The 132,948-nt window shown below is 43.8% G+C and overlaps 1 protein-coding gene across 1 annotated transcript; it reads left to right on the forward strand.

Annotated features, from left to right (window-relative positions):
- Nucleotides 1-17,015: 17,015 nt before the first annotated feature.
- Nucleotides 17,016-113,620, forward strand: SOS2 (SOS Ras/Rho guanine nucleotide exchange factor 2; the record flags this gene model as incomplete). The annotated part of the gene is made up of 22 exons (XM_089665783.1): nt 17,016-17,141; nt 34,546-34,677; nt 38,002-38,166; nt 48,147-48,353; nt 53,763-53,906; nt 57,904-58,014; nt 60,605-60,703; nt 68,057-68,184; nt 75,451-76,106; nt 77,659-77,740; nt 79,222-79,344; nt 81,891-81,994; nt 83,733-83,955; nt 85,064-85,183; nt 86,029-86,191; nt 87,839-87,956; nt 93,564-93,736; nt 96,783-96,899; nt 98,530-98,779; nt 102,593-102,634; nt 105,142-105,248; nt 110,634-113,620. Coding segments are annotated over 22 exons (3,900 nt in total), but the record flags the coding sequence as incomplete, so codon positions are not given.
- Nucleotides 113,621-132,948: the final 19,328 nt, after the last annotated feature.

The raw sequence follows: 132,948 nt of genomic DNA on the forward strand, positions 1-132,948 counted from the left end.
AAAGAATTAAAAGAGATGGGAGGAGATATGTTTACTAAAATAGATGAGTGGAAATATCAATTAAAATGTTTTATAGGAACTCTCCCAAAACCCTTGAGATTAAAAAAGGAGTGGAATATGTTTGAAAGGCTATTAGAAACACGTAGAGATGGGAAACACGGTGTTACAAAAATGTATAGAATACTTACAGAACTAGACACGGACACAAAGTTAATTTTTATAACAAATTGGGAAAGAGATATGGGGGTGGGGATAGATGAAGATCAACAGAATAAGATATTTAGACTAGTTCACAAGAGTGTTAGTATGAGAGACGTTGAGATTAACTATAAATGTTTGACACGATAACATATTACACCGAGCACTGAGCACAGGATGAGGGGGGAGAATTCAAAAATGTGTTGGAGAGGATGTGGGGAAGAGTTTCACATATGGTGGCAATGTCCAAAAATTCAGGTTTTCTGGAAGACAATAGTCAAATTAATAGAAATAATAACTGGAAATGACATAGGATTAGACCCAACCATGTGTCTCCTACATAATGTTGAGACAACAGTAAATAAATATAAAGAATCAGGTGTATGGTACTACTTAAGTGCTGCAAAAGGGTTGATCCCCAAGTTTTGGCGGAAGACAGAGGTACCAACGGAGGAGGATTGGATCAATGGGATAAATGGAAAAATCTTATCATATTCAGGAAGACAGGATGAAAATATACTATTCACGATGGGAAAAATGGGAAAAATCGGGATCGAAAGAGAAATATAGAAAACTCTAAACTAGAAAGTTATTCGAAGTTACTGGGCCTAGAGAGATTGGAGATCTTGCAGAGGGGAGGGAGGGGGGGAAGGGGGGAAATGGTGGGTTGGGAGGGAAGGGAAAGAAAAGAGGTAAATAGAAGGGATAGAGTAGAAATGTATTGATATTTATATGTATTGTATCTCTTCTTATGGAATTTTTGTAATAATGTGAAAAATTATTAAATATTTAAATTAAAAAAAAAAAAAAAAAAAAAAAAAAAAAGGAAAGTAAGAGCCTTGCTGTTGAGGCATCAACAGCAAGGCTCTTACTTTCCATTCATCATACATCAGCATCAGAGGTTGGTCATCAGCTCTGAGGAAAGGGATTCGTCCCCGAAACACGTCAGCCATTTGACCGCACTGACAGTGAGAACACCTTGCCTGCCGTTGTGGCCATTGTCATTTTTCTATGCTTTTTAGATACATGCTTCGTCTGTGAGTATGTTTTTATTATTCTTTCACTCCTACAATAAACCTTGGATAATGCACTAGGTGTGTGCGCCACCTGTTTTCTCTGAACCAGGGCTAACACTCTTTCCATTGGGATTACCTGTGCATCTGATATTCTAGATTTCATATTCTTTCCAGGTAAATTCTATGACCGTCAAGTAACGGTTGATTTTTGTGTGTATATAAAAAATGGTTTATTATCATTTTATTTTGGTATCTACTGTAGTACTTTTCTGGCATGTTATGAAAACGTGGCTCAAGGAGGTGTAAAATAATTTCGAATAAATTTTCTTTGTTTGCATCCAAATTAATGGGTGAATGTTATCAGAATAATAATGCTCTCTCAAAGCGAAGTGATTGTTCCTCTTGTCATTAAAATAATATAAAATGATAAATATAAAGGGTGACTTTTTGTTCTGCTGATCTCCCATAACAGCAGTAGGCTGGACAGTGCTGGACCGTATTCATAGTAATAGTGGTTTCTGCAAGCTGTCACTTTTACTGAGAGGAGTAGGAATCCATTAATGCCCCGGAGTGCTGGGAAAATGAGCTCCAGCCATGGAGTGGGGCTCAGATTACAAGCTATTCTGGTCTCTAGGAATCACACAAAGCGCTTCAGAGCTGCGGGAGGAAAGGCAATGCACGGTGCGGACCCCCTGCTGCTGAGCGCCAAACATATGTTGCATTTTAAGCTCGGTGTGCATAATATATATTCTGTACCCGTGTGAATTACAAAAAAGCAGCCTACTCCAAGGGACATGCATACACACGTATGTGCACAGTTTTACCGTCCACCCGTATTGTAACGATACAGAAAAGCCATGATCATGTGACGGCATTTTTAACTCTGGGTGCAGAGTTTGGCCGCACCGCAACTGCAAGGCGAACGGCACGGCTTGCGGTTGCAGCACAGTCCTGCAATGTATAATCTCCATTTGGCAAATTAAAAACACCTGTTGTCCTTGGCTATGCCACCCTCTGAACAGCGATTTATCATGTTTTTCCAAATCTTTTGTGGATTCATAGCATTCTCTGTTTGGTGGTGTTCATGCTTAACCGTGTCCTTTTTTTTTTTTTTTTTTCTTTATAGGATTGTTGAAAGGGAGGGTTTGCTTTCATTATCACCAGCTGATGCAGTTTCAGTGCTGTGAGCTGCAGGATCTGCATCCCTTTAGATGTAGACAATCCTTAGAAAATGTCCAACCAGAAAGTATATCCTTTTGGGCTTCAATTACACGGAATGCTGGTTCTCGCTGGCAGGGTTAGCAGAAGCACATCTAAAGTATTCATTTTTAGATGCATACAGTGTTTGGACCAGGGCGTTACAAATTTGCTTTGAATATAGAAGCCAGCTAAAATAGTTAAGAGCCAGTTTTTTTTTTTTTTGTTTTTTTTTTAAGCGTAGCATGGGTTGTCAGTGCCCAGGACTGGGCAAGTAATTTGTGAAGGGCAGAATGCAGGACATAGAGTGCAGGGGAAGGGTACAGTGTGCAGAATGCAGGACATGTGGCGCAGGGTGCAGACCGTAGGACATGGGGTGCAGGGTGCTGGAGAAGGGTGCAGGACATGGGGTGCAGGATGCAGAACACAGGACATGTGGCGCAGGGTGCAGAACGCAGGACATGGGGTGTAGGGTACTGGAGAAAGGTGCAGGTCACCACAGGACATGGGGTGCAGGATAAGGGTGCAGAACACAGGACATGGGGTGTAGGATAAGAGTGCAGAACACAGGACATGAGGTGTAGGGTACTGGAGAAGGGTGCAGGTCACCACAGGACATGGGGTGCAGGATAAGGGTGCAGAACGCAGGACATTTGGTGCAGGGTGCAGAACGCAGGACATGGAGTGTATTGTACTGGAGAACGGTGCAGGTCACCACAGGACATGGGGTGCAGGTTAAGGGTGCAGGATACATAACGCAGGACATGTGGTATGGGGTGCAGGTCACCACAGGACATGGGGTGCAGGATACAGAACACAAGACATGTGGTATGGGGTGCAGGGTACTGGAGAAGGGTGCAGGTCACCACAGGACATGGGGTGCAGGATACAGAATGCAGGACATGTGGTATGGGGTGCAGGGTACTGGAGAAGGGTACAAGTCACCACAGGACATGGGGTGCAGGATAAGGGTGCAGGATGCAGAACGCAGGACATGGGGTGCAGGATGCAGAACGCAGGACATGGGGTGCAGGGTATAGAATGCAGAGCATAGGGTGCAGGGTGTAGGGCAGTAATGCAATCCTCCACTCTCCGTGTCCTGCATATCCAGTGCATCCTCCCCAGCAGTGCCTTAGATCAGAGTGGATGCAGAAGGCAGCTTGCGTGCATAAAAAACATGTCCCTCCTGGGCTGGCTGCTTTGTGGGCTTGCCCTGTTTACTACTGTAAGGACACTGTAGTCCTTTTTCTCAGCACCTTATGAGATTCTCTGTGATAATGCCAAGGTGGCGCCATGTTGGAGATTTGGTCCCGCTCCTCGTCTCTGCTTTGCCAGAGGGCTCTGCAGGGACACAGGCAGCTGTGGGTGGAAGCAGGAGTCAGTGCTGACAGTAATGCGACTGTAGAAAGGAGAATTAGAAAGATCGGCGGCGGGAGCACAGCGAAGTGAGTCCCCTCATGCCGCTTTCGGCCACTGTCCTGGCCCCACCAGGCCTAGTCCGCCCGTGATTTCACAGGTCAGCCGTTTCCTCTTCCTCTACTTCCCTCACCCACCTTCCAGGCCTTGCTCCGAGCCACGTTTCTGTCTAAATGATTTGTCTGGGTTTCTGGAGGACACATTATTCAGACCAAAAATGAATGGGCTGACAAAAGCCCAGGCGCGGGGACGCAATTTCTAGTCACCGTGGCGACCTGGTGCCTGGGATTTGTTGCATCCTAGTTTAGAAGCATACAGCCCTTGTAATGATTTTATGTGTGTAAGCATTTTCCTTTGTAGACGCAGCTGTGTGTATGGCCCCATTGATTCCTATAGTGCCACATTTAATTGCGTACATAACTATATGCTGTACATGCGGCGTTCTAGATGGACGTATGTATGAGCCCATGGAAGTGGATTAATGGCTGCTCAAATGCAGACTTCACAGAATAGAGGTGAGTCAAGTGCAAAGGCTAATTAGATTTATGAAGGATTTTCCAATTGTGCTCAAACGTTCGCATACCCTGGCAGAAATCGTGGAAGTCTATTTTTACTGCAGTGATAGGTGCAATCTGCTGAGTGCTATGTGGGTGGTTGCTCCACTGCACACTGACAACAGGAGGTCACTCACCTTTTTATTTTTTTCAATTAGTACACAGCATTCTCTGATTGGACAAGGTGGAGAGGAGAGGTGGTGATGTCACAAGGGGGGATATGATCTCCATGTAGAATACATAAGGGGGGATATGATCTCCGTGTATAATACATAAGGGGGGATATGATCTCCATGTATAATACATAAGGGGGATATGATCTCCGTGTATAATACATAAGGGGGGATATGATCTCCGTGTATAATACATAAGGGGGGATATGATCTCCATGTATAATACATAAGGGGGGATATGATCTCCATGTATAATACATAAGGGGGGGATATGATCTCCATGTATAATACATAAGGGGGATATGATCTCCATGTATAATACATAAGGGGGGATATGATCTCCATGTATAATACATAAGGGGGGGATATGATCACCGTGTATAATACATAAGGGGGGATATGATCACCGTGTATAATACATAAGGGGGGATATGATCTCCGTGTATAATACATAAGGGGGGATATGATCTCTGTGTATAATACATAAGGGGGGATATGATCTCCATGTATAATACATAAGGGGGGGATATGATCTCCATGTATAATACATAAGGGGGGATATGATCACCATGTATAATACATAAGGGGGGATATGATCTCCATGTATAATACATAAGGGGGGATATGATCTCCATGTATAATACATAAGGGGGGGATATGATCTCCATGTATAATACATAGGGGGGGATATGATCACCGTGTATAATACATAAGGGGGGATATGATCACCGTGTATAATACATAAGGGGGGATATGATCTCCGTGTATAATACATAAGGGGGGATATGATCTCCGTGTATAATACATAAGGGGGGGATATGATCTCCGTGTATAATACATAAGGGGGGGATATGATCTCCGTGTATAATACATAAGGGGGATATGATCTCCGTGTATAATACATAGGGGGGATATGATCTCCGTGTATAATACATAAGGGGGGGGATATGATCTCCGTGTATAATACATAAGGGGGATATGATCTCCATGTATAATACATAAGGGGGGATATGATCTCCATGTATAATACATAAGGGGGGATATGATCTCCATGTATAATACATAAGGGGGATGTGATCTCAATGTATATTACATAAGGGGGATGTGATCTCCATGTATAATACATAAGGGGGGATGTGATCACCATGTATAATACATAAGGGGGGATGTGATCTCCATGTATAATACATAAGGGGGGATGTGATCTCCATGTATAATACATAAGGGGGGATGTGATCTCCATGTATAATACATAAGGGGGGGGGGGATGTGATCTCCATGTATAATACATAAGGGGGGGGGGATGTGATCTCCATGTATAATACATAAGGGGGGGGGGGATGTGATCTCCATGTATAATACATAAGGGGGGGGGGGATGTGATCTCCATGTATAATACATAAGGGGGGGGGGATGTGATCTCCATGTATAATACATAAGGGGGGGGATGTGATCTCCATGTATAATACATAAGGGGGGGGATGTGATCTCCATGTATAATACATAAGGGGGGATGTGATCTCCATGTATAATACATAAGGGGGGATGTGATCTCCATGTATAATACATAAGGGGGGATGTGATCACCATGTATAAGACATAAGGGGGATGTGATCTCCATGTATAATACATAAGGGGGATGTGATCACCATGTATAATACATAAGGGGGATGTGATCTCCATGTATAATACATAAGGGGGGATGTGATCTCCATGTATAATACATAAGGGGGGGATGTGATTTCCATGTATAATACATAAGGGGGGGATGTGATCTCCTTGTATAATACATAAGGGGGGATATGATCTCCATGTATAATACATAAGGGGGGGATATGATCTCCATGTATAATACATAAGGGGGGATATGATCATGTATAATACATAAGGGGGGGGATATGATCTCCATGTATATTACATAAGGGGGGATATGATCACCATGTATAATACATAAGGGGGATATGATCACCGTGTATAATACATAAGGGGGGATATGATCTCCGTGTATAATACATAAGGGGGGATATGATCTCCGTGTATAATACATAAGGGGGGATATGATCTCCGTGTATAATACATAAGGGGGGGATATGATCTCCGTGTATAATACATAAGGGGGGATATGATCTCCGTGTATAATACATAAGGGGGGATATGATCTCCGTGTATAATACATAGGGGGGATATGATCTCCGTGTATAATACATAAGGGGGGGGATATGATCTCCGTGTATAATACATAAGGGGGGATATGATCTCCGTGTATAATACATAAGGGGGATATGATCTCCGTGTATAATACATAAGGGGGATATGATCTCCGTGTATAATACATAGGGGGGATATGATCTCCGTGTATAATACATAAGGGGGGGGGATATGATCTCCATGTATAATACATAAGGGGGGATATGATCTCCATGTATAATACATAAGGGGGGATATGATCTCCATCTATAATACATAAGGTGGATGTGATCTCAATGTATATTACATAAGGGGGATGTGATCTCCATGTATAATACATAAGGGGGGATGTGATCTCCATGTATAATACAAAAGGGGGGATGTGATCTCCATGTATAATACAAAAGGGGGGATGTGATCTCCATGTATAATACATAAGGGGGGATGTGATCTCCATGTATAATACATAAGGGGGGGGATGTGATCTCCATGTATAATACATAAGGGGGGGGATGTGATCTCTATGTATAATACATAAGGGGGGGGATGTGATCTCCATGTATAATACATAAGGGGGGGGATGTGATCTCCATGTATAATACATAAGGGGGGGGGATGTGATCTCCATGTATAATACATAAGGGGGGGGGATGTGATCTCCATGTATAATACATAAGGGGGGGGGATGTGATCTCCATGTATAATACATAAGGGGGGGGGATGTGATCTCCATGTATAATACATAAGGGGGGATGTGATCTCCATGTATAATACATAAGGGGGGATGTGATCTCCATGTATAAGACATAAGGGGGGATGTGATCTCCATGTATAAGACATAAGGGGGGATGTGATCACCATGTATAATACATAAGGGGGGATGTGATCTCCATGTATAATACATAAGGGGGGATGTGATCTCCATGTATAAGACATAAGGGGGGATGTGATCTCCTTGTATAATACATAAGGGGGATATGATCTCCATGTATAATACATAAGGGGGATATGATCTCCATGTATAATACATAAGGGAGATGTGATCTCCATGTATAATACATAAGGGAGATGTGATCTCCATGTATAATACATAAGGGGGAGATATGATCACCATGTATAATACATAAGGGGGATATGATCTCCATGTATAATACATAAGGGGGAGATATGATCACCATGTATAATACATAAGGGGGATATGATCTCCATGTATAATACATAAGGGGGGTATGATCTCCATGTATAATACATAAGGGGGAGATATGATCACCATGTATAATACATAAGGGGGGGATATGATCTCCATGTATAATACATAAGGGGGATATGATCTCCATGTATAATACATAAGGGGGAGATATGATCACCATGTATAATACATCAGGGGGGATATGATCTCCATGTATAATACATCAGGGGGGATATGATCACCATGTATAATACATAAGGGGGGATATGATCTCCATTTATAATACATACGGGGGGGATATGATCTCCATGTATAATACATAAGGGGGGGATATGATCTCCATGTATAATACATAAGGGGGGATATGATCATGTATAATACATAAGGGGGATATGATCTCCATGTATAATACATAAGGGAGATGTGATCACCATGTATAATACATAAGGGGGATATGATCTCCATGTATAATACATAAGGGAGATGTGATCTCCATGTATAATACATAAGGGGGATATGATCTCCATGTATAATACATAAGGGGGATATGATCACCATGTATAATACATAAGGGGGGATATGATCTCCATGTATAATACATAAGGGGGATATGATCTCCATGTATAATACATAAGGGAGATGTGATCTCCATGTATAATACATAAGGGGGAGATATGATCACCATGTATAATACATAAGGGGGGATATGATCTCCATGTATAATACATAAGGGGGGGATATGATCTCCATGTATAATACATAAGGGGGGATATGATCTCCATGTATAATACATAAGGGGGGATATGATCTCCATGTATAATACATAAGGGGGATATGATCTCCATGTATAATACATAAGGGGGATATGATCACCATGTATAATACATAAGGGGGGATATGATCTCCATGTATAATACATAAGGGGGATATGATCTCCATGTATAATACATAAGGGGGAGATATGATCACCATGTATAATACATAAGGGGGAGATATGATCACCATGTATAATACATCAGGGGGGATATGATCTCCATGTATAATACATCAGGGGGGATATGATCACCATGTATAATACATAAGGGGGGATATGATCTCCATTTATAATACATAAGGGGGGGATATGATCTCCATGTATAATACATAAGGGGGGGATATGATCTCCATGTATAATACATAAGGGGGGATATGATCTCCATGTATAATACATAAGGGGGGGGATATGATCTCCATGTATAATACATAAGGGGGGATATGATCTCCATGTATAATACATAAGGGGGGATATGATCACCATGTATAATACATAAGGGGGGATATGATCTCCATGTATAATACATAAGGGGGGATTTGATCTCCATGTATAATACATAAGGGGGGGATATGATCTCCATGTATAATACATAAGGGGGGGGTATGATCTCCATGTATAATACATAAGGGGGGGATATGATCTCCATGTATAATACATAAGGGGGGGTATGATCTCCATGTATAATACATCAGTGGTTCATATAGTGAACTCGGTGTAGTTATTCACCCTGAGGTCATCACAGAGGACAAGGGGGCACTCTTTACATCTGGAGGAAAAAATTTAAACTTCAAATGTGGAAAGGTTTCTTCACAGTGAGAGCTGTGAAAATGTGGAATAGACTCCCTCAAGAGTTGGTTGTGGCCAGCTGAGTTGATTGCTTTAAAAAAGTCCTGGATTCTTTCTTAGATACACAGAATATAACTGGATATAACATTTATAGGGAAAGTTGATCCAGGGAATATCCGATTACCTCTCGGGGGATCAGGAAGGAATTATTTCCCAGCAGGAGCAAATTGGATCATGTTTTGCTGGTTTTTTTTGCCTTCTTCTGGATCAACTGTGGGTGTGAAATTATACCTTTTTTTTTTTTTTTTTAATGTTTGAACTTTATGATCTTTTTTTCAGCCAGACTAACTATGTAAGGATAATCAAGCTAATCTCTAGACATAATGTCCTGCTTTGGGAGTCCATGTTCCTGCCTGAGGGAAGTGATAAAAGTAAAGCTGTCCTTTCCAGTGTTCACCTTTACAAGTAAAATGGAAAGATCAATCAACGGTCACCATCTTCACTTCCCGGTCATGCTGTACTTACCTCTGGGGTTTCCAAGCTATTAACATCCCTACAGTCACTCCAGTGGTCTGGGGATTTGAAATCTCCGCTCTTCTCCATCAGCTCATCCAGGATGGACCAGAAGGTTTCTGATTAGTCAGCGCTGCCGATGTGACTGTGCTGACCAATCAGAATCAATCTGGTCCATGTCGGAAGCACTGCAGGAGAAGAGCGGGGGTTGAAAATCCACAGATCGCTGGGATGGGGAGGGTGGCCAGTGTCAGTTCATCTTTTATAATTTTTCTGTAAAGGTGAACTAACCCTTTAAAGCAATGCAGACTTTGCTTTTTCTACTCTGTTTATCTGTCAGGACCAAGCCATGTCCCTAACACGTGTCTCACTTCTTGCATGACAGAAATGGTGCTTGGTGATTGGCCCAGTGCTGTCATGTGAGGGGTAAACTCAGACTAAACTTATTTAGGGCTCGTTCTGATGTGCAGTGGCCCTTGACCTACCTCTGAAAGTGATCTGCGATGGATCACTTTTCATAGAACTTTTGTCAGGCTGCGAGGAGGGGATGGTTGCCTCTTCACCATCTGTTTTTAACCTTGAAAATTCCAACCCATCTCACTTCAACCGTGTCCATTGCATGCGGTGCGATGCTGCCCCATCCACTTAAACGTAATTCTTGCCCCAACCTCCAAAGGCGTACAGCCGAGAGTGGCAACATGTTTAGGTGGGCGGTCGGAACAGTTAACTGTGGCTCAGCCATCTGCTTTTACCACCTCCTGGCCAAACATCTGAATGAGCCCTCACAGGGCTTTCTCTCTCTCTGGTATAGCAGCGGGGGAGGGAAGCAAATGTTAGTATATGTTGCTCACAAGATGGGAATTAAAGTGGTATTAAACCCAAAATCAAACCTTTATTACAGTGCAGCTTGCCAATTCTTAGATGTGGTGGCTGCATTAGTTTTTTTTTTTTTTAGGTTTATTTCTTTTATTATTTATTTCAGGTACTTATATAGCGCCGAAAATTTACGCAGCGCTTTACATATATATTGTACATTCACATCAGTCCCTAACCCTCAAGGGGCGTCCAATCTAAGGTGCCTAACCCTCAAGGGGTGTACAATCTAAGGTCCCTAACCCTCAAGGGGCGTACAATCTAAGGTCCCGAACCCTCAAGGGGCGTACAATCTAAGGTCCCTAACCCTCAAGGGGGTACAATCTAAGGTCCCTAACCCTCAAGGGGTGTACAATCTAAGGTCCCTAACCCTCAAGGGGTGTACAATCTAAGGTCCCTAACCCTCAAGGGGTGTACAATCTAAGGTCCCTAACCCTCAAGGGGTGTACAATCTAAGGTCCCTAACCCTCAAGGGGTGTACAATCTAAGGTCCCTAACCCTCAAGGGGCGTACAATCTTAGGTCCCTAACCCTCAAGGGGTGTACAATCTAAGGTCCCTAACCCTCAAGGGGCGTACAATCTAAGGTCCCTAACCCTCAAGGGGCGTACAATCTAAGGTCCCTAACCCTCAAGGGCGTACAATCTAAGGTCCCTAACCCTCAAGGGGCGTACAATCTAAGGTCCCTAACCCTCAAGGGGCATACAATCTAAGGTCCCTAACCCTCAAGGGGCGTACAATCTAAGGTCCCTAACCCTCAAGGGGCGTACAATCTAAGGTCCCTAACCCTCAAGGGGTGTACAGTCTAAGGTCCCTAACTCACATTCATACATACACGTACTAGGGACAATTTAGACAGGATCCGATTAACCTATCAGCATGTCTTTGGAGTGTGGGAGGAAACCCATGCAGGCACAGGGAGAACATGCAAACTCCAGGCAGGTGGTGCCATGGCTGGGATTCAAACCAACGCCCTGAGTACCAGGGGCGGACTGACAACTCATGGGGCCCCCTGGCAATAGGGGATCATGGGGCCCCTGTGTCCTTGCCCACACTCAAACCACACCAAAAAAAGCCTACGAAAGGTACCAGGGGCATCTCATGGGGCCCCCTTCTTACACTGGGCCCCGAGTTCCCAAATGGTCAGTCCGCCCCTGCCGAGTATTGCCAGGCTGAAGTGCTAACCATTCAGCCACTGTGTTTTCACCTGGGGATCTGACCAGTATGTCTGTTGTTTTTCAAAAGAACAAGCTAGAATTTAGAGGGTTATGATGGGGGGGGGGGACCTGGAGCTCTGCTTTTAAGTCATCCTCACCTTTCACATTTTTTTCAGTAAAATCTGAAGCAGGATGGGCATAAAGATTGTGCAAGTCACAAGTTAGATGTCTCTCAGGTAAACGGTCCCACGATGACTCAGACACTGAAAATATTCGATCATTTGCCTTTAAAGAATGTGTCTTGGTTAGAAGTTGGCGAGTCTTGACATTCTCACGTACTGGACACACCTTGTTCTGGCGAGCATGCAGCCAGATACTGGTTTGGCTTGTTAATCAAGTCCTCCTCTTCATCGATTTGTCCCTTTTTAAACACTTCTTATCAAAGCCTCGGGCAACAAGGCCGGCCGTCTTGCAAGGCCTGCGCCGAACGAGTTCGCTTGGCAAGACGAGTTTTATGTTCCCTACAGGCAGCAGCCCGTGGCGAGGAAGTTCCCCTCCACAAAGTCAGCCACTGGGAATCTTTTATTGGCCTTCCTGTAGGACGGGTGACAGGGCTGCGCAGGTTCGTCCACCTTTTTATTCACTGGCGACCCTAATAAAAAAAAAAAATGGGCTTTAGACGCTGTTTTTCTCACACTTTATTTTTTTTTTTTTTTAATTTTAATTAATTTTTTTTAATGTATCAGCCACCATACCAGATGTTCCAGGCTTATGAACAACGCAGGAAAAACTGATAAGACGGCTGCGCATATTTCCGAAGGACATTGCCGTTTCAAAGATAAACTGAAAATATGTGTTGAATTAGTGCGATGACGAACGATCGGCATGAGCACAGCACATGCAACAGGGAAAAAAAAAAAAAATTCAAGATGAGCTGACAGCAAGTAGGAGTGTGGAAAAAAAACAAAGGCGATGTGAAGAGGGAATTGTTCTTGTTTATTGACATTGTTTTGTCATAATAAACACTTTAAAGCTGCAGTAATCATGGAGTGTTTCACATCTTCAACGCACATGTGTGCTTCAGGGAAAGGAAGTCGTTTAAAAAAAGAAAAAAAAAACACATTTTTATTAATTTTTTTTTTTTTTTATTCAACAGAACTCCTGAGCACAGAGTTTTATTGTGATTCAGACCATAATCAACTAGGAATCTTCTTTTAACCACTTGGGCTCTGGAAGATTTTACCTCCTTCACGACCAGGGCCTTTTTTTTCTTTGTTATTTAGCACTGCTCTACTTTAACCCCTCGCCTACCGGGCACTTATACCCCCTTATTTACCAGGCCAATTTTCAGCTTTCAGCGCTGCCGCACTTTGATTGACAATTGCGCGGTCATGCAACATTGTACCCATATGAAATTTTGATCATTTTTTTCTCATAAATAGAGCTTTCTTTTGGTGGTATTTAATCGCCACTGGGCGCTTTACTTTTTGCGCTATAAACAAAAAAAGTGCAAAAAATGTGAAAAAAAAAAAGTTTCTTTGTTTCTATTATAAAATTTTTCAAACAGGTAATTTTTCTCCTTCACTGATGTGCGTTGATGAGGCAGCACTGATGGGCACTGATAGGCAGCACTAAAGGGCACTGATAGGCAGTACTAATGAGGTGGCACGGATAGGCGGCACTGATAGGCAGCACTAATGAGGTGTCACGGATAGGTGGCACTAATATGCGGCACTGATGGGTGACACTGATGATGGGTACTGGTAGACGGCACTGACTGGCATCACTGCTGGGCACTGACTGGCGGCACTGACTGGCACAACCGCTGGGCACTGACTGGTGGCACTGACTGGCAGCACTGGTGGGCAGCACTGGGGGGTAGGCACAGGTGGGTGGCACTGGTGGGCACAGGTGGGTGGGCACAGGTGGGTGGCACTGCTGGGCACAGGTAGGTGGCATTTCTGGGCACAGGTGTGTGACACTGCAGAGTGGCACAGGTGGGTGCATTGCTGGGCACAGGTGGGTGCACTGCTGGGCACAGGTGGGTGATCTGCTGGGCACAGGTGGGCGGAGCTAGTGGGCGCACTGCTGGGCACAGGTGGGCGAAACTTGTGGGTGGCACTACTGGGCACCGATCATCAGGGCATTGATCATCAGTGCCCTGATGATCGGTGCCAATCCCCGCTCTGACAACTGCCGGTTCTCGGCAGTACTTTCCTCACGATCTGACAGCGTGAGGAAAATGCAGCCGAGAACCGGCAATTGCATTTCCCTGTGATCAGCGTGTCAGGCCGCTGTGATTGGCCTTTTACCACATCACGTGATCAGCTGTGTCTGTAGGACACAGCGATCACGGAGATCGCCGGGTGCGCGCCCCCTGGGGCGCGCAGGAGAGTGCGTTCTGGGAGGACGTCGTATGACGTCCACCCAGAACTGGCCGGCCGCAGTGTAGCCGTCATTCGGCTATCTGCGGTCGGCAACTATTTAACTGCCAATTGCTCAGTCATGCAACCCTGTTCCCAAATTAAATTTATATAATTTTTTTCACACAAATAAAACTTTTTTTTTCTTGGTGGTATTTTTGGTCACCACTGGGTTTTTTTATTATATAAATGAAAAACGACAAGTTTTGAAAAAAAAACCAAACGGTTTCTTTTTTTTTTTTTTTTTTCTTGGTGGTATTTTTGGTCACCACTGGATTTTTTATTATATAAACAAAAAAAGACAAGTTTTGAAAAAAAAACAAAAAAACAAAAACACGTTTTCTACTCTGTTGTTATAAAACATTATTCAATAAAGTCATATTTTTCATAAATTTAGGCCAAAATGTATTCTGCTACATGTCTTTGGTACAAAAACAAAAAACTAAAAAGATGTATGAATTGGTTTGTGTGAAAGTTATAGACTCTACAAACTTGGGTATATACAGTATACTGGAATTTACGCAGCTATAGACACTATACCAATAATGGTGGTGATCAACACACAGCCATTAATGTCTAAACCACTGGCATCTAAAAAGGGGACACCCATAAGTGAAAATGTCCAAATTGGGCCCAAAGTGTCAATATTTTGTGTGGCCGCCATTATTTTCCAGCACTGCCTTAACCCTATTGGGTGTGGAGTTCACCAGAGCTTCACAGGTTGCCACTGGAGTCCTCTTCCACTCCTCCATGACGATATCACGGAGCTGGTGGATGTTAGAGACCTTGCGCTCCTCCGCCTTCCATTTGAGGACGCCCCACAGATGCTTAACAGGGTTTAGGTTTGGAGACATGCTTGGCCAGTCCATCACCTTTACCCTCAGCTTCTTTAGCAAGGCAGTGGTCATCTTGGAGGTGTGTTTGGGATCGTTATGTTGGAATACTGCCCTGCGGCCCAGTCTCTGAAGGGAGGGGATCATGCTCTGCTTTAGTATGTCACAGTACATGTTGGCATTCATGGTTCCCTCAATGAACTGTAGCTTCCCAGTGCCGGCAGCACTCATGCAGCCCCAGACCATAACATTTCCACCACCATTCTTGACTGTAGGCAAGACACACTTGTCTTTGTACTCCTCACCTGGTTGCCGCCACACACACTTGACACCATGTGAACCAAATCAGAGTATCTTGGTGTCATCAGACCACTGGACATGGTTCCAGTAATCCATGTCTTTAGTCTGCTTGTCTTCAGCAAACTGCAGGCTTTCTTGTGCATCATCTTTAGAAGAGGCTTCCTTCTGGGACAACAACCATGAAGACCAATTTGATGCAGTGTGCGGTGTATGGTCTGAGCACTGACAGGCTGACCCCCCCACCCCTTCAGCCTCTGCAGCAATGCTGGCAACACTCATACGTCTATTTCCCAAAGACAACCTCTGGTTATGACGCTGAGCACGTGCATTCAACTTCTTTGGTTGACCATGGCGAGGCCTGTTCTGAGTGGAACCTGTGCTGTTAAACCGCTGTATGGTCTTGGCCACCGTGCTGCAGCTCAGTTTCAGGGTCTTGGCAATCATCTTATAGCCTAGGCCATCTTTATGTAGAGCAACAATTCTTTTTTCCAGATCCTCAGAGAGTTCTTTGCCATGAGGTGCCATGTTGAACTTTCAGTGACCAGTATGAGAGAGTGAGAGCGATAACACCAAATTTAACAAACCTGCTCCCCATTCACACCTGACACCTTGTATCACTAACGAGTCACATGACATCGGGGAGGGAAAATGGCTAATTGGGCCCAATTTGGACCTTGTCACTTAGGGGTGGACTCACTTTTGTTGCTAGCAGTTTAGACATTAATGGCGGTGTGTTGAGTTATTTTGAGAGGACAGCAAATTTACATGTTATACAAGCTGTACACTCACTACGTCACATTGTAGCAAAGTGTCATTTCTTCAGTGTTGTCACATGAAAAGATAGAATAAAATATTTACAAAAATGTGAGGGGTGGAGACTCACTTCTGTGAGATACTGTATGTTTAGAAACAAAAGTGAACAGTGCGATGGCAAGATTGGTGCATCAGCACTGCGCTGATCTGGCCAGACCGCACTGCACAGCAGACGCTGCATTGTAGCGGGGACCAAGAACTGAATTTTCACAGTTCAGCCTCTGTGCTCGGAGTGTGCAATGGGCACGCTCTCAGAGTGCAGTGGGCACGCTCTCCGCACAGAAGCATTAGCCGCTCAGCGACACATATGTGCAGAGCATGGACATTAAAGCCCACCCTTTTGCCACTGCACATAGCTGTTAGGTGGCCGTAAAGGGGTTAAGGTGTGCAGAAACATTTTGATTGACAGCAGAAGTCAGGTACCAGTTGCAATATTTGCAGGTCATTTTCTCTGGCTGCATCCCTTCTATACAATAATCAAAAGTATCAGAATGAATCACACTAGGAAAAAAAATGACTGTGGGCTCCAGTTTGGTCATAACAGAAACTTTAATAGAAATGTAATTCTATTTCAGGTCCTTCAACAAGTCCACCCCACACTGTCCGCTAAAGAGGACTCCTTGTACTACATAGAAGAACTCATCCTACAACTTCTCAATAAACTATGTATTGCCCAGCCAAGGACAGTTCAGGATGTGGAGGTAAGATGCCAGGGAATGGAGCTCTTGCCATCAGCAACATACGCTGTACATGTAATAATAACCGATATTCTATTAAAGGATCATTGTATCTGTGATTGCAGTTTTGCAGACAATGTACCTGCCATCCATACTTTGAGGAGAGGGGGGGGGGGGGAGTGAGTGGAGTTTTTATCCCAGTCCTTATGGAGGAAAGTATGAGATTGCTGTTGCAAATGGCTAAAATTAGCTTTCCCCGCAGGACTGCTTGATGTACTAAGATACTGATGCTCCTTCACATTGAGAGATGGAGGTGGTCATCTTCTGCAAATGCACCATAACACATATATAACAGGCACATCCTTGTGGACGGTGCTGGAGCACATGCCGATCACACCGGTGGAATTATGATTCTAAACTGGCCTGGAAAGATTTTGGAATTACCAGATGAGGCTGTTTGTGGCCAAGCAAATGGAGGTCTGAGTTGGCCTGTTCCATATTCTTCCTTCCAGCCCCTACAGGTCTAATCTGTGTGAAGTCCCACATCAAAGTAACCAGAGAGCTGACCATATCTCTCCTCTTCTGCAATTGTTGAACTACTTTTCAAAAGCAAATGGCCAAAGTGATGGCTTTATGATTCCCATGCTAAGAAGAGTCTTGCTAAATTTAGAAAACAAATGTGTAGACCATGGTTTTACAACCAGGGTTCCATGGAACCCTAATGTTCCTGCAGAGTTTGAAAGGGGTTCCTTGGGGAATTTCTGTCTCTCAGATAAGTTCCCACTGACACCATTGATCGTTTTAGCTATCTGTAAGGGGGTAATTCTTCCCAATGACCACAAGTTAAAGGAACATTTTTCCCACTGACCTTCACACTAATGTATCATGTGTTGTAGATATAGTATTTTTAACAAAGGTTCCCTGAGATCGGAAAGTTGTTGTGGCTCCTCTGGGCTGAAAAGATTGAGAAAGGCTGGAGTAGAGGTTGCCAGAAGAGGGAAACAACGTTTTTAGAGTTTGTAAATTTTTGGGCTTGGTGCTGCTCCCTCTAACCCTGCTAGACTAGGCACTGGTCCACAAGTGGTAAACACAGCCTATTGTCAGGCACTGTAGCTTGGGGGAAGAAGGTAACTTCTCTGTGCTGTGATGGTCAAGTACTTTAGAGAGCCCCCCCCCCTTCTTCTCCCTCCAGATTCAAAGTTGCTGTCAACAAGTAGCCAATAAGGCTGATATTAAAGTTTTCAAACGAATTTGGGGCGGTGTAAAATACTTAAAGTGGACCTAGCATCAGATGGTTATGTAGAATTTACTCCCTTAAATCCATCTACCCTTAGCTCAGGCAGGCAAGCAGGACGGTGTGCTTAGCTGAGAGAGCCCCTCTTCCCTTTAGATTAACCACTTGACAACCAGAGACATACTTGTACGTCACTATGCTTCAAGTGGTTATATCAGGATGGTGCCCACAGCTGCAGGCATCAACAGCACTCCTAGCAGCTAACTAGCCGCTGGATCACTTACAAGCAGCAGGAGGAGACACCCCACTTTCTGCGACTTTAACAGGTTGTTCTATCTCACTGGGACACCCGGCCAACCAGCTGGCTGATCATAGAGGCAGACAAAGACTGGAACCACTCTGTCCACCTCTATGATATAGGGAACCAAGGGCAATGAACTTACTTCACATCTGGTTTACCCAGATGTAAACTGCGCCATTTTTAAAAATGAAAAGCATTTGATTACACCTATCTTGGTGTGATCAAATGCTTTTAAAGTGGAAGTAAAGTTCACTTTTTAACTTGTATCTACAGGTAAACTTATAATAAGGCTTACCTGTTGGTACAGTGAATGTCTCCTAACTTGCATGCGCTCTGAAGGCACAGCATACCCGTGCCGTGCCTTCAAAGCTCTGTGCTGGGGCTCCCGCACACATACTCAGGAGTGACGTCATCGTGGCCCTGGCCATTCACACAGCCACAATCTGTGAACCCGGAAGGAAGACTGGGTAAAGTCGGATGCACCCCGGGAGTCATGACAGTGCTGCACTGGAGGACTGCCCAGATAGGTCTGTCATAATGTCCTAGTATGCGTTGTATACTAGTACATTATGACTTAAATCTGCAGATTTATTTTTTTTTCATGGTTCACTACCGCTCTAAGGGCAGAGGAGGGATTGTATTGACCCCAGATCTCTAGATAAAGAGTACCTGTCAATGCCTATTGCTGTCAAAAGGAACATTTACATTCCTTGTGACAGCAATGATTATGAAAAAAAAAAATTTAGTGTCCCCATCTCCCTGTGCTAGGGCGCAAAGGTGAACCCACACATCAGTCCCGCATGCATGCAAGCAGCGATCTTCCCACACATGAGGTATCACCACGAGCGTCAGATCAAGGGCAGTAATTCTACCACCAGATCTCCTCTGTAAATCTAAACTGGTTACCTGTAAAGGCTTTTAAAGCTTGACCTATGGATCGTAAAATTTACATAGGTTGTCACCATTGAACAGGTCTGCGCATTTTTAAAGCGTGACATGTTTGGTATCTATTTATTCGGCGTAGCATCATCTTTTATAATGTGCCAAAAAATTGGGTTTTATTTAAATTAAGATTCAAAAAAGTGTATTTTTCCCCCCCAAAAAAGTTTGAAGAACCACTGCGCAAATACCATGTGGCATAAAATAATTGCAACACCCACCAGTTTATTCTGTAGGACCTCTGCTATAAAAAATATCTACCGTATTTGCCGGCGTATAAGACGACTTTTTACCCCTTGAAAATCTTCTCAAAAGTCGGGGGTCGTCTTATACGCCGGTATACGGCATACTGACACTGTTTAGGGGGGCGGCGCGGTGCCGCTGCCGCCCCCCCCTTCTAACAGAAGGGACACTAAGTACAGGGGTGGGCAGGGGCTGTTTCTTACCTGGCTTCGGTCCCACGACGATCCGGTCCAGGAAGCGCAGCTGCTCCTTCAGTTCGGCCACTGGATGTTCGTGCGGCTGCTCGGCTCCGCCTCCTCACCGGTGATTGGCTGCCAGAACTGTAGCTCAGGAAAGACACACAGGCGGCCAATCACCGGCGAGGGGGCGGAGCCAAGCGGCCCCACGAAAATCGAGTGCAGGAGCAGCAGGTAAGTGTTCATTGTAGAGGTGCTGCTGCAACCACATATGCTGGCTGCAGCAGCACCATACTAGAACAGGGTCAGCAAGTCTCATTGGTGTCAGTGGGAGGAATAGTGCCCCATCATTGGTGTCACTGATACCAATGATGGAGCACTATTCCTCCCACTGACACCAATGATGGGGCACTATTCCTCCCACTGACACCAATGATGGGGCACTATTCCTCCCACTGACACCAATGATGGTGCACTATTCCTCCCACTGACATCAACGATGGGGCACTATTCCTCCCCCCCACTGACACCGATGGGGCACTATTCCCCCACTGACATCGATGGGGCACTATTCCCCCACTGACACCAATGATGGGGCACTATTCCACCCCCCACTGACACCAATGATGGGGCACTATTCCACCCCCCACTGACACCAATGTTGGGACACCATTCCTCCCAATGACACCAATGTTGGGACACTATTCCTCCCACTGACACCAATGATGGGGCACTATTCCCCCCACTGATACTAATGATGGGGCACTATTCCTCCCACTGATACCAATGATGGAGCACTATTCCTCCCACTGACACCAATGATGGGGCACTATTCCTCCCACTGATACCAATGATGGGGCACTATTCCTCCCACTGATACCAATGATGGGGCACTATTCCTCCCACTGACACCAATGATGGGGCACTATTCCTGCCACTGATACCAATGATGGGGCACCTATTCCCCCCACTGACACAAATGATGGGGCACTATTCCTCCCACTGACACCAATGATGGGGCACTATTCCTCCCACTGATACCAATGATGGGGCACTATTCCTCCCACTGACACCAATGATGGGGCACTATTCCTCCCACTGACACCGATGATGGGGCATTATTCCTCCCACTGGTGTGCATTGGAAGAGGGGTAGTCTTATATGGCGAGTATAGTCCAAACACTACATTTTAGCAGGAAAAGTAGGGGGTCATCTTATACGCCGGCAAATACGGTATTTAATGTTTGGGGGTTCTGAGAAATGTTCTAACAAAATATACTGATTGTTACATGTAAACAAAAAGTGCCAGAAAATCTTGATCTTCAAGTGGATAAAGAAAAACAAACAGTAATTATATCTTCCTAACTATTTACTAATGCTAGCAGCATAAGGATTACAATTTTTAATGTTGATTGAGAGAGTTTAGTTCCATTTCAGTATACTACTTCCAGGTATTTAGAACGGAAATCACAGTACTACTCCCACCCACCATACCTCAGCAGTTCTTGCCTGTGTTCACAAATCTCTGACACAGATCAGCCTCTGCTAAAGCCTCTCACCTTTGTCTTGGAAATTCGCTTTAACGAATTTCTCCTTACCGTGAGTACTCGCAGTTGGATGCACAGAAATCCGCCAAAAAGCTGTGCGAATCTCGCTTACCACGACTGCAGCTTAGCCCCAAGATTCCTGCCCCTCCAACTGCTTTAGCTCTGTTGAGATGTGGGGAATGGAGCTCCGTTACCCAAGAATGATCACACGACACTCTCAGGTTGCTGTTTGAATGCACCAAGAGGCGGGTCCAACTCCAGCCTCTGATTTTTATTTACAAGCAGACACACGCCCCCCCACATGAATAAGGTCAATCCCCTCCCACAGAACAATGCATGGGGAGTGCCTATACACAGGATGTACATTCCGATTGGAGCATAGCCTTTCCTATTATCTATCACTGGTCCTCCCCCATGAGCCCTCTGAGGTCAGCAGACTTCCTCCCCTTCCCCCTATGAGCCCTCTATGGAGAGCATACTTCCTGTCCTACTAGCTCCTATTGGTATGCAAATTCTTTGTACAAGCATTCCCTAGGAACTTCAGTCTGTATCTGAATGGGCCCGATACGATCTTTATTAAAACACATCCATCCAGATACAGTTTCAGGTCGGTAATGGGTTGTAAGATATACATGAGCCTACACGCGGAGTTCACACCGCTTGGCGCCTTGCGTTATGAAGTCCATGTGGTACTATGCTGCTGATATGTGGATACAGGCCCACGGCCTACCGCCGGCGGCATTCGCATTGAATGCCATGGTGGTATACACGCCGGTCTATAAGCGCAGATCTGCCATCTCATCCATTACCGAGCTGAGTACTGTAATACATACATTGTACATGCGCATGGCCCAATTGCAGCCTTCAGAGCTTTAATTAAGCCACACGAGAGACATATGAATAACACTCATATATGACACATTTAAAGTTCAACCAACAATACAAAATTTCCATGACACCTTGTAAACCGAGGACATTCTTTCTTCTGCCTGCAGTAAACAAATGACATCATTTTGGCCTATGCAGAATTACTGACAAGCTCAAGGGCTGCTTTTTCTGTTTACAAGTTATTTATTGAGAAAGGAAGGCACTAACAGAGTACCACAAGAAAAACCCATTCTTTTTGCAAAATTCAACAAAGTTTGCTACAAAGTTACAACTAGCAGTCTGATCACTGGGGGAGAGTAAACTGAATAAATGCTTTTCCCCGCCTGCAGTAGACAGAGTACTCCTTTTGCCCTAGGCAGAGTCACTAACTGGAGCTCAAGGACTGCTTTTTCATTTACAAGTCTTTTATTGAGAAAAGCAGGCAATAACAGAGTACCACAACATGAACATAAAGGTATGCAACTATTATTGTCACGTTATATAACACTTGTAAGTCAATATACACTGATGTAGAAAGCAGATTATATTCACTAAAAGGACTCAATAGCATACAGTCAAAGGCTCCATGTACACGGGACGTTTGGAAAATACTTCTGAATGATGGAAACTGACTGCTGCAAAATGTAGGTTAACAAACGCCTGTTTAACCGCGTTTGCATACCGCATTTATGAGTATTTGCATTTAGAAGCTTTTTTTAAAGATAACCTCAGGAGACCTTCCAAAATGCCCAGAATGCACTGAAAAACAGTAAAGAAATAACTATTTCAGCCATTTTGAGAGAAATAGAGCAGAAGCATATAGAGCAGTATTTGTTGAGATTAACTGTTTTTTTTTTTGTGGTGTTTGGATGTGTTCCGGCTCATTTCTGTGCAGAAATTATTGCAGCCGTGTCTAATATATTTTCTTTCATGCGAAACCTCAAAGTATGGTGTACCGGGTCCATTTGAGTACTGGGAAAATGCCTTGCATGCATTTTTCATGATGAAAAAAGGCTCTGGCTGGACAGCATCTGGAAATGGAAGAGTTAACAAAAATTTCCAAACGCTTATAAACGTGGTTAGCCTACTCTTGAATGCAAGTTTGGCGCATTCAAAAAAAAAAACGACTGTAAACTCAACTGCCTGTAAACAACGCTGTGTACATGGACACATAGGAAAACATTAGGGAGAGTTCAGGGGCTGCTGAAAAAAATGCAGAAAAGCTCCTAAACCTGATTTTTTCAGCTGCAGTGTACATGGAGCCAAAGAGTGACCATGTCGCTTGGGCAAAAAAAAAAAAAAAAAATCAAAATGTTCCCATTAGGTAACTTTTTGGAGAATGAGTACATCTTAATTATACAATAAAGGAAGAAGGAACCAAGAAGATTGGACATCTAAGTTAAATGAGAGATGGTAAGTGAATTGTACAGAAGAGAAGAGTGGGAGAAGAGGTGGAGAAGAGGATGAACATCAAGGACTGCTTTTTTTAATAATAAAGTTTATTAAGGTTTCACAACAGAGGTACAACTCCGACATTAGTTAGCATTCAGGACAGCAAGGGGTAACCCCTCCATTCTGTGTGCTGAGTTCCATTACCCATACCCACAGACATTACAGGGGTGGAAAATGCGCTGGGTACAGCTCAAAGGCTGAACAGTACATAACTCATATAAAGGCCTAGAAATTTGGGGGCTGGATCCAAAAAGAAAGAAAAAAGGTCGGAAAGTGGAGGGCCCACGACCAGAGACTCTCGCCAGAACTCCCTGCAAGCAACCCAAGCTCTGATGGAGGAATCACAGAAATCACTAACGTTTGGAGGACATGGAAAGCAGGGCTGTGGAGTCGGTAGATAAATGTTCCGACTCCTCAGTTTTTTGTACTTCCGACTCCTCTGTATTAATATGCGAATATATTTTATACATTCCTTGAAGGAAAGAAAGGCAACATACATGTCATTACCACTGGACTACTGGCTGGGAAGCCAACAGTCTACTGTATTGAACAGTTTAAGCAAAAGACAAACACAATGAAAACAACAAAGTTTTATTAATTTTTTTTTATTAATTAATCAAGTGGCTGGATAGTAGCTGCAGGCATAAACATCAGGAACAGGAACTTTACCAGTCCAAAAATACAAACCACATTATTTGGTTGTTTTAGAACAAAAACAAAGCTTATCTATATGAGCCAAAAACAAAATCTGTAAAACACTATGGAAAGTATAAGTATTGCCGCTCCTAATTGTGCGTTGCGTGCCATATAGTGAAGCACATGAAAACCATGCTTCTTTACGGTCACTTAACGTGTTCGTTTTGCGGTTACGTGAGGCACTGCATGCATTGGTCTTTATTCTTACAGTAGAGAAGTCATTAATTATAACTTTTTGTGAATTGGGACATTTAAACTTGCTTTTTTTTTAATTCCAATCTAAATTTAATCGGAGTCGGAGCATTGTTTGCCGACTCCAGGTACCCAAAATTTCCTCCGACTCCACGACTCCGACTCCACAGCCCTGATGGAAAGTCAATCCAGGTAAACCCCATGTGCACAAACTGTGGGTAATGGTCATATAGGAATACTATGAACTCTTCTATCTGCATAACTGCATTGAGTTCTCAACCCACTCCCTAACTGAGGGGATGGTTGTGGATTTCCAATGTTTAGGGATAGGTGCACATGCCTCTGGGATGAGGAAATGGAAAATACCCTTTTTAATTCAAGCTATGGACCGAGCTATAAGTGAAAGCCGTACCACCTCTGGGGACTCTTACCATGATGGACCTGTGATTTGTTGGCATAACTTTAAAATGGCGATCCAGAAGGACCAAATTCGGAAACAAGACTCCCTACAAGTGTAGTCATGTAGGCTCCGGTTCCCCTACAGTTGTCTGGGATTATGCGAAATATCTGGCGGAAGGCCATTGGACTTCTATACCACCTGGTGAGAAGTTTACCAAGGACTGCTTTTTAATGATTTAAGGTACATTGTTTTTGTGGATATGAATATTTTCATTTTCAGTGACTGCTGTTCAGCCATATTACATGTTATTTTCTTCCAAGACCAGGGGCGGACTGAGCATTTGGAAACTTGGGCACTGCCCGAGGGCCCGGGGTCAGTAGGGGGCCCCATGAGATGCCCCTGGTACCTTTTTCATAGGCTTTTTTGAGTTTGGGCAAGGACACAGGGGCTCCATGATCCCCTATTGCCCGGAGGCCCCATGAGTTGTCAGTCTGCCCCTGTCCAAGACTATGGTTCAGCTTTCAAATTTCCCTTTTCTCCAACCTTCTTAAGCCTGTGGGTTGCCTTTGTGCACAAGGAAAGAATTTGACTGTTCTTTTTTTTTTTTTTTGGGGTGTGTAGAGTGTGGAGTAAGGCAATTATTCTTCATCTCTCTATAATGAAGATGTAGTGCGGTCCTGGCCTTACTATAGTTGTGGGTAGAGTTGGCACGACTTTGCAGTTTTGTAGCCAAGAACTGCATTTGAGTTTTGGAAGACATTTTGTCTTGCTGTTGTCAATCTTGTCTATAGATGGATTATAAATGAATCTTAGTGAGTAATTTCTAGGAATAGATTGTGGTCTATGCCTCAGTCCCTTAGAGCCCTTCTCCACAGACTGGGAGATAGATATTAAAATAAAGCTTAGCAGTGTTCATGGCAGCTTGGAAGAAGAAACATTTCAGCAAACTGTGGTCAGTGAAAGGCCTCTGACCTTGTCTGATTTGGTCATTCTGAAATTAGAAATCGGAGTTTAGATCCTATCCTAAAGTAAACCTTTGACCTGGCTATGAAGGTTCAAGTATTTGCATAGCATTAACAAAAAGTAAATTGGCTATAAAAAACCCTCACTGACCTCTGTAGCTGCAGGCATTGTGAATCAGTTCATCCCCAAAGTTCGCATTAAAGGCACTGAAGTTATAGAAGTAATTTCTTTAGCAGCTCAGCTCACCCTGCTCCCCACGTTCGACACTGATTTGGCTTCAAATCTGTGTTTACATTAGAAATTAGAACTCTGGAATGCTGTAGAGTCAAATGTGTAATTCTGTTCATCAAGTCTTGAGATCATGGACTTCTGCCAGATAGCATAGCCTGGCCCCTGAACTTACTATGTTTTAGCCTTCACAGGATTTGTATTCCTCTCTACCCAGTCCTGAAACTTACAAAGTATAGCTAAGTTGGAGACCTGACTTTTTTTTTACCGCAGGCAAGCAAAACAGCCTGGTCACCTCCCTGTGCCCAGCCTGCGATTGGATAGTGAAGGAGCAGCAACACACTGATGAGGTCATTTCTGTGCTCTCTGATCGTATTGGCAAGTTCACTGTGTCAGACTAAGAGCACTGTTCAGTACAGCAGAGTCTGATTGGGTGACAGTGCTGTTATTTCCCCTGTTTAAGTCCTGCAGGAGGTTACAGGAGGATAATATAAAGGCAGACTGAACATTATTTAAAATACATTTGCCCAGAAAGGGCAAGCAGAGTACAAAGGCAGTATAAAATAAGTGCAGCACTAAGAAATATATATATATATATATATATATATATATATATATATGAGTAAAATAAATAAATATATAAATATAAAAGTCAATATGAATATTTCACTTCCTAGATGTTCCACAAATATAGAGGTGCTCTATTAAAGTGCTTGCTTCCTGGAATCGGTGACTGTGCAGGTGATATATAAAATGCTGAATGGGGAAAGAACAAAAAGAGTGGCTCTGAGGAAGAGGCAAGTCCTCGAAACGCGTCAGCCTTTTGGATGTCTAAACTCCCTATTGCGGACTGTTACTCAGCGCGGTGTTGACCCAGCTGTTCTTTTATGATGTGCCTTGACTATATTGTCGTTTGTGAGTACAACAGCTATTTTATTTTTTATTAAACATTTTTTATGGTAATGCACTAGGCCTGTGCGCCCTCTCTTTGTTCTTTCCCCATTCAGTATATTTAGATTCCCCCGGTCCATTTGAGGGCAGCAAGGTGTGCATGTTCCAGGACATTCTTAATGTGGTTGTAGCATCGAGTCCATCCCCAAGCGCAGGAGCATTTGTGTTTGCTGATATATAAAATGCGCCTGTATCAAATCCAATCGGTCCTCACAGCAAGCCAGGAATTGGGGGTATCCTCCCTCTAAGAGTTGGGTTGTCATCAACAGGTTCCCAGGAGATGAGAAAAGGGGGGTAGTTCACATCCACCAGAGTGTCCCCCAAGGGGTTACACGGGTGCTGCTCCCTGGATGAGAGGTCCCTCCTCTGGGTATGGGATGGGTAGGTGTCCGCTGAGGAAGGAGTAGAGCTCACTGGCCGCTCTGTGCCGGAAGGCAAGCTTCCTGCAGCTGATCTTTTCCTCATTCCTGACATATCAACCTTGTTCTGCACTGGGCTTCTGTGTGGAGGTGGCCATCTTGGTAGAGGCAGGGGTTTGCTTCCTAATGTAAGAGTTGTTCCCTTGATGACTGGCGAGGGAATATTTAAGAAAAAGCAGAAGTGTTGGAGAAGTACAGGATGACTGAAGCAGAAACTAGGAATTCTTTGCACTGCAGGTCTTCGGGCACACCTTCCTCCCCAGCAAGGAGAACATCAAGCAAAACAGTAGTGATCTCACCAAATCTCACTCCATATCTGATGAGACTAGCAGGAAGAGAGAGCAGTGCCTTATATGACTTCATCCTGTAGATATAGAGGCTACAGAACAGGGGTGCCTAGGCACAGGAAATGCTCTGCTATTTTTCAGGAGGAATGCGAGACAATGGGCATATTTTTCAGGGAAATGCTTAGGCACAATAACATTTGTAGATGTAGCTGTCACTTTTGGAGTTCAGGTACACTCTAAGGATTGTAAATAAATATATTAATAATAAAATGTATTAAACCCCAAAACAAAATATATTAAATTACAGCTTACCAGTTCTTAGATGTGGTTGCTACATTAGTTTTCCTTTTTAGATTTTGTTTCCTTTTTCACCTGGTGATCCAGCCAGTAAGTCTGTAATTTTTCAACTTACTTTAATAGGCCAAGCTGTCCAAAGAAAGTAGCAGTTAGAGCAGGGGTGTCAGACTGACAGCCCTCCAGCCCCATGAGGCATTGCAAGATTGACAGTTACAAGCATGACTCCCAAAGGCAGAGGTGTGATGGGAGTTGTAGTTTCGCAACAGCTGGAGGGCCACCAACTTGACACCCCTGAGTTAGAGGGTTGAAAAAAACATTTACAGCGGTGCTCATAATGGACAGCTTTTATTTTATTTATGTAAAATCTTTATCCTTCCAAAAACAACGGTTTGCTCCAACTGCTTATAAAGTGTTAAGTAGAGTTCAGCTTTAAAAGAGAAGTTCAGGAATGTAAAAAAAAAATCAATAATGCTCATCTAGATGGCTGCAGCACCTATCCCAGCTGCAACCTCTAAGACTGAGAACTGAGCGATGAAACACTGCTGATTGCTCAGTTCTCAGTCTTCAGTGAGCAGAGAGGTGGTGACTATCAGTCACTGGCTTTCTGCTCTGCTCACTGGAGCGCTGGACTGTGGAGGGGATGGGAGCAACTGGCTCAGGCTCTCAATGACTCGCTGAGAGGCTGAGCCAGCTGCTAGCCAAGGCATCTGGGTGGATCCCAAAGTCAGGATCTTTCTAAAGCCTGGACCGACTGAGTGACGTCAGCCAGCAGTGGGCTTTAGCCTGTTATCAGCTGAAAATGGGTCACAGGAGTGAAGAACAAACTGTGGGAGAAGTATAGCCGAAAAAGCTTTGGCCATACTTCTTTAACCACCTCCCGTCCGGCCGTTGTATATAAACGGCCGGGCGGTGTCAGTGCAGGGTCAGGTGGCCGTTTATAAACGGCCTCCCCGCACCCTGCTTGTGCGTGCTCCCTGGGAGCGCGCAGCACCGCAATCCGGTGCCCGCTGTGTCCTCCGTGCTCCCAGGGAGCACGCAGCACCGCGATCCGGTGCCCGTTGTGTCCTCCGAACACAGTGCAACACCGATCGTCGGGTGGGACCTCTGTACGAAGTCCCGATCATGTGATCACTGATTGGCCAATCAGTGATCACATGCAGAGTAGTAAGCAAGATGTCACTTCTGACCTCCTTGCTTACTATGTGTGAAATCTGCGAATGATCACCTCGTTCACGTGGTACAAGGCTATTCACAGCAGCCTTGTACCATGTGACAAGCTGTGACCAATCACAGCTCACTCAGTAGTTCTCAATGGCTGCAAGAATGCAGCTAGAGAGAAGGAGAAATGATTGCTTTTACATCCTTTATGGGTGTAAAAGCAATCAGTGTAAAAAAAAAAAGTCATCACCCCCCACAAGTAGTACAGTGTCAACATGGTGACACTGTACTGCCAGGGTGACAGTATGTGTAAAAAAAAAAAAATAATCTAAAAAAAAATGTTTAAAAATTATAATTTTTGGTTATAAACTAATTTGGGTTATTTTTTTTTACTAACAATATAACGGACTAAATTTTGGCCAAGATTTATGATGAAATGCTATTTATTTGTAAACTTTTTAAGAAAAACACTTTTTTTCAACATTTTTGGACTTTTAATTTACATAGCAAAAAAAATAAAAATCCCAGCGGTGAATAAATACCACCAAAATAAAGCTTTATCTGTCTCAAAAAATGCTAAAAAATTCATATGGGTACAGTGTTGCATGACCGCGCAATTGTCATTCAAAGTGTGATAGCACTGAAAGCTGAAAATTGGCCTGGACTGGAAGGGGGGGAAAGTGTCCGGACTGGAAGTGGTTAATTTGTTAGTCAAGTCCATCTAAATCTGCTATTATAACACTACCCTCCCCCCACACTGACAATGCTGCTTTCCAAAGGTGTCTGCTTTACTGCTTCATCCAGAATGCAGACTCCTTAAGACAGGAGGTGGGTTACTGACTGGATCACCAGGTGAAATAAAGGGGAAAAGCCTAAGAAAAAGAAAACTAATGCAGCCACCACATCTAACCTTTGGTAAGCTGCAATAGTTTTTATTTAATACTGTTTAAATGTTTGTCTTTTCTATCTGCTGATAGTTCTGCTTTAAAGATAAAATTGTGAAAAAAAAATTCTCCCTCTTTTTTCCTCCTAGATTTCTGATTGTATATTTCTCTTCTTTTTTCTCTCTCCCTACTTCTCTGGTTTTCTCTCTACCTCTTTTCTCAGGTTAAATGAAACGCCATTGTTTTACTGCTAGTACCTACTGTTTGATCACTCGGGCATTGTTCCTGAACCATGGAAGCTGTGATAGAGCCTCGGCCTCTAGGCGGCATTATATTGCTAATAATGTTCCTTAACCGCCTTCCGCCCACCATATAGTACAATGACGGGCACAAGGTGGTTCTCTCGTTCTGGGAGGACGTCATATGACGTCGTCCCATTCTTACCGCGCGTGCGCAGCTCCAGGAGTGCGCGGCAATTGGCGGTGCGCTGTGTCCCTCGGACACAGCGGATCACCGATCAACGGAAAGAGCCAAAGATGTCGGCTCGGTCATGTGATCAGCTGTGTCCAATCACAGCTGATCGCATGTAAATAGTGAAATGCTGGTTATCGGCATTTCTCTCCTCACAAGCTGTCACGCTGACAGCTCAAGAGGAGAGGAGAGCCGGTAATCAGCATTCCTCAGAGGGGACATGTACACTGATCATCAGGGCACTGATGATCAGTGTGCCCTGATGATCTGTGTAGCCCCAGCAGTGCCACCTGTCAGTGTCCATCAGTGCCAGCTGTCAGTGCTTATCCATGCCACCTGCCAGTGCCACATCAAGGCCACATATCAGTGCCTACCAGTGCACATCAATGACACATATCAGTGCCCATCTGAGCTGCCTTTCAGTGTCACCCATCAGTGCCACTTATCAATGCCAGTCAGTGCCACCTATCACTGCTGCCAATCAGTGCCACCTATCAGTGCCACTCAGTGCTGCCTATCAGTATGCATCAGTGCTGCATATCAGTGCCACCTATCAGTGCCATATATGAGTGCTGCCTTTCAGTGCCCATCAGTGATGCCTGTCAATGCCCATCAGTGCCACCTACCAGTGCCTCCTCATCAATGCCCATCAGTGCCACCTATCAGTGTCCATCAGTGCAGCCTATCAGTTCCCATCACTGCAGCCTCATTAGTGCACATCAGTGAAGGAGAAAAATCACTTATTTACAAAATTTTATAACAAAAACTTAAGAAAAACGTTTTTTTTTTTCAAAATTTTCAGTGGTTTTTGGTTTGTTTAAGAAAAAAATAAAAAACCCCAGAGGTGATTAAATACCACCAAAATAAAGCTCTATCTGTCTCAAAAAAATGATAAAAATTTCATATGGGTACAGTGTTGCATGACCGCGCAATTGTCATTCAAAGTGTGACAGCGCTAAAAGCTGAAAATTGGCCTGGACAGGAAGGGGGTATACGTGCCCTGTAGGCGAGGGGTTAAACGTTTGATCATCGCCTATTACATTCCTTACTGGCGGTTTCTTGTACGGCACCCCTACGCGGGCGATCAGCTGTTTGTACTACTCAGCGTGTCAATAAAACTTTTGACAAAGAAAACGTTTTTGAATGTTTACAAGATTATAAATCTTTATTTTCATTTTCTTTTATATGTCCATTTTATTTTATAAATCCATCAAAAGCAGTTGAACAGAGAGCGGTTTCATCCAGTAAGATGCAGCCGTTGTTCTGGTGTTCTGACAGGTGACAGTTGAGGCTGTCCGAATACAATAGCTGCAGCGGGAGATTCCTCCATCTACGCTGTATAGTATAGATTGGGAGATCTGTTGGATTATGTGGGCTGAACAAAAATAATCTGTTCCAGTTTAAGTCTGGAGCTTTGTTTATAGTCTTGCTTGGATGAATAAAGATTGTATCTGACTGTAATGAATAAACTGTTTGCAGAACAAAAAATGATGGTAATGTGTATGCGTAGTAAATGTTTTTGTTTTGGGATAGAGTATGAAAAACGTTAGATCACCTGCCAGGTATTTTTTTTTTTTGTTGTACCATTTGGTAAAACTTTCTGTCATTCCTGCCCCAGGAATGTAACCGGATGTTACAATGGTTCTAAGCTCAAAAGGTTTTGTTTTGCCTTAACCCCCCTGGCGGTATTCCCGAGTGTAGCTCGGGGTAAAGTTTCAGTACCACAAGCGGTAACCCCGAGCTACACTCGGCTTACCATGCGGCGTTGCTCCGCGATCCCTCAATCACTTACCTTGTCCTGCGCTCTCGCGACGTCCCTCCTCCAGTGTCCCCAGCAATGTAATCCGGCCGATGCCGGCATCCGTCTTCTGGGTTCCGTTCCCTGCGACGATGGAAACTGAGAAACATCCATGGCGTCCAAAAAGCGTCCCTTTAGGTCAAAAGCGGTTTTAGACCGGCTAGAGAACAGCGATAGTAAATCAGAACCACTTGCAGAATTGAGTGATAATGATTCGTGGGGGAAATTCATCATCAGACACTGAAAACGATTCTGCGACTTTGCTCAGCGATGTGCGAACTTGGCGCTATATTTCACATTTCAGTGTTTTTGGTTTGATTATATTATTGAATTAAATTTATTATTATTATTATATTATTATTTTTTATGATTATTAAATTATAATTTGATTTCGCGTTTCAAATTTTAACATACCCGGGATGTTTACTAGACTCTTGTTCGGACAGATTTCAGTGAGTCATTCCTAAAAATTACAGCCTACAATATAAAACGCCAAATTTCCATACAAAATAATGGTACTGCTTTCAGCACCAAAAATCTGAAATAATCATACCGCCAGGGAGGTTAAAGCCCACTCTGCAGGGGTTACCTGATCGCTTCTGTCTAGGGCAGGGGTAGGCAACCTGTGGCTCTCCAACTGTTGCAGGACTACAAGTTCCAGCATGCCTCTGCAAGTCATAGCTGTAACTGTCAGTTTTGTAATGTTGCAATGCCTCATGGGAAATGTAGTTCCACAACAGCTAGAGAGCTGCAGGTTGCCTACACCTGGTCTAGGGGATTGGATAAGGTAGATATGCTTACTAATCCTCCAGTCCTCCCTGACGCCATCACGCCCATAGACCTGCTCTGGACATGAGGACGTCAGGAACAGTCCACCGCTGGATCGTGGGGGAGAGCTGTTTGTCGCTGGAGTGGAGGGCCAAGTGAGTATACAGCTTTCTCCTCTCCCCTGGACAAAACGAGCAGTTAACCAATTTAATGTGGGCACAGCCACACTGCATGGGAAAATTGTTGCCTGGAGTTGGGCTTCAAAGCATTCTATGCATTAAGTTAAAAACACAAAGGAGGATCAGGCAGCAGCAGGAGCCATTGGCTGTCATTCAACTCCTGTGAGACGGGAGCAGGGGGCGGGGTCTAGCTGTGCTGTGTGTACCTATGGATGCACACATCTGTGGGGATGCACACAGAAGAGGAGGAACAAAGAGTGTCAGCAGGGGGGACGCCAGAATAAGCAGCTGCTCTGTGCAACACCATTGCACAGAGCAGGCAAGTATAGACACCTTTTTTTTATAAAACATTGACCTTACAAGCTTTTGAAGCTGCCTGTACACTGTAAGTTTTTTTTTTTTTTTTTTTTTTTTTTTAAAGACTCGTCCATCCACACAAACAAGGCGGATGAAGGAGTCCCCCTCCTGCCAGGATGGTGTATTCTGAAAGCTGCATTGGGAAAAATTTCCAACGTGTCCCTTCAGCAGAAATCTATCAAACAATTGACGAGTGAGGATGACCACACACTAATCGAAACTTGGTTGGTCCCTGCTGAACTGGCTGATTTTCGATCAGTGTATGACCAGCTATAGAGGAAAACTCCCAAACTGAAGGAAATTCCACTCTTAGATGGTTATCCTCCAGAACATGCACCCCCCCAGAAGATTTACCCTCACCTCTCATTCTGGGGACAACTCTAGAATTTTTGATTCCCCCCCATTTTCTTTCTCTGTGACAGTGGTGACCAGTACAAATGGTGACCAGTCCATCCCCCCAATGGACACAGACTGCAATAAAAACTTGTTACAGGGTCTAACTCTTCACAGCTACCCAAAATGTACAAAATGGTTTTGCCTAGAGATGCACATTAAAAATTACATGTATAATTTCATTTTTCTATATTTCACATTGTTTTTCTTTTTTTTTTAATATATCAGGAAAGAGTCCAAAAGACTTTTCCCCACCCGATCGATAAATGGGCCATAGCAGATGCTCAGTCAGCCATAGAAAAACGCAAGCGAAGGAACCCCCTGCTTCTGCCTGTCGATAAAATCCATCCATTGCTAAAGGTAAGTTTACTATTTACTATTATAGTTGAAAGGGTATGTCAGTGCAAAAAAAAAAGATATGTATGCAGTACATCTCTGCACTACATTCAGATGTCCCCATATTGTATCCTTTTGTAGGCTGTGCAAGTATCTATTTTATTATTTATTGCAGGTATTTATATAGTGCTGACGATTTACGTATATATTGTACATTCACTTCAGTCTCTGCCCTCAAGGAGCGTACAATCTAAGGTCCCTAACTCACATTCATGTATATACGGACCAATTCAGACAGGAGCCAATAAGCTACCAGCATGTCTTTGGCGTGTGGGAGGAAACCGGAGTACCTGGAGGAAACCCACGCAGGCACAGGGAGAACATGTAAACTCCATGCCGGTAGTGTCACGGTTGAGATTCAAACCAACAATTGTAGTGTAGCCAGGAGGAAGTGCTAACCACTTAGCCACTGTACTGCCTGCAGTATCTAAAAAATACCTGCTGGTCCTGGCACAGATTCCCTCAGATTTTAATTTCCTGTTGTGGGTTGACAACACAGTGCCTTATGCAGGCCATACATGGCTCGGATTCTGAACGATTTGTTGTTCCGAAAATTGGAAACGTCGTTCGTTCGGTAATCCGATGGTGCCATCATTGATTTCGAAAATCGGCCAACCAAGTCATAAAGTTCACCCCATATAACAGACAAAACTTCTGTTTCTTCCAGGTCACGGCTCATACACATATTCTTTTCAGAAAAATGATCGTACGATTTGACCATTATTGAGTTGAAAATCGGTCGTTTTTCACAAATTTTCCAACATGCCCAATCACCGAAAAGGGGAGGAACCACGAAAATCGGCCGGTGCCATTGACCCACTAACAGAATGAAAATCGGCCAATTATTCTTAGGCCCGATTTGCGGATGAAAAATCGGTCGATTTTTCAACCCATGTATGACCGGCCTTACCTGGACCAAAATGACAAAGAAAGGTGTCAGCTATAGAGTAGCAAAGGATTAGAACCCCAGGTCAACTTTTTATTGCTGTCTGTGTCCCCACTGGGGAGGTCCATCCTAGAGACAGTTGAGAATTCCCAAATATTAGAGTATTTAGGGCAACAGGAGGTGAGGTTAAATCTTTTAATGGGGAAACCTGTTTCAATGGCTACTGTCTGAGAGGGAATTTCTCTTCAGATTGAAGTGACTACCCTTCACTTCCTGGTGTGTATCCAAGGACAGAAATTGAAGGAATATATCCCAAGTGGGACAAAGGTGTCCGTTTATGACAAAGAGAATAGCTGCGATTCAGAGGGTCGCAGCTATTCTGTGGTCATTCACAGTTTATGACACTCAGGAGATCAGAGGAGAACATGTTCAGCCCTTCTCTGGAGATCTGTGTTCTCCCTCCAGATTGTCCAGCCCAGAGCTGAAGAATCGGAGGGACCGCAAACTAAGCAGAGATAATTTACCTCTGCTTAGTAAACTGATCTTTTACTGTAATCTCGCGAGATTATAGTAAAATCAGCCGTTTTCCAGCGTTTGTAGACCGTTCTCCAGCGTTTGGAGACCGTTCTCCCTTCGTTCGGAGAACTGCTTCATAAAAGGCATTCACAGGAGAACTGAGCAGCGATCATTTACCGCTGGTTCATAAACGGACACCATAGACAGGAAAAAAAAAACACAACAGGGGTTCTATACTTTACCAAAACTAAAAATAATAGTGGCTACAGAGATACTTGAAAGCTTAGAAGACTCTATGGGGGTTATTTTCCTAAAACTGTGCAAAATCTTTTGCAGCTCTGCATAAAAGCCAATCAGCTTCCAAGTTTGAGTACTGTCCGTGATACTTTTTTAATTTGCACTAACATACAATTTTGAGGACAAGCTTTCAGGGTATGTCCCCTTCTTCAAAGTCCAAGCAGTACTATTACAAATCACAAAGTTTAAGCAGAATGTTAGAAGGGATAAAAAAAAAAAAAAAAAAAAAAATTAATTAATGAATAAAAAGGTGGCCTAAAGACTGTCAGACTGGGAAGAAAAGTGCTAGATGACGCTGGACGTCCTGCAGCCAGAAAATGAGGCAGGCTGTATCCGACTTGCTGCAGCTTCTAATGTACATTCTGAGAATCTCACAGTGTGCAGTGAAATCAGCTTATTTCAGTACAGGAGAGCAGCCGGTATACAGTTGCAAGAAAAAGTATGTGAACCCCTTGGGATTACGTGGAGTTTTGCATGAATTGGGCATAAAATGTGCTCTGACCGTCATCTACGTCACAACAATAGAAGAACACAGTCTGCTGAACATAATACTACACAAACATTAGATGTTGCCATGGTTTAAAACCAAGATTGAGTTGGTTGGGAAGAACACACAACACTATGTGTGGAGAAAAAAAGGCACAGCACACCAACATCAAAACCTCATCCCCACTGTGAAACATGGCGGAGGGAGCATCATGGTTTGGGGCTGCTTTGCTGCCTCAGGGCCTGGACGGATTGTTGTCATTGATGGGAAAATGAATTCCAGAGTTTATCAAGACATTTTGCAGGAAAACGTACGACCATCTGTCCGTCAACTGAAGCTCCGCAGAGGATGGGTGATGCAACAGGACAATGACCCAAAGAATACAAGTAATTCAACAAAACAATGGCTGCAACAGCACAGAATACGCCTTCTGGAGTGGCCCAGTCAGAGTCCTGACCTTAACCCGATTGAAATGCTGTGGCATGACCTTAAGAGAGCGATTCACACCAGACATCCCAAGAATATTGCTACACTGAAACAGTTTTGTGAAGAGGAGTGGTCCAAAATGACTCCAGATCGTTGTGCAGGTCTGATCTGCAACTACAGGAAACGTTTGGTTGAGGTTATTGCTGCCAAAAAGAGGGTCAACCAGTTATTAAGTCCAAAGGTTCACATACATTTTCCTCCCTGCACTGTGAATGTTTACATGTTATGTGCAATTAAACCTTGGCAACATCTAATGTTTGTGTAGTATTATGTTCAGCAGACTGTGTTCTGCTATTGTTGGGACTTAGATGACGTTCAGAGCACATTTTATGCCCAATTCATGCAAAACTCCACGTAATCCCAAGGGGTTCACATACTTTTTCTTGCAACTGTACCTGTGCAGCTTAAATACGTTCTATCATTCTTTCAGTGAAGGTGGATTTTGTTTAATATAAAATCGGGCTCTTTGTTCCCCATACTGTACATTGTAGTCTATAGTGATTGGTCGTGGTAGTGAACATGGACTGTCGTTCTGTTACTCTTTTGTGTTAGATATGTTTATATTTTTTTCTGCTGGTTAATCATTTTGTTGCCTTCTTCCCATTTTGTTCCTCAGGAGGTACTTGGTTACAAAGTGGATTATAACGTATCTCTCTACATCGTGGCCGTGTTGGAATACATTTCAGCTGATATTCTGAAGCTAGCTGGAAATTATGTCTTCAACATCCGCCATTATGAGATCTCTCAGCAGGACATTAAAGTGTCCATGTGCGCTGATAAGGTAAGATGATTGCATGGGGTCAGTTCCCGACTTACAGAGAGTCGGATGGAGCAGCAGACGGAACCCGTAGTGCAGTTGCATTGAAGTGTTACTAAACCCGCAACAGTACAATCAGTCTGTAGCTGCAGTAAAGCATGCTTGTTATACTCACTGTGGGACCTAATGGGTTAATCCTCTGCATTGTGTAAAAAGGCTGTTTGATCCTGTCTTCTCTGCCCCTCCTCTTGTTCAGATGTCCATGTCTTATCTCCCGATAAGACAGACTGAACCGTAGCCATTCTGCACATTCACACTCAGTTTAGTGTGTATTGCTAGAGAGGTTTTTTTTTTTCTTGGGAGAGTGCATGTGATCAGCACAGGGCCAATCACTGTCCAGACAGAGGAGTTCTGCATCCTCCTAGAGCAGAAAGAAAACTCCTATAAGCGTTAACCCCTTCACGCCGGCGCCTCCCGGCCCTTTAAGGGTTCCAGAAGCCGGGGGGGCGGGTTTTAAGGTCATGGGACGCGCCGTCACGGTGGTCACATGATTGGGAAAGGTCCCGATCAAAAGAGGAGATCGGGACCTTCCCGTGAATACCGGACATGTGTGCTGGGAATGCTCTCGGCACATATGTCCTTTTTTAATAGAACGCAAATGTGCGGCCGCTCTGCGTCTAGGCCCAGATGCCGGGAGGCCACACATTTGTGTGCAGCCGGCGTGAAGAGGTTAACATGTGCTCTGCTGGACACTGATAGAAATCACAAGACTGCTTTAACTGCTGATGAGAAAAGGTATTTTTGCAGTTTATATTTACTAATATAATTGCATTTCCATGTTCTGTGTACTGTGGGCACCAGATATAGTGAATGCGGGGTCTGGGGAGACCAGATATAGTGAATGCAGGGTCTGGGGAGACCGGATATAAAGAATGCAGGGTCTGGGGAGACCAGATATAGTGAATGCAGGGTCCAGGGAGACCAAATATAGTGAATGCAGGGTCCTGGGAGACCAGATATAGTGAATGCAGGGTCTGGGGAGACCAGATATAGTGAATGCAGGGTCCGGGGAGACCAAATATAGTGAATGCAGGGTCCGGGGAGACCGGATATAGTGAATGCAGGGTCCTAGGAGACCAGATATAGTGAATGCAGAGTCCGGGGAGACCAGATATAGTGAATGCAGGGTCCGGGGAGACCAGATATAGTGAATGCAGAGTCCGGGGAGACCAGATATAGTGAATGCAGGGTCCGGGGAGACCAGATATAGTGAATGCAGGGTCCGGAGAGACCAGATATAGTGAATTTGGGGTCCTGGGAGATCGGATATAGTGAATGCAGGGTCCGGGGAGAGCGGATATAGTGAATGCAGGGTCCGGGGAGAGCGGATATAGTGAATGTAGGGTCCGGGGAGAGCGGATATAGTGAATGCAGGGTCCGGGGAGAGCGGATATAGTGAATGCAGGGTCCGGGGAGAGCGGATATAGTGAATGCAGGGTCCTGGGAGACCGGATATAGTGAATGCAGAGTCCGGGGAGAGCGGATATAGTGAATGCGGGGTCCGGGGAGAGCGGATATAGTGAATGCGGGGTCCGGGGAGAGCGGATATAGTGAATGCGGGGTCCGGGGAGAGCAGATATAGTGAATGCGGGGTCCGTGGAGAGCGGATATAGTGAATGCGGGGTCCGGGGAGAGCAAATATAGTGAGTGCGGGGTCTGGGGAGACCAGATATTGTGAATGCGGGGTCCGGGGAGAGCGGATATAGTGAATGCGGGGTCCGGGGAGAGCGGATATAGTGAATGCGGGGTCCGGGGAGAGCGGATATAGTGAATGCCGGGTCCGGGGAGACCGGATATAGTGAATGCGGGGTCCGGGGAGAGCGGATATAGTGAATGCCGGGTCCTGGGAGACCAGATATAGTGAATGCAGGGTCCGGGGAGACCGGATATAGTGAATGCCGGGTCCTGGGAGACCAGATATAGTGAATGCAGGGTCCGGGGAGACCGGATATAGTGAATGCCGGGTCCTGGGAGACCAGATATAGTGAATGCAGGGTCCGGGGTTTAGTAACACTTTAACAATTTCAGCTCTAGCAGTTTCCTACACCAGAGCAGTTTTAGAATGCATCTGTTGGCTTATATTTTGCTAATAACTGTCATTACTTCGTATCAAAGGGAACATTACATCATTATTAGGGGAAAAGTGGGCAGCTTTGTTTTGGTGGTATTTTTTTTAATTCTTGGAATACACATCAAATTCAGGTACTTGAAGTGGTATTAAACCACCCATGATGTCAAACACAATAAAAAAAATACATTTTGGGTTTGCATACATTTTAATATCTGCCTGTAAAAGGTTTCGTTCGCGTTTTCAGAAAAAATGAAAATGTGAACCAACACCATACAGCCAACCCCCCCCCCCCCCCCGCCCCATCATCCAACCCCTCCTGGTCGCTGCTGCACTTAAAGTAGTTGTAAAGGCGCTTCCATGCATGAAGATGAAAACCTTCTGTGTTCAGCAGTGCCCCAAGCCCCCCCCCCCCAAAACTTACCCGGTCCCCACTCTGATTCAGTGATGTGCTCTTCAAGGACCCTCCCTCCTCATTGGCTGAGACAGCAGCAGAAGATATTAGTTCCCACTACTGTCAATCACAGCCAGTGAGCCAATGAGGAGAAGGCAGGGCCGAGCTTCGCTCCATGTGAGAATGGACAGACAGCAGCAGCAGCTCCTGGGCGAGCCTGCTCAGGCACCCCCATAGTAATCTGCTTGCTGTGATGGCACCTGGTAAGAAGGAGGGGCTCCTTGAGCGCTTGTGGGGTACCTGAAAAGAGGAGGATCGGGACTGCTCTGGGCAAAAACTATTACATAGAGCAGGTAAGTATTACATTTTTGTTATTGGAAAAAAAAAGAGTCAAGCCTTTAATATCACTTTAACTCCAGAGGGTGATACAGGTTCACTGTCCACACAGACCAGTGTAGTGGTCCTACAAAGTGAGGTATTGAACACCTCATACCTACACACCCAGTCAGCCACCTCACCCAGACATGGCGTAGGCATAGTAGGTATTTGTAGTGTTTTAAAGCAATAAAACACAGGGAAATGTGCATGTTTAAGGGATTAATGTTATCTTGAAGAGGGGCTTTAAATAAATATACCATTATTTCCTGTTATTCAGACAGGAAGTGAGGGTAAATCTCCAATAGGGACACAGAAACAAAAATCTAATGGGGATTTCAGTCTTCCCCTACTCTACTAAAGAGAACCATTTTTATTTCTGTATATGTTGCTGTGGAAAGTTGTTTTTTTTGGTTTCGTTGGGGATTATTTTCTGTGCCTGCGTTTATTCATCATTTATTTAAATTTGAGCACATTTGATGTTTTAGTCCCATTTGGACTATTTGGATGGTTCACTATCACTTATAGATCCAATTAGGATCAATTTGGGCACATAAGTCCCTTTTGTGAACTATTCTGGATATTTTCACCACTTATAGATTTTATCAGGATTTATTTACACTCGTTTGTGTGAATACTGCTGAATATTTTGGTATATTTCTCATTTATTGTATTCACCTTTTTGATCTCGGGGAGATCACATTTATATATCACATTATAGGCAGCACCTGTGAGGTTTTTTGGTTTGGGTGTATTGCATATTTTGATTATTTATCATTGATTCTTATTTATGTGAAATCTTAATATGTTCTTATAATTTCCACTTATATTTGTGTGTTGCGCATATATATTTTGGTATTAGCGCCACACAGGGGCGGACTGACCATTTGTAAACTCGGGCCCTGCCCGAGGGCCCGGGGTCAGTAGAGGGCCCCATGAGATGCCCCTGGTACCTTTTTCATAGGCTTTTTTGAGTTTGGGCAAGGACACAGGGGCCCCATGATCCCTATTGCCCGGGGGCCCCATGAGTTGTCAGTCCGCCCCTGGTGCCACATCATTTTTTTGTTTTTCATTGGAGATCATCAGGTATATGACTGGATGTTGGTAGCTTCATTAGTTTTGTAGGGCTTTAGGCAGGAGGTTTCCATACTTATTAGTCCTTTAAAAGGATCTGCAGTCCTGCGGGGTGGGAAGGATTGGCCGATCATGTGACCACTGTAGTGGTTATGTGATCGAGCGCCAGTCCCGCCAACTCCCAATCATTAGTAGGGACTGAGAGATGTCTTTGACAGCTTGGTTACTGTACTCTGAGTGCGCTCTCGGCACAGAATGCTCTGCTGTGCCTGGATGAATGTGTGTGCCCAAGGCTCACCCTCTTTGCTGCTGCGCATATGGGTTATGTTGGTGACAAGAGGCTAATGCTGGGTGATTTGACTGGTAAAGGGGGGTGTATATCTATTCTATATATCTATTTTATGACAGATGATCGGGTAGGCTGATATAAAGGTAGATGGTTTTGGTGGCCTGTGAATGGACAGGGATGTTCTAATCATAGAGAACACCACCACGCTCCTTCTTTCCACTCCTTGTCCTACAACAATAGTCTGGGTGAGGTAGCTGGCTGGGTGTGTGCGTAGGTATAAGGTGTTCAATGCCTCACTTTGTAAACACGGTTTGTCCTTCATTTGATAATAACTCTATGGAAATGAACTGGGTACACAGAAAGTGGGAAAGGGAACGCCAGACACCACGCCATGCTACAAACAGGAAGAGAAGCCAGGCATGCCTCCTTCAAGACGCACAGTATGCACGTTGTGCTGCATTGCCATGTGTATTGCACTCTACTGTACAATTTGTTTAGGTGGCTTTTACAGTAATTGGAACTGCAATGCACTTCACATGGAGCACGTGTGTTTTCCTGTATACGTAGCGTGCATTTTAGTGTATGTAGCCACAATGCACAAGTGGCAAAATTGAGGTTCTGAGTGGAACCTGTCCTGTTAAATCGCTGTATGGTCTTGGCCATCGTGCTGCAACTTAGTTTCAGGGTCTTGACAAGCTTCTTATAGCTCCTAGGCCAGTGGTTCTCAACCTGTGGGTCACGACCCCTTTGGGGTTCGAACGACCCTTTCACAGGGGTCGCCTAAGACCATCGAAAAACACATATTTCCAATGGTCTTAGGATCCGACACACCGCTCCTCTATCCGTCTCCAGGTGGGTCCGCCCACATGCAGATACACCCACATACGAGTACCCGGCGTGATGACATCATCACGCCAACCCCATCACATACACCCTGCACAAATACAGATGTATGTGACAGGGTTGGCGCCATAATGTACTTATGTGGACCAGTCACACATGTGTAAAGAGCAGCTACTGTGTAGAAAGCAGCTACTGTGTAGAAAGCAGCTACTGTATAGAAAGCAGCAGTATTGGAGGTAAAACGACACTTCATGAATTATAATTACTGGGTAAATGTAAAATCATGAAAATACATCCTGCATATCAGATATTTACATTACGATTCATAATAGTAGCAAAATTACAGTTATGAAGTAGCAACGAAAATAATTTTATGGTTGGGGGTCACCACAAAATGAGGAACTGTTTTAAAGGGTCGCGGCATTAGGAAGGTTGAGAACCACTGGTCTAGGCCATCCCTTGTACCACTTAACGAGTCACATGACACCGGGGAGGGAAAATGGCTAATTGTGCCAAATATGGACATTTTCACTTAGGGGTGTACTTACTTTTGTTGCCAGAGGTTTAGACATTAATGGCGGTGTGCAGGGGCGGACTGACCATTTGGAAATTTGGGCACTGCCCGAGGGCCTGGGGTCAGTAGGGGGCCCCATGAGATTCCCCTGGTACCTTTTTCATAGGCTTTTTTTTAGTTTGGGCAAGGACACAGGGGCCCCATGATCCCCTATTGCCCGAGGGCCCCATGAGTTGTCAGTCCGCCCCTGCCTGTGTGTTGAGTTATTTTGAAGGGACAGCAAATTTACATGTTATACAAGCTGTACACTCACTACATCACATTGTAGCAAAGTGTCATTTCTTCAGTGTTGTCACATGAAAAGATGGAATCAAATATTTACAAAAATGTGAGGGGTGTACTCACTTCTGTGAGATACTGTACATTAAACAGAGACATTTCAAAAAGTTTAATTGGCTGCCATGCAGTGAGAGACAGTGCAATGCCTCACACTGCACTGCAAAAAAGTACTTCATGCAGTAAATTACTTCTAATGTAAGAAAACAAGTGCAGCGCTATATAAAAATAAATAATAAATAAAGTGCAGGTAATTATCAATAGACTATATAAATCGTCCCAAAATAGAAACAGCAATATAAATTCTCAATACGAAGATGCCCAAGGTGATGTTAAATATCTCGTGTGACAGTGACAGTCCCCAATAATATTGATGGACAAATATCTCCCGGAGTGAATCAAGATAATTCGGTGATGTGTGACCAATAGAAAGATTGCCCACTCAATCTTAATGCGCATAGATCAAATATACCAGAACTGGCAGTTCTTTTTAGGGTACAGCCTGGGACAAGATCCTCTCCTCTGCAGGTGTGGGTGCTAGAGATGTCACTCAACAACGCCCTTAACCGGATATATTGCGATGGGATCTGGTCAAAAGAGGTTCCCCCCTCTGGTCCTGGTAGAATACCTGGGATCCTGGGATAAATTACTGGAGGTCACATCAGCCCTATTCCACACTGTTTTTTTACATTACAGTTTCAAGAAAAAGTATGTGAACCCCTTGGGATTACGTGGAGTTTTGCATGAATTGGGCATAAAATGTGTTCTGAACGTCATCTAAGTCACAACAATAGAAGAACACAGTCTGCTGAACATAATACTACACAAACATTAGATGTTGCCATGGTTTAATTGCACATAACATGTAAACATTCACAGTGCAGGGAGGAAAAAGTATGTGAGGCCCTAGCTTAATGACTTCTCCCAGAGCTAATTGGAGCCAGGAGTGAGCCAACCTTGACTCCAATCAGTGTGATGATATTGGATGTGTTGCTGACAGCTGTCCTGCCCTTAAAAAACACACACCTGTTTTGGGTTTACTGGTTTCAAGAAGCACTGTCTGATGTGAACCATGCCTCGCAGAAAAGAGCTCTCAGAAGACCTACGATCAAGAATTGTTGACTTGCATGAAGCTGGAAAGGGTTACAAAAGTATCTCCAAAAGCCTTGATGTTCATGTGTCCACGGTAAGACAGACTGTCTACAAATGGAGAAAGTTTAGCACTGTTGCTACTCTCCCTAGGCGTGGTCGTCCTGTAAAAATGACTGCAAGAGCACAGCGCAGAATGCTGCAGGAGGTAAAGAAGAATCCCAGAGTGTCAGCTAAAGACCTACAGAAATCTCTGGCACATGCTAACATTTTTGTTGACACATCTACAATAAGGAAAACATTAAACAAGAATGGAGTACATGGGAGGACACCACGGAGGAAGCCATTGCTGTCCAAAAAGAATATTGCAGCACGTTTGAAGTTTGCAAAAGAGCACCTGGATGTTCCACAGCACTACTGGCAAAATATACTGTGGACAGATGAAACCAAGATTGAGTTGTTTGGGAAGAACACACAACACTATGTGTGGAGAAAAAAAGGCACAGCACACCAACATCAAAACCTCATCCCCACTGTAAAACATGGCGGAGGGAGCATCATGGTTTGGGGCTGCTTTGCTGCCTCAGGGCCTGGACGGATTGTTGTCATTGATGGGAAAATGAATTCCAGAGTTTATCAAGACATTTTGCAGGAAAACATACGACCATCTGTCCGCCAACTGAAGCTCCGCAGAGGATGGGTGATGCAACAGGACAATGACCCAAAACATACAAGTAATTCAACAAAACAATGGCTGCAACAGCACAGAATACGCCTTCTGGAGTGGCTCAGTCAGAGTCCTGACCTCAACCCGATTGAAATGCTGTGGCATGACCTTAAGAGAGCGATTCACACCAGACATCCCAAGAATATTGCTACACTGAAACAGTTTTGTGAAGAGGAGTGGTCCAAAATGACTCCAGATCGTTGTGCAGGTCTGATCTGCAACTACAGGAAACGTTTGGTTGAGGTTATTGCTGCCAAAGGAGGGTCAACCAGTTATTAAGTCCAAAGGTTCACATACTTTTTCCTCCCTGCACTGTGAATGTTTACATGTTATGTGCAATTAAACCATGGCAACATCTAATGTTTGTGTAGTATTATGTTCAGCAGACTGTGTTCTTCTATTGTTGTGACTTAGATGACGTTCAGAGCACATTTTATGCCCAATTCATGCAAAACTCCACGTAATCCCAAGGGGTTCACATACTTTTTCTTGCAACTGTATTTACATTACATTTACATTATTTATTTGGAAAGGTTTGTGGTTCCTTTTTGGTGCAATAGCTGCTATCGTAAGCGCTCGCTTGATTTCCTATTGTTCTTATCTAGTAAATTATTTCTGCTCACAGCACGCAACATAGTGGTGTGAACCAAGCAGATAAGGAGACAAGGTATTTTGTGGTGGTACTGGAATGGCCACCCAATGCAGTCCCACCGTATCTGGTGTGAGGGCCATCCTGTGCGATTCACATGCAGGTCTGTGCAGTGCAATTTCAGCCCATTCATACTGAATGGCCTAAAAATCGCACAGCACTGCAGCAAAACTAGTGCATGCACTACTTTTACAAACGCACTGCAACCACATTGCTAGGTACATTTGTACCATATGATCCAGTGCAGGCAAACGCACTGCACATTCAATCTGTGTTTGGGGTGTCATCAACTTTATATTGACACACTGCAGATTGCAACTGCAGAGGGTTTTAAACACGGTGCAGGGAATGCACACGGAACGTGGGTTTCCCGCACCGCGTTCTGCAGTGAACTGGCCCTTAATGAACTCAACAATTTGCACACCTTTTGCTTTGAGGCACCTGGAATGTGAGGAGTGGACTCGCTTCTGGGAGATACTGTATATATACACACATGTACACACATATACTGTATATAACCACTTACTGTGCCTGCTTAGTTGTACATGGCACAATCATTATGTTTCCTCTACAGTCAGAGTGTCCCCCACCATTAGAAATCTATCTCTGGATATTCTGGTTATAGATCAAGTCCTGATGATGGCAGCAATTTTGAACCCCTGAAATGTGTTGGGGGGGGTTGGTGTCACTAGGACTGCAAGGTACCAGCAGCTATAAAACATTGCCAGGAGCTCTTAGGTACAATGTGTTTTAGCATTGGTCTGTGTCCCAGTTGGAGAGATTTACCATCATTCCCCCTCCTTACAGGAAGTGAGGGGAAATCTCTTGACTAGGGTTGAGGACTGCAATAAAAGCCTGACAGAGGACCTACCCCTTCCCTACGCTATCCGAAATAAGAAAAAGGTTTTATATGGAATAGTCTATAAAGCTCAGTTTAACCTCCGGTTCACAGCTATGGGGCCACGTTTTTCACGGGCATGAGAGCCCATTCATTTGAATGGACTCCTATGCCCTTGACACACAGGGAAGACGTCCCTGCACTTCTTTGGAAGACGCAGCCCGCACGGGAACCTCGGTTCCCAGTACGGTTGTGTTTTCCAGTGCGGGCGGCATGCCATTAGAACTAATGGCAGCCGCCCGCGGGTCCGCAGTTCTTTGTGCAGGTGGTGCGGCTGCACAGATTTTCATGCGGATCCGCAGCGGCACCACCCGCACAGATGTGAACCTAGGGTAAGGGCTCGTTCAGACTTCAATTTTTCTGCACGTGTTCTGCAAGGCCACAACAAAATCAATTGTTCTCTATGTGTCCTGTTCACACCACAACACTAGTATCATGTGCACATTTTTTTTCTGTGCAAGATTCTGTAACATGTATAAAACTCATTGAGACACGCATGAAAACTGATGCAAACTGATGCCTCTGCAGGTGAAATTTGCGCATCATTTTCCACCTGTTTTTCTGCACGTATGGTGTGAACAAGGAATAAATCTGCTAAACACATTCCAGGTATATCATCATTTTAACTCAAACTTTTTTTTTTTCTGTTGTTTGGTAAGAAACCTATTTTTTTTATACTCCCCATCAGGTCTTGATGGATATGTTTGACCAGGACGATGACATTGGCCTTGTTGCATTATGTGATGAGGAGCCTTCCTCCACAGGAGAGCTGAACTACTACGAGCTGGTGCGGAATGAAATAGCTGGAGAGAGGCAGTATCTGCGAGAACTGAACCTCATCATCAAAGTCTTTCGGGAAGCTTTCCTCGCAAACAAAAAGCTGTTTACATCTACTGTAAGTCATTTGTTTTTACCTTCTGTGCTGCCTTCCTTATTAGTGGGTCCTTTCCTACTGACCACAGTGGGAAATCTTGGAAATGCATCAGCGCAGTATGCAAAAATGGGTCCTTACAAAACTTTGTATGATTTTAAGGCCTCCAGTCCTTTTTCTCCCTTATATTTTTTTAGTGTGCAAAATAATCTTCACAGGGCGTTTGACAGAGATAAGGAATGATTAGGACTCCTTTTGGTTTTTTTTTTGTTTAGTTTTTTACAACTGTTACTCTCACTTTCTGTCTTTCTGACAATGGTTTCACCAGACAGGAAGTAGCGGAAAATCTGCAACAGGGACACTTATGGGCAGGGTGGATAAAAATCAATGATTTTTTTTTAAAAATCTGATTTTTTTAATTTAAATCAGATTTTTTTTAAATAAAATACATTTTGAGGAAAATATATTACCATCCAAAGGTTATTCCATCATGAAATAAATATTTGTTTTTTTAATTATGTAGAATAAGGCTGTATATGTTTAATTTTTTGGTAAATAAATTCCATGAATCCATTCACAATGTCATGCTCTTCCAGAGGTTTGTGTAAGATTATTGGGCAGTTTCTCTGCCTACAAGATATTATCACAGATGATTGGTTTACTTTTGCAGTTCTCAAAACTGAATCTGACTCAGCGGAGATCACATGCCTCTTCTTCACAGCAAAAATGTTATAACATGAACAGAGTTAAGAAAAAGACCTTCATCCTAACTTCTACAAACCTATGAATACAGAATCAACCCCTTCACTGCTAAGTTTCAAGAAGTTCAGTGAATAGAATAGAAACAATATTTTTCTGATTGTTTGGAGTGGAATAGATCTGCACAAGAAGAAAGTGAAACTAGGTGTGAGGAGGAAGGGGCTGACAGTCTAAGTTTCTTCAAATATATTGATTTTGTTTACCAAATTAGTTACAAACATGGATGTTTAAGCAAATCACATATGCTGGAATGTTATTGTTTCAGATGAATAAATCTATTTAAATTGTTATTATTAAGGTAATGATTATTTTTCTCCTTCCTAAGTACAACAGAAAAGTTGTCCAAATATGAGTGATTAACCTATTAAACTGGGGATAAAAAAACTAATAAGAAAAGTTGTTATTCTAAAAATCTTCATCTACTTGTATATTAAAGTTATACCAGCAAGAATTAGTCTTTATGTAGAAAACTAGGATTTACATCAAGCCTTACTGACTAGTGATTTAAATTAAATTAGTTTGCTTTAAATCAAATCCACCCTGCTTATAGGTATAAATATCTGCTTGGGAATTTTGCCTTTTCCTATTCTGCTAAATAAGGCCTCTTACATGGGCGAACTCCACCCGCTCATCAGCGGATCTGTCTGTTGATCCCCCACTAAGCAGACAGATGACAGGTCCGTGTCTGCTCCCCCTGTGCAGAGCAGACAGGGACACAGCCCACTGTTCTCTATGGGACGGTCAGATGTAAACGGACCACCTGTCATCCTCTCTAGGCCAGTGTTTCTCAATGTTTTTTCAATCAAGGCACCCTTTAAAATTATGGACAGTCTGGAGGCACCCTTTAAAATTATGGACAGTCTGGAAGCACCCCATTCTAAAATGGGGTGCCTCCAGACTGTCCATAATTTTAAAAAAGCACCTCATTCTAAAATGTGAAAAACTATGCGACCCCAGCACTGATGGAGAAGGGCAAGGGAGGGTCAAACTAGGATGCTGTGCAGGCAGCTAACATCCTTCTTATCAAATGATGATGTCATTAGATGTCAGGACGCCGACACTAGAAGGTCATAATGCTGCACAATGAAAACCTGTGGCTTTGTGTAACTAAATGGCAGGCTTGTTCCATCGCTGGCTTGTATACAAATTTTGGGCAATTTTTAGACATTTTGCCAAGGCACCTCTAAAGAAACCTCAAGGCACCCTGATTGAGAAAGGCTGCTCTAGGCAGATGAGGAATGGATCCCCCATCTGTCTGTTTTTAGCAGATCGGATGCAGGTGGGTGGGTCCATTTCATCTGCCTCCCCATAGAGAACAATGGATGGTCTGATCGGGCCTGCATGAAAAACAGACAGGTGGACCCGATCAGTTTGCCTGTGTGAAAGGGGCCTAAAAGCAGTTTAATTTCTGTTTGTGTTGTTGTTTGAGAATTCCCCCCACTTCCTGTCTGATAAATGATTGTCTGTAATTTTCTAAAAAGATTTATACCTGAAACATTTTAAAGACCTATCCTTACTGTCATACAGCACATTACATGGCCAGACAGGTGATGCATTTATTTTATGGTTCAGCAGCTCCATTACTATTTAAGCGACTTTATCACAGATTTTCTCTTTATCACGGACAGCATTCACTGGTCGTTTGCTTTTGTTCAACTTTTTTTTGGTTACGGACATTTATATTTACGTATCAGACTGGATGTCACTCCACTTCCTCATTTTTAACCTTTCCAAAACTGAGCTCCTAGTTTTCCCCCCAGCCAGTGCCCCTCTTCCCCCCTAACCTCTCCATCACGACCAACAACACCACCATCAGTCCCACCCTGCAAGCCAAAGTCCTAGGTGTCACTCTAGACTCCAACCTATCCTTCCAGCTCCATGTCCAATCACTGGCAAACTCATGCAGGCTCCACCTCTCAAGCATCTCCAAAACACGTTCCTTCCAACCCCGTGTCCAATCGCTGGCAAACTCATGCAGGCTCCACCTATGCAACATCTCCAAAACACGTTCGTTCCTAACCCCGGACACTACTAAACAACTCATTCACTCCCTTATTATCTCACGACTCGACTACTGTAACTCCCTCCTCACCGGCCTACCTCATCACAGACTATCCCCGCTTCAGTCTATCCTGAACTCAGCGGCCAGACTCATCCACCTTACCAACCGCACCGTATCCGCCACCCTCCTCTGTCATTCCCTCCACTGGCTCCACCCCCCTCTGTCATTCCCTCCACTGGCTCCACCCCCCTCTGTCATTCCCTCCATTGGCTTCCGATTGCCCAACGCATAAAATTCAAACTACTAACATTGACATACAAAGCCATTCATAACACTGCCCCAAACTACATCACCGACCTAATATCCAAATACCACCCAACCCGTAATCTTCGCTCCTCACAAGACCTCCTACTTTCTAGTTCCCTGGTCTCCTCCTCCCATGCCCGACTCCAGGACTTCTCCAGGTCTTCCCCAATCCTCTGGAACTCACTACCCCAATCCATCAGACTGTCACCTACCCTCCTCACCTTTAGGCGCACCCTGAAAACCCATCTCTTCAGGGAAGCCTACCCCGCCTCACCTAACAGCCGATCTCCTCCACTCCTCCTACCATTCCATCCCCCACAGCCACTTCCTCCTGTACCACTACCCCCTCCCTCCTAGATTGTAAGCTCCAAGGAGCAGGGCCCTATAACCCCTCGTGTTTTGTATTGTTACTGTATTGTCTCATGTTCTGTCCCCCACTATAATGTACAGTGCTGAGCAAACTTTTTGGCACTATATAAATACTGTATAATAATAATAATATGTTGTCTAGACAGGTAGCACCACACATTTTATTTTGTAAAATGTACGCCTATTATTATTATACAGGATTTATATAGCGCCAACAGTTTGCTCAGCGCTTTACAAAATGAAGGCAGACATTACAGTTACAATACAATTTGGTACAAGATGAAACAGAGGGCCTGGCTCGTTAGAGCTTACAATCTAGGAATATATGTCCATGCACACATAGGCTTTTATAGGAGTTTAGAGGCAGAAAAAACCCCACTGGCAGCACATCTAGGAACAGCGGTGTTTTGGCAATAAAACTGCTAGACGCCTGTAAATGTTCATTAATGCTAAGCATGTTGAGCGCTTGATCGTTAATTCATTTCAGTGGCCAGAATAAATTATTATTCTGGCCAATGCAATTAACACCCAAATTTTAGCGCATCTAAACGCATTACACATTTTTACATGCATCCAGCAGTTTTTGTGCCAATACAGAGATGTGTCACAAGCTGAGGCTTCTAGGAGAGTTTGCAAAATGTCCAATTTGTATGAGGCCTTAAAATGGATACCTTCTTATACAGCTGTTTGAGAGTAGAGGTATTTCCTGTGGCCTTTTAACCTCCCTGGCGGTATGATTATTTCAGATTTTTGGTGCTGAAAGCGGTACCATTATTTTGCATGGAAATATGTATTTTTTTTTATTGTAGGCCTGTAATTTTTAGGAATAACTCACTGAAATCTGTCCGAACAAGAGTCTAGTAAACATCCCGGGGATGATAAAATTTGAAACATGAAATCATAAATTATAATTTAATAAATAATCATAAAAAATAATAATATAATAATAATAAATTGAATTCAATAATATAATCAAACCAAAAACACTGAAATGTGAAATAGAGCGCCAAGTTCGCACATTGCTGAGCAAAGTCGCAGAATCGTTTTCAGTGTCTGATGAGGAATTTCCCCCACGAATCATTATCACTCAATTCTGCAAGTGGTTCTGATTTACTATCGCTGTTTTCTAGCCGGTCTAAAACCGCTTTTTACCTAAAGGGACGCTTTTTGGACGCCATGGACTTTTCTCAGGTTCCAGGCAGAAAGAACAGACAAAATGCAGGCAGGGCGCCGGACAAAGCACTCGGGACACAATGTATGTGAAATGGGTTGAAACAGCAATGTTTTGCTATGTAAAATTTGTTTGGAAAAAAATGACATTTTTTAAAATTTTCAAATATCCCGCCGGCACCCGTACGTCCCGACGTCACAGGGACCGGAACACAGAAGCCGGATGCCGGCATCGGGTGGAGGAGATGGCCGGGGACGCTGCAGGGGACACATCGCGGGAGCGAAGGACAAGGTAAGCTCTGCAGGGACTCCCTATGCAGCGCCGCATCGTAAGCCCGAGTGTAGCTCGGGGGGGGGGGGGGGGGGTTACCACTTTTGTTACAGAAACTCTGGAATACCGCCAGGGAGGTTAAAGTGCATTTATAGCCAAAACTGTTTCTCCTAGTTTTTGATGGAGTATTGAAGGGTTAAAACCACTGTCATTTAATTTTTTGCGGTGTCCCACAAATGCAACAAGAAGTGAGAGGAAATCTCTGAAAAGCAAGGGGAATTCCATTCTTAGACCAAGGTCACCAGAACACTTGTAACCTGTCCCCCTTCCCCTGAAAGATTTCCACTAACCTCCTGTTCTGATGACAGCTGCAAAATGTTGAATTTCCCGTCACTTCCTGGCTGTGACAGTGATCACATGGACAATTAGAGGGGCTAATCTACATAGACGGGACACAGATTGCAATGAAAATATACGGCTCTAATCTCCCCATACAATTTAATGAAATGATTTTATGTGTTTTAACATGTAATGCACTCCATATATCATCTTACAGGAAATCGAGATAATCTTCAGTAATATCCTGGACATCCATGAACTTACAGTGAAGCTCCTGGGTTTGATTGAAGATACTGTGGAGATGACAGATGAGAGCAGCCCACATCCTCTTGTCGGAAGCTGTTTTGAAGACTTAGCTGAGGTACAGACCATACGTTCTAAAGTAGACCTGAACTCAAAAAGTGAATATTTGCTAGGCTATAGGGAACATTTAGAAATGTTTATTGCGCCTAACCAGTACCCTGAAATATGTACCTTTTTTTTGTCTGGAATTCCTAAAAAAAAAAAGTGAACTTCCTGGTATGCAAGGGTGCCTGGGCAATTCCTGTTGCCTACAACCTTATGGATTTATGTGTGTGTTTTACTTCTAGTCTCTGGAGATATAAAGTGATATATAGAGATGTCACTTCTGTGCTGCTTACTGTTCTCTTTGCTGGAGGCTCTGACATGAGGAAGCAAAGCCTCGTCTCTACCAACATAGCCATCTCAAGAAAACACAGCAAAGATTAAAGCCGGTCATACATTGATCAGTTTTTTTTTTTCTTTGATCAGCCTGTGGACTGGTCAAAAAAAACTTAATGGAATCTCCCATCCACACAAGCGAGATCAATGAGAGAATTCCCCCCCCCCCACTGCGCTATTGTGTTCTGAGAGCGGCACTCCTCTGTCAGAATGCACTGATTAGCACTGCAGGTGATTGGTGTCAAGCGCTGATTGAATGAAAATTTACCAACAGTCCCGTTCGGGAGGAGTCGATTTGTTATATTGACTCTTCTGGAATAGGAACGGTCCTAGATGGATTGAAATTTGATTCATCTATGGCCAGCTTTAAGAATTCAGGAGTAAAGTGGTAGTAAACATAGGCAATTAAAAAAAAAATGTCCTGCAAGGCAATGGAATAATGTACTAGTATGCATCACCTACTAGGACATTATGAAATACTTACCTTAGAACGAAGCCCCCCAGTGGTGTGCTATCACCTCTGACAGTGCTTCCATCTTCCCCTGGCCTAGGTCCTTTGTATGGCTGAACCACGATGATATCACTTTATGGTACAGAGCTCTTAAGGGACGCACGGGTATTCCGCGCCACTTCAGAGCGCGTGGCGCTGGTGATGTCATCAGCTGCATCCAGTGTGAATATCTCTTAATGTTTAGGATATAGTCACTGTACCTATAGGTAAGCCATATTATAGGCTTACCTGTAGGTACAAGTTCAAAAGAAAGACTTTACTACCGCTTTACAGAAGTTCGTAATGAGGAAAGTTCAGCTAAAGGCAACACTGGGGAATAGTCCTTTGCCTTCTGCCTGATTTTTTTTTTTTTTTTAATTTATTTTTATTTTTTTCAGGGGCAGCTTCCTCAATTCAGTTCAGTCAGTGAACAAATGTGGAAATGTATCTAATCACTGAAAGACATTAGGGTGCCCTTTTATGAAACTGAGATCAGCGGCGATCCTAAGGATCGTTGCTGATCTCAGATCATTAGTGGTTTAGGAAACTGAGATGATCAATGGAGAACACATTCTCCTCCGCTGATCATCTCAGCACACAGACGGCCAGTGTATGAAGGAGCGATGTCAGCCCTTCACTGACGATCTGTGTTCTCCCTCCAGATTCTCCAGCCCAGAGCTGGAGAATCGGGAGGAACCTCAAATGAAGCAGCAGTATTTTACCGCTGTTTAGTAAACTGTGTTTGACTGATCTCTTACTGTATTCTCGCGAGATTATAGTAACAGTAGCCGTTTTCTAGTGTTCAAAGCGTTTGTAGATCGCTTCTCTCTTCTATTTATTTATTTATTTTTATTTTTTTGAGGGGCAGCTTCCTCAATTCAGTTTAGACAGTGAACAAATGTGGAAATGTATCTAGTCACTGAAACACATTATGGTGTCCTTTTATGAAACTGAGATCAGCAGCGATCCTAAGGATAGTTGCTGATCTCAGATCATTAGTGGTTTAGGAAGCAGAGATGATCAGCGGAGAACACATCTCAGCACACAGACTGCCAGTGTATGAAGGAGCGATGTCAGCCCTTCACTGGCGATCTGTGTTCTCCCTCCAGATTCTCCAGCCCAGAGCTGGAGAATCGGGAGGAACCGCAAACGAAGCAGCGATAATTTACCCCTGCTTAGTAAACTGTGTTTGACTGATCTCTTACTGTAATCTCGTGAGATTATAGTAACAGCAGCCGTTTTCTAGCGTTCAAAGCGTTTGTAGATCGCTTCTCTCTTCTATTTATTTTTATTTTTTTGAGGGGCAGCTTCCTCAATTCAGTTCAGACAGTGAACAAATGTGGAAATGTATCTAATCACTGAAAGACATTATGGTGTCCTTTTATGAAACTGAGATCAGCGGCGATCCTAAGGATCGTTGCTGATCTCAGATCATTAGTGGTTTAGGAAACTGAGATGATCAATGGAGAACACATTCTCCTCCGCTGATCATCTCAGCACACAGACGGCCAGTGTATGAAGGAGCGATGTCAGCCCTTCACTGGCGATCTGTGTTCTCCCTCCAGATTCTCCAGCTCAGAGGTCGAGAATCGGGAGGAACCGCAAACGAAGCCGCGATAATTTACCCCTGCTTAGTAAACTGTGTTTGACTGATTTCTTACTGTAATCTCGCGAGATTATAGTAACAGCAGCCGTTTTATAGCGTTCAAAGCGTTTGTAGATCGCTTCTCTCTTCTATTTATTTATTTATTTTTATTTTTTTGAGGGGCAGCTTCCTCAATTCAGTTCAGACAGTGAACAAATGTGGAAATGTATCTAATCACTGAAAGACATTAGGGTGCCCTTTTATGAAACTGAGATCAGCGGCGATCCTAAGGATCGTTGCTGATCTCAGATCATTAGTGGTTTAGGAAACTGAGATGATCAATGGAGAACACATTCTCCTCCGCTGATCATCTCAGCACACAGACGGCCAGTGTATGAAGGAGCGATGTCAGCCCTTCACTGGCGATCTGTGTTCTCCCTCCAGATTCTCCAGCTCAGAGGTCGAGAATCGGGGGGGAACCGCAAACGAAGCCGCGATAATTTATCCCTGTTTAGTAAGCGGTGCTTGACTGATCTCTTACTGGAATCTCGCGAGATTATAGTAACAGCAGCCGTTTTCTAGCGTTCAAAGCGTTTGTAGATCACTTCTCTCCTCATTCAGAGAACTGATCTACACCGCTTCATAAAAAGGCATTCAGAGGAGAACTGTCTCCTCTGAGAATGCCGGAGAACTGAGCAGCGGTCATTTACCACTGCATGATAAAAGGACACTTAAGTTGTTAATTATACAGCATAAAAATAGTTGGGTACACATGCCTAAATTCCAACAATGGTTTTATGTCAGAGTCGCAATAGCCTGACATAATATCTAGCCCGAGGAAAATGACTTCATGGGGAAGCTTTCCACCCCTCCCTAATAAAAGGTCTTCCCAAGTTATTTGCTGAAGTCTGGAAGAGTTTGTTTCACCCTAATTAGGAATACAATTTAGGAAATGTGATAAGTAGAGTCAATTGCACTATTGTCGTCTTAGAACAGGAGGTAAGTGTCATCTCTTTGGGACAGCTGTGCATCCAGAACCGATGTATTATAGAACAAATGCCTCCAGACGTAGCAACACCGTTTATTCATTTCAATAGCTGATCAAGCTTTGTTAAACATAAATAGTGCAGAACATGGAAAATATTTATGAGGCAAGAGAGAATGCAATAATCAGGCAGCTTATGCGCAGGTGGGCAAATAAGACCTAAACCCTTGGAAAAGACAACGTAGTCAACACCATGAAATCAACAAGAAGACTGCCAAACAGCCATCTGAAATTGGAGCTAAATGTAATTGTTTTCCAAGACCGTAAAATTCAAGGCATGCCGTGAATAACAGCTGTTACAGTTGCTTGTGCTCTTAACCGAACTGTTAAGCAATTATATGGCCGGCGTCATAGGCTGGGTTTGCACCTGCGCGTTGCAGTGTAATGCTTATGTATTGAAGTCGCACTGTGTTTGCAATCTGCTGCTGGTTTCAATACAAAGTTAACAACACCCCATATGCAGGTTGCAAACACAATGCATTTGCCTGCACCAGATCGCATGGTACAAAACGACCTTAGATGGGAAAATAACAAAACTTCCTGTATTGCACCCTTAGGAGCAAGCCTTCGACCCGTATGAAACCTTATCCCAGGACATCCTTGCCACCCAGTTCCAGGAGCATTTCAATAACCTCATGACTAAACCTAATGTTCCCCTGCATTTTCAGGTGAGGATTTTGTACATTGTGTCGATGACTCTGAGAATGCTTCATCTACCATTAGAGGTGAAGCACTGTATGCATCTGTCCATTTATGTAAAATGTATCTAAACCCAAGAACAAAAATGTAATATAATGAAACTTACCAGTCCCTATATAAGGTGGCTGCATTAGTTTTCTTTTTTAGTCTTTTTCTTTCTTTTCAGCTGGTGATTTTACATTTAACACACTTCCTGCCCTAGGAACCATTCACTGACTATACTGTATCTTTGGAGAATTGGCATCATAGCCCACAGACATTAAAATAACCTCCCTCTCACCTTTTCTCCGTAACCTATATAGGAGGAGTTCAGTAGTTCCCAGTATAGTTGGGAACAATGTAAAAATTAAGAGAGCAGCACAAGCTGAGAGCCCAGGAACTTGTGGGGTTACGAGATTTCTGGCAAGATCAACCGGTGGTTTTTTTGTGTGTTTTTTTAAATAAATATGATAAAATCTGTACTATGGTATTTTTAACAGACAAAAATTGAGGAAATAAAAGAAGGTATACATACCCTTTAAGTATGAAATTCATAGCATGCGACATTGCTCACCTGAATTTGCTGAAACAGTAGGGATAGTTGATTGAATAAGATGGACAACACAGACATTATGTCAGAGTTCCTCTTACTTGCACAATTTACTCACTAAGAGCTTAAAGCGGAGTTCCACCTTAAAAAAAAAAAAAAGTCAGCAGCTACAAAAACTGTAGCTGCTGATTTTTAAAATACAGCCACTTACCTGCCCCTCGGTCCAGCGGTGTCCTCACCACCGCTGGTTTCACCGGCCATCTTCTCTTCCTGGTGCCGGCATCTTCAGTGTGGGCACCCGGCTGTGACAGCTTGCGGCTTTACAGCCGGGTGCCCACTGCGCATGCGCAAGAAGCGCTGAACTTTGTGAATGGCCACGTAGTCCTCTGGGACCTGTCACGTGTACCAGAAGACTACGGGGAGGGAGGGGGGAGGACAACTTCCACTTCTGATTGCCCAGGCGATTGCAGCGGAAGTGGGAGTGGGCACCTGTCAAATTCGGGTACCGGCTGCCCAAAGGTGCCAATCCTTAATGGGGAGCGGGGGACAAAGACTTAAAACGGAACTTCCCCTTTTGGGTGGAGCTCCGCTTTAAACAGACACTGGGGGAGATTTACTAAAACTGGAGCAGTCAGCTTCTAACTTCAGCTTAACAATAAATCTCCATGCACACTGGGCATTTTAATAACGCTGGTAACGTGAGCTGTGTAAAGTCACGTAAAAACGCAAGTTTTTCAGCGTTTTTGCATTAGCAATTTTCTGCGTTTGCGGTATTTAGCGTTGTTTAGCATATTTTTTTACCCCCCACACATTTTTTTGTTCAAACAAAAGTCCAAAAATTTCGGTTTGCCTTATTTTACTGCGTTTTTCAGCGTTAGAATGTTTTTTACAGCTAAAAAAAAACCTCCTCTAGAAACCCGCTACCTCTGGGGTTCTTTTTCCAGCCAGAAAACACCCCTGCCAAAAAACACTGATTACAGCCTGTGTGTGCATGGACACATAGGATAACATACTGGCTTTAGAAAAAAAAAAGTGCCAAAAACAGCCGCTGTAAAAACGTCCGGTGTTCATGAGGACCAAAACATGGAAGCCAGTTGGTTAATATGCACAGCTGCACCAGATTCTGTGTGCACCAGTTTTGGTAAGACTTTCCCACTGTCTCCTTACCCATGCAGGGCAGAGTGACAATATTTCTGCAAAGGGTGTCCCCTGACCCCCTTACCTGCGCTCTCTCATAGCGGCTTGCTCCTCTGCAGCTGTGAAGAATACCCAGTATGTGACCTGCTTCCCATGATGTTACCATGCCTAGCTGCCAGTCCCTGGACCCTGTACTGTCCCAAGACCGGAGGAGTGCCATGACTGCTCCTGCAGGTTACCAGCTTAGTCGATTTTACTGTAAGCTGTGAGGGAGTGCAGGTATAATGAGTACAGTGTTCTCAGGGGGGCGACTTTTCAGAGACACTGTTACTATGATGAGTATAGTATTATCCGGGGGGGGGGGCTTTTGTTGCTTTTTCCAGCATGGGCAAGGTGGCAATGTTTCTTTAAGGGCCCGTTCACACTAGAATGCAGTGTGGGAAATCCACCTTGTGTGATAGTTTCCCGCACCACATTCAAATCGCACTGCCCTTGAGATCTGCAGTGGGTGTCAGTGCAAAGTTAACGACACCCCAAATGCAGGTTGCAAATGCAGTTTTTTTTTTTCCTACACCGGATCGTATCATACAAAGGTACCACGCGATCCGATTGCAGCGCTTTTCCACAATTAGTGCATGCACTTCTTTTGGTGCAGTGCAATTTCAGCCTGTTCAAAATGAATGAAATTGCACTGCGCAGAACTGCATGTAAATTGCACAGGAACTGCACAGCCTTCCTGTGAGATCCATATGCAGCTCCTAGTATGAATGGGCCCTAATCTTTGTGTCAATAGGCCGCGTAGTAAATATATCAACATTGTGCGTAGGTCTTGCTTGTTGGAGCTTCTAAACCGCAGAAGGTCATGTTCTCTAATTGGTGTCTTCTACCCTCAGTCTATATCCGACGGCTTTAAAGAAGCAGTGAGGTACATCCTCCCTCGTCTCATGCTGGTTCCTGTTTACCACTGTTTGCACTATTTTGAATTGTTGGAGGTAAGTCTTCTGTTGAATATTTGGTAATGTTGGAACTACCATTCAAGGCATATTGCTGCCTCTCAAAAGGTTTATCACCGCTACCAAACACAATAAAATCTGCCTTGTAAGTGTAAATGTAATTTGTTAGAAGGGAAGTTACATACAGCAAACTTCAAGATGTACACCCTACTGACCCTGTATGGAGCTTGAGCGTTTTTTCAGCAGGGAATTACATAGTTACATAGTTAGTCTGGCTGAAAAAAGACAAAAGTCCATAAAGTTTAACCATAAAAAAAAAAAAATTATAATCCTACACCCGCAGTTGATTCAGAGGAAAGCAAAAAATCCAGAAAAGCACGATCCAATTTTCTATTGCAGGGAAAAAAATTACTTTCTGATCCCCCAAGAGGCAATCGGATATTCTCTAGATCAACTTTACCTATAAATAGTAACCACTTATATTCTGTGTATCCAAGAAAGAATCCAGGACCTTTTTTTAAAACAATCCACTGAACTGGCCAGAACCAACTCTCCAAGAAACCTTTCTGTGTTTGGAGATTAAATTTATTTTCCTCCAGACGTAAAGAGCCCCCCCCTTGTCCTCTGTGATGACCTCAGGGGGAATAACTCTACACCGAGATCACTATATGAACCACTGATGTGTTTATACATGGAGATCATACCCCCCTTATGTATTATACATGGAGATCATATCCCCCCTTATGTATTATACATGGAGATTATATCCCCCCCTTATGTATTATACATGGAGATCATATCCCCCTTATGTATTCTACATGGAGATCATATCCGGCCTTATGTATTATACATGGAGATCATATCCCCCCTTATGTATTATAAATGGTGATCATATCCCCCCTTATGTATTATACATGGAGATCATATCCCCCTTATGTATTATACATGGAGATCATATCCCCCCCTTATGTATTATACATGGAGATCATATCCCCCTTATGTATTATACATAGAGATCATATCCCCCCTTATGTATTATACATGGAGATCATATCCCCCCTTATGTATTATACATGGAGATCATATCCCCCTTATGTATTATACATGGAGATCATATCCCCCCTTATGTATTATACATGGTGATCATATCCCCCCTTATGTATTATACATGGAGATCATATCCGGCCTTATGTATTATACATGGAGATCATATCCCCCCCTTATGTATTATACATGGAGATCATATCCCCCCTATGTATTATACATGGAGATCATATCCCCCTTATGTATTATACATGGAGATCATATCCGGCCTTATGTATTATACATGGAGATCATATCCCCCCTTATATATTATACATGGAGATCATATCCCCCCTTATGCATTATACATGGAGATCATATCCCTCCTTATGTATTATACATGGAGATCATATCCCCCTTATGTATTCTACATGGTGATCATATCCCCCCTTATGTATTATACCTGGAGATCATATCCCCCCTTATGTGTTATACATGGAGATCATATCCCCCCTTATGTATTATACATGGAGATCATATCCCCCCTTATGTATTATACATGGAGATCATATCCCCCCTTATGTATTATACATGGAGATCATATCCGGCCTTATGTATTATAGATGGAGATCATATCCCCCCTTATGTATTATACATGGAGATCATATCCCCCCTTATGTATTATACATGGTGATCATATCCCCCCTTATGTATTATACATGGTGATCATATCCCCCTTATGTATTATACATGGAGATCATATCCCCCCTTATGTATTATACATGGAGATCATATCCCCCCTTATGTATTATACATGGTGATCATATCCCCCCGTATGTGTTATACATGGAGATCATATCCCTCCTTATGTATTATACATGGAGATCACATCCCCTTATGTATTATACATGGAGATCATATCCCCCCTTATGTATTATACATGGAGATCATATCCCCCTTATGTATTATACATGGAGATCATATCCGGCCTTATGTATTATACATGGAGATCATATCCCCCCTTATATATTATACATGGAGATCATATCCCCCCTTATGCATTATACATGGAGATCATATCCCCCTTATGCATTATACATGGAGATCATATCCCCCCTTATGTATTATACATGGAGATCATATCCCCCCTTATGTATTATACATGGAGATCATATCCGGCCTTATGTATTATACATGGAGATCATATCCCCCTTATGTATTATACATGGTGATCATATCCCCCCTTATGTATTATACATGGTGATCATATCCCCCCTTATGTATTATACATGGAGATCATATCCCCCCTTATGTATTATACATGGAGATCATATCCCCCCTTATGTATTATACATGGAGATCATATCCGGCCTTATGTATTATACATGGAGATCATATCCCCCCTTATGTATTATACATGGTGATCATATCCCCCCTTATGTATTATACATGGTGATCATATCCCCCCTTATGTATTATACATGGAGATCATATCCGGCCTTATGTATTATACATGGAGATCATATCCCCCCTTATGTATTATACATGGAGATCATATCCCCCCTTATGTATTATACATGGTGATCATATCCCCCCTTATGTATTATACATGGAGATCATATCCCCCCTTATGTATTATACATGGAGATCATATCCCCCTTATGTATTCTACATGGAGATCATATCCCCCCTTATGTATTATACATGGAGATCACATCCCCCTTATGTATTATACATGGAGATCATATCCCCCTTATGTGTTATACATGGAGATCATATCCCCCCTTATGTATTATACATGGAGATCATATCCCCCCTTATGTATTATACATGGAGATCATATCCCCCCTTATGTATTATACATGGAGATCATATCCGGCCTTATGTATTATACATGGAGATCATATCCCCCCTTATGTATTATACATGGAGATCATATCCCCCCTTATGTATTATACATGGTGATCATATCCCCCCTTATGTATTATACATGGAGATCATATCCCCCCTTATGTATTATACATGGAGATCATATCCCCCCTTATGTATTATACATGGAGATCATATCCCCCCCTTATGTATTATACATGGAGATCATATCCCCCCTTATGTATTATACATGGAAATCATATCCCCCTTATGTATTATACATGGAGATCATATCCCCCCCTTATGTATTATACATGGAGATCATATCCCCCCCTTATGTATTATACATGGAGATCATATCCCCCCTCATGTATTATACATGGAGATCATATCCCCCCTCATGTATTATACATGGAGATCATATCCCCCCTCATGTATTATACATGGAGATCATATCCCCCCCTTATCTATTATACATGGAGATCATATCCCCTTTAATCTCCTCTTCTCAAGAGAGAATGAATTCAGTTCCTCTAATCTTTCCTCATAGCTGATCTCCTCCATGCCTCTTATCAGTTTGGTTGCCCTTCTCTGTACTTTCTCCAGTTCCCCAATGTTCTTTTTGTGTATTATTGCCTAAAACTGAACTGCATATTCCAGATGAGGTCTTACTAATAATTTTTATTGGGGGAAATGATATCTCTCTCTCTGGAGTCTATACCTCTTTTAATACAAGAGAGGATTTTGCTCGCTTTAGAAGCCGCAGCTTGGCATTGCATGCCATTATTAAGCTTGTGATCTACCAGAACCCCCAGATTCTTTTCCACCATTGATTCCCCCAGTTGTACCCCCCCTAGTATGTATGATGCATGCATATTCTTAGCCCCCAAGTGCAGAATCTTACATTTATCAACAATAAACCTCATTTGCCACATAGTTGCCCAATTAACCACCTCCCGTCCGGCCCATGTATATAAACGGCCAGACGGTGGCAGTGCAGGGTCGGGTGGCTGTTTATAAATGGCTTCCCGCACCCTGCTTGTGCGCGCTCCCCGGGAGCGTGCAGCACCGCAATCCGGTGCCCTCTGGACACAGTGGAACACCGATCATCGGACGGGACCTCTGTGCGAGGACCCGATCATGTGATCATTGATTGGCCAATCAGTGATCACATGCAGAGTAGTAAGCAAGATGTCACTTCTGACATCATTGCTTACTACGTGTGCAATCTGTGAATGATCATAGTGGGCACATGATACAAGGCTATTCACAACAGCCCTGTACCATGTGACAAGCTGTGACCAATCACAGCTCACACAGTAGTTCTCAATGGCTGAAAGAATGGAGCTAGAGAGAAGGAGAAATGATTGCTTTTACAGCCTTTATGGGTGTAAAAGCAATCAGTATAAAAAAAAAAAATCTTCATCACCCCCCACAAGTAGTATAGTGTCACCATGGTGACACTGTACTGCTAGGGTGACAGTATGTACAAATAAATAAATAATAATATGAAAAAATAAAAAAAATAAAAAAAAAATGTTTAAAAATTATATTTTTTGGTTATAAACTAATTTGGGTTATTTTTTTTTTTTTTTTACTAAAAAGATAACGGAATACATTTTGGCCAAGATTTATGATGAAATACTATTTATTTGCAAAATGTTTAAGAAAAACACTTTTTTTCAAAATTTGTGGACTTTTTCATTTACATAGCAAAAAAAATAAAATTCCCAGTGGTGAATAAATACCACCAAAATAAAGCTTTATCTGTCTCAAAAAAATGCTAAAAAAATTCATATGGGTACAGTGTTGCATGACCGCGTAATTTTCATTCAAAGTGTGATAGCGCTGAAAGCTGAAAATTGGCCTGGACTGGAAGGGGCTGAAAGTGTCTGGACCTGAAGTGGTTAAACAGTGCATTGAGGTCGGCTTGTAAATTGGAGACATCATGTAAGAAGTTATTCCACTGCACAGCTTGGTGTCATTTGCAAAGACTGAAATGGAATTTTTAATCCCAGACCCGATATTATTTATAAATATATTAAAAAGTAAGGGTCCCAACACTGAACCTTGGGGTACACCACTGACAACCCTATGCCTGAGCTCCTGCGCTGGACAATGGACTCCACCGTCTCAATATCCCCACATGTATATGAAAAGAATGCAAGCCTTGCTGCCCTCTACGGACCAGGGGAATCCAAAGAGAGCTGTGTATAAAGAGACAAAAAGAGGGCGCACGGGCCTAGTGCATTACCCTAAAAGATGAGATTTATTGATAAAAAAGTATAATAAAAGAGAAATAAAATGGAAAGCATGTCACAGGGAATGCAATGTAGTCCAAAAAAAGCCCTGAAGGTGGTCTGGTGGGGGACCTCTGGATAGCTGATGGTTGACGCGTTTTGAGGTTATACCTCTTCCTCAGATCCCTCAGTATAACCTTGAAACGTGTCAGCCACCAGCTATCCAGAGGTCTACAGTCCCCCACCAGACCACCTTCAGGGTTTTTTTGGACCACATTGCATTCCCTTGCTTTCCATTTTAATTCTCTTGTGAGTATTATACTTTTTTATCAATAAATCTCATCTTTTAAGGTAATGCACTAGGCCCATGCGCCCGCTTTTTGTCTCTTTATACACAAATCATTGACAGTCCGACAGTATCCTCCGTGGTTTGCACATAGTTAGAGATGGAACCTCCTGTTGGCCATGTACATGGGCCCTATGAGTGCTAATTTCTTTCTGTCACATCGCAATGTATTCAATCATTTTGTTGAATGTCAGTTGTATGCACAACACAATACAATATTACCTTTCAAAAGTGTTCTCTGTGTTTTTAACTGTCATGTACCTGTGCAGAATGTCCCTATTTTAGTTGGCACTCCTTCTGGATGTCATACCTGAGCTGGAGTTGGAACCAGAAATAATTTGAGCTCCCATGATTCCCTGCCCTACCATGAGACATGCTTATAGGATGATGGGATAGAGGGGATAGACAGAGACCTAGATGGAGGCAATCGGCTACCAGAGAGCTGATCATTTGTTAGTTGCTCTAATTGCAGGGAAAGGGGGGAAATACCTAATTGATTAGATTTATTGATCTCTCCTCTCCTCCTTGCCAAACTGAACTCCCTTGGCATCAAAGACGCTGCCCTCTCCTGGTTCTCCTCCTACCTTTCCCAACGCTCCTTCAGCGTCACCTACAACACTGCCACCTCCCCCTCCCTCCCCCTCTCTGTCGGGGTCCCCCAAGGCTCTGTCCTCGGGCCCCTCCTCTTCTCCATCTATACCTCCTCCCTTGGCAAACTTATTCACTCCCACGGCTTCAATTACCACCTCTATGCCGACGACACCCAAATCTACCTCTCCACCCCCCACCTCACCCGCTCACTCTCTGCCCGCATCGCCCACCTCCTAAACGACATATCAGACTGGATGTCGCTCCACTTCCTCAAACTTAACCTATCCAAAACCGAGCTCCTGGTCTTTCCCCCACCCCGTGCCCCCCCCCCCCCATCCTCTCCATCACCACTAACAACACCACCATCTCTCCCACCCCACACGCCAAAGTCCTGGGTGTCACCCTGGACTCCGACCTCTCCTTCATACCCCACATCCAACTGCTATCTAGATCTTGCAGGCTCCACCTCCGCAACATCTCCAAGATGCGCACATTCCTCACCCCAGACACCACCAAACAACTCGTACACTCCCTCATCATCTCACGCCTGGACTACTGCAACTCCCTTCTCACCGGCCTACCCAAACGAGCGCTATCCCCACTCCAGTCGATCCTAAACTCAGAGGCCAGACTCATCCACCTCATCAACTGCTCCACATCTGCCTCCCCCCTCTGCCAATCCCTTCACTGGCTCCCGATTGCCCAACGCATCAAGTTCAAACTGCTAACTCTGACCTACAAAGCCATTCACAATGCCGCCCCAAACTACATTACTGACCTGACACCCAGATACTACCCTACCTGTGCCCTCCGCTCCTCACAGGACCTCCTGCTCTCTAGCTCCCTGGTCTCCTTCTCCTACGCCTGATTGCAGGACTTCTCTAGGACTTCCCCCATCCTCTGGAACTCCCTACCCCAATCCATCAGAATGTCACCTACCCTCCTCACCTTCAGGCGCACCCTGAAAACCCTCCTCTTCAGGGAAGCCTACCCCAACCTCTCCTAACACCCGACCTCACCTCACAGCCAACCTCCTTCATTCCACCCACCATTCCATCCCCCACAGCCATCTCCTCCTGTGCCACCCTCCCCTCCCTCCTAGATTGTAAGCTCGAAAGAGCAGGGCCCTCGAACCCCTCGTGTATTGTATTGTTACTGTATTGTCTCATGTTATGTCCCCCCTGCTACTGTACAGCGCTGAGCATACCCTTTGGCGCTATATAAATACTGTATAATAATAATAATAATTTCTACAACTCATTTCAAAACATGGTCTTTAAGGACAGGAGTAAATTGTTCAATTAATCGAGCACTTTCTTTTAGCTGTTACAAGAACGCAGCGAGGACCAGGAGGACAGAGAATGTTTAAAACAAGCCATCACCGCTCAGCTGAATCTCCGATGTAGCATGGAGCGCATCTACAACAAGCACTCCCCACGACGCCGTCCAGGGTAAGACACGGCTTTACGTTTTTATTAGTTTGCCCGCATAGAATTGTAATATCAATTTAAATAGGCCTGAGTCTCTAGAGCAGGGGTGTGAAACTCCATTTCATTGTGGGCCGTATCAACATTATGTTTGCAAGTTGTATCTGCAAGACTAGTCGTCCAGAGCACCCTGACCCCTCCATACATCAGATGTCAAGAGCCCCCCCATCATCAGAATTCAAGAGTTCCCCACCCTCTCTTACATCACAATGCTCCCCTCCTTACTTTGTGCTCCTGACAGAAGGAAGCTGGGGGCAGAGCTGGGAAGCAGAAAGTACAGCACGTGTCAAACACAAGGCCCGCGGGCCATATCTTACCCGCTAGACCATTTCATGTGGCCCTCGCACCTCTCCTGAAGCTGCAGCACCCCCCTCCCCCTTGTCTCCACCCCCACCTTGTCTCAGCAGTTGGCAGCAGAAAGAAGGACAGAACTCCTCCACTAGATCTTGAGCTTCTCCGTAACCGCAGAGAGGCTGCTCCCAACACAGTGCTACCTGAAACTGCACTGTATACGTAGGTATAATTGATCAGGTATGGTTGTCAGGCATGGGTAAGATGATTGGCCATGGGCGAAACGGGGTGAGGGCGGCACATTTTGGCATGTTCGCCCTGGGCATTGGATGACCTTTTCCCAGCACTGCACAGACGAGCAGTCAAGCCTCTCTGCGGCTGTATGGAGAAGCTCAGGATCTGGCGGAGGAATGCTGTCCTCCTCTCTGCTGCCGACTGCTGAGACAAGGTGGAGGCTAGGACGAGTGGGCTGCTGAAGTTGCAGGAGAGGTTTAAAGGCAACATGATATGGCCTGGCAGGTCAAATTTGTCCCACGTACCTTGTGTTTGACACGTGCTCTAGAATGATAATGTATCAGAAGAATGGGCTTTGCTGCTTAAACACTTGTAGTGATTTTTAATATAATTTATTTGTTAACCACTTCCCGACCGGCCGTTGCATATAAACGGCCAGATGGTGGCACTGCAGGGTCGGGTGGCCGTTTATAAACGGCCTCCCCGCACCCTGCTTGTGCGCGCTCCCTGGGAGCACGCAGCACCGCGATCCGGTGCCCTCCGGACACAGTGAAACACCGATCGTCGGACGGGACCTCTGTACGAGGTCCCGATCATGTGATCACTGGTTGACCAATCAGTGATCACATGCAAAGTAGTAAGCAAGATGTCACTTGTGACATCATTGCTTACTACGTGTGAAATCTGTGAATGATCACAGAGGTCACATGGTACAAGGCTATTCACAACAGCCTTGTACCATGTGACAAGCTGTGACCAATCACAGCTCACTCAGTACTTCTCAATGAGTGCAAGAATGCACACAGAGAGAAAGAGAAATGATTGCTTTTACATCCTATATGGGTGTAAAAGCAATCCGTGTAAAAAAAAAAAAAAAAAAAATCTTCATCCCCCCCCACAAGTAGTACAGTGTCACCATGGTGATACTGTACTGCTAGGTTGACAGTATGTAAAAAAAAAAAATAAAAAAAAAAAATAAATAATAATATAAAAAAATAAAATAAAAATGTAAAAAAAAATGTTTAAAAATTATAATTTTAGGTTATAAATTAATTTGGATTTGTTTTTCTACTAAAAAGATAACGGAATAAATTTTGGCAAAGATTTATGATGAAATATTATTTATTTGCAAAATTTTTTTCAACATTTTTTGACTTTTTCATTTACATAGCAAAAAAAATAAAAATCCCAGCGGTGAATAAATACCACCAAAATAAAGCTTTATCTGTCTCAAAAAAATGGTAAAAAATTCAATTGGGTACAGTGTTGCATGACCGTGCAATTGTCATTCAAAGTGTGATAGCGCTGAAAGCTGAAAATTGCCCTGGACAGGAAGGGGGTAAAAGTGTCCGGACTGGAAGTGGTTAAAGTAGTCTTTGCAGTGTTTGGTAAATTTGCACCAATATGACTACTTGCGCTGCGTAGCCATAATGGTGCACAAATGACTAAGTTAAAGCCATGAAAAACATATTGTGACAAAAGAACATCCCTATGTCACCAGGCTGGTTCCATACTTCACGTTCCACAGAGGTCTAGTTGAAGGATTCAGCCACCCAGAGCAAAGGTTCTGGCTTCTCTTCCCTGTGCCTGGCTGTCATGTTACTGCCAATCTTGAGTTGGCATTTACTCTAGCATTGACTGGCTGTGGAAGGATACATTGCACTTCTCAGAAATTGTAAAATTGTCCACGTATGAACTGCCGTTTCTTCATGCCATGGGCAGGATGGGCAGTTTATACAGTTTTTCCTTTTTGAAGTGTACAAGCTACGGCATAGTGGACAAAAGGTAGGGGGCTTAGTGTAATAAAAAAAAAAATAGGTGGGGGGTCATGTGAACAGAACCGTGAAACAGTAAGACACTGAAAAGTTGGTTGACCTTTTATTTTTTTCTTGGGGAGCTCTTCTATGGTGGCAAGGAGCTTACCTAAGGAGAGCTGTGCAATACTGCTGACATAGCGAAGTGTCATAAGATGCTACATTCATTCCTGCAGTTGCCCTGTGCAATAAAAGTCTAACTTGGAGACCAAAAGTGAGTTAAATGGATGTAAATTTTGTATGTGTACTAAAGCCCAGGATATTTTCTTGACAGAGGGCACTTTACCTGTATGGTTCTTGCTAGTCTTCTTTACATTTTACAACTAGCACAGTTGCCCCCCTCACCGTGCTCTTCCTGCATCACAAATTATCCTTGGTCTGGTAGCGCAAAACATTTGGCAAGTTTCCCCGGTCCAGGCTTCGTTCTTCTCCCTTGCCAGTTATAAATATGATATCTTGTGATTGATGTATACTATAATTTGATGTAGCACCAGTTATAGCTGGCAGGGGATTGTTGAATCCAGGAGTTATAGTAGATGCAGAGAATGATATGGGAGGAGGGCTGTAAAGTTCCAAATTCATAAGAGAGAAGAAGCTGATGCGCTTGAGAGTCAGACTCTTGATACTCATGGGATGATGTCATTGACAGTAGAGCTAAAGGCTTTAAGCGCTGTAATTGGGAATACTGCAGCTAGGGCACTCTTCTTTCCAGCTGGAGGAACTCTTTTACACAGGGCATTAGACCAGGCATGTCCAAAGTCTGGCCCGCGGGCCATTTTCGGCCCGGGGGTCGGTTTAATACGGCCCTCCAACAGCCCTCCCTGCTCTGTGTAATGTGGCCCTCCCACGGCCCTCCCTTCTATGGCAGACAGTCTTCTGCTTGAGAGCAGAGGGCAGTGCGCATGCCTGACTGCGGCGCGTTCTCCCTGGTCTGTGTAAATGCGGCTGTCGCACGGCCCTCCCTTCTGTGGCAGACAGTCTTCTGCTTGAGAGCAGTGCGCATGCGTGACTGCGCCGCGCTGGGAGCGACAGAGGGCGGTGACGTCAGGGCCAGGCTTCCAGCGTGAAGTGTGTTTCTCTTCCCCTCCCGGCTGCCGAGCAGAGACTTCAGCTCCAGCTACCTTTTTCACCCTTCACATTAGTGCAGGTAAGTTTTTTTTTTTAATTTATTTTCAATACATTGTGAAAACTCAGCTGTCAGTTGATCTTAATGTTATGAAATGAAAAGTATGTCGTTTGCAATTAACTTGGCATAAAATAATTTATTTGCATTTAATTGTAATGGATCAAAGAATGTTCGGAAAAATGTTCGGCCCTCCACCATGTTCACTTCATCCAATCTGGCCCTCTTTGAAAAAAGTTTGGACACCCCTGCATTAGACAGTTTCATGAAACAACTCCTTTTTGTGGAAAAATATACATGTGGAAGTAGTGACAAAATAGGATGCGTAGGTGGTTGTTACTCCTTCCAAGCATGCCATAGCTGATCATATTTAAATAAGGGTGTCAAAAAAGAAAAATGATCTTCCTTAAACCAAGAAGAGTTTTTTTTTTCATTTACAAAGTGCTTATTATAACAGGTGTAAATAAGAGACAAAAAGGGAATGGGCCGATAAGTCCACAATTACAAAGGCAGATGGAGGGGGAACAACAATAACCGCCAGTTTAACCGTTACATCAGGACATTCTTGCGTAATAGTACACAATAGGGCTCAAGTACACGGGATCTGCACGTGCATGATCGGAGGGGAGAGGGTGGTCCAGGTTCTCTGTACAATCCAACAAAGGAGGGGGCCTATGAAGGGCCACAACCAAAAAAAGAGATTAAAAAAGGAGAGAAGCTTTTCTTTATGTGCTTTGTGTGTCAGCTATAGGGACATAACAATACTAAAATTCCTCAGCACCATCTTCAGCTAGTCGGCACAAAAAGCTTTCTTAATTTCTTTTAACATTAAGGTTAAAAAGGTTTGGATTGCATCAGAGTGGATTTGATTTAAATCAAACTGATTTAAATCATGATTTAAATCCCTAGTCAGTAAGGCTTGATGTAAATCCTAGTTTTCTACATAAAGACTAATTCTTGCTGGTATAACTTTAATATGCAAGTAGATGAAGATTTTTAGAATAACAACTTTTCATATTAGTTTTTTTATCCCCAGTTTAATAGGTTAATCATTCATATTTGGACAACTTTTCTGTTGTACTTAGGAAGGAGAAAAATAATCATTACCTTAATAATAACAATTTAAATAGATTTATTCAACTGAAACAATAACATTCCAGCATATGTGATTTGCTTAAACATCCATGTTTGGTAACTAATTCGGCTAAACAAAATCTATATATTTTAAGAAACTTAGACTGTCAGCCCCTCCTCCTCACACTTAGTTTCACTTTCTTCTTGTGCAGATCTATTCCACTCCAAACAATCAGAAAAATATTGTTTCTATTCTATTCACTGAACTTCTTGAAACTTAGCAGTGAAGGGGTTGATTCTGTATTCATAGGTTTGTAGAAGTTAGGATGAAGGTCTTTTTCTTAACTCTGTTCATGTTATAACATTTTTGCTGTGAAGAAGAGGCATGTGATCTCCGCTGAGTCAAATTCAGTTTTGAGAACTGCAAAGTAAACCGAACATCTGTGATAATATCTTGTAGGCAGAGAAACTGCCCAATAATCTTACAAACACCTCTGGAAGAGCGTGACATTGTGAATGGATTCATGGAATTTATTTACCAAAAAAATTAAACATATACAGCCTTATTCTACATAATTAAAAAAATAATCTTTATTTCATGATGGAATAACCTTTGGATGGTAATATATTTTCCTCAAAAAGCATTTTATTTAAACAAATCCGATTTAAATAAAAAAAATCCGATTTTTTTAATTTTTTTTAAAAAATCATTGATTTTTATCCACCCTGGGTTGCATTCATTTGCAAATCCACACTGCCACAGTGTGGTCCCTGACTCTAAACTTTCAACTTGGAACATATATATAGTAATGAATAATTTGAAAGCAGGTATGCCTTGAAGCCACATGCCACATCGATACGTACAGCAACACCTCAGGAATCTAGAATTGTTCAAGTTATAGGGGCAGACACAGACCAGTGCACTGTGATTGAGGTTACATAGTAGAAATCACTGCCCTCCTCCCTTTTGGTTGCTGATCCTTGCTTTCCCCATATGCTCCTGCTGAAGTCAGGCGACCCATTCCCCCATGATGCAGCAGGAAGATGTTGTCATTTGGGGGTTTGGAGAGGGGCCTTAGCCCTGGTTAAGCTTTGACTTGGAGCTTACGCAGGGCTTTGTCTGTACTTTGATCAAAGTACAGACTTACTTTAAAGTAAAGCAGGCGGAGGCATTAAAATATTCTGGATGCCTAATTTAGGTTTGCTAATTTGCATATTAGAAGCTGAGATGAAAATTAATAATTATCTATTTAGATATTTAAAGCGGTTGTAAAGGTAATTTTTTTTATAAATAACAAACATGTCTTTACCTACCTATTCTGTGCAATGGAATTGCACAGAGCTGCCCCGAACCTCCTCTTCTCGGGTCCCCTGCCTGCACTCCTGGCTCCTCTCCTCTGTCCAATGCCCCCATAGGAAGCCACTTCCCATGGGTGCACTCGTGCGTGCTTTCTCTTGATCCCCACTGCTGCGTTCATTAACCTCCCTAGCGGTCTGATTATGTCCATATTTCTGTGCTCAAAGTGGTAAATTTTTTTGCATGGAAATATGTATTTTTTTTATTGTAGGCCTGTAATTTTTAGGAATAACTCACTAAAAATCTGTCCAAACAACAGTCTAGTAAACATCCCGGGTATTTAAAATTTGAAACACGAAATCATAAATTATAATTTAGTAAATAATCATAAAAAATATAATAAATTTAATTCAATAATATAATCAAACCAAAAACACTGAAATGTGAAATAGAGCGCCAAGTTCACACATCGCTGAGCAAAGTCACAGAATCGTTTTCAGTGTCTGATGACGAATTTCCCCCACGAATCATTATCACTCAATTCTGCAAGTGGTTCTGATTTACTATCGCTGTTCTCTAGCCGGTCTAAAATCGATTTTGACCTAAAGGGACGCTTTTTGGACGCCATGGACGTTTCTCAGTTTCCAGGGGGAAAGAACGGTAAAAATGCAGGCAGGGCGCCGGACAAAGCACTCGGGACAAAATGTATGTGAAATGGTTTGATACAGGAATGTTATACTATGTGATTTTAGTGTATTTAGTGAATGTCACTTTTTGTCATTTTCAAATTTCCCGCCAGTTCCGTCCCCCGTACGTCCCGACGTCGCAGGGGACGGAACCCAGATGACAGATGCCGGCATCGGCCGGAGGACATTACAGGGGACACTGCAGGAAAGACATCGCAGGAGCGCAGGACAAGGTAAGAGAAGAACAGATCCCGGAGCAGCGCTGCATGGTAAGCCCAAGTGTAGTTTGGGGTTACCGCTTTTGGTACTGAAAATTTACCCCGAGCTACACTTGGGAATACTGCCAGGGAGGTTACCACAGATGGTAGAACTCGGCCAAGTTCCCTCGTCACTGCCCTTGATTGACATCAGCGGCAGCCAATGGCTCCCAGTGCCCCGGCAAAGTGAAGGGAGAGAAGAGCTGTAGACGTGCACAGCTCTGGATCTAAGGAGGGCTCCGGTAAGTAAAAGAGGGGTGAGGGGGGTTACTGATGCCTGAACATTTTTTACTAGGGAATGCATTAAGGTAGAAATGGTTAGGCTTTATAACCACTTTAAATTACCATGTCATTGGCAACAATAAACGGTTTGGTTCAGTTCTTCTGGTAGGTCTGACATGCATTTGCACCTTAGGTACCCTTTGAGACTTAGCCACTACTGTTTGTTTTTCAGAGAACCTATTTGGCGTCTTTACAACCGTCAAATGCGCAGCAAGCACCTGGCTATCAAGAAGATGAACGAGATCCAGAAAAACATTGATGGCTGGGAAGGGAAAGATATTGGGCAGTGCTGTAACGAGTTTATCATGGAGGGTTCCTTGACAAGAGTCGGGGCCAAACACGAGAGACACATTTTTCTGTTTGACGGACTGATGATCAGCTGCAAGATGAACCACGGCCAGTCTCGCATCCCCGGTTACAACACAGCCGAGTACCGCCTGAAGGAGAAGTTCATCATGAGGAAGGTGCAGGTTGTAGATCGGGAAGATACAGGCGAGTATAAACACGCCTTTGAGTTACTCTCTAAAGATGAGAACTGCATTATTTTTGCTGCCAAGACGGCAGAGGAAAAAAACAACTGGATGGCGGCTTTGATTACTCTGCAGTACCGCAGCACCTTGGACCGGATGTTGGACTCTGTGCTGATCCAGGAAGAGAACGAGCAGCCACTGCGTTTACCAAGTCCTGATGTCTATCGCTTTGTGGAGACGGATTCGGAAGAGAACATTGTGTTTGAGGACAATGTGCAAAGTAGAGGCGGAATTCCCATCATAAAGGGAGGGACTGTGGTGAAACTCATTGAAAGACTGACATATCATATGTATGCAGGTGGGTGTATGTCAGGTTGGAAGCTTTAAGTGGATCTTCAACCTCAGGAAATACTTCCCTCCTCTCTGTTCTTCTTCTGCTCCAATGCCAGAATAGGGCTGTCTTTTTTTTTTTTCTTTGTTTTGTTTGTGAAAAAAAAAAAAAAAAAGGCCAGCCCCGCCTCCACCCACATCACATATCCCCATGTCCATGTCACATATCCCAAGAGGCAAGGAGGAAGACAACGTGCCTATTCGGCATCATCAGGAGGAACGCTGGCAGAACCAGGAAGAGCCTGCGTGCCTCTTGATAATGCCACAATGAACATGGCAGCACAGGACTGGGAGGTGGCAGAGAAAAAAAAGAGGATCTCAGCATGACAACGCTGGATCCTCCGGGTGGGTTATTACCAGAAATGTCCTACTTGTACCACTCAGTTAGTGTGTGGGGGTTGGTAAGCCTGAAGATCCAAATGTAAGTGTAGCGCTGCACTTACATTTGAATCGATTACTGTGGGTTTGTTACCTTGCCTTTTGTGCTAGCAGCTACCATATTATCTGCACTCGCCTTATATCTTGTGTTATATGCCCGATGATCCGCGTAAATATACACTTTATAACCAAAGGTTTGTGGACAACCTGACAATCGCCTATATAAGATTGTTGGAAATCCTGATGCAAAATGATTGCCACTAAAAATTGATCTTTCCATGAAAAACAGATTGCCAAACCCTGTAACCCCCCCCCCCCCCCAACTATAAGGTGTGTTTATACACGCCCATATCCTCTCGATCTACACCCCCGATGAAAGGGATCATTTTTTTATTTGCCCAGAGCTTGGCTTTAAAAATATTGAATTGGTTAAAAAAAAAAAAAGATTAAAAATACTCACCTTGCACCCCAGTCCTGGCATCTGGGAGGATCTGGTGACATCACTGTGCCTTACTTCTGCTTCCTGGGATTGCTGGGCACTTGATATTCCTGAAGAATGCATCCCATCCCTCTAGAGGAGTGCAATTCTCTCAGGATATCCTTGTGCATGGAAAGTCCATTTTATTATGGAATTGCATCTCCCCTTTGACCCATGAAAGTGCACTGCCAATGTTAGACTGACAGCATTGTGCAAAGCTGTAGAATCCTGATTGGCACAATGCTTATCTAGATTTGTAATCCGGGTAACACGGCCAGTTCCTCAACCTTAACAGCAGGGAAGGCGATGGTTTTAGGAATAACTAAATAACTGGTGAATCAGCAGATAAATGAAGTAGACACTCTGCTTTCACCTCTTGTCAGAATGTTGCTATCAGCAAATTTGAGTGCTGTAATTACAGAAGGCTAACATCAATACAAACTGCAGGTGGATTTTTAATGTGACAGCAGCTGTGGGGGAGAGGATCCCCTAGCTGCTGTCACAGGGGAAAGGGGGCAGGAGCTGGAACATGTTGAAGTTAAACCCTAAGTGTAATGTGTAACATGTTTTAAAGGTGAACTTAGCCTTTTTACAGAATGTTCTGCTAGTTGTCTTACTGTGGACCTCCTATGATATGACTTTTTTCCTGTTCTCTCCTCCACAGATCCTAACTTCGTTCGAACTTTTCTAACAACATATCGCTCTTTTTGTAAGCCGCAGGAGTTACTAAGTCTGCTCATTGAAAGGCAAGTACATACATTGTATACATTGGTTTTAAATGAAGTCATCCTGTGTTTCTACTGTCTTGGAAATTCGCTTTTACGAATTTCTCCTTACCGTGAGTACTCGCAGTTGGATGCACAGCAATCCCCCATAAAGCTGTGCAAATCTCGCTTACCGCGACTGCAGCTAAACTCCACGATTCCTGCGCCTCCAACTGGGTTAGCTATCTCGAGATGTGGGGAAATGGAGCTCCAGTTACCTAGGAATGATCACGCGACACTCTCAGGTTGCTGTTGGAATTCACATAGAGCGCATTTTCATTCTCAGCCTCTGGTTTTATTACAAACACACACGCCCCCCCCCCCACGCAGGGGGGGGGGGTCAGGTCAATCCCCTCCCACAGAACAATGCAATGGGGAGTGTCTATACACAGAATGTACATCCTGATTGGAGCATAGCCTTTCCTTTTATCTATACTGGAAACCAGTTCTCCCCTCCCCCTTTCCCATGGTGAGCTCTCTGAGGAGAGTAAATTTCCCCCTAGCTTATCAGCTTCTAGCAGTATGTCCATTCTCTGTACAAGCATCCCCTAGATTAAACAGTGTCAGTCTGTATCTGAATGGGCCCGATACGATCTTTATTAAAACACATCCATCCAGATACAGTTCAGGTCGGTAATGGCTTGTAAGATATACATGAGCCTACACACGGAGTTCGCACTGCTTGGTGCCTTGCGGTACGAAGTCCATGTGGTACTATGCTGCTGATATATGGATACAGGCCCGCGGCCTACCGCCGGCGGCATTCGCATCGAATGCCGTGGTGGTATAGACGCCGGTCTATAAGTGCAGATCTGCCATCTCATCCATTACCGAGCTGAGTACTGTAATACATACATTGTACATGCGCATGGCCCAATTGCAGCCTTCAGAGCTTTAATGAAGCCACACGAGAGACATATGAATAACACTCATATATGACACATTTAAAGTTCAACCTGTAAATACAAAATTTCCATGACACTACCTAGCACTTTCCAAAGGGAATGTGTTGCATTTACCATTTTGAATCCTACTCTCTTGCCTTATTCTAGTGTCAGGGCAGCAATGCCATTTACCGTGAAGCTAAAAAAACATTTTGTTGTCATGGTCTTTGGCTAGGGATAGAAATATAGTTATTGGCCTTTACATTTTATTTCTCCTATGGAGAGGCCATGCACTTCTGGGACACATAATAAAGGGCCTCTCTATAGGAATGCGTGGAGATTTTTCAACTATGCAGCGGGCCCCACAGCCAAGATCTCAGAGGAACAGGATCAAATACATATAAGATTTGGGGGTCGTGGAAAAGGTGCTCATTTTTAAACAAAAGATATGCCAAAGATACGGTGATCCTTTAAAATAGATGTAAGCCTTAACTGAATGGCATTTAGTTTGTTAAAGCATTGTGTATCATACACCGTTGCCTTTATTTGTTAAACTCTTTTTACCCTTCTCCCTTTTAGGTTTGAAATCCCAGATCCTGAACCCACAGAAGCAGACAGACTGGCAATAGAGAAAGGAGAACAGCCAATCAGCACCAACCTTAAGAGATTTCGAAAAGAATATGTTCAGCCAGTGCAACTCAGGTTGGTCCCCGTTGGATCTAGAGATGCATTAATGTGGTGAAGAAGTGAGAGTTCCAACTCTGTTTATTAGGTCCAGTTAACTTTTTGCCAAACTGAGTCACAGAAGTAAACAGTGCGTTTCAGGGGCTCATCCATCCCCCTCTTTCAGGGTCAAAGGGTGCAATGTGTACATAAACATTTGTCTACCGGACAATGTATGGTTAAATACATATGTTAACAGATACAATATAAATTCATACTTCAAGAAATAAGATATTTAACATAATATGTTTAAAATGTATAGAAAAATGTATAAAAGACAAATTATAATAATAATTCTACTAATAATAAAAGAATAAAATGCAATAATAATAATAGTGTTATCTATAATCAGAAGCTAATAACAGTATTAACCTTCCTAGATCCAGAGCTGTGCACGTCTACAGCTCTTCTTTCCCTTCACTTTGCCGGGGCACTGGGAGCCATTGGCTGCCGCTGCTGTCAATCAAAGGCAGTGACGAGGGAACTGGGCCGAGTTCTACCATCTGTGGTAGCCTCCCTGGCGGTATTCCCGAGTGTAGCTCGGGGTAAAGTTTCAGCACCACAAGCGGTAACCCCGAGCTACACTCTGGAATACACTGCAGCGTTGCTCCGGGATCTCTTCTTCACTTACCTTGACCTGCGCTCCAGCGATGTCCCCCCTGCAGTGTCCCCGGCAATGTCCTCCGGGTGATGCCAGCATCTGTCTTCTGGGTTCCGTTCACTGCGACGTCAGGATGTACGGAGGACGGAACTGGCGGGAAATTTAAAAATGTCAAAAAGTGATTAAATACACTAAAATCACATAGTATTACATTCCTGTATCAAACCATTTCACATACATTTTGTCCCGAGTGCTTTGTCCGGCGCCCTGCCTGCATTTTGACTGTTCTTTCTGCCTGGAAACTGAGAAATGTCCATGGCGTCCAAAAAGCGTCCCTTTAGGTCAAAATCGATTTTAGACCGGCTAGAGAACAGCGATAGTAAATCAGAACCACTTGCAGAATTGAGTGATAATGATTTGTGGGGAAATTCATCATCAGACACTGAAAACGATTCTGCGACTTTGCTCAGCGATGTGCGAACTTGGCGCTATATTTCACATTTCAGTGTTTTTGGTCTGATTATATTATTGAATTAAATTTATTATTATTAAATGATAATTTTTTATGATTATTTGTGAAATTATAATTTATGGTTTCGTGTTTCAAATTTTATCATACCCGGGATGTTTACTAGACTCTTTTTTGGACAGATTTCAGTGAGTTACTCCTAAAAATTACAGGCCTACAATAAAAAAACTACATATTTCCATGGAAAAAAAATGTACTGCTTTGTGCACAGAAATACTGACATAATCAGACCGCTAGGGAGGCTACATAATAATAAATATAATAATAATGATATTTAATATGATCAAAGGAACAAAGTATCTGTATAAAAACTGTTGGACCTAGGGCAGGAGTAGGTGATTTGAGGTCTCTGTCAACTACTGAAGGCTTCCAGAATATGTTGTGAACTGTGATTTCATCACATTCCTGGAGACACACTTGGGGGTTTATTTACTAAAGCTGGAGAGTCCAAAATCAGACTCCCTTCTGCATAGAAACCAATCAGCTTCTAACCTCAGCTTGTTCAATGAAGCTTTGGCAATGAAACCTGGAAGCTGATTGGTTTCTATGCAGAAGGGAGTCTGATTTTGCACTCTCCAGCTTTAGTAAATAAACCCCTTGGTGTCTTAGGTGAAGTCTTAGTTTCTGGGCATGTGATTGACATGTGGAGTTTTAGTAGCTGGGTCTTGTGAATTATATTTACAAGGTTCCTGCAACTTTGTCTGTCTGGGCTCCCTTTATGCATCTTAAAGCAACTGAGCAATTTTGTCTGGGTATGTACCTTTTTTATATGGAGATATTTTATATATATATATATATATATATATATATATATATATATATATATATATATATATATATATAAACATTACCCAGTAACCTATTTGTTAAAATTCTTTGCCCAGCATTGCAGTTTACAACTTTCAATGCTGCTGGCTCCTGCCCCTTCAGTGCTGCTTTCCCAAATGTTTGGTCTTGACAGGAAAGCATTAACAGTGGGCAGTGCAGTTCTGAGCCAGTTTGTTAGCTTGGAGAGGGGAGGGGGAAGGGAGGAGTAGGGGAGTACCCAGCAAACCAACACTATGGGGCTGTGTGTTTCCATTGATGCACACAATGTAGGGAGACACAACTCTAGTCCTTGCATGCAAGGGTGGCTCCAGAGGATTTTGAAAGAAAGGAGCCAATCTCATGAGAAATCTGGGTCAGTGGTCAGGTCACCAACTTAGACTGGGACATAGGCAAGGATTAAAGGATAAAGAAGCTGCATACTCGGTTAAGAGATTAAATCAGCGCTAAAGGTGCCTAAAAATGGGGATTTAATGTCACTTGTAAGTTATTCTTTTTGTTCCCTTTACTACTGGAATGTTGAATTATTTTTTCTCTGTGTAGATATTACCATATGTTTTTGTGTTTTAGGGTTTTAAATGTATTTCGGCATTGGGTTGAACATCATTTCTATGATTTTGAAAGAGACCAAGAGCTTCTAGATCGATTAGAAACCTTTATCTCCAGTGTTAAAGGTAGGTATGGATCGGACATGACCTATTAGCCCATTGAACCTGTACTTATAGGTTTTCATTATTGGAGGTAGAGTCAGCTTCCAGTACTTGTCACCTCTGCTTTCTGTCACCGTCACAGCCATTATGTGCCCTTGTGTAAAGTCTGAGATTCTAAGTGATAGTAGACAACCTTGTCATATCTTGCTTATCTTTTTCTTCAACCACTCCAGTCTTTGCTTCTTTGAGTCAGCCAATGGCGGCTGCGAGTGAGTGAGCACTCGACAATGGCTGGGAATGCCTAGGAGCGGTAACATTGCAAGTCTCCCATGGTTATCAGCATTCCCTCCTCTCCCCTGCAGCTGCCACTGGCTGACACAGGTAAGCAGGATCACATGACTGGACCAGAGCGGGCTGTAAGTAGGTAAGTATATACATCTATTTTTCTCATCCATTGAGGACACAGGAAACCTTTCACCCTGGGGATATCTAAAAGCAATCCAACTAAGGCAGGGGCAGCACAGCAAATAAACGCTAATTGAGGCATGCTGGTAGTAAGAGGGGTTATCCAGGACTGGACTGACCTACACTTTTTTTTTAAATTGCCATTGTCCAATCCCCCTATAGGGAGCGGAAAAATCCAAAGGTTTAGGAACGTCTGTGTCCCTCAATAGATGAGAAAGAAAAAAAACTTTAAAAGGAGAGATTAAATACTTACCTGTCCTGACCCCAGTGTCTCCAATCTTGGATCTCCTAAGGCGCCATACCAGCCGAAGAATCTCAAGCATCTGTCACACTTCTGGAGAGTCAATCGACTTATCTCCCACAGCTCTCTGCGGTTCCTCCATCCAGTTGCTGCTTCAATGCTGTGTCCTGTCGTGATATAGCGACTGCTGGATGGAAAAGCAGCACACATCAGAAGACTATGTGACACCAGGAAGTGCACCGGATATTTAAAGTGGAATTCTAGTTGATAGTAACCAATATTAAAAAAAAAAATAAAAAATCCCCTCCTCCCTCTAAACACCAATGTTGACTAAGTTGTGTAGAAAAAAAATACTATTTTTGTACTCCGCATAAAATCCTTTTCTTGAATCCCATTGAGGGACACAGATGCCATCCTTCTTTGTTGATGATCTTGCTTTCGATACTGCTTTGCTACAAAAACCGAGGCATGCTGGTAGCAGGAAGTGTCACCCTGGGCTTGCCTAAATTTATTTTTTCTTTTGTTACCAGTCCAATCCTCCTATAGGCAGTAGTATGGGCAGCACAGTAGCTAAATGGTTAGCACTTCCACCTGGGAATACTAAGGTCGTTGGTTTGAATCCCAACCACGGCACCACCTGCCTGGACTTTGCATGTTCTCCTTGTGCCTGATTGGGGTTCCTCTGGGAACTTCGGTTTCCTCCCACACTCCAAAGACATGCTGGTAGGTTAATTGGATCCTGTCTAAATTGGCCCTAGTACGTGTATGTATGAATGTGAGTTAGGGACCTTAGATTGTACACCCCTTGAGGGTTAGGGACCTTAGATTGTACGCCCCTTGAGGGTTAGGGACCTTAGATTGTACGCCCCTTGAGGGTTAGGGACTGATGGGAATGTACAATATATATGTAAAGCACTGTGTAAATTGACGGCGCTATAGAAGTACCTGAAATAAATAAATCACAATAAAAATAGTAGTTGGAGGAGCTGATCATGGGTGGTATAGATTTTGCATATACAGATGTTTACCTGAATTTTATTTACCTTTGTGTTTAAGGTAAATCCATGAAGAAATGGGTTGAGTCCATTGCCAAGATAATCAGAAGGAAGAAGCAAGCACAGGCTAATGGAGTCAGTCACAACATCACATTCGAGAGCCCGCCACCTCCCATTGAGTGGCACATTAGCCGTGCCGGTCAGTTTGAGACATTTGACTTGATGACTCTGCACCCCATAGAGATCGCTCGCCAACTGACCTTGATCGAGTCCGACCTGTACAGGTAATGCATTGGAGCAAACAATGGGACTCCAGTTTTATTTTTTGTATTTCAATGGTTTTTATTAATGTATAACAATTAACACAGGAGAAACAAATCACGCCCACGCAGGGGCTATCAATTGCACATAGACAAACTAGAAATTAGAGAAATCAGTGCTCTTAACACCAACAGGGCAAAAGATACGCCCATGCGGGGGCCATCAATGGCACTTAAATAACAAAACATAAATATAACTCTAATAATAACTCAGACTAAAGGCAGCTATCCACTGCCACACCAAAGCAAACAGAGAAAAAAAAGGGGGATAAGGAAGGAGAAGTACAAAAGAAAAAAAGATAGCCAAACCAAGAGCAGGGATCCAAGAACGCCAAAGTCGAACAACATCACATCCCCAGGCTAGCCGGGGGGAGCGTGGGAAAGGTATATTGCAACCACGGCGCTCATTTTTCAAGAATTTACATTGGGAGTCATTGCAGATACTCGAAATCTGTTCATTGAGCATCCTAGTGGTCATACGATCCTGCAGCCCTTGAAGAGGGACAAACGGGCTCTTCCATGCCTGAGCAATTGTTCTAGAGGCCGACAAAAACAAATAGGAAGCCAACTTCTGCTGGTGAGCCAAGAGGCCCGGTATGGGACAATGAAGCAAAGCATACCGAGCATCCCGTCGTATAGAAAGATGGAACAAGGTGAAAAGGAGGCCAAACACACGAGACCAAAAATGAAGCAGCCTCGGGCATGACCACCAGATATGCAATACATCACCACAATGGCCACAACCCCCGACAGCATCGATCACTGCAGGCAGGGTTCGCCTGTGCCAATCGAGCCGGAACCCAATACCAACGAAACAACACCTTGTAGGCCGCCTCCAGCGTGGTCGTATTTGTTTGTGTATAAAACGAATTAAATGGCCTATGTAGTTAAAGGAAAACTATAGTGGTTTAAGGTCAGTTTTATTTTAGTAATTTTTTTACATGTTTAAACTGTTGTTTTGTATTTTTTCATTTACTATGTACAGTCTTTGTTTTTTATATAAAATATTAACACACGCTGATAGGATGTACATCAAACGCTAAGCTCTCTGGATATTTGTGTCCATATTCAGGGCTGTGCAGCCATCAGAACTTGTAGGAAGCGTTTGGACAAAAGAAGACAAAGAAATTAATTCCCCTAACTTGCTTAAGATGATTCGCCATACTACGAATCTGACACTTTGGTTTGAAAAGTAAGTTTTGGAGATTTCTGTATTTTTTTTTTTTTTGTAATGAGCTAATAAAGTTTACTGGAAAGCAGACAGGGCTGGGCAGCAATAGACACCGTTTTGTGGCCGTTAATATTGCTCCTCTTTATATGTTTTTCATCTGTGCTTTTATCTGGAATTCAATTTTAATTGATTAAAGTGGAACTTAAGCTGGTACCCTTTTCTAGTGTTGGATAGACAGAGGGAAGTTTAGAACATTTTGCCACATTTGTTTGGCTGTATTCATTCCCATTTGGGAGATTCACAAATTTTCTGTCCTGGTGACCATTGTGCCCAGGTAGTACCTCTTACTTAGCCCTCATTCTACAATCATGAAGTAAGTTTGTTAGGATAGGTTATCTGTATATGTATGGAATAGATGCAGGAAAGCATGTGCAATATTATTTGAAAACTTCCTTGCCATTTTTTTTTCTGCAACTAACCAAAATGTTTTATTTTTTTGTTAAATTTCCTATGCTATTCTATCTAACAGAACCTCTGCATAGAAGTTGTCAGAGAATTTAAAATGTTTTGGTTAAATTTCCTTTGCTATTCCATCTAACAGAACCTGTGCATAGAAGTTGTCAGAGCTCACTAGAAATCCCTAGAGAGCAGCTATGAAAACTCTGTGTGAAAATCCACTTTTTCTTTAGATGCTGATAGTTGACTAGTGAAGTCAGCTCAGATGCAATGGTATTATCCCTCCTTTCCTGTTTGGCTGGAATTTTGTTTTCTGTTAAAATAGTATAAGGCGTAGTAAGGGTAATTTTGACTCCGTAAGCTGAAATGTAAAGTTTCATGGGGTTTTTTTTCTTTCTTTTGTTGTACAGGTGTCTCGTAGAAACTGAAAATTTTGAGGAGCGGGTGGCTGTCTTCAGTCGAATCATTGAAATCCTTCAGGTGTTTCAAGATTTAAACAATTTTAATGGTGTTTTAGAGATAGTGAGTGCAGTGAACTCTGTTCCTGTGTATCGGCTGGATCACACCTTTGAGGTTTGTACTGTTTTTATCTTTTCTGACAAAAGAAAAAAGCACATGTGACATTTCCTCTGTCAGATGTGATACTTTTAGTTGTCTGAATAAAAGTCTCCATGGGTGATGCTTTAAAAATTTCTACATGTTAGCAGTGTAACGTTACAGAGGAGGTCTAGTGCTAGAATTGTTGCTCTTGCTCCGAAGTTCGTGGCGATACCTCACGTGTAAATAGATAAAGTGCAGCGCTCAATAGATAATGAAGTAGAAAGCTCTTGTGAAAATAAGTATATCAATAGAGTTCAGCAGTAGGCACCAGCTGTTTCCTATGAAGCAGTTATCCCAATGGAATTGTGACTGAAATAGCAGAAGTGCGCACTCACCAGAAGCGCATGGATAATGCGCATGTAAGAATAATAATCCTAGGTAGTATTCTGTAATCAGCAGGTGGTGGGCATCCTTCTGAGATCTGGTCAGTCAGCCTGGGTTAGGTATAAGATACTGCTGGGTCCAGAGGTCCTTTTAATGGTGGATATTCCCTCAGCCTGCATACAGGGCTCCCTCCTCTAGATACTGGATGACATAGGAATTGTTCTGCACCATCTCCTCCCTCCTACGGCTCCACCTCACGTGTGTGGTTTGAACACAGTTTACATATGTGGGCATGGCCTACGTATGCGTTCACCACTACATGCGAGCCCGGGGGACGGGGACACTTTAAACTTTTTTTGCACTGTTCCTTTAATAAAAAAATGTAATCACTTTAATTCCTATCACAAGGAATGCATGCATCCCCTGTGATAGAAATAATTAGTGACAGGTCCTCTTTATGGAGAGATATGGGGTTGATAAGACCCCACATCTCTCTATAATGTAAAGCATTAGATCAAAAAAACATTGATCTAGAGCTTTTTTTAAAAAAAAAAAAATGGCTGGACCCGGAAGTGACATCACTCCGGACCTCCAAGGGCATAGAGATGAGTGGAGGCCATCTTTCCTTCAGTAATCTCTATACCCAGCTCCAGGATCATTCAATGGCTTCTCAGGTAAGGCTGAGAACTACCGAGTGGCGGCGAGGCGGCGGGGTTTTTTCAGCATTTGTATCGGTGCTTCTATTCATATCGGCCGAAACGTTCCGTCCACCGAAATTTCGGTACACCCCTAGCCCCGATGATGCTGGCATTTGTAGCCTTCTCATTGGTGAAGTGTCACCATGGGTGGTGGTATTCACAGGGTACTCACAGGGCTGCGTATTACTCACATGTTTTGAAAACAGCAGAAGGGACCATATAATGTTAAACCATTTTATTGTCAAAGGTAGTTAAAATCAATTGCACTCACAGTGTTATAAAGAAACCAAGACACTCCCAGTCCGGGGACTTTGATATCCTTGGTAGTGTACTGACTATGCTGATAGCTGTCCTCCTGTCTGCCCTTGATCTAGGCATACTTTGTGTTATATGTTAAGATCAATGACACATGTTGTCACTGTTAACACAGCCAGCTGCTACAAAAAGAACCAAGTGACTCCATCAAAATGTTGCCATAGCCCTCCCTTCCCCCATGGTTTGTAGTTGCGCCCCTGATATTAGTATAGTTTGTGTTTTATGTTAAAAATTTGAGAAAAACTGTGCGAGAGTGAAACTAAAACATTAATTTTCATTACAGGCGTTACAGGAAAGGAAGAGGAAAATCTTGGATGAAGCAGTGGAACTTAGTCAGGATCACTTCAAAAAATATCTGGCAAAACTCAAGTCAATCAACCCACCTTGTGTGCCTTTCTTTGGTATGTCACTTTCCATTTATTGTGATGCATTTTGGCTGCAGTGAAATGAGAATGTGGCATTGCACCAGAACATAATAGCTCATGCTGGGACTTGCAGTTTTACAAAGGTTACACCCTGGATTTTCACCCTTCAGTTGCCTTGGAACACCGTTCCGTTTCTGGGCTGCATTAAACTATAAGGAAAAGGTTGGAGATAAGTGAGCGCTAAATCAACACAGTAAGATAGCGGCCATGCACCAAAGGCACCATATACGACCTTAAGGTAAACAGTAATACAATAAAAGGGTGCTGTCAGGCTCCGCCCAACAGGATCTCTAGTGGTCCACAGCACGGGGTTTCCCAGGACGCGGAGTCTAAGTCCCAGTCTGCCTTTTCACCAGGGCCCCTGATGGTGGGGATGGACTTGGTGCAAGACTGGAACCAGGTCGCGTCCCTGGGCACCCCCGGCGGTGGCAGAGGGGTCCCGCTGAGGGTATGTGCCCGGGATGAGCCTGCTGTGAAGGGGATGACAGACCCCGATCCGAGCGGGATGGATGGGATGACAGATCCCGATCCGAGCGGGATGGATGGGCGACTGCTAGGAGTGAGCGAGGTCAGACTAGCCGGGTCGGTATCGTGCGGGCAGCGTGGTACAGGGGGAGCAAGCGGAGAATGGTCGGGGTCACAAGCCAGGTTCAGCAGATAGCGGGCAGCGTGGTACCGAGGGTCAGGCAGAGGGATGGTCAGGAACGAGCCGGGGTCAGAGCAGGAGAGGGTCAGCGTAATCAGAACAGGCAGAGTTTGGCAACAAGGAAACGTACTAGCAGGAACACAGGAACAGGAACAAGACCTTGCGGCAATTTGGAAATGCACAGGGCAGATTTAAATAGGGCGCCCTGTGTTTCCATTGGTGCGGCCGCGATTGCTACTGCGCATGCGTGGCCGCCGCTGCGATCTCTGTGTTCGCCGGCCAGGAAGAATCGGCGATCTGCGCATGCGCGCGATGCTGAGCGGCCGGGATCCCTGACAGGTGCAGCGCTAGTAAAATTCACAAAGATGATATATAAATAATAAATTCATATATAAATAGTCAATCATCAATAAAGTGACATTGTTCAAGTTTATATGCCACTCTAATCTTGTGGCTAATATTGCCAAAAATAGAGTAGATCAAAAAGTGACAGTGTGGTTGAAATCACAGACGGACTTTAGACGTCTATAGGATAATACATAAATTAATAAGCCTTATATATGAATAAATAAGTAAGGTGACATTGTGCAAGCATATATGCCACTATATAATATGGCTAGTATTGTGAAAGATATATAACCAATCTACTAAATAAGTCCAAAGTGACAATGTAAGCAAGATCACCGATGATCTTCAGGCATCCAATAACTGGAACCGTGAGTGAGGTGAGAAAATAAGGTAAAGATTGCACACTCACCAGATACGCAATCTTTATGCGCATTTGTATATCAAAAAACACATCAGATGCCCTCACATAGGTCTGGTCAGATCTGGTCATGTAGCCCCCACTGCCTCATGATCCATACTCCGATAGCATACGCTCTGCAATCATGGTGAGCTCCCACAGGGGCTCAAAAAACAGAGGAAGCCGATAGTGTAGTATGTCAAGGATGTTTATTCCAAAATTCAAGCAGATGGATATAAAAAAAGCAATACTGACCAAATCAGGATGGCCGCCGGGACTCCTCGTGGTGCCGGCGGTATAGCGTCAATCAGCTGTAGCTCTACACTGACGCGTTTCGAGCTATGGCTCGTAGTCATAGGGGTTCAGCTTACAGCTGCTGACGCTTCTTTCTCGTTTAAATAGGGGGAAATGGTGCCTGCATTGTAATCGCGCGCCATTTTCCCAGTGCCGAATGTCTCCGAGATAGGCGCCATTTTGGCGTAGCTCAATTTGCCACGCATGCGCGAGTATGCGGTATCCGAAACCGTGGAGACAGACAGCATAACACAACGAGGATCACCAGGGAGACAAGTGTTACTATAGGAACGATTAAAGTTCCCCAGGCACACCCAAATACCAATACCGCACATATAGGGTTTGCATAAATTATAACTTCTATACCCAAAATGGACTTTAATGATCTGGTCTAAGGTAATGATAAAAATTAAAATCCCCATATAAATATATAAAATGCGTATTCCTGGTGATCCTATTTTAAACAACAGTATCATAATATTCACAAATCACAAATCAATATTATATTCCATAAAAATTAATTATTCCATGAAAGGACCACTTTTCTGTTAACCTAAGTGAGATTTGAGACCTCTCTTTTGAGAATATTAAATGCTGGGCATTTAACCGCTTCCTGTCCACCCTATTGCAGACATACTGCTACAGGGCGGCACAGGTGTGCAAAATCACATGTATATATAAGTATTTCTGGGTAGGGGGCACGCATGCGCCCTATCCGCGCCACCAGCCGCGGCTGTCAATCACCGTGTCCCGGCCGGTGATTACTCAACGGCACCTGGTGATTGTCGAGGATCTATTATGGGGGAGGGGGGGAAGAGAACGGTTAGGCTAGTAAACAAAACAGTTCTCCTCCCTGTCAGCTCATGAACACTGCTTTACATGACTGTGCACAGTACAGCCATGCAAAACAGTGTGCTTACAGTGAAGCACACAGACACAGCCCCATAGTAAAACACACCCAGCACACAGTTAACCCTTTGAGCGCCCCTCATGTTAACTCCTTCCTGCCCATTAGTACAGTGTCAGTTCTTTTTATAAGCGTTGATCACTTTATTGGTATCACTGGGGATGTCACTGACACCAAGTCAGTTCCCTCCAGTGTCAGAATGCCTGCCGCAGTCTTGCTATAAGTTGCTGATCACCGCCATTACTAGTAAAAATTAAACAAAAATCCCAGAATATATACCTCCATTTGTAAATGCTATAACTTTCACGTAAACCAATTAATTTAATAATACATTATTATTTTATTATTATTAAATTTATTATTATTTTTCTAAGATATTATTATTATTTAAGACAAGTCGCAGAATCCATTTTGGCCTAAAGTTATGACGAAATTTGATTTTTTTTACATTTTTTTACTGCACATGTTTAATAGCAAAAGAGTCAAAATATTGTTTTTTTTCCCTCAAAATTGTCACTTTTTTTTTTTTTTATAGCGCAAAAAATAAAAATGCAAAGGGGATCAAATACCACCTAAAGAAAGCTCAATTCATTGGAAAAAAAAAGATGTAAATTTAATTTGGGTGCAGCGTTGCATGACCGGGCAATTGTCAGTTAAAGTAATGCAAAAAATGGCCTAGTCAGGAAGGGGGGGGGGGGTAAATCCTCTGGAGGACAAGTGGTAAAAGACACGGTCAAAAAAATGTTTAGCTAGTACAAGAGTAGCAGTGATTATCAGCCCAATTGCCTGTAGCTCTGAGCTTTGATTTCTTGCAGAGCTACATGGGTTGAAGAGCTTTCAGCGTTCTGCACACAGAGCGAATATCACAGTCATTGGTGGTAGGACTGCTAACTATTATTACAGGCTTTAAAAGTGTGGTTATTTTATTTCCTCGCACTGTCCAGTATTGTTTTTGCTCCTTTTTTTTTTCCCCAAACGACCATAGCCTAAGGTTTCACTTGGCCTGCAGTCTGCAAAACATTGAGTTTGTATTAGAGTATCCTCCTGCGCTCAATATAGGCACAATCCCTATCTGAAACAGCTGCTGTCACTTAAAACTTAACCATTCAGTAACCAATAATATATATCTTAAACAGTGAAGCGCTAAATAAATAAATAAATAAATATATATATTAGGTGCCGTCAGTGAATATAAGTGCTATAGTGTAATAATTCCTTGTAGATCACTGGAACATGCCAACCAATGGTGTATATAACTGGAAACAAAACTGAATACTTAATATATCAGTGAGAAATGCTAAATAGATATATAAATAAATATAAACACACCAGTGATGAATAATCTAATACCTCCGATAAAAACTTCTTCTCATTCACAGAAGAATATAAATAAATAAAAAAGTGCTCATTAAGTGAACAAATGATCAAAAACTCAAAAAGTGAACAAGTGTATATAAAAAAACTTTTCTACGTGCATATACCAAAAATGTATATACATATAACATATATATAGATAAATAAAGTCCATGCAGGTGTAGCTTGTGAAAAAACGTGGTCTTCACTTCTAGTGCGCACACACACACAAATCCTCAAATGGCAGCAGTGCCTGCTCACCTCCCCGCACTGACCCTCAAGGGGCCAAAAGGCTACTTAATCTCCTCTATGGCCAATCTTTCTCCTTCGGTAGCTCAGCAGGGGATCACAGGGTCTCCACTTCTCCTCCACTCATACGTCATATAGGACATAAAACAGAGCTCCCATAGTGTAATATTGTTTATTATAGGCCACTTCTATTGTATATTGGTTGTACTCACAATTTTCTCCCTGGTTACACAGACTTTCCACCTCATCCCATAGGTGTATCACATGAATTACAGGGGAACACCAATATGGCCGCTCCGTTCGGACATGCGTCCCACGTGACCGGAAGTGACGTATTTCTAAACCGGATATGGCGTACCGACGCGTTGCGTCACGTGCGTCGTGACTTCATCAGGGTTGAACCCTGATGAAGTCACGACGCACGTGACGCAACGCGTCGGTACGCCATATCCGGTTTAGAAATACGTCACTTCCGGTCACGTGGGACGCATGTCCGAACGGAGCGGCCATATTGGTGTTCCCCTGTGATTCATGTGATACACCTATGGGATGAGGTGGAAAGTCTGTGTAACCAGGGAGAAAATTGTGAGTACAACCAATATACAATAGAAGTGGCCTATAATAAACAATATTACACTATGGGAGCTCTGTTTTATGTCCTATATGACGTATGAGTGGAGGAGAAGTGGAGACCCTGTGATCCCCTGCTGAGCTACCGAAGGAGAAAGATTGGCCATAGAGGAGATTAAGTAGCCTTTTGGCCCCTTGAGGGTCAGTGCGGGGAGGTGAGCAGGCACTGCTGCCATTTGAGGATTTGTGTGTGTGTGCGCACTAGAAGTGAAGACCACGTTTTTTCACAAGCTACACCTGCATGGACTTTATTTATCTATATATATGTTATATGTATATACATTTTTGGTATATGCACGTAGAAAAGTTTTTTTATATACACTTGTTCACTTTTTGAGTTTTTGATCATTTGTTCACTTAATGAGCACTTTTTTATTTATTTATATTCTTCTGTGAATGAGAAGAAGTTTTTATCGGAGGTATTAGATTATTCATCACTGGTGTGTTTATATTTATTTATATATCTATTTAGCATTTCTCACTGATATATTAAGTATTCAGTTTTGTTTCCAGTTATATACACCATTGGTTGGCATGTTCCAGTGATCTACAAGGAATTATTACACTATAGCACTTATATTCACTGACGGCACCTAATATATATATTTATTTATTTATTTATTTATTTATTTAGCGCTTCACTGTTTAAGATATATAAAACATTGAGTTTGCTGCTCCACCCCCTGGTTTCCATCTTCATTCTGTTGACTGGGTATATATCTCACTAATGAACAAATGATTGTTTTCCTTTTACTCCAGGAATATATTTAACCAATATACTGAAGACTGAAGAAGGTAACCCGGACTTCCTGAAGAGACATGGCAAAGAGCTCATCAATTTCAGCAAGAGGCGGAAAGTGGCAGAAATCACGGGAGAGATTCAGCAGTATCAGAACCAGCCTTACTGTTTACGGATAGAAACCGATATCCGGGTATGGCCTGAGGACAAAATGTTTAATAGCAACCAATCAGATTTGAAGGCAGTATAAGACCTAAAGTGTATGTAAACCCTAACAATGAGCTTTTCTTCTGTGCTCCTGTTTGGTCTGTTAAATATTTCATTGAAAGCGCTTTGCTATATATCCCTGCCATAAGTAAAAAAAAAATACCTTTCGGTCCTTCCAAAACCTATGTGAGGTGATAACTTTCTGCGCTGTCTGCCTCTGCAGCATAGTTATTATTATTATTATACAGTATTTATATAGCGCCAAAAGGTTTGCTCAGCTCTGTACAGCAGCAAGGGGGACATAACATGAGACAAGACAGTAACAATACAATACACGAGGGGTTTGAGGACCCTGCTCTTTCGAGCTTACAATCTAGGAGGGAGGGGATCAGTTAGCACTGTTCCCTGCTCTCTCTGAGGACTACAGATCACATCCCCTCTATTGTGGAGAAGGGCAATGGAGCTCTAGTCTGGTCTGTTGCCGATAACACTGCTCCTCCATAGATACAGTACAGTGAGTGACCTTTTTCACTCTGGAACAGAAAGTATGTTAGTATCAGAATCACTAGGTGAAAATAAAACCTGAAAAAGGAAAATAATGCAGCCGCCACATCAAAGGACTAGTAAGCTGCAATATATTACATTTTTGTTTTTGGGTATAGGTGACGCAAGAGTGGTTGTATCAACAGGTCCTATAGTGACTTTTTTTTACTGCATCTATCAATTTTTTTTGCAAAATGAGTTGGCCAAATGAAATCACGCACAAGTGTAAGCACTAGAAGATAATACCTGTTGCACAAGGGACCTTAAAGCAGAACTTCATCCAAATGGGGAAGTTCCACTTGTCTGCCTCCTCTCCCCTCCTCTCTAACATTTGCCACCCAATGTTTTTCTTTTTGAGGGGGAAGGGGTGGGGGGGGTGGACAGGTACCTAGTTTTGACATGTACCCGTTCCCACTTCTACCTGGATTGCCTAGGCAAGGCTTCATAGACTGTTTCCCTTAGTTAACATGCTGGCGGTAGGGACCCAAAGTCCAGTGAAGAACTGTCTCGATGAGGACCGCGCTGGATCGCTAGACAGGTAAGTGTCCCTATAAGTCAGCAGCTACAGTATCCGTAGCTACCGACTTTGAATTTTTTGGGGGGAGGCTGAAGCTCCTCTTTAATAATGGCACAGCTCGGCTTTCTTTAGCCTCGCCCGACCCAGCTTGCACTTTTGATACAGACAGATGGAGACTATGACACGCTGTACATCCTTCATTATGACTAGCCTGTCGCAGACCTCATCTCTCTGTAACCTAGCTGCATGCCAGTGGCAGACAGAAGTGATAAGAAAGTGTGCAAGCCTGGATACTAAGAGCTCAGGATGCTGCAGGACAGCAACAGGTATTTTAAAGTACAAATACTTATCCATCATAGTTATAGTTTTTGTGTCTTGTTTTCATTGATGTGTCCCTTTTGAGGAGATTTTCCCTTACTTCCTATGCTGGTGACACTGAGGGTATTGTGTGAGCTAAACGTTTGGATTTCCCCTCTCTGAAGTGCACTCTGTATGTGTTCCTTTGTAGGTCAGGTGGCACAAGCTTCTTAGCGAATTCTCCAGAGAAATATAGGGAAAATATACTTTAGGGAGGGGAAACAGGAAGTTCAGTTCACAGCAATATGGTGGGTGTTATGTGGATTGGAAGAAGGGGAAAATTTCAGCAGGGACTCAAAAATACAAACCTGATGTTCGAACTAACCCACCACTTGATAAAGTGCAAAAAGCCCACCTTGGATAGAGCCACGCCATAACTATAACTAGTAATGGTGCCTCTTGATATAGGGAGAAAATGCCAAGTTATCATAGGAATTTAAATAAAAAATGTTAAAGCGGAGCTCCACCCAAAAGAGGAAGTTATGCTTTAAGGACTGCTCCCCCGCTCCCCATTAAGGATTGGCACCTTTGGGGGGCGGGTACCCAAATTTGACAGGTACCCACTCCCACTTCCGCCTAGGCGATCGGAAAAGGAAGGTGTCCTCCCTCCCTCCCTGTACACATCCCTGGACAGATCCCAGAAGACTACAGGACCATTCATGAAGGGCAGCACTACTCACGCATGCGCAGTGGGTACCCGGCTGTGAAGCCGCAAGCTATCACAGCTGGGTTCCCACACACTGAAGATGCTGGTCTCCTGGAATACAGGACGGCCGGTGAAATGGGCTGCAGGGGACACACCGTGGGACCGAGGGACAGGTAAGTGGCTGTTTCTAAAAGTCAGCAGCTACAGTTTTTGTAGCTGCTGACTTTTATTTTTTGACAGGGTGAGTGGCACTCCGCTTTAATGTAGAAAAAAAAGGTAAAAATAATAATAATCTACATATTTTTTTTCCAGGTAAAAAAAATGTGCATTTTTTTTTCATTTCAGCATGTAGAGCATTGCACCTGTGATAAGCAATTCATGGGTGCAATGCCAGCATCCTGCAGACTCTCAGTAAGCTGTCTGCCGTACCTCCTGTATGGGTAAGCAGTAACTGAATAGCAAGAAGAATCATTGAACTATGAGAGCACTCACCAGCACCCTCGCTGTTCATTCAGGACTACATGCCGTTAGCCGCAATGGCTGATGGTACTTGTAGTCCATTCATTCACAGGAAACTGTTAGTAATTGGCGCAGCCCTGACAGTGGATGCAGGGAGAAGATTACCCACCTGCTGTCACAGGAGGGGGGGCACTGGCTGCGGGAGGTGGGTGCATAGGAGCATGTTACACCTTAACCATGGGTATAACATATAACATGCTCCTAAAGGTGATCTTCTCCTTTAAGCTGGGGTATACAATTTTGTATTAGTTCATTCATATGCTTTATATAGGACCTAGGTTACCCCTATGTTCAGTAAACCCCAAAACCTTAGCTATCCAATGAATCAGTCAATGCTGTTGGTTCTATGGGAAATATCTCACTGCAGCAGTTATGTTTTTTTGGTGTAAATAACCCATACTGAGTAACTTCTTCAAGAAAGAGTAACTGTTTGTGTTTCATTGTTTGTAGAGATTCTTCGAGAATTTGAACCCGATGGGGAACACACCTGAGAAAGATTTTACAGATTATTTATTCAATAAATCTCTGGAAATTGAACCCAGAGGCTGCAAACAGCCGCCAAGATTTGTAAGTATTTTGAGAGTTTGTGCTTCTGAGTGCCACTGTAAAAATATTATTATATGTAGAATGTAATATATAAACACACTTTTCCATATCTGCATGATTAATACAAATATGTGGTTTCAAGCAGGGTGGATTTGATTTAAATCACTAGTCAGTAAGGATTGATGTAAATCCTAGTTTTCTACATAAAGACTAATTCTTGCTGGTATAACTTTAATATGCAAGTAGATGAAGATTTTTAGAATAACTTTTCATATTAGTTTTTTATCCCCAGTTTAATAGGTTAATCATTCATATTAGGAAGGAGAAAAATAATCATTCCCTTAATAATAACAATTTAAAAAGATTTATTCATCTGAAACAATAACATTCCAGCATATGTGATTTGCTTAAACATCCATGTTTGTAACTAATTTGGCTAAACAAAATATATATATTTTAAGAAACTTAGACTGTCAGCCCCTTCCTCCTCACACTTAGTTTCACTTTCTTCTTGTGCAGATCTATTCCACTCCAAACAATCAGAAAAATATTGTTTCTATTCTATTCACTGAACTTCTTGAAACTTAGCACTGAAGGGGTTGATTCTGTATTCATAGGTTTGTAGAAGTTAGGATGAAGGTCTTTTTCTTAACTCTGTTCATGTTATAACATTTTTGCTGTGAAGAAGAGGCATGTGATCTCCGCTGAGTCAGATTCAGTTTTGAGAACTGCAAAAGTAAACCAAACATCTGTGATAATATCTTGTAGGCAGAGAAACTGCCCAATAATCGTACAAAAACCTCTGGAAGAGCATGACATTGTGAATGGATTCATGGAATTTATTTACCAAAAAAATTAAACATATACAGCCTTATTCTACATAATTAAAAAACGAATCTTTATTTCATGATGGAATAACCTTTGGATGGTAATATATTTTCCTCAAAAAGCATTTTATTCAAAACAATCCGATTTAAATAAAAACAATCCGATTTAAATCAAAACAATCCGATTTAAATCAAAAAAATCCGATTTAAATCAAAAAAATCCGATTTAAATCAAAAAAATCCGATTTAAATAAAAAAAATCCGATTTTTTTTTTTTTTTTTTTTTTAAAAATCATTGATTTTTATCCACCCTGGTTTCAAGTAATTTTTTGCTGTTGTATAGATCTCAGCATGTGTAAGCACACAATACATGCTCGGCTCCCACCCTCATTTTAATTCCTTGTTTCTGGAGTACAGTCTCCTATTTTTGACAGTAGCAGTTTCCTGCAATGATTACAGCCATAGCACCAGTTTCTGCACGAAGGCTGTAAACACCTCAGCCGTCTGCCACTGTCAAAAAGAGGTGAAAAGGCATCTGGAAAGGGGGGTTTAGATTTGCTTTGGGGGGCTAGGGGGAGGGGACCTCACAAGTTTTTAGTCTAAAGATAATTTATGATTGAGAGTTGTGGGAATGCCAGGAAAAGAGGCTCTGCGGCTGTTTTTAGGGTGTCACACATGTCTTAGCTGGACTGACTTGTTGCAAATGTCAAAATCTAAATACAGACTTTTTGCAGTATTAAGATTCTTAATCCTTGAAAACTTAAGTCAAAGAAGGATCAGAAGCATTGTGTCAATTTAAATCACACAACCTTTGTTTGTCACAGCCACGGAAAACCACATATCCACTCAAGTCACCAGGCATACGACCAAACAGCGGGAGACACTTGTCATCCTCTGGAACGCTGCGCGGACACCCTATGCCCCTGGAGAGAGAACCTTATAAGATCAGTTTCAGCAGAATTACTGAATCCGAACATGAGTCAACGACCTCCCCACCCATTTCCCCCAACACCCCCTCTACTCCTCCTGTGTCTGCGTCCTCTGAACTCAGCGTCTTCTTGGACCTAGATCTGAGTAGGTATTTCATTCTTTCTTGCACATGGTTATTTAACCCTTTCAGTATCACCAACTGTCCTTGAAGAAAAGGCAGCCTTTCTTAAAATTGGTTGTATTGTAAAACTAATCTGCTTTTGGGGTTGCAGTAAAAGTGTCCTGCATTTGTAAGAGAAAAGGAAATAGGAGCACCATGCTGATAGATTGGTGTTGTTTGCTGGGGATCTGGCACAGTGTCTTTCACAGCTGAGCTTTTGAGGCCAAGAATAAATTAACCACTTCAGGTCAAGAATAAATTAACCACTTCAGGTCCGGACACTTTCACCCCCTTCCAGTCCAGGCCAATTTTCAGCTTTCAGCGCTATCACACTTTGAATGACAATTGCGCGGTCATGCAACACTGTCCCCATATGAATTTTTTATCAATTTTTGAGACAGATAAAGCTTTATTTTGGTGGTATTTATTCACCACTGGGGTTTTTATTTTTTTTGCTATATAAATGAAAAAGTCCAAAAATTTTGAAAAAAAAGTGTTTTTCTTATAAAATTTTGCAAATAAATAATATTTCATCATAAATCTTGGCCAAAATGTATTCAGTTATCTTTTTAGTAAAACAAAATAACCCAAATTAGTTTATAACCAAAAATTATAATTTTTAAATTTTTTTTTTACATTTTTACTTTTTTTATATAATTATTTGGTTTTTTTACATACTGTCACCCTAGCAGTACAGTGTCACCATGGTGACACTGTACTACTTGTGGGGGGTGCTGAAGATTTTTTTTTTACACTGATTGCTTTTACACCCATAAGGCTGTAAAATCAATCATTTCTCATTCTCTCTGGCTGCATTCTTGCAGCCATTGAGAAATACTGTGTGAGCTGTGATTGGTCACAGCTTGTCACATGGTACAAGGCTGTTGTGAATAGCCTTGTACCATGTGACCTCTGTGATCATTCACAGATTTCACACGTAGTAAGCAATGATATCAGAAGTTACATCTTGCTTACTACTCTTCATGTGATCACTGATTGGCCAATTAGTGATCACATGATCGGGACCTCGCACAGAGGTCCCGTACGACGATCGGTGTTCCACTGTGTCCGGTGGGAGCGCGCACAGTCCAAAATGGTGGCCGCCGTTTATGAACGGCAACCCGCCCCTGGATTGCCACCGTCCGGCCGTTTATATACAGCGGATGGACGGCAAGTGGTTAAGAGTTTCCATTTTTCTTCATTGAGGGACACAGGAAGTTCTAACCACCAGGCTATACTGGGATCTACAACCTATTTTTCTTGCACCTTGTTTCAACAACATTCTTATATTCAATCAAGACTGTTCTCTACATTGCTACAAGAGCTTATTTCAATGACTGAGGCTGTCTGGCACTGCCATCCTCAGCCTGGCTGTTGGAGTGCCGCATCTAGACCGGATGTCGTGGGGTTTGCCTGGAAGTGATTTTTGGGCACTGGTTCCATTATTAGACATGGTTTGCTGTATTTCCCTCCCTCAGTTGGATTGCTGCTTGATCTCCCATAAGATTTATGTACTCACTGTAAAATCCTTATCATGGATTCCATTGGAGGACACAGGTCACACACCTCTCTGTGTTTATAATCATGCTCTACTGCTTTGCTGGAAAACTGAGGCCTGCTCTTAGTGAGTCTTTAGAGACAAAGCAAGCTCAGAGGCAATACCACCAGCTCTACCTTGAAGGCGCTTGCAGAGAACTTAACCAACTCCAATCTGGAAGGCACCTATGTGGAACCCTGTGCTGAAGGATTACTTCCAGGCTTACCCCGCAATGTTCAGTGCAGCAGGGTCTGGATGTAGGACAGCCCAAAAGAAAGGCTGATAACGCCAGATCAATGTTCCACAAAAAGAACATTGGGGAACTGGAGAAAGTACATAATATACATACATAAGGAGGATATGATCTCCATGTATAATACATAAGGGGGATATGATCTCCATGTATAATACATAAGGGGGGATATGATCTCCATGTATAATACATAAGGGGGGATATGATCTCCATGTATAATACATAAGGGGGGATATGATCTCCATGTATAATACATAAGGGGGGATATGATCTCCATGTATAATACATAAGGGGGATATGATCTCCATGTATAATACATAAGGGGGGATATGATCTCCATGTATAATACATAAGGGGGGATATGATCTCCATGTATAATACATAAGGGGGGATATGATCTCCATGTATAATACATAAGGGGGGATATGATCACCATGTATAATACATAAGGGGGGATATGATCTCCATGTATAATACATAAGGGGGGATATGATCACCATGTATAATACATAAGGGGGGATATGATCTCCATGTATAATACATAAGGGGGGGATATGATCTCCATGTATAATACATAAGGGGGGATATGATCTCCATGTATAATACATAAGGGGGGATATGATCTCCATGTATAATACATAAGGGGGATATGATCTCCATGTATAATACATAAGGGGGGGATATGATCACCATGTATAATACATAAGGGGGGATATGATCTCCATGTATAATACATAAGGGGGGATATGATCTCCATGTATAATACATAAGGAGGGATATGATCTCCATGTATAATACATAAGGAGGGATATGATCTCCATGTGTAATACATAAGGGGGATATGATCTCCATGTATAATACATAAGGGGGGGATATGATCACCATGTATAATACATAAGGGGGGATGTGATCTCCATGTATAATACATAAGGGGGGATATGATCTCCATGTATAATACATAAGGGGGGGATATGATCACCATGTATAATACATAAGGGGGGATATGATCTCCATGTATAATACATAAGGGGGGGATATGATCTCCATGTATAATACATAAGGGGGGATATGTTCTCCATGTATAATACATAAGGGGGGATATGTTCTCCATGTATAATACATAAGGGGGGATATGATCTCCATGTATAATACATAAGGGGGGATATGTTCTCCATGTATAATACATAGGGGGGGATATGATCTCCATGTATAAATACATCAGTGGTTCATATAGTGAACTCAATGTAGAGTTATTCACCCTGAGGTCATCACAGAGGACAAGGGGGCACTCTTTACGTCTGGAGGAAAAGAAATTTAATCTCCAAACACGGAAAGGTTTCTTCACAGTAAGAGCTGTGAGAATGTGGAATAGACTCCCTCAAGCTTCCTGGTTCTGGCCAGCTCAGTGGATTGCTTTAAAAAAGTCCTGGATTCTTTCTTAGATACACAGAATATAACTGGCTACTAACATTTTATAGGTAAAGTTGATCCAGGGAATATCCGATTGCCTCTCGGGGGATCAGGAAGGTATTTTTTCCCCTGCAGGAGCAAATTGGATCATGCTTTGCTGGGTTATTCGCTTTCCTCTGGATCAACTGTGGGTATAGGATTATAACTTTTTTTTTAATGGTTGACCTGGATGGACTTTTGTCTTTTTTCAGCCAGTCTATGTAACTGTGGGAAGGTGCAGAACACTAGCAACCACGTAGATCTAAGAATGAAAGTTGCTTGAAAAATCACAGGAAAGTCTTTAAAACAGCAAAGCTGAAAAAAAGCAGCCATCCTCCTAGAACACAAGCAAAAAACTGAGCACATGCAGCATACCAGTGGCCATATACCAGACACTGGTGGAAAAACTGAAGTACTTCTTGTGTAGGAGGGGTTATATAGGGGAGGACTTCCTGTTTGATTGATCTTCCAGTGTTAATTCACCTATAGCCCACATCATGAATAGCCTGCTCTGTGTCCTGTGATGTACAATAAAGAGTGTTTGTTTACCTTTAACAGGCAGCAACAGCATTTTTGCCCCAGTTCTTCTGCCGAATCCCAGTAAGTATATATTGGTTTTATATTCTAATTAAACTATGCGGTCAAAACTTTGTGGCCATCTGAATATTGCACCTAATATATGGCCAAAAGTGGGTGAACACCCCTCCAAATTATTGCGTTCAGTTCTTTTGCGTGAAGAGTCCCATTAATGCTACAGCATACAATGATAATTTTATTTTAGACTCTTTTGTTATTTGAACCTTTTGGCAACAATTTCGGCAAGGCAATTTTTTTGCTCCAGCGTGACGTGTGCACTAAACCAAGCCCATGAAGACGTGGGGTTGATTTACTAAAACTGGAGAGTGCAAAATCTGGTGCAGCTGTGCATATAAACTAATCAGTTTCCAGTTTTTATTTCTGAAAGCTCAATAGAACAAGGTGAAGTTAGGAGCTGATTTGCTACCGTGCACAGCTGCACTGGATTTTGCACTCTAGTTTTAGTAAATCAACCCCATGGTTTGATAAATTTTGTGTGGAGAAACTCACATGGTCCTGACTTTAAGGCCCATTTCACATGGAGCGGAATCCACCTGTGATCCGCCTGCTCAGCAGGGAATCTGTCCACTTATCCCCGCTGAGCAGGTGGATGACAGGTCCGTGATCGCTCTGCTTATGCAGAGCAGACACGTAAACAGCCCACTGTCCTTTATGGGCGGTCAGATGTAAACAGACCACATCCCTGTTTACACCTGACTGCCTTCCGATTCTATCTGCTGTTTTTGGTGGATCAGATTGATTGTAGGTAGGTGTATTATTATTATTATACAGGATTTATATAGCGCCAACAGTTTGCTCAGCGCTTTACAATATAAAGGGAGACAATACAGCAACAATACAGTTCAATAGAAGAGGGATAGGAGGGCCCTGCTCCTGGGAGCTTACAATCTAGGAGGGAGGGACTAGTGGTACAAAAGTTAATAACTGTGGGGGATGGACTAGTAGGAAGAGTAGAAGATTCCAGTATTAGCTGAGGGCGGGATAGGCTTCTCTGAAGAGAGAGGTTTTCAGAGATCACCTAAAAGTGAGCAGAGTAGGCGATAGTCTGATAAATTGGGGTAGAGAGTTCCAGAGGATGGGGAGGCTCTGGAGAAGTCCTGGAGACAAGCATGGGAGGAGGAGACAAGGGAGCTAGAGAGCAGGAGGTCGTGTGAGGAGCGGAGAGGACGATTTGGGTGATATTTGGAGACAAGATTGGTGATGTAATTTGGGGCAGAGTTATAAATGGCTTTATATGTTATTGTTAAAGTTTTGAATTTTATTCGTTGGGCAACGGGAAGCCAGTGGATGGATTGGCAGAGAGGGGTGGAGGACACTGAATGGAGGCCAGTGGAGGGATTGGCAGAGAGGGATGGAGGACACTGAGTGGAGGCCAGTGGAGGGATTGGCAGAGAGGGGTGGAGGACACTGAGTGGAGGCCAGTGGAGGGATTGGCAGAGAGGGATGGCTGATATGGAACAGTTAGTAAGGTGGATGAGTCTGGCAGCAGCATTCATGTTAGACTGAAGAGGGGATAGCCTGCGATGAGGTAGGCCAATGAGGAGGGAGTTACAATAGTCAAGGCGAGATATAACAAGGGAGTGAATAAGTTGCTTAGTGGTTTCCAAGGTTAGGAACGGGCGTATCTTGGAGATGTTGTGGAGGTGAAGTCTACAAGATTTGGACAGTGATTGGATTTGGGGCTGAAAGAACAGATGGGAGTCTAGAATTACACCTAGTACCCTGGCATGAGGGGAGGGACTGATGGTTGTGTTATTGATCTTGATGGTGAAGTCAGGGGAGGGGGCAGGATCTGGGGGAAATACTAAGAGCTCAGTTTTGGAAAGATTGAGTTTGAGGAAGTGGAGTGACATCCATGCTGATATGTCACTTAGTAGGTTAGTAATGCGAGAGGAGACTGAAGGGGTGAGGCGAGGAGTAGAAAGATATTTGTGTGTCATCAGCATAGAGATGGTACTTAAAGCCATGGGAGTTTATCAAGTGACCAAGGGAGGAGGTGTAGATGGAGAAGAGAAGGGGTCTAAGGACAGAACCTTGAGGGAGCGGAGGACACGTTTCCGTTTACACCCACCGCTACATAGAGGAGAATGGATGTTTGTTTGTGTGAAAGGGGCCTAAATCTGCCGAACACCTTTGGGATTGATTGGAACATAGGCAGCAAACCAGACCACCTTGTGCAATACTAGAATCCAAGCACACATTCCCATAAACATACTCCAAAATTTGTAAAAAGTCTTCCTAGGAGAGTGCATGCTATTATAGCTGCATATATATGGGGCGTGGTGGCATTGGTAACTCTCTATAGTAATGCCCATGGTTTTCAAATAGAATTTTCAACAAGCTCATATAGGTGTGATAGTCAGATTTTCAATGCATGCTTGACCATATGGTATATTAATTGTATAGTTTGAATATTCTATGAGTTGGGATAGATAGAATGGTAGACCAAAGTGAACAAAACATATATGTAATATATATTTCACTCAGTTTTCTCCACATTTTGTTGACAGAGTCCTTCTTCAATTCTTATAATAACCTGCACAGATTAAGTGAAGATCCTCTGCTTCCTCCTCCATTACCTCCACGGAAGAAGTTTGATCCGGACTCCATTAGCTTGGTAGGTACAATATACTATCACTGGGTGGCACAGATACTTGGAGGAAGTAACCTTTCTTGCGATCAGAGCTGTGTATTACCTACATGTCCTAAAAAAAACTTTTTTTTTTACCCTAAATTTGCCAACCTTCTTTATATAGACACATAAAAGCTTTCTGTCGTCACCTCGAAGCCCTTTTGTCTGTAAAACACAATCTCAGGTTTGCACTCTCACTGCTTTGGTTTAGATGAGGCCAGAGAATTAAATCTGTAGGTGAATGGCTAAATACTCATTTTAAATACACATGTGAACTGTCTGTTCTGCTATATTTGTATTCCAGACCAGCCAGTCAAGTGATTCATATACCTCTGGCAGATAACTCAGCCATTAGGGTGACACCACTTTGTCTAATAGAGTTAAGAAATACAGTGGTATCGTCTCCCTGCCCACAGCCTGCTGATTGGACAATAAAAAGGCAGCACTAAACATATCATTTGTGCTCACTTTGCTCTTTCCTCCTGTCAGCATGTTCCCTATTAGCCACAGTCAAGTAGCAGTACCTGACTGGCTCCTGGTGATGTTTCTCCTTTTTCTAAGTTCAAAGTACTGCTTTTCAAGGAATGACAGAAGCTTATATTAGACAAATTCTTGCACATATGCTAGTTGTAGGTTAAAATAAATTTCATTCTTTTTAAAGGAATATTCTGCCATAAATGTAATTTATATGAATCTAGAAGTACCTAAACATGTCTTCATATACAGAATTATAAATCAAATGGAAAGTAAGACAGTGTGTGTGTATATATATATATATATATATATACAGTCAGGTCCATAAATATTGGAACATCGACACAATTCTAAAATTTTTGGCTCTATACACCACCACAATGGATGTGAAATGAAACAAACAAGATGTGCTTTAACTGCAGACTGTCAGCTTTAATTTGAGGGTATTTACATCCAAATCAGGTGAATGGTGTAGGAATTACAACAGTTTGCATATGTGCCTCTCACTTGTTAAGGGACCAAAAGTAATGGGACAATTGGCTTCTCAGCTGTTCCATGGCCAGGTGTGTGTTATTCCCTCATTATCCCAATTACAATGAGCAGATAAAAGGTCCAGAGTTCATTTCAAGTGTGCTATTTGCATTTGGAATCTGTTGCTGTCAACTCTCAAGATGAGATCCAAAGAGCTGTCACTATCAGTGAAGCAAGCTATCATTAGGCTGAAAAAACAAAACAAACCCATCAGAGAGATAGAAAAAACATTAGGCGTGGCCAAAACAACTGTTTGGAACATTCTTAAAAAGAAGGAACGCACCAGTGAGCTCAGCAACACCAAAAGACCCGGAAGACCACGGAAAACAACTGTGGTGGATGACTGAAGAATTCTTTCCCTGGTGAAGAAAACACCCTTCACAACAGTTGGCCAGATCAAGAACACTCTCCAGGAGGTAGGTGTATGTGTGTCAAAGTCACCAATCAAGAGAAGACTTCACCAGAGTGAATACAGAGGGTTCACCACAAGATGGAAACCATTGGTGAGCCTCAAAAACAGGAAGGCCAGATTAGAGTTTGCCAAACGACATGTAAAAAAACCTTCACAGTTCTGGAACAACATCCTATGGACAGATGAGACCAACATCAACTTGTACCAGAGTGATGGGAAGAGAAGAGTATGGAGAAGGGAAGGAACTGCTCATGATCCTAAGCATACCACCTCATCAGTGAAGCATGGTGGTGGTAGTGTCATGGCGTGGGCATGTATGGCTGCCAATGGAACTGCTTCTCTTGTATTTATTGATGATGTGACTGCTGACAAAAGCAGCCGGATGAATTCTGAAGTGTTTCGGGCAATATTATCGGCTCATATTCAGCCAAATGCTTCACAACTCATTGGACGCTTCACAGTGCAGATGGACAATTATTATTATTATTATTATTATGACCCAAAGCATACTGCAAAAGCAACCAAAGAGTTTTTATAGGGAAAGAAGTGGAATGTTCTGCAATGGCCAAGTCAATCACCTGACCTGAATCCGATTGAGCATGCATTTCACTTGCTGAAGACAAAACTGAAGGGAAAATGCCCCAAGAACTGAAGGAACTGAAGGCAGTTGCAGTAGAGGCCTGGCAGAGCATCACCAGGGATGAAACCCAGCGTCTGGTGATGTCTATGCGTTCCAGACTTCAGGTTGTAATTGACTGCAAAGGATTTGCAACCAAGTATTAAAAAGTGAAAGTTTGATTTATGATTATGATTCTGTCCCATTACTTTTGGTCGCTTAACAAGTGGGAGGCACATATGCAAACTGTTGTAATTCCTACTCTGTTCACCTGATTTGGATGTAAATACCCTCAAATTAAAGCTGACAGTCTGCAGTTAAAGCACATCTTGTTCGTTTCATTGCAAATCCATTGTGGTGGTGTATAGAGCCAAAAATGTTAGAATTGTGTCGATGTCCAAATATTTATGGACCTGACTGTATATATATACAAATAATATATGTATTTAAGCTGTTTATGTAGCTGTTTACATAGGAAGTCCATGTACCTTGATCCATCAAAAGGTCACTAAATGTTAAGATCCAGTATGAGACTCGTATATCTCAGAAATGATTTGTATTGCATACTTACATTGGTCTAGCTTGGCACAAAGTATGCATAGCTCATACCCGATGGGCTGCTGGGGAAACTGAAAAACACTGTAGCAGTCAGAGCTACTAGAGTGATATCCACAATATTCTGGGTCATACTCCAGTTCTGTGCAAGCAACTTCCACACTGCACACTGACCACAGGGGGTTGCTCCCTCAACACTGCCAAGCATGACCAATGTACACTATATTGCCAAATGTATTGGGGCCCCCCCTCCAAATCATTGGATTCAGGTGTTCCAATCACCTCCATGGCCACAGGTGTATAAAATCATCACATAGGCATGCAGACTGCTTCTACAAACATTTGCGAAAAAATTGATAACTCTCAGGAGCTCAGTGAATCCGAGCGTGGTCCCGTGATAGGTGGCCACCTGTGCAATAAGTCCATCCGTGACATTTCCTTGCTATTAAATGTTCCACGCTCAACTGTTAGTGGGATTATAACAAAGTACCAAGCCACATAAAATGACAGAGCAGGGTCAACGGATGCTGAAGTGCGCAGAATTTGGCAACTGTCTGCAGAGTCAATAGCTAAAGATCTCCAAACTTCGAGTGGCCTTCAGATTAGCACAACAACAGTGCGTAGAGAGCTTCATGGAATGGGTTTCCATGGCCGAGCAGCTGCATCCAAGCCTTACATCACCAAGTGCAATGCAAAGTGTCGGATACAGTGCTGTAAAGCACGCCGCCACTGGACTCTAGAGCAGCGGAAACATATTCTCTGGAGTGACCAATAACGCTTCTCTGTCTGGCAATCTGATGGATGTGTCTGGGTTTGGCGATTGCCAGAAGAACGGTACTTGCCTGACTGCATTGTGCCAAGTGTAAAGTTTGGTGGAGGGGGGATTATGGTGTGGGGTCGTTTTTCAGAGGTTGGGCCTGGCCCCCTAGTTCCAGTGAAGGGAACTCTTAAGGCGTCAGCATACCAAGACATTTTGGACAATTTCATGCTCCCAACTTTGTGTGAAGAGTTTGGGGATGACCCCTTCCTGTTCCAACATGACTGCACACCAGTGCACAAAGCAAGGTCCATAAAGACATGGAGGAGCCAGTTTGGGGTGGAGGAACTTGACTGTCCTGCACAGAGTCCTGACCTCAACCCCATAGAACACCTTTGGGATGAATTAGAGCGGAGACTGCGAGCCAGGCCTCCTCCCCCGACATCAGTGCCTGACCTGACAAATGTGCTTCTGGAAGAATGGTCCAACCTTCTCATAGACACCCTCCTAAACCTTGTGGACGGCCTTCCCAGAAGAGTTGAAGCTGTTATAGCTGCAAAGGGCGGGGCCAAGTCAATATTGAATCCTACGGACTAAGACTGGGAGGCCATTAAAGTTCATGTGCGTGGAAAGGCCGGCCGACCGACCAATACTTTTGGCAATATAGTGTATGTATGCAATCCAAATAATCCCTGGAGATGAGTTAATTTTGCGGCACTATTTTGAACCCCAAAAACACCATTGAAGATTTTTTTTTTTTTTTGCTGTGTAGACTTTTCCTGGAGGTTAGTTTTACATCAGGGGTAGGCAACCTTAAAGAGGTGGAGATCTACCTGACAAACATGGGAGAAGTCAAAGATCACTGGGCAAAAAGTCACCCCCTCACTGCCTGATTTAAACCTATCATTGCTGTACTTTAAATCAGGCGGTGGGGAGACAACACTTTGTTTCCTCATCACCTGTCAAAAATACTTGGAACACTTTTTAGAGAAGCAGCCAAACACAACCCATTCTAGTAAGTGGGGGCCACTTGCAATCGAAGGGTTGCCGATCCTCGCTTCACATATTCTCTTGTTAGTTTACTGTTATCCTCCCTGGCGGTATTCCCGAGTGTAGCTCGGGGTAAAATGTCTGTACCAAAAGCGGTAACTCCGAGCTACACTCGGCTTACCATGCGGCGTTGCATAGGGAGTCCCTGCAGAGCTTACCTTGTCCTTCGCTCCCGCGATGTGTCCCCTGCAGCGTCCCCAGCCATCTCCTCCGGCCGATGCCGGCATCCGGCTTCTGTGTTCCGATCCCTGTGACGTCGGACATACGGGCGGCGGCGGGAAATTTGAAAAAATTTGATTTTTTTCCTAACAAATTTTACATAGCAAAACATTGCTGTTTAAACCCATTTCACATACATTTTGTCCCGAGTGCTTTGTCCGGCGCCCTGCATGCATTTTGTCTGTTTTTTCTGCCTGGAAACTGGGAAACGTCCATGGCGTCCAAAAAGCGTCCCTTTAGGTCAAAAGCGGGTTTGATCAGCTAGAGAACAGTGATAGTAAATCAGAACCACTTGCAGAATTGAGTGATAATGATTCGTGGGGGAAATTCGTCATCAGACACTGAAAACGATTTTGCGACTTTGCTCAGTGATGTGCGAACTTGGCGCTCTATTTCACATTTCAGTGTTTTTGGTTTGATTATATTATTGAATTAAATGTATTATTATTATATTATTATTTTTTATGATTATTTAGTAAATTATAATTTATAATTTCGTGTTTCAAGTTTTATCATCCCCGGGATGTTTACTAGACTCTTGTTCGGACAGATTTCAGTGAGTTATTCCTAAGAATTACAGGCCTACAATAAAAAAATACATATTTCCATGCAAAATAATGGTACCGCTTTCAGCACCAAAAATCTGAAATAATCATACCGCCAGGGAGGTTAAAAGAGCCACTTTGTCTACTTAGTTTGCATTGCTTATGTTATATGTACAAGAATTGAATATGCTGCATTTTCTGTTTACCTCAGGCAAGCTCCAGAGCAGATGAGGACCCACCTGCCATTCCACCGAGATTGCCTCCACCTCCAAAGATTCAGCCACGGGTCCCTGCTTATACGGGGCCCTTTGATGGACCTTTACACAGCCCACCTCCTCCTCCACCAAGAGATCCTCTTCCTGACACCCCGCCACCAGTCCCGCTTCGTCCTCCAGAACATTTTATAAACTGCCCCCTGAACCTTCAGCCTCCACCCCTTGGACGCCTCCACAGAGAGCAGGATTGGTTCCGAGAATCCAGCACTGTCCCAAACTCTCCCAACACCCCTCCCAGCACTCCATCTCCAAGAGCGCTACGTCGTTGCTGCGGGCTGAGCACCAGTCACAGCAACCTCTTACAGACAGTGGCACCCCCGGTCCCGCCTCGGCAGAACTCCAGTCCTCAGCTACCTAAACTGCCACCAAAGACTTACAAAAGGGAATTCTCCCACCCTCCTTTGCACAGACTAACCTTGTTGGAAAATACAGAAACCCCGCAATGACTACAGCCATAACAGTCCTCGACACTGGATAGGGATCAGAAATGGACTTTTGACAAGCTATTCTTTTTTTTTTTTTTTTTTTCGTTTTTATAATTTATTTTGATAAGGCACTGTATTTCCCCTTTTTTAACCAAGGCACAACTAAAAGTGCTGCCGGCGGTGTGACCAGGAAGGGGTTAACTCCATTGCTCTTCAACTAAAAGTGCTACTGATCAAAAACAGCATGCGCAGGAATGAACTCCTCGGGGGAGGGACTGTTCTAAACACACTACGGCCTTTAAACACTAATACAACGTGTAACTGCCTCAGGAGAAACCTGTCTCTGCTTTGTCTTGGACACACAGTGCTGTCCGTTTTTCATTTTTTTTTTTTTCTCTTTTTTTAATGCATACAAACTTTATTGTTCCGACTTGTTTTGCACTGTACCCTCCAACAGACCAATCCATTAAAACAGCAGTTCTATGTGCTAAGCCAAATAGTTGTATTTGGCAACATTAGTGCAGTTTTTGGAGGGAAGACTTGTTAACTTTATTTAAAGCACTAGTGGCCTTTTTTCTTTCTTTTTTTTTTTTTAATTACCAAACCGTAGACAAGGACATACAGTGTCATTGTAGCCTCTGCGGATCTTGACAGGTTACATCATTCCATTGGTCCACTCAGTAAACCATTCTCAGGAGTGGCATTATGACCTCTTACGCTGTAACAGGGGTTAAAGTGCGCCTGTTACCTACACATCAAGTGGAGGAAGCCATTTTGTTGCCTGAAGTATTAAATGGGAGTTTTTCGACAACTGGGTCAGCAACACCACAACGCTGGGAGAAGTGCTATGGCAACGTTGTTGGCCACATTTTCAGAACGGCTCCGTTCACCATGTGCTTGCTTTTAACCGGCAAGCGTTCGCTGCCTTCAAGTCTAACCTATGGAGGATGTCTATTGAAAGGAAAAAAAATTCTGATTCCCATTAAGTGCACTACGTGGTTAATTGTTCACAAACACTACCTAAGGAAACAAAAAAAAACAAACACTACTGTTTATCAAAAGACTAATATTAAGCATGCAGTGTGTTCAAATGTGCCTTTTATCCTTTATTTTAGCAGGTAAAAGCCAGATTGTGCTCATAAGTTGCCTTTTTCTGAGATCAAAGCTATCTGCCACGAATGTACAATTGAAGACCGCTGTCTTTCGGGTGTGTGTTGGGAATCGATAGCAGAGGATATAATCTGCATACATTTCTTCAGTCTGTCAGTCATGTTTTCTCTTCTGAAGACCACAAGCAGCCAAAAGCAACTTTTTTTTTTCCCAGGCTGTCTCCTTTGTAATATGTTACTGTACAGAACAAATAAAATTTGACAAAATTGTTTCTGATGTTAATCTGTAATCTTGCTAAAAGACATGACTGAAAAGCTCCAGAAAAAGCTCCATACACCAACGGGCTGTTTTGTTTTTAAACCCGGGTCTTTGGAAATCTTCATAACAAATGTTCTTTGTAAATGGCATGAAAGGGTTAGAAGTGGAAAAAAAAAAGGTATGCAAGTATTTATTTTTTAAAATATTCAGTCTTTGCACTTTGTATATAGCCGGTTGTTGATGTCAAGTTCCAGAACAGAACCGCTGAAGCCTGTAGCGGCGGCAGCCAATTTGCTAACTGAAGGCGTGTTCCTTTTCCATAACTAGTGTCTCCGTGGTCAGGATGCCAACGCTGTACATGCAGGTGACATGTTTCATTTGGGCAGTTGTGACAATAAAGTGTTCCCTTCTTTTTGGATGAGACTTCTGTACAAGATCCAACCTGTCAGCAGTCTTAAAACTGTGGGCACATTTCTGAGAAAGGAATAGTACTGAAAGCGGAGTTCCACTCACCCTGTCAAAAAATAAAGGTCAGAAAAAAGAAAAAGAGAAGGTGTTGCAAAAAAATTTTTTTTTTCTTTCTTGCGCATTGGTTTTCATAAATGTTGCTGAGAGATTAAAGGGAACCCAGATGGCAACATTTATATCGGGATCAATAAAATTGATAACACGATAAGGCAGAGCCGGAATCTAGTACTAGCGCTGTAACCGATTACTAGTGGATACCATTATTAATGAACAATAGGGCGGTGATTGCTGATTGGTTACTTTCCATATTGCTCTTCACCTTTGTTGGACAAGCCCATGTGTTTTGTCGCCAGAAACAAAGGGGGGCCATTAATCATTCTGTTTGAATCTGCTTGCTTTCGCATATTTCCACTGTTGCTTATGGTTACATTCCTCATTAATTCCACCAACTCACTATTAAGACATTCTTTTTTTTTAATTATTTTATAATATATATATATATATATATATCTCTGAGCCTCTAATGACAGATGGCATGGGATATCACATGACTTTTCAAATTTGTACAGATGTACGGGCCACGTCAATTACCTGTCCTGTGGCCTTTTACTGTGCTTTGTATCTGTGTTCTTAACAGATGTAATAAATGACAGTAGTCTTAATCTTATGGTAAAGTTCATTTGTGCTGTGTGAGTTAAAGTGTTAAATCAAGATGATGTGCGTTATCAAGACAGAACTGTGACAAAGTGAAGCACTGTTACAACATGTATATCCAAATAAAGTGGTGCAGCGCTAAATGATAATACACGATAAAAAAACACACAATATGCTAGTGCAAACTAATCACTCTAATGGTGATCAATAAATATTTAAAAAGTTCAATATAATAGTGCGGATCATGGAGAGATCCTAATTCCAGGTGAGTGGGTGTCCTGATCCAAGGTGTGATAATAGGTGCCAACCACACAAATAGGTGAAAACCGCACTCACCAGATGTGCGTTTAAAATACGCAATATATGATCCTGCGTCACCAGGCCATAGATCGGACATCAAATCTCGGATCGGGTTACCCACAGATCACCTTCCCGGTTCCACAGAGGCAAGGTCACCAGAAACTGCTACCAGGTATCACCACCAGGGCCATGGTTCCTCCAGATGGGCACTGCGAATGATAGCACTCACACAGAGTACCCAATAAGAGACCACATAGCGTGATACTGCTTAAGGTACCTTTATTCAGGGTTGGTGGGTGTGGGGTACATAAAAAGATTGTCAAAAAGAAGTTACTGACCATACATTCCAGGGTGTCCACCAGCGGTGGTTAATGTCCTGTTGCTGCTGCCCTGACGCGTTTCGTGCGATGCACGTATTCATAGGGATAAAGGGCTAGCAGCACTTTATTTGGATATACATGTATTATTGGAGGTTTTCTTTTGGTTACCTTTGCGGTGTATCAGCTGCTTGTTAACCTTGTTGTGTATACATATTTATACACATTTTCACCTTTTAAGGTAGCGCTCACTAAACATCTTTCTCTATATACTGTTACAACACCGGCCAAAACCTTTTTTCTTTGTGTGAAAGAGTTAGCGGTTGTAAACCTCAGACATGAAATATGAACAAAGCATATCCCTCTATAGTGTGTGCTTGTCTCATTCCAGAGCACTAGGAGTCATTTCTGTTCACTGCTCTATCAGCATGAGTCACTTGTGATGAAGAGAAAAATGGTGATGGGGAGGGATCTCTAGCACACAGTCTGTGATTGCAAGCCTCAGCTCTATTCCTGTGTGCTGTGTGAAGGTGGGTGTGCCTGTTCCCTCCAATCAGCTCTCTGCGCTCTCACTGATGTAACTTTAGCTCCGCGCCCCCTGCTTTTCATAGCTGACAGAACCTGTGTAAATTCTGCACTTTGGATGTAAGGGACAGATGGCTTTAGATAAACGGGTACAACTTATGTAGCGGGGCTGGTTTTATCGCTGTGTATCACCTGAGGCCAGTCACTTCACTGGGTATATGTGAGGGTTTACAACCACTTTAAGCTGGCGACGTGGTTCATTTTTTTACATTCAGCCAGCAAACTGAACAAAAAAACACGGAACCGATTCCCCCATCCTCATATTCGGGCAAACATCCCCGCTGTGTCATTGTATTCTGATGGCGGGTCTCCCCCACCATCGGAATACACTGATCAGCGCTGCAGCCGATAAAAAAGATAACGGGTTCTACAGCCTCAGTTCACATGGGGCGTATATAGGTGTACCCCCATGGAGGGATAACTACCCACACAGGGATGCACAGGTGGGTTTTTAAATTCAATCCCATCGCTGTCAATTGGAAGGCAGCGTCTGCACAGATACAGCTGCCGCTCCCAATCAGACATCCTTGCGGATACATGGGGGATGTGCGGCTGCATCCTCACGGATGTCTGATTGGGAGAAGCGGCTGTGTCCATGCAGCTGCTGCCTCCCAATTGACAACAGTGGGTGTGCCTGCAGAGGGACAGACGGAACGCCTGTGCAGATAAACAAAGCCTAGCCTGTGCAGATAAACAGAGCCTAGCATGGGGGGTACACTTATGTACGCTCCATGTGAACATGGCCTTAAAACTTTTTTTTTTTTTTTTATTAATGTGTGTGATTTTCCCTCCTATTCTGCCGATTTGACGTGTCAGAGCAGGAGGTGAGCGATTCAATGTGTCAATTTGATGGCTATCAAACAGAACAGGAAGTAAAAGGGGAATCCCCCTCCCAGTGGGGACACAGGCAGTAATAAAAAAATAAAAAAAAAAACTTACTAAAGCGCGGATGGGTTAGAGCACAGGTCCCCAACATGTGAACCGTCAGCACTCTGCTGGTGGCCTGCAGCATCGTGTAAACAGGCCCCCCCCCCCCCCCCCCTCCCAGCCGGCCACTAACATAACTAGCAGGAACCCCCCCCAGCCGCCCGCTAACATAACTAGCAAGGTGACGGCTGCTTGATAACTGACTTGTCTGGACTCCAAACCCTTGTATGAGACAAGTGTTGACAAGAGGAATGGTGGGGGGGGGGGGGGGGTTAGCCTACCACCTTTCTGCACTTCTCTTGTTGCTTGTTTCAGGCAACTGCTTGGTGCCTGGACCAGCTCTGGTTATCAGGCAGCCATCCCCTTGCTAGCTATAGGAAGTGGCAGTTCTTCTTTAACCACTTTCCCGCCGCCCTATAGCAGAAATACTGCTACAGGGAGGCAGGACTGCGCAAAATCACGTTTCGGGGGGGCGCAGGCGCCTGTCAGGGATCTCCTCGATCCCCGCCGCGATGGTCCTGGCACAGGCGCAGTATGCCGTCCTGTGCAGGGACACGAGCTCTAGGTCCGGCCGCGGCGCGCGAGTTTGCGCATGCGCAGTAGAAGCCGCGGCCGCCCGCTGGGCACCAATGGCAGCGCAGGGCGCGATATTTAAACGGCCCTGAGCTGTCATTCGGTGCCTTCTGGTCTTATCCTTGTCCTGTATCCTGTATCCTGAACCTGTTTCTAAGTAAGTTGCTGACCCGGATTGTACCTGACCACTGCTGTATTCTCCTGCCCAGATCCTTGCTTTGCCTGACCTCTCTCCTGAATGCCCCCTATTGGATCTGACCTGCTGTTGCTGACCTGGCATGTGACCCGACTATTCTCTGCCCGCTGCCTTGTGCCGTACCGTCCTCCCCGTTACCGACCCGGCTTGCCTGACTCTGCACTTGCTCAGCCATCCATCCATCCCTCTCAACGGGGTCTCCAGACCTCCTCATATCAGGCTCTCTCCTGTGGGAGCCCCTGGTGAACACCCCTACCACTGACGGGTATCCTCAGTAGGCACGACCTGGTCCCGAGGTACTCCAAGTCCATCCCCACCATCAGGGGACCTGGTGAACAAGTACTCTGGGACTTAGACTCCGTGCGCTGGGGACGCCTGATTAGTGGAGTGCTAGTGGTGTCGCCGGGCGGTCCCTTACAGTACCAGAAGGCCCTGACTGAGCCTAGAGGAGGGCCCTCCCCGCTGGAAGAAATTTGCAGGCATCTATCTAACCTGATGCAGGCCGTAGCAGCCTTGCAGGATAAATGTATGCAGCTGGAGAACCGCTTCCAGACCTGCTCCATATCTGACCCAGCCCCACAGGCCCCGGTTTCTGCACCCCCGGCTGCTCTTGAGCCAGCGTCAGGGGCCTCCGCCCCGCTACCTATGGCGGAACCCCGAGTACCCTTAGCAGAGCGTTTCCACGGGGACCGCACACGCTTCAGGTCATTCCGTGAATCCTGCCTCCTATTTTTTGAACTTCAACCCCGTACCTTTTTGACTGAATCAGTGAAGGTGGGATTTATAATCTCACTGTTGCAGGGCGAACCCCAAGATTGGGCCCATCAGCTAAGGGGAAACAATGACCCACACCTAGGAACAGTCAAGGATTTCTTTGAAGCGATGGCCATCATATATGATGACCCGCAGCGGGCAGCTTCTGCCGAAGCAATCTTGTACACACTCCGACAGGGCCGTCGGGCGGCAGAGGAATACGCCTCAGAATTTAGGCGTTGGATGGAGGACATTGTCTCTGATCGAGGGGTCCAATTCACATCTAGATTTTGGAGGGTCCTGTGCAAGGCCCTGGATATCAAGTTATCCCTCTCCTCTGCTTTCCACCCTCAGACCAACGGACAGACCGGGAGGACCAACCAGACCCTAGAACAATACTTGCGTTGCTACACGTCCTTCCTTCAGGATAATTGGTTACCACTTTTACCATTAGCGGAATTTGCATATAACAACGCAAGCCATTCAGCAACAGGGCAATCTCCGTTCTTCTCTAACTACGGATTTCACCCAGTCTTTCTCCCTGATTTGGTCTCTGAATGCCCAGTTCCGGCAACACAAGACGCATTAACCTTCTTCTCCTCGAACAACAAAGTACTACAGGAAGCCATCGCTCGGGCCCAGGAGGACAACAAGAATGCGTTTAACAAGAAACGAAGGGGGAATCTGGTGCTGAAGCCTGGGGATAAGGTATGGTTGGCAACAACCAACTTGAGAATGCTTTGTCCCTCGAAGAAATTGGGACCTAAATTCGTGGGGCCTTTTTGTGTGAAGTGAATGATCAACGAGGTAACATATGAACTTATCCTTCCTGAAACATTCAAAATTCATCCTGTTTTCCACGTGCCTTACTTAAACCTGTGATCCCGGATGCCTTCCCAGAACGAGAATCCAGACCTCCGGAGGCCATAACGGTGGAGGGACAAGAAGAATTTGAGGTGGAAACGATCCTGAAGTGCCGAAGAAGGGGGGGGCCAGACCCAATTTCTTATTAAATGGAAGGGCTATGGCCCCGAGGACAATTCTTGGGAACCAGCCCATAATATCCATGCACCCAGACTTGTCCGGAGGTTTCTTTGTGACCACCCGTGGTGGAGAGATCGGGTGGGCATCCGGAGGTTGCCCGTAGGGGGGGGCAATGTCAGGGATCTCCTCGATCCCCGCCGCGATGGTCCCGACACAGGCGCAGTATGCCGCCCTGTGCAGGGACGCGAGCTCTAGGTCCGGGCTGGCTGCGGCGCGCGAGTTTGCGCATGCGCAGTAGAAGCCGCGGCCGCCCGCTGGGCACCAATGGCAGCGCAGGGCGCGATATTTAAACGGCCCTGAGCTGTCATTCGGTGCCTTCTGGTCTTATCCTTGTCCTGTATCCTGAACCTGTTTCTAAGTAAGTTGCTGACCCGGATTGTACCTGACCACTGCTGTATTCTCCTGCCCAGATCCTTGCTTTGCCTGACCTCTCTCCTGAATGCCCCCTATTGGATCTGACCTGCTGTTGCTGACCTGGCATGTGACCCGACTATTCTCTGCCCGCTGCCTTGTACCGTACCGTCCTCCCCGTTACCGACCCGGCTTGCCTGACTCTGCACTTGCTCAGCCATCCATCCATCCCTCTCAACGGGGTCTCCAGACCTCCTCATATCAGGCTCTCTCCCGTGGGAGCCCCTGGCGAACACCCCTACCACTGACGGGTATCCTCAGTAGGCACGACCTGGTCCCGGGGTACTCCAAGTCCATCCCCACCATCAGGGGCCCTGGTGAACAAGTACTCTGGGACTTAGACTCCGTGCGCTGGGAACGCCTGATTAGTGGAGTGCTAGTGGTGTCGCCGGGCGGTCCCTTACAGCGCCCTACCCGCGCTGCCACTGGCGGCCTCAGCTGTCGATCACAGCATCCCAGCTGGTGATTACTCGCTGGCAGCCGGTGATTGCCGAGAATCTCGAGGAACAAAAACAGTTCTCCGTCAGCTCGTGCACACTGCTTTGCATGGCTGGGCATAGCGCAGCCATGCAAAGCAGTGTGCTTAAAGTGAAGCACAAACACAGCCCCCCATAGTAAAACACTCCCAGCACACAGTTAACCCTTTGATCACCCCAGATGTTAACCCCTTCCTACCCAGTGCCATTAATACAGTGTCAGTGTTTTTTATTAGCACTGATCACTGTATTGGTGTCACTAGGGATGTCAGTGCCACCAAGTCAGTTCCCCTCCAGTGTCAGAATGCCCGCTGCAGTCCCACTATAAGTTGCAAACGTCAAGTATCACTGACGGGGGAGAAACCTGTGTGTAAACAATACAGATCTCTCTCGTCAGCTCCTGCACATTGCTTAGTATGGCTCTGCATAGCACCACAATACAAAGCAGTGTGTTTACACAGTAAAACAGCACAGTTAACCCTTTGATTGCCCCAGATGTTAACCCCTTCCTGCTCAGTGTCAGTGCTTTTTATTAGCACTGATCACTGTATTGGTGTCACTGGGGATGTCAGTGACACCAAGTCAGTTCCCCCCAGTGTCAGAATGCCAACTGCAGTACTGCTATAAGTTCCTGATTGCCGCCATTACTAGTATTAAAAAAAAAATAAATAAATAAAATTCCAGGATCTATACTGCCAATTGTAGAAGCTATAACTTTCACAAAAAACAATTAATTTCCATGTATTGGGATTTTTTTTTTTTCTTCAGGAAAGACATGTCGCAGAATACATTTTGGCTTAAATTTGTGAAGAAATTTGGATTTTAATTTTTTTACTGGACATGTTTAATAGCAAAAGTCAAAAATATTGTTTTTTTCCCCCCCAAATTGTCAGTCTTTTGTTTATAACACGAAAAATAAAAACCGCAGAGGGGATCAAATACCACAAAAAGAAAGCTCCACTTGTGGGGAAAAAAAGGATATAAATTTAATTTGGGTGCAGTGCTGCGTGACCGTGCAATTGTCAGTTAAAGTAACGCAGCGTCGCATCGCAAAAAATGTCCTGGTCAGGAAGGGGGGGGGGAATCCTCTGCAGGGCAAGTGGTTAATTATAACAATATCGGATGCATCCCAGGGCATGGGTATGTATGGGGATAGGTATCTCCTAGATTGTAAGCTCTAAGGAGCAGGGCACTCTGTTTCCTCTTATACCAAATTGTATTGTAACTAATGTCTACCTTCCTTCTGTGCTGCGCAAACCTTTGGCCAGTGGTTCTCAACCTTCCTAATGCCGCGACCCTTTAATACAGTTCCTCATGTTGTGGTGACCCCCAACCATAAAATTGTTTACCCAGTAATTATAATTCATGAAGTGTCGTTTTACCTCCAATACTGCTGCTTTCAACACAGTAGCTGCTTTCAACACAGTAGCTGCTTTCAACACAGTAGCGCTTTCTACACAGTAGCTGCTCTTTACACATCGGAAATATGTGTTTTCTGATGGTCTTAGGGGACCCCTGTGAAAGGGCCGTTCGACCCCCAGGTTGAGAACCACTGCTGTAGGTGCTTTATAAATTCTGTATAATAACAATACAATCTTCCAGAAAACTGAATTATTTATTATAGGTATTTATATAACTCTGATAATTTGAGCAGTGCTTTATTTTTATTATACAGATTTATAAAGCGCCAATAGTTCGCTCAGCGCTGTACAAAATGAAGGCAGACATTACAGTTACAATACAATTTGGTACAAGAGGAAGCGGAGGGCTTTACACTCACATCACTCCCTGCCCTCAAGGAGCGTACAATCTAAGGTCCCCATCTCACATGCATTCATATACAAACTAGGGCCAATTTAGAAAGGAGACCATTAACCACTTCCTGACCCTGTCATAGCCAAAATATGGCGGCTACAGCGCAGCCATCCAATTGTGGAAGGGAGTCTATAGACATCCTCTCAGAACCGCACCCCCCCCATCTGGCGCGCTCTGTGATAGTAAAGAACCAATCACAGCGGCCCTTTACCATGTAATCAGTGATGTCCAATCCCATTGCAAACAGACTTGACGGTTATCGGCAGTCCTTTCCTCCACATGCTGGTAACGGGTAATTCTGACAGGGAACATTTAGCCCGGGTTTACACTACAGCGGTGCGGTAAATCCCATGTGATTCGCACAGGAACCGTACCGCATTCCTGAGCAAATCACATGCGATTTGTGTGTGGTGCGATTAGAGCCATATATTTTGTGTGGCTCTATTCGCACCGCACCCAACACGTGCAGGACCCTGTTTTGGTCCGCAGTAGAATCGAATCGCACGGGTATTCACACCTTTGGGATCTGATTCTGCACATCTCACCGTGTTTTGCAGACCGATGTCGGGGTGTTGTGTTGTTAACATACACACCCGCAGCGGATCGCATGAACGGGGTGCGATTGTGACGTGGTGCGGAATTCACACTGAAAACACTGCGAATTCCGCACCGCATCAGTGTGAACCCGGGCTTACACCGATAATCACGGCACTGAGGATCACTGCAGACTCATCAGCACACATCAATGAAGAGAACAAATACTTATTTGCAAAATGTTATAACAGAAACGAAGAAAAACTTTTTCTTTTTCAAAATTTTCCATTTTGTTTTTTGTTTGTTTAGCAAAAAATAAAAAAAACCCCAGAGGTGATTAAATACCACCAAAAGAGAGTGGTCTCACGAAAAATGCTAACAATTTATTGTGGGTAGTGTTGCATGACCGCGCAATTGTCAAAGCTAAAAGCTGAGAAATGACCTGAGCAGGAAGGAGGTGAGTGTGCGGTATTGAAGTGGTTACCCTACTAACCTGTCTGGAGTGTGGGAGGAATGCGAAGTACCTGGAGGAAACCAACTCACATCTGAGCTTTGCATACTTGCAAAACACTTCAAAAATATGTCATCTGTTTACAGGGTCTCTAAACTATGGCCCTCCAGCTGTTGAAGTACTACAAGTCCCATCATGCCTCTGCCTCTGGGAGTCTTCTCTGATTGAATTCCAATTTTCAGACCTCGTTCGGATTGAATTCCAATTTTCAGACTTCGTTCAGATTGAATTCCAATTTTCAGACCTCGTTCGGATTGAATTCCAATTTTCAGACTTCGTTCAGATTGAATTCCAATTTTCAGACCTCGTTCGGATTGAATTCCAATTTTCAGACCTCGTTCGGATTGAATTCCAATTTTCAGACCTCGTTCGGATTGAATTCCAATTTTCAGACCTCGTTCGGATTGAATTCCAATTTTCAGACCTCGTTCGGATTGAATTCCAATTTTCAGACTTCGTTCAGATTGAATTCCAATTTTCAGACCTCGTTCGGATTGAATTCCAATTTTCAGACCTCGTTCAGATTGAATTCCAATTTTCAGACCTCGTTCGGATTGAATTCCAATTTTCAAACCTCGTTCGAATTGAATTCCAATTTTCAGACTTCATTCGGATTGAATTCCAATTTTCAGACTTCGTTCAGATTGAATTCCAATTTTCACAATTCGTTCAGATTGAATTCAAAACAAATTCTGAAAACGAATTTAACTAAACAAAATGATTTAAATAACGTATTGAAATGAAACTCCTTTTTTCATTCTGCACATCTGTTCAAGGCATGCCGTGAAGGATCGCCATTGCTTGTGCTCTCAACTGATCCATCAAGCCACCAAACGGCTGGTGTCATAACTGATCACATGTGCAGCACTGTGGTATCGGCAGATCCAGTCGCCTTGGTGCTGCACCAAGATGGCAGCCTCCCTTGATGTAAAGCAGGGGTCCTCAAACTACGGCCCGTGGGCCACATGCGGCCCGCCGAGGACATTTATCTGGCCCGCCGGGTGTTTTGCACTATTTGTGATCCACGGCGGTGTAGCGGCAAGATGAGTTCTCCTATGAAGATGTGTGTCCCTGACGCATCTGCGCATGTCACGGTTTTCGGCAGAAGTAGCCGAGCGCCGATCAACAATCATAGCACAGAGCTGTCCCAGTTAACCCCTTTTCTGCTGCACCGCTGATTACACTGACACACGCCGCTCATCCCTCGGATCACTAGCCGCCGATGCTCATGCAAGATGGATCAAAGTTGCGTATTGGGGAGCATCATGGATCGGAGAGAGGACAGTTACATGGGGGGGGGGTGACATGGGGAAGACACTGACATGTGGGGGGTTAGTGACATGTGCTGAGGACAGTCACGTGTGGGGGTCAGTGACATGGGGGGGCTGTGACATGCGGAGGACAGTGACATGTGGGGGGTCAGTGACATGTGCTGAGAACAGTGACATGTGGGGGGTCAGTGACATGTGCTGAGAACAGTGACATGTGGGGGGGTCAGTGACATGTCCTGAGAACAGTGACATGTGTGGGGGTCAGTGACATGGGGGGGCTGTAACATGCGGAGGACAGAGACATGTGGGGAGCCAGTGACATGTGCTGAGAACAGTGACATGTGTGGGGGGCAGTGACACGGGGGCTGTGACATGCGGAGGACAGAGACATGTGGGGGGTCAGTGACATGTGCTGAGGACAGTGACATGTGTGGGGGGGAGTGACATGGGGGGGCTGTGACATGTGCTGAGAACAGTGACATGTGTGGGGGTCAGTGACATGCGGAGGACAGTGACATGTGTGGGGGGGAGTGACATGGGGCGGGCTGTGACATGTGCTGAGAACAGTGACATGTGTGGGGGGCAGTGACATGGGGGGGCTGTGACATGCGGAGGACAGTGACATGTGCTGAGGACAGTGACATGTGCTGAGGACAGTGACATGGGGGGCTGTGACATGCGGAGGACAGTGACATGCGGGGGCTAGTGACATGTGCTGAGGACAAATGACATGTGTGGGGGTCAGTGACATGTGTGGGGGGCAGTGACATGTGTGGGGGGCTGTGACATGAGGGGGGGCATAACGTGAACAAAACTGCGGGTGTCATTAACTTTTTTTTGAAACTATCGTCCGGCCCTCTAACGGTCTGAGGGACAGTGAACTGGTCCCGTTTAAAAGGTTTGAGGACCCCCGATGTAAAGGATAGATATCATTCGTCCTCAGTAATAATAGTTGAACTCTGACCTCTCCATCACCCTCATATGTACATGGATAACCTCCTGTAACAGTTTGAAGATCGAACATAGTGCGCATGCGTCCGGAAGGAAAGGCGCATTCAAGTACATCAGCTGGAGAGCGGGCGCGCCCCCGTCGTGTACGTCCATTCCTAAGCCAGTAGCAAAGGTGCGCGCACGTCGTGTATGCTCTAGTATGTCAGGATCTGTGCTGGTGTTATGGGTGCGCGCGCGTCAGGTATAATATAGTACGGCTGCTCTCGGGTGTGCGCACGCTGATACCAGCATTCTGGTTAGCGCTGCGGACAAAAGCGCATGCGCAGAACTGACACGCTGCTGCCATGGCGGAAGCGGCGGGAGTGTTCATCAGGGAGCTGGAGCTCAGAGACGGCAGAGTACTGGAGATACGGCAGCTGAGCTCCGGGGATGTGGGCTGTGTGGTGTGGGACGCTGCCATCGTCTTGTCCAAGTATCTGGAGCGGAGAGAGCGTGCGGAGCCCGGGGTGCTGCGGGGCAGAGCGGTGCTGGAGCTGGGCTCCGGGACCGGCATTGTCGGTATCATGACGGCTGCACTGGGGTGAGAAGGTCATGTGATAACGCCCACCATACACTGCACTGAAATGTCCCACCTGCTTGCACTCCTGGACCAATCAATGCTGAGCCTACCCGCTGTCAGCCAATCAGCGCCGGGCTTGTATGCCATCTATTCCAATATAAACCAGTGCAAAACACAATTATTAAATAATAAGTAAATACAAAATTACTATTTTATAAATAATCTTCAAAGTTCAGTGATAAAGATAAGTGACCACAATCCCGTGACAAAAAACTAAAAAAGCTAAAAAAAATTTTTTCATGAATCAAAAGTCCAGTGATCTAAAAAAACTTTCTAAAAAATAAACTTCAGTGCTTCAAATAATTCTTCCACCATCCACCAATGCCGAAAGCAACATAAACCGCACTCACCAGATATTGGTGAGGAAAACACCTTTCAGGATTATTTAGGGCTCCTGGACCCCTTTGAGGACTCCTCTATTTTCCACCTCAGATCTATGGGTGTTTCTCCATTCGTCTCCTCGCCAAATCACCAAAAGGGAGAAAAAAAACTAATAGTGTAATACTGTTTATACCCCTTTTTTTAATTAATTCAAGCCAAACCTCGAGAACGCCCTGTGGGTGGGGCGAAACGCGTTGACGTACTTCCGGTTGGTCCCCCGAACGTCCGACGTCATTTCCGGTGAGTGGAACGCACGCCGAGGGATGCGTTCCAGGCGGCCATTTTCTGACTAGTGAAGAAAGTTCGTTCGTTATGGAGGCTGTCATCCTGCTGCATACAAGGCTGTGAGTTCCTAGGAGCTGTGGAAATTCGTTTTTGCTATTCGAAAATTCGTTTGATGTCCTTAAATAAATGCTGGTTTTTATCCTATGAAATGTGAGAGGTTTGGCTTGAATTTATTATAAAAGGGGTATAACAGTATTACACTATTAGTTTTTTTTTCTCCCTTTTGGTGATTTGGCGAGGAGACGAATGGAGGAATACCCATAGATCTGAGGTGGAAAATAGAGGAGTCCTCAAAGGGGGTCCAGGAGCCCTAAATAATCCTGAAAGGTGTTTTCCTCACCAATATCTGGTGAGTGCGGTTTATGTTGCTTTCGGCACTGGTGGATGGTGGAAGAATTATTTGAAGCACTGAAGTTTATTTTTTAGAAAGTTTTTTTAGATCACTGGACTTTTGATTTATGAAAAAATTTTTTTTAGCTTTTTTAGTTTTTTGTCACGGGATTGTGGTCACTTATCTTTATCACTGAACTTTGAAGATTATTTATAAAATAGTAATTTTGTATTTACTTATTATTTAATAATTGTGTTTTGCGCTGGTTTATATTGGAATATTTGTTTTGGTTCATATACCTATGCACAGCAGCATTTCACTTATAACTGTTTGTTAATAGATTGGTCCTGGGCGCTGTGTTTTTCTGATTTAAATTCTGAGGTTGTATGCCATCTGATTGGTTGATGTGGGTGTAGGTGTGCTGAGACTCAAAGGGCCGCTCTTTCTTCCTGGAAATGCTCATTTCCTGGCTGTCATGCAGCCCCAATGTCTGCTGGTCTTTCTTTAGTGCTGACCTTGCAATAAACCTGTCAGCCGGGCCTGTGACTTCAGGGGCGGCATTCTTGTTGGCGACGGTAATGAAGACCCCGTTCTCTCCGGAGCATCTTGTAGCCTGAAGCAACAAAGTGCCCAATGTTAACAATCATGTATCTGTGAAAGTCTGCAGTTTGTTGCTGGAGAATAAAGAAAATGCTGGGCGTTGGCAATCTTTATGTTGCTCAATATTTGCTCAGCCAATTATCAAACGCAGATTTTCCAGAAAATAATACATTTAAATGACTGTTAATGCGCATAATCACAATATAATCCCCAATTTTTGATGAAGTATAAGCCCCTCTGTTCACACGAAGTGCAACTTGACAGATCAAAGTCACATGACAAGCCGCACCCTCTGTGTTGCTAGGGAACTGCGCAAATAGGTGTGGCGTTAGTTGCAGCAACTTTGAGGATTGGTTCACCTCTGTGCGGGTGGTGCCGCTGCGGATCCTCATGAAAATCCGTGCAGCCGCACCCCCCGCACAGAGGAATGCGGACCCGCGGGCAGGTGCCATTAATTCTAATGGCACGCCGCCCGCACTGGGAAATGCAACCGCACTGGCAACCGAGGTTCCCGTGTGGGCTGCGTTTTCCAAAGTAGTTCAGGGACTTCTTTCCCTGCGTGTCACGGGCATGGGAGTCCATTCAAATGAATGGGCTCTCGTGCCCAAGCAAAACGCGGCCCGTTTGGCCGCATTGGTTTGAACTGGGGGTCACACTACATGTATTCCAGTGTGCTTTTTTTCTGCATCCAAAACACACAGAAAGTAGGTTACATGGTTGTCAATGGCATGGTTCACATCAGTGCTTGTAGCATGTTCCATTTCCAAACAAAAAAAATGTAGAACAGGCTGCACTTTTTCCTGCACAGAACTGTACCGGAACGCACCAAAAATGCGCTGGACCCCAAATGACCCAAAAAGAAAAAAAAAACTGGAACACATAAAAAAAATGCACCGAAACGCATCAGTCAGTTTCTATAGTGTGACTCAGCCCTAAAAAAGGTTCCTACACTCTTTTACATGTGTGACTTGCATTGACGTGTATAAAGCCACACAGATGTCGGCAAGCCGCACGTGAAGTCGCGCCAATTGTTGGCTTTGAAGCTGCACCCGGTGTGAACAGTGGCTGAAAGATGTTGCACCAAGTAATTTGGTTCCAAACATGTCAAGTGTTACAATTTTGCACCCTCATGAAATAATGACAACCTACGGTACCTAAAAAGAAAAATAAAATCCAAGGCTTTGCTTTACACGCTTGTCACCAAATCATGTATGTGATTGTGTTCAAGTGGTTATACCGGGGTTATAGCTGCAGCTGTTCAGCCATGAGTCTGGTATCAAAACTTTCAGCCGGAAATTCACTGCCCTATAAAAGTGATCAGAGCGGCTCATTAGCCACTGGATTACTTTTACAAGTAGTGGGAAGGGTCGTCCTCTTCACACAGCACTCGGGAAGCAGGAGGCATTGAAGTAGTTCCTCTGTGTGAGTCTATAGGGTGTGCAGACATTGTGTGCCTCCATAGCAAATGGCTTGTTATGGGGGTGGAAGAGGAGGAGCCATGATCGCCGGCAGCGGACCCCAAGAAGAAGATGATTGGGGCCGCTCTGTGCAATACCATTGCACAGAGCAGGTGAATATAACATGTTTGTTATTTTAAATAAAAATTTTTTTTTTACTTTAGTAACACTTTACTCAATTCTTCTTTTTTTTTTTTAATGCATTGAAAAATTGCGTGATGTTAAAAATGTTATTCTCAAGGGGTGCGCACAAAAATGCGTGTGTATGTATGTATATGTTTATATATATATATATATATATATAACACGTGTATATATAATATGTTTGGGGGTTCTGAGTCATTTTCTAGCGAAAAAATGATTTCTATATGTAGGAGAGAAAAGTCAGAGTTGGCTTCAGCAGGAAGTAGTTAAAGCCTAAGCCCATGGGGTGGATTTACTAAAGGCAAATAGGATGTGCACTTTGCAAGTGCCGTTGTTCCAGAGCTCAGTAAATGGGATGAAGTTCCAATCACATGCAAATAAAATAAAAACAGCATTTTTGCTTGCACATGATTGGATGATGGAAGTCAGCAGAGTTTACTAAGCTCTGGAGCAACTGCACTTGCAATGTGCGCAGTTTATTTGCCTTTCCCCATGTTTCTTTTCATTTTACCACTTCCAGTCCGGACACCCCCCCCCCCCCCTTCCAGTCCGGACACTCCCCCCCCCCCCCCCCCTTCCAGTCCGGACACTCCCCCCCCCCCCCCCCTCCAGTCCGGACACTTCCCCCCCCCCCCCCCCCCCTTCCAGTCCGGACACTTCCCCCCCCCCCCTTCCAGTCCGTACACTTCCCCCCCCCCCCCCCTTCCAGTCCGTACACTTTCCTCCCCCCCTTCCAGTCCGTACACTTTCCTCCCCCCCTTCCAGTCCGTACACTTTCCTCCCCCCCTTCCAGTCCGTACACTTTCCTCCCCCCCCTTCCAGTCCGGACACTTTCCTCCCCCCCTTCCAGTCCGGACACTTTCCTCCCCCCCTTCCAGTCCGGACACTTTCCTCCCCCCCTTCCAGTCCGAACACTTTCCTCCCCCCCCTTCCAGTCCGAACACTTTCCTCCCCCCCTTCCAGTCCGGACACTTTCCTCCCCCCCTTCCAGTCCGGACACTTTCCTCCCCCCCTTCCAGTCCGGACACTTTCCTCCCCCCCTTCCAGTCCGGACACTTTCCCCCCCCCCCTTCCAGTCCGGACACTTTCCTCCCCCCCCTTCCAGTCCGGACACTTTCCTCCCCCCCCTTCCAGTCCGGACACTTTCCTCCCCCCCCTTCCAGTCCGGACACTTTCCTCCCCCCCCTTCCAGTCCGGACACTTTCCTCCCCCCCTTCCAGTCCGGACACTTTCCTCCCCCCCCCTTCCAGTCCGGACACTTTCCTCCCCCCCCCTTCCAGTCCGGACACTTCTCCTCCCCCCCTTCCAGTCCGGACACTTCTCCTCCCCCCCTTCCAGTCCGGACACTTCTCCTCCCCCCCTTCCAGTCCGGACACTTCCCCCCCCCCCCTTCCAGTCCGGACACTTCCCCCCCCCCCCTTCCAGTCCGGACACTTCCCCCCCCCCCCCCCCTTCCAGTCCGGACACTTCCCCCCCCCCCTTCCAGTCCGGACACTTCCCCCCCCCCCCCCTTCCAGTCCGGACACTTCCCCCCCCCCCCCTTCCAGTCCGGACACTTCCCCCCCCCCCCCCCCCCTTCCAGTCCGGACACTTCCCCCCCCCCCCCCCTTCCAGTCCGGACACTTCCCCCCCCCCCCCCTTCCAGTCCGGACACTTCCCCCCCCCCCCCCCCTTCCAGTCCGGACACTTCCCCCCCCCCCCCCCCTTCCAGTCCGGACACTTCCCCCCCCCCCCCCCCCTTCCAGTCCGGACACTTTCCCCCCCCCCTTCCAGTCCGGACACTTCCCCCCCCCCCCCCTTCCAGTCCGGACACTTCCCCCCCCCCCCTTCCAGTCCGGACACTTTCCCCCCCCCCCCTTCCAGTCCGGACACTTTCCCCCCCCCCCCCCCCTTCCAGTCCGGACACTTTCCTCCCCCCCCTTCCAGTCCAGACACTTCCCCCCCCCCCCCCCCTTCCAGTCCGGACACTTTCCTCCCCCCCCTTCCAGTCCGGACACTTTCACCCCCTTCCAGTCCGGACACTTTCACCCCCTTCCAGTCCAGGCTAATTTTCAGCTTTCAGCGCTATCACACTTTGAATGACAATTGCACGGTCATGCAACACTGTACCCATATGAATTTTTTAGCATTTTTTTGAGACAGATAAAGCTTTATTTTGGTGGTATTTTTTCACCACTGGGATTTTTTTTTTGCTATATAAATGAAAGAGTCCAAAAAGTTTGAAAAAAAGTTTTTCTTACAAAATTTTGCAAATAAATAATATTTCATCATAAATCTTGGCCAAAATTTATTATGTTATCTTTTTAGTACAAAAAAAATAACCCCAATTAGTTTATAACCAAAAATTATAATTTTTAAAAAAACATTTTTACATTCTTCTTTTATTTTTTTATATAATTATTATTTGTTTGTTTTTTTTACATACTGTCACCCTACCAAGGTGACACTGTAATACTTGTGGGGGGTAATGAATAATTTTTTTTTTTTTACACTGCTTGCTTTTACACCCATAAAGGTTGTAAAAGCAATCATTTCTCCTTCACTCTGGCTGCATTCTTGCAGCCATTGATAAATACTGTGAGAGCTGTGATTGGTCACAGCTTGTCACATGGTACAAGGCTGTTGTGAATAGCCTTGTACCATGTGACCTCTGTGATCATTCACAGATTTCACACGTAGTAAGCAATGATGTCAGAAGTGACATCTTGTTTAACCATTTCAATACCGGGCAATTTTACACCTTCCTGCCCAGGCCAGTTTTCACGTTTCAGCGCTTTCACACTTTGAATGACAATTGCGCGGTCATACAACATTGTACCCAAACTAAAATTTTATCATTTTCTTCACACAACTAGAGCTTTCTTTTGGTGGTATTTAATCACCGCTGGGGTTTTTAGTTTTTGCTAAATTAACAAAAAAAAGACCAAAAATTTTGAAAAAAAACAAGTTTTTCTTTGTTTCTGTTATAAAAGTTTACAAATAAATAATTGTTCTTCATAAATTTAGGCCGAGATGTATTCTGCTACATGTCTTTGGTGAAAATAACCCAAATTAGGATGTATTTTTTAGTTTGTAGGAAAGTTATAGAGTTCACAAACTATGGTATAGATCTGAAAATTGATCAATCCTGAAGTACTGACGGCCAATCTAATTTCTTGAGGTCCAAGAATGTCAGAACAGTACAGATATCCCCCAAATGACCCCTTTTTGCAGAGTAGACAGTCCGACGTACTTCATAAGAGGAATGGCGAGTTTTTTGAAGTTGTATTTTTTTTGTCATAATTTTTCGGAAAATGAAAAAATTAAAAAAATTATTTTCACTATTTTTTTTTTTACATACTGTCACCAGTGCAGTACAGCGTCATCATATAACTGGCATGGTGGTGAACAGGGACACTGACTGGTGACAGTATGGAAAAAAAAAATATATATATTTTTTTATTTTTTTAATTATTTTTAATTTTTTATTACTTTTTTTTTTAAGATTTTTTTTTCATATTTTACTATGACCAAAGTAGTACAATGTTACCATAGTAACATTGTACTACTTTGGGGAAGTGATCAGTATTTTTTTTATTTATTTATTTTTTTACACCATTTGCTTATAGCAAAGAATTACTTTGCTATAAGCAAGCATTTACCTGAATGAAATCGATTCATTCAGTTTTTTTTTTTTGTGCTTAGCTGTGATTTGGTCACAGCTAATCACATGACATGTGCATGTGATTAGCTGTGACCATTCACAGCTAGGCACTAGTATACAATGGATGGCATGAATGAAGCCATCCGTTGTATACAACTGTCATGTGATCTGCTGTGATTGGTCACAGCAGGTCACATGGTACCGGCAACGGGGGCCAGTACTCAGGTCTGTCATTGGCCGTGTTCGAGGTACACGGCCAGTGACAGATCGCGCCGCTCTGCAGCTGCGCGAACTGAGCATGTGCGGGAGCACGCCAAATGGCGTGCACCTGGAATGCAGAAGCACTTTTGCCGCCGCCAAACGGCCATTGGCCGGGCGGCAAATGGTTAATACTATTCATGTGATCACTGATTGGCCAATCAGTGATCACATGATCGGGACCTCGCAAGAAGTCCCGTACGACGATCGGTGTTCCACTGTGTCCGGAGGACACAGTGGGCACCGGATTCCGGTGCTGCACACTCTCAGGGAGGGCGCACAAGCAGGGGGCGAGGAGGCCGTTTATAAACAGTCACCCGCCCCTGCACTGCCACCGCCCGGCTGTTTATATACAATGGCCAGACGGTAGATGGTTAACACCGAACAAAACTATTATATTCAGAGGAAGCCTTGTATTTATTGTTACAAACAAAATGATTCCTCTCAGTCGCAGAGAAGCATTCATCCCAACTCAGGTTTGTTCCATAAGCAGACGGAAGCTTAAAATATATACTACTCCATTGAGCACATCTAAGCACGGTAAGCTGCAATATACTGCATTCATGTTTCTGAGTTTAGATATACCTAAAAGTGGTAATAAACTCTTACATATACTCAGTGATTGGCCTCAGGTGATACAGAGATGAAACAAATCCTCCTACATAAGTTGTATCTACTTATATGCAGTATTCTCTCTTCTATATCCATTCAAAGTCCAGAATTTATAAAGCTTGTGTGAGCTGTTGAAAAAAGGGGGTGGAGAGCTGAATGTACAAATCTACACACTGCAGAGCTCAGAAGAGCTCTGAGTGCTGATTGGAGTGCTGATTTTTTACACTTTAAGTGAAACTGTGATGGGCAGCACTTTTGTTATAGCATAAACTGGAGTTGATTTATTAAAGGCAAATGGTCTGTGCATGATGAACTTCACCTGCAGATCTGAGCTCGAAAGAA

The sequence above is a fragment of the Staurois parvus genome, unplaced genomic scaffold (assembly GCF_062004578.1).
Source record: "Staurois parvus isolate SC_StPar_1 unplaced genomic scaffold, SC_StPar_1.0 ptg002347l, whole genome shotgun sequence".
Taxonomy (NCBI): Eukaryota; Metazoa; Chordata; class Amphibia; order Anura; family Ranidae; genus Staurois; species Staurois parvus.